The 144,179-nt window shown below is 45.9% G+C and overlaps 3 protein-coding genes across 4 annotated transcripts; 2 read left to right on the top strand and 1 right to left on the bottom strand.

The window, feature by feature from the left end:
- The first annotated feature begins 14,904 nt into the window (after positions 1–14,904).
- On the top strand, positions 14,905–26,097 carry LOC134586376 (cytochrome c oxidase copper chaperone). Its single transcript, XM_063441858.1, has 3 exons — positions 14,905–14,994; positions 22,722–22,868; positions 25,990–26,097. The coding sequence occupies exons 2-3, from the start codon at positions 22,750–22,752 to the stop codon at positions 26,072–26,074; spliced, it is 204 nt and encodes a 67-aa protein (XP_063297928.1). The 5' UTR covers positions 14,905–14,994; positions 22,722–22,749; the 3' UTR covers positions 26,075–26,097.
- A 26,268-nt stretch (positions 26,098–52,365) lies between these two features.
- Positions 52,366–107,443, top strand: POPDC2 (popeye domain containing 2). 2 transcript variants are annotated; one of them, XM_063446104.1, is made up of 5 exons: positions 52,366–53,964; positions 62,082–62,600; positions 64,733–64,841; positions 79,567–80,061; positions 106,870–106,960. In XM_063446104.1, exons 2-4 carry the CDS (start codon positions 62,110–62,112, stop codon positions 80,026–80,028), a joined length of 1,062 nt encoding a protein of 353 aa, XP_063302174.1. In that variant the 5' UTR covers positions 52,366–53,964; positions 62,082–62,109; the 3' UTR covers positions 80,029–80,061; positions 106,870–106,960. The 2 variants fall into 2 exon arrangements, with proteins under 2 accessions (XP_063302174.1, XP_063302178.1); XM_063446108.1 differs by having other exon boundaries at positions 52,373–53,964; positions 79,567–79,936; positions 106,870–107,443.
- An 816-nt stretch (positions 107,444–108,259) lies between these two features.
- PLA1A (phospholipase A1 member A) lies at positions 108,260–143,089 on the bottom strand. The gene is made up of 11 exons (XM_063441849.1): positions 142,975–143,089; positions 136,505–136,718; positions 132,785–132,962; positions 131,102–131,210; positions 130,005–130,106; positions 129,661–129,747; positions 116,858–117,025; positions 115,521–115,604; positions 112,428–112,536; positions 111,418–111,579; positions 108,260–108,651 (listed from the first exon to the last, which is right to left on the bottom strand). The coding sequence occupies exons 1-11, from the start codon at positions 143,039–143,041 to the stop codon at positions 108,552–108,554; spliced, it is 1,380 nt and encodes a 459-aa protein (XP_063297919.1). The 5' UTR covers positions 143,042–143,089; the 3' UTR covers positions 108,260–108,551.
- Positions 143,090–144,179: the final 1,090 nt, after the last annotated feature.

The raw sequence follows: 144,179 nt of genomic DNA, 5'->3' as shown, positions 1-144,179 counted from the left end.
CGTGTTCGTATGCCGAATGGCGGCCACCTAGTAGCAGTTAAGTTGTGGTTTTCTCTGTTCTAATGTTGATTGCTACCCAGGGTGTGTGGTCTCTGTTCGGTAAACAAATATATTTCTTTTATACATTTTAAACCGAACAGATACAGGTAGTTAAACAGCAGGGAGAGGGTTTAACTGAGGGCCCACAGGCAAGTGCATGGAAAATCCTTCACATAGCCGAACAGGAAAAACCATACGAAAGGTTTACACTCCTGGCAGTCAGCATGCAATCCAATTCCCCCAATAACGAAACGACACTTAGTTTTGAGAGTCAAGCAGAATCTGACTGTATTGGCACATACAGTCTCTTTTATTCCCAATCCACAAACATAGTACAGCCCACAGGGTTTTACAGAACAACCAATCAATCCGTACAATACACATAGACACTCCCACACAAAATCCTCCCCTCTACCTGTGATATGATTACTGAATACAATGGGTAATATCATTATCACAGGCAAAGGAATACAGTTTTTACACAATATTTATAACTTCTAAAATATACATGCCATAAACATAAAACATTTTCATAATCAGCATGCGGGAAATAAACACATACTCAAAAATCAGGGCAATCGGTTCAGGGGTTAAAAGTTAGATGGAATTCCTTTAGGACCGACCGCAAGCACATTTTCATGCCCAAAACAGTTCCATAGCTTTGGGCTGTGCGGTCGGCAGGGCCGGACTGGGAAAAGAATTCGGCCCGGGCATTTTTTTATTACAGTGGCCCACTAAGAAGGGGGCGGGGCAGAGAGGGTGTAATTTGTCATCATTAATGACAAACACGCCCCCTCTCAAAGTGAAGAGTATACTGGTGCCCCTAAAGGAACCAGTGGGTGTGTGTAGGGAACACAACAGGGGGTAACCCCCACAAATGTGTGATAAACTATAGAGCGAATGATCCATGGAGGGAAAGAACAACCGCCAGGGGTCACGGAAAAGGTCCCTATGGGATCTGTGTTATAATTTACAATTCTGTAGTGTGATTAAAAATTAACTTTTATAAAAATTTCGATCCTAAAAACTTATAAGGAGACAATAACGTGTCATCTATTGTGTGTGATAGAAACAATGACATCTAGCAATTGTTAGTAGATGAACTAAAGCTACAAATGGATAGGTGCCTAAGTCAAACGCTGTGGGCATTTAGATTGTGAAAAAATAAAATAGGGGCTAACCTATCCAAATCAACCGTGGCTTCTTCTAGGGAAACCTGGGTAACCAATTGCTCATTCACTGACCGCAATTATATTAAAGGGAATGCTCAAAATCTGTGCAATAGGAATGGGCTATTGAATATGTACACTATATACAGCAAAAGTGGGCTCAGAGGTAGCTATGATAACCTGATCCGGGGACCATAAAAAGTGTACCCTGTAGTCGGATTGTGTGTGAGGGTGCTGTGTGTGAGGGTGCTGTGTGTGAGGGTGCTGTGTGTGAGGGTGCTGTGTGTGCTGTGTGTAAGGGTGCTGTGTGTGATGGGTGTGAGGGTGCTGTATGAGAGCGCTGTGTGTGAGGGTGCTGTGTGTGAGGGTGCTGTGTGTGATGGTGTTGTGTGTGTGTGATGGTGTTGTGTTGTGTGAGAGTGCTGTGTGTATGGTTGCTGTGTGTATGGTTGCTGTGTGTGAGGGTGCTGGGTGTGAGGGTGCTGGGTGTGAGGGTGCTGGGTGTGAGGGTGCTATGTGTGAGGGTGCTATGTGTGATGGGTGTGAGAGTGCTGTGTGTGAATGTTAGAATGGATTGTGTGTTGGGGGGTATAAATAAACAAATAAAAACACTAAGTAGTGATAATACCCCTCTTCCCCCCTCCCTTCTTACCTTAAACCTGGGAGGGGGGGACCGGCACGGTGGTGAGTGGGAAGGGGGGTTCAGTCACTCGCACAGCATCCCTGGTGGTCATGGCAACACGCCGGATCTCGCGAGAGGAACCCGGCGGAGCTGCAAGATAGAGCTCCGCCGGGTCCTCTCCCTCCCTCCCCAGCCGCAGGTCTATTTAAATGGGCCGGTGAGGGAGAGCTTTGATCTCCTCACCGGCCCTCCATGGCACGCAGCGGGCCGGCGCTCGGATAGTGCCGGCCCTGCATAGACCGGCAGGGGAGATCCTGGGACCTTCCCCTGCCGGCCTCGGCCCCTGGCCACCGCGGCCCACCGGGCATTTGCCCGGTGTGCCCGATGGCCAGTCCGGGCCTGGCGGTCGGTCTATTTCAGGCTGAAAAAATGACTAAGTCCCATTCGAATCTTCAAACGGGACTTAGTCTCTGCGGCTGCAAAATCATTGTGGGAGAAGGTAAGGCTCAACGGTGTTCGCTGTCAGGATATTTATATTGGCAGACATTTTGTGCTAAAATAGAAATTAAAAGTGTAGATTGCCTGAGTCATTCAGAACAGAGCGGACTCCATTTTGGATTTCAGGCTAACAAAGACACATAATTGCCTTCTGTAACAGCCTGAGCTAAGGAATGCATTATATAAACAAGCCAAGTGATAAGCAATGAAGCAGGGGGATGGAATGCTCTGTCTAAATGTTAATGGAATAGAAATAATTCTAAACACAGACATTGGTGACAGAGAAGACAAGTAATTAATGTTACTTTCTAAATCTTACAAGGTCCCATTGTAATTAAGGGGTGAAATTTAGTTTACAACTGTCAATTTTAGAAATTACAACAGGAATTGTCGACGCACTGTCTGGAGAAAATCCAAAGAAACGCTTTGAACTGACAGCAAAATTTAAGTTATGGTGGTGTTTTAGATAAGCCGAATTACGTCAAAATCGTCATCAGGAAAAGTTAACTGAGGCGAGACTGCCCTCTATGGACCAAATACCTACATTGTGGTCTGGAGGTTGACCACACCTTCAGTTTCCTATTGGCCTTATCAACTAATGACATACAGAGAGTCTGGTCCTTTAAAAGTTAGGACAAAGGGGAGATAGAGTTAAAGTTGGAGTTTGGGCTTTCAGATTCGGACAGAGAGAGAGGCAGAGAGATTCATGACAGATATTCACTCTAAGACCCAACTCAAGAAACACTCCTGGACACTTAGAATTTTACTCTTAATTTCTAAGCAACACTTACTTTTACTATTACTTACACACCCCCATACAACCAATCATACACGCATTTAAGTTCCTGGGACTACCTAACAGTATCTGATGAGAGCATCTACTTAACTGGTAATTATGCTGGTTTTATTTAATTAATCTAAATTAATTAAAAATCTAATAGCATGATATATGACTGGATAAATCACGGTCAGATTTCAATATTTAGAAATCTTAGTTAACTAAAGAATATATAGTTATAAACATTCCATTCTGCATGTAGAATTAAGAATAAATATATATTAATGTGATATTATCACGTGTTAGCATACCGATGTTTATATCCAGGTGTATTGATTTGCTCTAAATAAGATAAGATATCTTTTCAAGCAAATTAAGATTCTGCTTATAGAATCTTGTAGATTATTCTTATTGGATGGTTCCAGGAAATGATTAATGAGCTGGTTTGAATGTTATTTTACTTGAAAATTACATAAGAATAGGATATTATATGCCTAGGAGGATCTAACCAGCGTTGAAAGGGTTATTCAGTTGAACTGTTAGCCAAGGCTTTTATGGCTTTTCCCTGTGTGAAGTTTAGCTTTTTCTGTCTGTGAAGCACCCTCATAAATCTAAAGTCTTGACAGTTGATGTGTTAGCCATTGGAACATGTATTAACATTGCCATTGTATTGCATACTGATGTTATACTAAATATTCACTGATTATTATCATGCATGCTGCCTAATATTATTATTTTATTTGTCACAATAAATGATATCTATTTTTATAACAAATTGTGATTTTATTTGTATGGAATACATTTCACTTACATGATAACGATCTCTAAGATCTAAGAGAATTGAAATGGTGGGCAATTCTCGACTGTTTAATATTATCATCCCATAAATATCCCCACATCGCGGAACTGTGTAGCCGATTTCAGTTCCATGAATTTGGCTACACATACCGCTGACCGCATGGAATGAACCAAGATGGCCACCGCCACGTGTTCTGTGACAAACTGCCATTTGCCACAGGGCATTGGAGAGGACTTATTGCTAGTCTCCTGCCCTGCGACTATGGCCCTGGAAGGTATTGCCCTTTGAGACTTGCATTTGGGCCTAATGGATCTTGGTATACGGTTTCTGGCCCTTTAACTGTGTTGTACAAAGAAAGGGTTTGTACTTTTAAACTGGCACTTCGAATGCAGTCGAAGTCGTCGAAGTGGCCGCCATTATACAGTCGAACACGTGGCGGCGGCCATTTTAATCCAGTCGAACGCGGTGACCTGTATCTTCCCCTACCCTTCGACACTGCGGCTGGAGGCTAAGGCCCGTTCAAAGATTCGAACACCCGTTCGAACGGGACTTTGTCATTTGTGTAAGATAGACCTCCATTATACTATTGAACACGGCTGGAACGCAACCCCAGTTCCACTTCGACACTTCGACAAAAAGGGTGGACGGAAGACGGCGCGGCTCCAGTTAAGCTACGGCGGTTGTGGAGTTGCGGTGGTTGTGGTGTCCAGTGCAGTGCTTGTGGTCCTCGGCGCAAGCTAGGAAGCGTCCGTCAACGGAAGGTGATCCGTTACATGTTCGTTTTTCGAATGGCGGCCACTTCGACTACTTTGGCACTTCGACGGCATTCGAAGTACCAATTTAAAGGTACAAATCCTTTCTCTGGGGTTAAAGGGCCAGCAACAGCACAACAAAAATCCATTATGCCCAAATCTTGTAATTAAAGGGCCACATCTTCCCGGGCCATAGTCAGAAGGCAAGAGGCGGGCAAGCAGCCCTCTCCAAGGACACGTGGCGAGGTCGGTTTCGCCACATACCATATTTCTCATAATAAATATACTATTGGCATTTAAGTTGAGCAAGGTATTGGAAAACACAAACTGTTCCATCATGGCCTGAGATTAAAACTCAAATTAAGTTCCAGGCAGCCACAGAGAAACATTTCTATAATATAGATGTATCGACTAAAGCATTATACGACAAGATCTGGTCAAAATGGTCTGTAATATAAACCAAACTTGGAATTTCCTTCCCTGCGAGAATTATACGCAGTAAAACTCTTATGTTAAGAATGCTGGTATGTCAGATACCCGTTCGCTTCCGCTTTCTCCCGAACTGCTAAAGGCTGAGTGATTATAGCTCGCAGTTCGGGTGTTGACTCGGACGTATTTCAGAAGGCAATGCAGCATTCAGTAATTTCTCCCAGTAAGCAGACACATGCCTAAACTAGATGAAGGGTACAACAGGAATGATTTTATTCAGGCCAACTGGCCTTATACGCAGGTCCACATGCAAGGGGCACTCCCTCCTGGACCTGAAAGTAGAGTACAGTAAAGACATACACACGATTACATTGGCTGTCAGGTCCAGGACACTCCCATACAAAATAGGTAAATGCCTCCTGAGTCAGCATAGTTTTAAACTCAATTAACTCCATTATCTCCAGGCACAAAAAACATATTTTTACAAAACCCCAAAAATACATTTAAACACACAAAACCTACATCCCCTGATAGCCCCGATCTGGGTGACCAACATATCCAAAAATCACTTTGTGACCAACATATCCAAAAAAGTAAATAAAGAGAAATATATATATTTTTTTAAAAAAGACACACTGTAGCGGAGAGGTAGTATAATCCACAGTATCTCCACTGGTAAACCGGAACAGCATATAATAATCCAAGTAGACCGGTACAATATCCAATAATCCCGGTAGCGTTATAAGAATCCTTCCCTCCCAAGAACTAGACGACACATAGGCTGGGAGTCAACTGAGGTTTTATTCACAGGTCACCGTATTTATGTGGTTCCCCATGCAAGGGGTTTCCCTACTGACATTACAGGGGTTATACAGTAGGGGACTACATGGGGAACTGAACATACAGGACCAGTTTCCCACCATGCACTGCTGTACGAGAGGGATACTCCCATAAGAATATCCTGTTAAGTGGATTAGCCCTCTGTACAGCAGAACCGTTTTTTTTACTTAAATTATAACTTGCACGTTATTCGTGCTATTTAACCGAATGACATCTATATAGATAGCTGGGATCTGAGCGCATACTTCGGGAAACTACCGCTCAGATCCCAGCACAATTAGCCGAATGCCACACAAAACATAATTTAATAAGAACTCATAAGAAAACACACGAATGAATAGTTTGAATGAAAGTACCGAAAGACCGGTGGTCCTGAACGGTCTGGAAGTCCAGCAGTGTTCGTGCCGTCGAGTAGCCGATTTTAGTTCCAGGCACACAACGACAAAACACCCTGGGCTAAAAGAAGATCCAGGATGGTCGCCGCCGCGTGGTCAGTATCCGAACGGCGACCACCAAATCAATTAACCAAGGATAGATACATTGTTGCAATCTGTTAATGGGAGCCACACAACCTCCTGTGTGTGGTCTCCCATTCGGTACTTTGTTCGTTTCACGAACCGTGTTGAAAGTCTCTGTTCGTGAACTACCATAGGAATGCTAGCGGCTTTCGCGCCATTAGCATACGAATGCCCTCTAGCACCTCTGACAGACATACACAGCACCACACACACAGCACCTGTCACAAACTGCACCTGTCACACACAGCACTCTTCACACACGGCACCCCTACACACACACACAACCACACAACACCCCTACACATAACACATACACTGAACCTATCTTTGCAGTCTGTGTGTATTCAGCCCTCCCCGGACCTGAGAGTAAACCACAGCAGAAACAAATACATGATTACATTGGCTCTCAGATCCAGGACACTCCCACACATAACTAGGTCAATCCCTCCTCTGTACCTGGGAGATCATTGAGTCAAGTACTGTTGTAACAGACCGTTTCGCTCACGAGAGGATAAAAACCGTTTAGGCGATAATCCCCTTCCAGATAGACAAGCAGCTACTGCAATCACCAACCTCCCGAACTACAAACCACACAAATTCACCAACTCCCGACCAAGAGACACATGAACACTGGAAGCAGCCGAACAGGAAAAGCCATACGAACAGCTTACACTCCTGGCAATCGGCATACAATCAATTCCGCCCCAAGAATGAGACGGCACTTCACTTTGAGGGTTAAGCAGGAACTCACATTTATTAACACATCTTGCTTATAAAGAATTCTACCATGCAAGGGAGAGATTTACAGTCATTACCCGATGCACCAATCACACATGAATTACCTCCCACACATCTCCTCCCCTCAGCATGATACAAAATCCCCTTAATCATGTACATTACTTCCCCACTTTCTGGATGTACCCCAAATACCTAGAGTACACTCCTAAATAGGGGATCCCCTGATAGCCGTGATCTGGGTGAGCAACATACTCAAAAATCACCCAGATCAGACTAGGGGTTTGGGAGTTATGGAGGTTTAAAGTTTTGACCGACCGCACAGGCAAAGTGACCGAAAAAAGTTCCATGAGGTTTGGCCTTGTGGTCGGTCTCTGTTAACGTATTAAAAAGTCCTGAACGGCTTGCCATCCATGGGTTTCCTTGTGTTCGTTGGACTCCCCATGTGAACATTAGTCTTTCTACCGAATGGCGGCTCGTTCGGTAGTTGCGGCACGAATCCACGGAAGTCTGGAGGTCTCAGCGGTGTTTGCCTAGTCGAGTATCCGATTTTAGTTCCAGACACTCGACGGCAAAACACCGCAAGGGCCACCCAGCGTTCGTCAATTAAGCTGTGATTAACCGCAGCTGCTGGGTGGTCAATTGATGGCACACTCCAGTTCCCAGGTGGTCCTTAGATCGGTACTTTGTTCGGTAGATTGAATCTACCGAACACCCCGGCAGAAAGGCATGAATAAGCCTTTCTGCAGGGAAAATAAAGGTTTGAACTGCAAGGCCATAGTCTAAAGGGAGCAGGCGAGCAACCAGGCTTCTCCAGTGTACAGCGGCGAGGTTGGTTTTGCCACAACTGAATGAACTCAATTATCTCCAAACACAAAAAACAAATTTTATAAAAAAAAATACCTTTAAAACTTACAAAAGTTATATCCCCTGATAGCCCTGATCTGGGTGACCAACTGTTACGACACTCACCGCCAGATAGATGAAGCCGCCGTTTAATGAATAATCCCCTTCTCCAGGAACGCAGGTTCTGTACAGCCGACCGTCAAACTCCCAAACGGAGGATACGTGAACGCGGAACTCCCGACCATAAAAATCAGCCGAACTCCTTTCACAGCTAGAAATAACGAAAAGCGCTTTCCCAGTAATAATTCCCCCCACAAACGAGACCAAGCTCCGTCTTGAGGGTCAAACAGGAATCTGCTTTAATGGGGGCTACCTGCCCGGTATTTATGCAGGTCTCCCACAAGGTGGACACTCCCCTAGGGGACCTTGTGGAAGACAGTAACACATATAGGAAAGTAGCCAATCGCAGTGGCTTAAGTGTAAGCCCTCCCCATTTTACCCATAAATCCTTCCTCTCTATCCTGGAGATAATTGGGAAGAAACCTAATTACCTCCAAGGATAGAGGCAAATCGCCATTTTAAATACAATATGAAAAATACATTAAAATACATAAATGAGGAAATACCGAATAAATATGGTTCGTGTAAGGTATCCCCAGATAGCCTGGATCTGAGTGCATATTTCTACCGAATAGCGCTCAGATCCGATGTACATAGTTCAATCGCCATGGAGTCAAAGTCTCTCACAAGTCTTTCGGTATACGATTGACTCCATGGGACGGCTATCTGGGTGAAGTCCATACGTACGTTACAAAACTCCCGAACGGACCGGTGTTCGTATGCCTCAACGAAATAGAATGTGGGCGGCAGCTTCCAGCGGTGTTCGGTAGATAAAGTGTCCGCTTTCAGTTCCATAGAATCGATACCGAACACCGCTGATCTTCCTCGTGTCCCAAAATGGCCGCCGCCTCATGGTCAGCATACGAACGACGACCACCCATACGGATGGAATGGAGAGGTGTCTGCGGTTAAACACAACATTCTAATTGGGGCCAAGAGGTTACCCAGCAACACACTCCTCTCCTGGGTGGTCGTCCATTCGGTAGTTTCAATCGGTATTCCGGAACCACACGAACAGGTGCATATGGACAGGAAATCCAACGAAATAAAGGCAAACAGACGAACCAGCAATACTAGTCTGTACAGATGGATCTGTCACACCAACATATCCCGATAGCCCCGATCTGGGTGACCAACATATCCAAGAATCACCCAGATCAGTTCAAGGGTTCAGGAATTTCCTGGAAGTCTTATTTTTTACTGACCGCACGCATGGTCCCATGCCCAAAACAGTTCCAGAGAATCAGGGCTTGCGGTCTGTCTAGTTTGGTACACAGTACACTGAATACACACAAACAGACACAGAGACTGCTGAATGCGCACACACAGAATGCTGAATACATACACAGACTGATGAATGCACACAGGCTGCTGAATACACACACATACAGACTGCTGAATACACGTGACAGATTCCGTGTCTCTGGATTAAAAAGCTTTCTGTTCCATTCGCCTGTCTGTTCGGTAGATTGCATTGCCCTCATATTCTAACATTGTCCCATTCGACTACCGAACAACTACACGAACCAGGGACCACCCAGGAGCTTGGTAAAACCTATTAACACTTTGGAACAGTTCTCACTACAGTGTTCTAATTGTTCGTCCGGGTGGCCGCAATTACTATGGACAACCACGTGGTGGCAGACCTCTTGTTCGCATGAACGCAGGCAGCGGTGTTTGGGCATGAATCTCATGGAACTAAAATCGGACACAGAAACTCCCGAACACCGCTGGACTTCCATCATCGCCTGCGTTCGGTTCTATACAAGTTAGAAGGGCACTGTTCTGTGAAATCGTTCATCTGGATGAGGGGAACAAGCTCCAGGGTAAGAACATTGACTATGTTCCGTAGTTTATTTGTTTTTAAACTACTGAACTAGACCGCAAGCCCTGATTCCCTGGAACTATTTTGGGCATGGGACCATGCGTGCGGTCGGTCAAATAAATGACTTCCAGAAAATTCCTGAACCCATGAACTGATCTGGGTAATTTTTTTATATGTTGGTCACCCAGATCAGGGCAATCAGGGCATGTAACATTTGTGGGGTTTGTATGTTTTTTTAAAGGTGTGTATAGGTTTCAGCGCTTAGTGAATAATCCCCTTAAAATTAAAAAAGGTGCATTTATATGCCAAAATAGAAAAATCATATAACAAAGTATCCAAAAAATATAAAAAAAGTAATGTGTATACAGTTCTGTAACAAAGTCCTGAGAAAAAGGAAGTCCAGATAACGTAGTGATATGTAGGAGCTCAGAGAAATGTAGAAATCCCTTAAAAAAGAAACAAAGAGAGATACATAGCGTAATTCTGTATCACAATTTATTATCCAAGAGACAGGAACAAGGAAAGTCCCCCCCCCCCCCCAAACTTGAAACTCTTACACTGTATAAAATCTTGTACTCATCGTATACAACGGTGCAGGACAGAGTCTATAGCACACACAACACTCTCTGCCAATGCCACCTGCTCATGCGCTGGGCTCTGACCATTTTCAGGTCATTTTAAAAGAATAAGCGCTGCTCCTGCTACCGCTAGTAATATCACAATACATATCATCTAATGGCTGGGAAAGTACAGTCATCTGCATATGCCATATATATCCCTCAATCTAAGAGGGAATTGAGACATGCATTTAAGTATTGTTTATTTAATGTCAACACGTATTCAACATTACACTGTTACACTGTTTGCCCTCTTTTACAGGTCTACCTGTACGTCGGTTCTGGCACACCACAACCGTTACTATAACTCTGTGTGACGAAGTGCCCTTCGCCACTTGGTCCTGGAGAGGCCTGCTTGCCAGCTTCTTGCCCTGTGATTATGGCCCTGGGGTGTATGGCCCTTTAAAAACAGTCTGTGGGCATATTGAGACTTTTTGGGACAATGCCCCTTTAAGACTGTGTCCCCAGTGTCCCCAGACTGGTTTGGGACAATGCCCCTTTAACCCCTTAAGGACCAAACTTCTGGAATAAAAGGGAATCATGACATGTCACACATGTCATGTGTCCTTAAGGGGTTAAGACAGTGTCCCCAGACTGTTAAAATCCTGTGTGCATGGCTTTTTCCCCACTTGGTTCAGTAAATGGAGCTTACTGAACCAAGTTTTGCATAGGCGGACCACCCAGAAATGGAAGTGTGCAGCTAACTTACCTCCCAGGCTGGGAGGTTGCTGTAGGTAAATTGCCAACCTCTGGGTAGCCGCCGTTCGTACAAATGAACACGTGGCGGCGGCCATCTTTATTCATTCGAACGCGGTCAGCGGTGTGTGCAGCCAAATCTATGGAACTGTTTTCGGCTACCCAATTGCACGAACACGACTGGCCCGTACCATCTCCTCCACTTCGACACTGCGGCTGGAGACTAAGTCCCGTTCGGCGATTTGAACGCATGTTCGAATGGGATTTTTCAGTGTGAAAAGTCACAAAGGACTTCCAGCTAACTTTTTAACCCCTGGAAGGAATGACCTGAATTTTGGATATGTTTATATTTAAAGTGTACTGATTAATAATATATGACTTTTGTGGATATTGAATGAATGTATAGTTTTAAAGTTACAGTACATGTATAAAAAGTATATTTTTCCTGCCTGTGATAATTACTTTAACCTATTGTGTACAGTAATTATATCACAGGCAGAGGGGAGGATTTTGTGGGAATGAATGGGAGTGTTTTACTGTATATTAAGTGTTTGGATGTTCCACAAAGCTCTGTGGGTGGGACTATGTGAGTAAAACTTGTTTATAAGGCCAATAAAACCACAGCTCTGTCTGTTCTTGCTTGACCCTCTATACAGAGCCTCGTCTCGTACGGCGGTGTGAGGGGGGGGATTTATTTGTATGCTTATCCTGTTCGGCTGTTTGGAGTGTAAATCTTTCGTATGGTTTTTCCAGTTCAGCGGATTGGTGGATTCGGTAACTGCCTTCATATTTGGAAAGGGAACATCTTCTAAACGGCTTTAACCCCTTTTATACCTGGGGTGCCTTACACTCGGCTTATTGTATACGACCACAATTGGGAAGTTGTGGGAGGAGTTATCTGGGATATAAATACATAGACCTCCCCTTTCTCTGGGCTGAAAATGCCTTGTTCAGCCCACCCACCTCTCCCCTTATTAAGCCTTATTATCTTGGCGGGCCCTCTTTTACAGGCCTACCCGAACGACGGTTCCGGCACACCACAACCAACTTACACCACCATTACTATAACTCTGCTTATTGTATACGACCACAAATATATTTTAGGTTTTTTTCATAACTGGATTGATTCATTATTATTATTTTTGTTATATTTCTTCTTTTTTCTTTAACAGGTCTTATTTATTATTATTATTATTATTATTATTATTGCCATTTATATAGCGCCAATGGATTCCGTAGTGCTTTACAATATTATGAGAGGGCGGGTTTAACTATATATAAATAGGACAATTACAAGAAAACTTACAGGAACGATAGGATGAAGACGACCCTGCTCAAACTAGCTTACAGTCTGTCGGAGGTGGGGTATAAGACACATTAGGACTGATCTTATAGATTACTGTTTTTACTGTTTGTACATGGGTTAACCATTGCTAGTTATCCTGACTATTTTTTTTTCCTTTTTTCAAACAGAATTTTTATTTTTTAATTCATATTTATATTAATTTTTATTTTTTAATTTCCCTATTTGTTATTTATTTTTATATATAATTTTTCTTACCCGCCCCTCCCCCACCTCCCTTCATATTTTCATTTTTTTTTTTTGTATAATCATTTTTTCTCACTATTATTAAGATCATTTTCCATTTAATTATCGGCAGATTTTTGGTTTTACTATGCATAGCTTTTGCCCTTATGAAGCCTCATGAGACACATGTGCAAGATCATGGAAGATGGACTCAGACGGAACGTTACGTCGGAGTGACATCACGATACAGGAAGTAGGAAGTGCGTTGCATGGTGGAAGGCATTCGGCTGCCAGCTGATTCCCATCATGGAATTAAGAGCCCTTTATAAACCGGACAATGCAGCAATGTCCCAGATCCCTGAGGAGGTCTGTCCCTGGACGAAACGCGTTGGATTTATGATTTTATTCCGGGACTTTTTTTATTGTGCTCATTGTTATTTTCTTTCTGATTTTATTTATTGTTCTAGTGATTCTATTTCCTGCATTCGCCACTGAAATTGTGGTCCCACGGTGGAGATATGCTTGGATTCACTGCCTTCTTGTAAGTGCATTTTATTAATTAATGAGTGTTCACGCTATTGGCTTCCTATTTCATTGTCCACATTGACAGATTGAAGATCTACTAATATAGAATTTACCCCTTTGGGGAGACTAGCCTGCGTACTTCTACCTGTTGTGAGTGCTCTCACTTCCCCCTCCCCCTTCCTTACAGCCTTAAAGGGACACTGTAGGCGCCCAAACCACCTCTGCTCATTGAAGTGGTCTGGGTGCAGTAGCCCATGTTCCTTAAGCCTACAGTGGTAATGATTGCAGTTTCTGAGGGATAACTCCTCCTCTAGTGGCGGTCTACCAGGCAGCCACTAGAGGGAGTTCCTGAATTAAAAGCAGACTTTTATCTGACGTTGGGGGAGGAGCGTGGGCGGAGACTGACCCAGCACTGAGGGACATCGGCGCTCGATTTAGGTGAGTGACTGAAGGCGCCGCGGGAGGGGGGGCGCTGTAGGATTCCTGGCACTATAGAATCACTTTGACTTTATTACACCATATGCAGTTCTTGTTTTGATTTATATTTTATCCTACAGATCAGGTGGTATTTACTACTTCCCTTCTAGTAATAGCTGGGTTTTTGTTTTAGGGTATTTTTTATATACTTTATGTATATGTTATTTTTGTTATATTTTTTTGGGTGGAGTTAGAATGTCTGACTCTTATGTCAGAATGGAAAATGGCTGCCATGACGTGAAGAAACCAGCTGTGCTGTCACTGTCTGCATCGTAAAACTACAAATCCCGGCATCCTCTGTGTTATACCAACTACAAATCCCGGCATGCTCTCTGTTATACCAACTACAAATCCCGGCATCCTCTGTGTTATACCAACTACAAATCCCGGCATCCTCTCTGTTATACCAACTACAAATCCCAGCATCCTCTCTGTTATACCAACTACAAATCCCGGCATCCTCTCTGTTATACCAACTACAAATCCCGGCATCCTCTCTGTTATACCAACTACAAATCCCAGCATCCTCTCTGTTATACCAACTACAAATCCCGGCACCCTCTCTGTTATACCAACTACAAATCCCGGCATCCTCTCTGTTATACCAACTACAAATCCCGGCATGCTCTCTGTTATACCAACTACAAATCCCGGCATCCTCTGTGTTATACCAACTACAAATCCCGGCATCCTCTCTGTTATACCAACTACAAATCCCAGCATCCTCTCTGTTATACCAACTACAAATCCCGGCATGCTCTCTGTTATACCAACTACAAATCCCGGCATGCTCTCTCTTATACCAACTACAAATCCCGGCATCCTCTCTGTTATACCAACTACAAATCCCGGCATGCTCTCTGTTATACCAACTACAAATCCCGGCATGCTCTCTGTTATACCAACTACAAATCCCGGCATCCTCTCTGTTATACCCACTACAAATCCCGGCATGCTCTCTGTTATACTAACTCCCAATCGGTATATTATTGTGAGCTAAAAGTCCCGGTTTGTTTTGCCTCTCATTCTCTCTCACTAACGCCACAGCCCTGAATTGTTTTTGTCATAAACAACGTGTTCCGCATTCTTTTCTCTGGACTACAAGTCCCGGCATGCCTCGCGGTGTGCGCATGCGTGGTGTTCCAGGGTTATTGCGTGAGAGCACGAGTGAGACTGTGCAGGTAATGGGCTCTGTGTGTCGGGGCAGCTAGAGGGCAACTACCCCCAGATACCCCATACACAGGGGCAGCTAGAGGGCAACTACCCCCAGATACCCCATACACAGGGGCAGCTAGAGGGCAACTACCCCCAGATACCCCATACACAGGGGCAGCTAGAGGGCAACTACCCCCAGATACCCCATACACAGGGGCAGCTAGAGGGCAACTACCCCCAGATACCCCATACACAGGGGTAGCTAGAGGGTAACTACCCCAGATAACCCATGCACAGGGGCAGCCAGAGGGTAACTACCCCAGATACCCCATGCACAGGGGCAGCTAGAGGGTAACTACCCCAGATACCCCATACACAGGGGCAGCTAGAGGGTAACTACCCCAGATACCCCATACACAGGGGCAGCTAGAGGGTAACTACCCCAGATAACCCATGCACAGGGGCAGCCAGAGGGTAACTACCCCAGATACCCCATGCACAGGGGCAGCTAGAGGGTAACTACCCCAGATACCCCATACCCAGGGGCAGCTAGAGGGCAACTACCCCAGATAACCCATACACAGGGGCAGCTAGAGGGCAACTACCCCAGATAACCCATACACAGGGGCAGCTAGAGGGTAACTACCCCAGATACCCCATACACAGGGGCAGCTAGAGGGCAACTACCCCAGATACCCCATACCCAGGGGCAGCTAGAGGGCAACTACCCCAGATACCCCATACCCATGGGCAGCTAGAGGGCAACTACCCCAGATAACCCATACACAGGGGCAGCTAGAGGGCAACTACCCCAGATACCCCATACACAGGGGCAGCTAGAGGGTAACTACCCCAGATAACCCATACACAGGGGCAGCTAGAGGGCAACTACCCCAGATACCCCATACACAGGGGCAGCTAGAGGGCAACTACCCCAGATACCCCATACACAGGGGCAGCTAGAGGGCAACTACCCCAGATACCCCATACACAGGGGCAGCTAGAGGGCAACTACCCCAGATACCCCATACACAGGGGCAGCTAGAGGGTAACTACCCCAGATACCCCATACACAGGGGCAGCTAGAGGGTAACTACCCCAGATACCCCATACACAGGGGCAGCTAGAGGGCAACTACCCCAGATACCCCATACACAGGGGCAGCTAGAGGGCAGATACCCCATACACAGGGGCAGCTAGAGGGCAGATACCCCATACACAGGGGCAGCTAGAGGGCAGATACCCCATACACAGGGGCAGCTAGAGGGCAACTACCCCCAGATACCCCATACACAGGGGCAGCTAGAGGGCAACTACCCCCAGATACCCCATACACAGGGGCAGCTAGAGGGCAACTACCCCCAGATACCCCATACACAGGGGCAGCTAGAGGGCAACTACCCCCAGATACCCCATACACAGGGGCAGCTAGAGGGCAACTACCCCCAGATACCCCATACACAGGGGCAGCTAGAGGGCAACTACCCCCAGATACCCCATACACAGGGGCAGCTAGAGGGCAACTACCCCCAGATACCCCATACACAGGGGCAGCTAGAGGGCAACTACCCCCAGATACCCCATACACAGGGGGCAGCTAGAGGGCAACTACCCCCAGATACCCCATACACAGGGGCAGCTAGAGGGCAACTACCCCCAGATACCCCATACACAGGGGCAGCTAGAGGGCAACTACCCCCAGATACCCCATACACAGGGGCAGCTAGAGGGCAACTACCCCCAGATACCCCATACACAGGGGCAGCTAGAGGGCAACTACCCCCAGATACCCCATACACAGGGGCAGCTAGAGGGCAACTACCCCCAGATACCCCATACACAGGGGCAGCTAGAGGGCAACTACCCCCAGATACCCCATACACAGGGGCAGCTAGAGGGCAACTACCCCCAGATACCCCATACACAGGGGCAGCTAGAGGGCAACTACCCCCAGATACCCCATACACAGGGGCAGCTAGAGGGCAACTACCCCCAGATACCCCATACACAGGGGCAGCTAGAGGGCAACTACCCCCAGATACCCCATACACAGGGGCAGCTAGAGGGCAACTACCCCCAGATACCCCATACACAGGGGCAGCTAGAGGGCAACTACCCCATACACAGGGGCAGCTAGAGGGCAGATACCCCATACACAGGGGCAGCTAGAGGGCAGATACCCCATACACAGGGGCAGCTAGAGGGCAGATACCCCATACACAGGGGCAGCTAGAGGGCAGATACCCCATACACAGGGGCAGCTAGAGGGCAGATACCCCATACACAGGGGCAGCTAGAGGGCAGATACCCCATACACAGGGGCAGCTAGAGGGCAGATACCCCATACACAGGGGCAGCTAGAGGGCAGATACCCCATACACAGGGGCAGCTAGAGGGCAACAACCCCAGATACCCCATACACAGGGGCAGCTAGTGGGCAACTACCCCAGATACCCCATACACAGGGGCAGCTAGTGGGCAACTACCCCAGATACCCCATACACAGGGGCAGCTAGAGGGCAACTACCCCAGATATCCCATACACAGGGGCAGCTAGAGGGCAACTACCCCAGATACCCCATACACAGGGGCAGCTAGAGGGCAACTACCCCAGATACCCCATACACAGGGGCAGCTAGAGGGCAACTACCCCAGATACCCCATACACAGGGGCAGCTAGAGAGCAACTACCCCAGATACCCCATACACAGGGGCAGCTAGAGGGCAACTACCCCAGATACCCCATACACAGGGGCAGCTAGAGGGCAACTACCCCAGATACCCCATACACAGGGGCAGCTAGAGGGCAACTACCCCAGATACCCCATACACAGGGGCAGCTAGAGGGCAACTACCCCAGATACCCCATACACAGGGGCAGCTAGAGGGCAACTACCCCAGATAACCCATACACAGGGGCAGCTAGAGGGCAACTACCCCAGATAACCCATACACAGGGGCAGCTAGAGGGCAACTACCCCAGATAACCCATACACAGGGGCAGCTAGAGGGCAACTACCCCATACACAGGGGCAGCTAGAGGGCAACTACCCCAGATACCCCATACACAGGGGCAGCTAGAGGGCAACTACCCCAGATACCCCATACACAGGGGCAGCTAGAGGGCAACTACCCCAGATACCCCATACACAGGGGCAGCTAGAGGGCAACTACCCCAGATACCCCATACACAGGGGCAGATAGAGGGCAACTACCCCAGATACCCCATACACAGGGGCAGATAGAGGGCAACTACCCCAGATACCCCATACACAGGGGCAGATAGAGGGCAACTACCCCAGATACCCCATACACAGGGGCAGCTAGAGGGCAACTACCCCAGATAACCCATACACAGGGGCAGCTAGAGGGCAACTACCCCAGATAACCCATACACAGGGGCAGCTAGAGGGCAACTACCCCAGATAACCCATACACAGGGGCAGCTAGAGGGCAACTACCCCAGATAACCCATACACAGGGGCAGTTAGAGGGTAACTACCCCAGATAACCCATACACAGGGGCAGCTAGAGGGTAACTACCCCAGATAACCCATACCCAGGGGCAGCTAGAGGGCAACTACCCCAGATACCCCATACACCCCATACACCCCATACACAGGGGCAGCTAGAGGGTAACTACCCCAGATACCCCATACACAGGGGCAGCTAGAGGGCAACTACCCCAGATACCCCATACACAGGGGCAGCTAGAGGGCAACTACCCCAGATACCCCATACACAGGGGCAGCTAGAGGGCAGATACCCCATACACAGGGGCAGCTAGAGGGCAGATACCCCATACACAGGGGCAGCTAGAGGGCAGATACCCCATACACAGGGGCAGCTAGAGGGCAGATACCCCATACACAGGGGCAGCTAGAGGGCAGATACCCCATACACAGGGGCAGCTAGAGGGCAACTACCCCAGATAACCCATACACAGGGGCAGCTAGAGGGCAACTACCCCAGATAACCCATACACAGGGGCAGCTAGAGGGCAACTACCCCAGATAACCCATACACAGGGGCAGCTAGAGGGTAACTACCCCAGATAACCCATACACAGGGGCAGCTAGAGGGCAACTACCCCAGATAACCCATACCCAGGGGCAGCTAGAGGGCAACTACCCCAGATACCCCATACACCCCATACACAGGGGCAGCTAGAGGGTAACTACCCCAGATACCCCATACACAGGGGCAGCTAGAGGGTAACTACCCCAGATACCCCATACACAGGGGCAGCTAGAGGGCAACTACCCCAGATACCCCATACACAGGGGCAGCTAGAGGGCAACTACCCCAGATACCCCATACACAGGGGCAGCTAGAGGGCAGATACCCCATACACAGGTGCAGCTAGAGGACAACTACCCCAGATACCCCATACACAGAGGCAGCTAGAGGGCAACTACCCCAGATACCCCATACACAGGGGCAGCTAGAGGGCAACTACCCCAGATATCCCATACACAGGGGCAGCTAGAGGGCAACTACCCCAGACACCCCATACACAGGGGCAGCTAGTGGGCAACTACCCCCAGACACCCCATACACAGGGGCAGCTAGTGGGCAACTACCCCCAGATACCCCATACACAGGGGCAGCTAGTGGGCAACTACCCCAGATACCCCATACCCAGGGGCAGCTAGTGGGCAACTACCCCAGATACCCCATACCCAGGGGCAGCTAGTGGACAACTACCCCCAAATACCCCATACGCAGGGGCAGCTAGAGGGCAACTACCCCCCATACCCAGGGGCAGCTAGAGGGCAACTACCCCCCATACCCAGGGGCAGCTAGAGGGCAACTACCCCCATACCCAGGGGCAGCTAGAGGGCAACTACCCCCCCATACCCAGGGGCAGCTAGAGGGCAACTACCCCCCCATACCCAGGGGCAGCTAGAGGGCAACTACCCCCCCATACCCAGGGGCAGCTAGAGGGCAACTACCCCCCCATACCCAGGGGCAGCTAGAGGGCAACTACCCCCCCATACCCAGGGGCAGCTAGAGAACAACTACCCCAGATACCCCGTATACAGGGGCAGCTAGAGGGTAACTACCCCCCTCCCCCATACACTGGGGCTGCTATAGGGCAACTACCCCCCCATACCCAGGGGCAGCTAGAGGGCAACTACCCCCAGATACCTCCCCATACTCAGGGGCAACTACCCCCAGATACCCCTCCATACCCGGGGGCAGCTACACTCGGATACCCAGGGGCAAGTAGAGGGTAACTTCACCCAGATACAAACTATGGCCAGGGGAAAATACACCCAGATAGCAGCGTGCAAGTACTGGCCCAGGCGTATCTGTGACTATATCCACTGGGTGGCTAACTATCTGTGACTACAACTCTGTGTAGGCTTCTGTGACTACAACCACTGTGTGGGGCCCTGTAACCATTGACCATAACCATTGACTGAGTATCTATCTGTGACTATAACCACTGTGTGTAACTATAACCAATATGTAGGTATCTATCTGTGACTACAACCACTGTGTGTGTAACTATAACCACTGTGTGGGGTTATATATGAGTACTCTAACCAGGGGTTGCCGTTGTGGGGTTGTATGTGAATATAATCAGTTGGTGCCAGTGTGGGTTTCTATGTGAATAAAGTCAGGGGAGCCGGTGTTGGGTTTTATATGAATATAACCAGGGGGAGCCGGTGTGGGGCTATCTGTGAATATAACCAGGTAGTGCCGGTGTGGGGCTATCTGTGAATATAACCAGGTAGTGGCGGTGTGGGGCTATCTGTTAGTATAACCAGGGGGAGCCGGTGTGGGGCTATCTGTTAGTATAACCAGGGGGAGCCGGTGTGGGGCTATCTGTTAGTATAACCAGGGGGAGCCGGTGTGGGGCTATCTGTGAATGTAACCAGGGGGAGCCGTTGTGGGGCTATCTGTTAGTATAACCAGGGGGAGCCGGTGTGGGGCTATCTGTTAGTATAACCAGGGGGAGCCGGTGTGGGGCTATCTGTGAATGTAACCAGGTAGTGCCGGTGTGGGGCTATCTGTGAATGTAACCAGGGGGAGCCGTTGTGGGGCTATCTGTTAGTATAACCAGGGGGAGCCGGTGTGGGGCTATCTGTTAGTATAACCTGGGGGAGCCGGTGTGGGGCTATCTGTTAGTATAACCTGGGGGAGCCAGTGTGGGGCTATCTGTTAGTATAACCTGGGGGAGCCGGTGTGGGGCTATCTGTTAGTATTACCTGGGGGAGCCGGTGTGGGGCTATCTGTTAGTATAACCTGGGGGAGCCGGTGTGGGGCTATCTGTTAGTATAACCAGGGCAGGATATCTGTTGCCATTTTCTAGATTAGCACACAATAAAATGGGCAGTGGGTGCTGTGCTACCTCCAACAGGAAGGCTTGCAGCAATATATTAGGTGGGGAGGTCCCTGCTACATTCGGTAGTGGGCTTGCTACAATACGTTGGGTAGGAGGATTCTAAGTTTAATAGAGGAATGTGCTGCGATACTGTAGATGGGGGGGCTACACGGTATTCTTGGACCAGTTATACAGTCCGTACGGTGTCGGGGATTGTTATGCGATTATAGCTGCTGGGGAGGCCCTGGTGACTCACAGTTTGTGACATTGTGGGAAGGACAGGAGGAGCTGGTATCTTCCTGGCAGTCTCTCTCATGTTACTATTAACATATGGCCGGGACTGCTTGCTCGTATATCCAGCTGTCACAGATCCAAATATAGCTCTATAACTGAATCCCTGCAGGGTCTGCAAGGCTGACGTGTGGGCCTGTATCCAGGGTAATAACGCCCAGGCCAGCATACCTGCCACTGCGATCCTGGCACAGTGCCAACGTGGGGCTGGAAGCAGAGAGTAGTGTGCGATAAGACACTGTGTGTTTAAAGAAAAAGCTACCACGCAGGGCGCTTGCCATTTCCTTGAATATGGGTGTTGTGTAACAGGCATTTGAGCACAGACGTTCCTAAAAACTGAGCTCTTCATCTTCCTAATTCAAGAGAGACTCCATTTTTTTAAAAAAAATTTTATTACATTTCCTGGTTCCTCAGACAAAACAAAGTGCCCTCATTGGTAAAATATAGGAACTTGTAAAGCCATTTGCTGTACGGTGCTGTAAAATCTGGGTGAAAAAGAAACCATTTTTTCATGGAAGTTGTGCGAGTCTCCGCCTAAACGAGAATTTAGAAGAGACACTGCAAGCAGGATCTGTACACCAAAACCCTACCAGTCCAGGATTTAGGGATTACCCAGTTGTGTCTAACGTGTTTTTAGAAGAAAAAAAACAACAAAATATACTTGACACAACCGGGTAATCCCTAAATCCTGGACTGGTTGAGGGTATTCGAGGACTGTGTTGGGAACCCCTGGCTTAGAATGTTCTGCTTGGTTACTTTAACTATAATCACATACAGGAGGCCGCTGCAGGCTCTTGCAGGATAGAAGACATTCTAAATTCAACCCATTACTCAACAAGGCAAGCTAAAATCTTTGGACTCTTGTTCAGAAGGTGTACAGGAAGGCTAAGTCAGGGGAGGTGTGGCTAAGACTGCATAAACTTGTCTTGTGCTTAGTGTCCCTTTAAGGATGCACCTGTCAGTAGTACTTTCAGGCCATATCCATTTCTCACATTACTGCTACCTATCCTCTCCCCATTGGAATGTACTAAAACGTGTAATCTATAATGAAAAGGGGGTTTTATTCTGCCTTTATTTGGCTCACAAAGTTATGTTTTTGGTTAATGTGTGGCTCCCTTATTGCTGCAGATAGAGCAGGTGAACCAAACATCTCAAGATGTCCAGTTTGGCGGCTGCCAGTTGTGAGTCAGATGCCCCGAACTTGGGATCCCAGGAAAAGAAGCCCTTGAAACCATGCTGTGCGTGTCCTGAGACAAAGAAAGCTCGTGATGCCTGGTGAGTATTACTGCATGCGCCAGGAAATAAATGTTCGTATTAGGAGACCTTTAATACCGCCAATCCTTCGAGATCCCCCTAATCCTGCAAACAGTCATACAGTGACCTTGTACACTGTACAAACAAACTGCACCAAGGTACAGAGCGCTGGGTGAGGGTATGAAGGTACAGAGCGCTGGGTGAGGGTATGAAGGTACAGAGCGCTGGGTGAGTGTATGAAGGTACAGAGCGCTGGGTGAGTGTATGAAGGTACAGAGCGCTGGGTGAGGGTATGAAGGTACAGAGGTCTGGGTGAGGGTATGAAGGTACAGAGGTCTGGGTGAGGGTATGAAGGTACAGAGGTCTGGGTGAGGGTATGAAGGTACAGAGGTCTGGGTGAGGGTATGAAGGTACAGAGGTCTGGGTGAGGGTATGAAGGTACAGAGGTCTGGGTGAGGGTATGAAGGTACAGAGGTCTGGGTGAGGGTATGAAGGTACAGAGGTCTGGGTGAGGGTATGAAGGTACAGAGGTCTGGGTGAGGGTATGAAGGTACAGAGGTCTGGGTGAGGGTATGAAGGTACAGAGGTCTGGGTGAGGGTATGAAGGTACAGAGGTCTGGGTGAGGGTATGAAGGTACAGAGGTCTGGGTGAGGGTATGAAGGTACAGAGGTCTGGGTGAGGGTATGAAGGTACAGAGGTCTGGGTGAGGGTATGAAGGTACAGAGGTCTGGGTGAGGGTATGAAGGTACAGAGGTCTGGGTGAGGGTATGAAGGTACAGAGGTCTGGGTGAGGGTATGAAGGTACAGAGGTCTGGGTGAGGGTATGAAGGTACAGAGGTCTGGGTGAGGGTATGAAGGTACAGAGGTCTGGGTGAGGGTATGAAGGTACAGAGGTCTGGGTGAGGGTATGAAGGTACAGAGGTCTGGGTGAGGGTATGAAGGTACAGAGGTCTGGGTGAGGGTATGAAGGTACAGAGGTCTGGGTGAGGGTATGAAGGTACAGAGGTCTGGGTGAGGGTATGAAGGTACAGAGGTCTGGGTGAGGGTATGAAGGTACAGAGGTCTGGGTGAGGGTATGAAGGTACAGAGGTCTGGGTGAGGGTATGAAGGTACAGAGGTCTGGGTGAGGGTATGAAGGTACAGAGGTCTGGGTGAGGGTATGAAGGTACAGAGGTCTGGGTGAGGGTATGAAGGTACAGAGGTCTGGGTGAGGGTATGAAGGTACAGAGGTCTGGGTGAGGGTATGAAGGTACAGAGGTCTGGGTGAGGGTATGAAGGTACAGAGGTCTGGGTGAGGGTATGAAGGTACAGAGCGCTGGGTGAGGGTATGAAGGTACAGAGGTCTGGGTGAGGGTATGAAGGTACAGAGGTCTGGGTGAGGGTATGAAGGTACAGAGGTCTGGGTGAGGGTATGAAGGTACAGAGGTCTGGGTGAGGGTATGAAGGTACAGAGGTCTGGGTGAGGGTATGAAGGTACAGAGGTCTGGGTGAGGGTATGAAGGTACAGAGGTCTGGGTGAGGGTATGAAGGTACAGAGGTCTGGGTGAGGGTATGAAGGTACAGAGGTCTGGGTGAGGGTATGAAGGTACAGAGGTCTGGGTGAGGGTATGAAGGTACAGAGGTCTGGGTGAGGGTATGAAGGTACAGAGGTCTGGGTGAGGGTATGAAGGTACAGAGGTCTGGGTGAGGGTATGAAGGTACAGAGGTCTGGGTGAGGGTATGAAGGTACAGAGGTCTGGGTGAGGGTATGAAGGTACAGAGGTCTGGGTGAGGGTATGAAGGTACAGAGGTCTGGGTGAGGGTATGAAGGTACAGAGGTCTGGGTGAGGGTACAGAGGTCTGGGTGAGGGTATGAAGGTACAGAGGTCTGGGTGAGGGTATGAAGGTACAGAGGTCTGGGTGAGGGTATGAAGGTACAGAGGTCTGGGTGAGGGTATGAAGGTACAGAGGTCTGGGTGAGGGTATGAAGGTACAGAGGTCTGGGTGAGGGTATGAAGGTACAGAGGTCTGGGTGAGGGTATGAAGGTACAGAGGTCTGGGTGAGGGTATGAAGGTACAGAGGTCTGGGTGAGGGTATGAAGGTACATAGGTCTGGGTGAGGGTATGAAGGTACATAGGTCTGGGTGAGGGTATAAAGGTACATAGGTCTGGGTGAGGGTATAAAGGTACAGAGGTCTGGGTGAGGGTATAAAGGTACAGAGGTCTGGGTGAGGGTATGAAGGTACAGAGGTCTGGGTGAGGGTATGAAGGTACAGAGGTCTGGGTGAGGGTATGAAGGTACAGAGGTCTGGGTGAGGGTATGAAGGTACAGAGGTCTGGGTGAGGGTATGAAGGTACAGAGGTCTGGGTGAGGGTATGAAGGTACAGAGGTCTGGGTGAGGGTATGAAGGTACAGAGGTCTGGGTGAGGGTATGAAGGTACAGAGGTCTGGGTGAGGGTATGAAGGTACAGAGGTCTGGGTGAGGGTATGAAGGTACAGAGGTCTGGGTGAGGGTATGAAGGTACAGAGGTCTGGGTGAGGGTATGAAGGTACAGAGGTCTGGGTGAGGGTATGAAGGTACAGAGGTCTGGGTGAGGGTATGAAGGTACAGAGGTCTGGGTGAGGGTATGAAGGTACAGAGGTCTGGGTGAGGGTATGAAGGTACAGAGGTCTGGGTGAGGGTATGAAGGTACAGAGGTCTGGGTGAGGGTATGAAGGTACAGAGGTCTGGGTGAGGGTATGAAGGTACAGAGGTCTGGGTGAGGGTATGAAGGTACAGAGGTCTGGGTGAGGGTATGAAGGTACAGAGGTCTGGGTGAGGGTATTGACGGTACAGAGGTCTGGGTGAGGGTATTGACGGTACAGGGCTGTGGGTGAGGGTATGGAGGTACAGAGCTCTGGGTGGGGGTATGGAGGTACAGAGCTCTGGGTGGGGGTATGGAGGTACAGAGCTCTGGGTGGGGGTATGGAGGTACAGAGCGCTGCCTGAGGGTATGGAGGAGATGGAGACTGCATGCCTCAGTGAGCATAATCCTCTGCTATGAGATAACTGGCATTGGACCCGTAATAATGTAATATATAGACTGGCTTGTTATAAATACCACTCGCAGCTGATGTAAGTAATATACACACACCATGCTATAATCACTGTCTGTCTGCAGCATCATCGAGAAGGGGGAGGAGCATTGCCAGGAGCTGATCGAGGCTCACAAGGAGTGCATGAGGTCACTCGGGTTCAAAGTGTGAGAGCAGGACAGACAGCGTGTGTGTATGGTAAGTGTCTCGTTGTTACTGTTACATGTATTTAAATGCAAACACTTGGCACATCAGATCTGTGAAACAGCCTGCCCACAGCACTTGCAGCAAATGCTTTATGGCTACGGTATATTTACAGTAATTTCTGGTTAGGGGACACTATAGCGTTGGCCATACAAATGTATATTCCTAACACTATAGTGTCCCCACACGTGAAAAGATCTTTACTAACCTTTTCCCCCACAACTTGCAGCTCTCTCCGTGACTAGCCCCGACTCCTTAGCTGAGATCATCCGTCTTGACTATCTCAGGAATTCCAATGCTTTTCCATAGGAGAGCATTGGGAGACTAGTGTGCACATGCGGCAAATCGGACAGTGTCTGTCCATCTGAATGAAAAAGCCGGGTTCCCGGGAATGTAGTCCTTGCCGGTCCTCCAGGGTTAAAATCAGGGGGACAGTGAGATGTTGAAGTGGTCTGGGCGACTGCCTATAGAGTCCCTGTATAGTTACATAGCTGAAAAGAGACTTGTGTCCTTCAAGTTCATCCTTTCTCACATACGTTTTTGCTGTTGATCCAAAAGAAGGCAAAAAACCCAGTCTGAAGCGCTTCCAATTTTGCCACAAACTAGGAAAAAATTCCTTCTTGACCCCAGAATAGCAGTCAGATGTCTCCTTGGATCAAGCAGCTATTACCCCACTAATTAGAAATGATATCCCTGTATGTTATGTTTTTATCCAATTGCAATTTAAACATCTGGTCTTCACCATATGACAATATACAGAGATTGTGTATGATGGAGCAAATAATACTCACTCTGTACTCACATAGGGCAGGAGAATAGAAAGAATATGGAGTGTCCCAGGTAGGTGAGGAAGAATGAATCCACGAGGATTTAGTTCAGATTCAGGCCCCGTACCCAACACCACAACTACTGAAAGAGATGAGATTGTTCTCTCACAGTGATGGGAGCTGGTCGTATTAGCTGGTGTTGGGGAGAGAGTGCAGGAATGGAAACTTTCTCCAAACCCATTCTAGTTGCAGCTCAATTATTGTTTTCAGTTCACGGTTTCCCTAATTGCACCTATCTGTTTCCTAGGAAAACGCTTTCTAAATATTGTAATCTCTTTGTTATTATTGTATATTATTGTAGTCTTAATGCTGCAGAATTCAAATTAATTGCTTTCTTTTTCTTCTCAATAGGTTCCCTGTGTGCTACTTCTGGAATTGTAACTTATTTCTTTGGAGAACAAATATTTCTAAATGCTGGTCTTGCTGGGGTTTTTACAGGTGGAGTGAAAGAGATATCCGGTAATATTTCCTTCTGGGATTTAAACGGAGTGCATTTCTCCCTGTCTGCTGAGGGATTCAATGTATAAATTCTATTTTTGAATTAAATTAAACACGCAGAATGAGTGTCTGTTTTTTGCTGAGTACCCTGCCTGACTCCTGTTTCTGGGATATCTGGATTCATTCTGTTGTCTGATCACTGTTATTGAAGTGATGCCTGACCTGTGTAGACAAATCATCCAGTGTGACACCGTGGCTATTAGAGCTATTCCACTGCTAGACCCTTCAGGTCTTCGTGTTTAAGGTTTGTCTTAAAATCTCTTGTTGCAGGATTCTGGTACTCTCTTACAAATCTCTGCATAATGCGGCTCTGTCCTACTTATCCTCATTAATTCACAGTATGTCCCGTCTAGGCCCCTACGCTCTGCCGGAGACCTACGTCCAACCTCTGTTCGCACTCCCACCTCTGATGCTTGCCTTCAAGACTTCTCTAGGGCTACACCGTTCCTATGGAATGCTCTCCCCCTCTCTGTTAGACTTTCACCCAGTCTCCACTCCTTCAAAAAAGACTCACTTCTTTTGGAAACCAAATCCGTTAAACTGTGAACAGCTTTCCCTCCCCGCACCCCGATTCCTCTCCTGGAACTCATCAAAACAAAACACCAAGCTCTTAATGAACACTAGCCTAGCAACCTACTCTTCTACCCTACTCTTACCTTTTGTGTCACTATACCCCACTCCCTCTAGCATGTAAACTCATTGAGCAGGACCCTTAGTCCCTCTGTTACTGTGTGTCCAACTCGTCTGGTTACAAATGCATGTCTGTTAGTCCACCCATTGTACAGCGCTACAGAATTTGTTGGCATTTTATAATTAATAATAATTTCTTGTTTCTTCATATACTCGGCTCTGTACCCGCTGTGTGCAATACTTTTCACTTTTTGTAGGCTCTGACAGGCCTGGGGGGGGGGGGGGGGTAGTAAAGTTAAAACCTATGTACAATGTATGTGACAATTATCCAGATAACAATGCAAACACTGCTGACTATAGTGTGCCTCCATTTCTCTGTCCATGTCCTATACCAAGTGCCCACACTGCACCAGTTCACTCTGTCCTTCCATCAAGTGCTTCTTCTCTTACCTTCTGCTTTTCATGTCCCTACACAGTGTCCATACTGCACCAGCGTCCACCACAGTGCCTCCACTCCTTACCTACCACTATCCATTCACCCGGCACAGTGCCTCCACCCCTTACCTACCACTGTCCATTTACACGGAACAGTGCCTCCACTCCTTACCTACCACTGTCCATTCACCCGGCACAGTGCCTCCACCCCTTACCTACCACTGTCCATTCACACAGAACAGTGCCTCCACTCCTTACCTACCACTATCCATTCACCCGGCACAGTGCCTCCACCCCTTACCTACCACTGTCCATTCACACAGAACAGTGCCTCCACTCCTTACCTACCACTGTCCATTCACACGGCACCGTGCCTCCACTCCTTACCTACCACTGTCCATTTACACAGCACAGTGCCATCACTGCTTACCTACCACTATCCATTCACACGGCACAGTGCGTCCACCCCTTACCTACCACTGTCCATTCACCCGGCACAGTGCCTCCACCCCTTACCTACCACTGTCCATTCACACAGAACAGTGCCTCCACTCCTTACCTACCACTATCCATTCACCCGGCACAGTGCCTCCACCCCTTACCTACCACTGTCCATTCACACAGAACAGTGCCTCCACTCCTTACCTACCACTGTCCATTCACACGGCACCGTGCCTCCACTCCTTACCTACCACTGTCCATTTACACAGCACAGTGCCATCACTGCTTACCTACCACTATCCATTCACACGGCACAGTGCGTCCACCCCTTACCTACCACTATCCATTCACATGGCACAGTGCCTCCACCCCTTACCTACCACTGTCCATTCACACAGCACAGTGCCTCCACTCCTTACCTACCACTGTCCATTCACCAGGCACAGTGCCATCACCCCTTACCTACCACTATCCATTCACATGGCACAGTGCCTCCACCCCTTACCTACCACTGTCCATTCACACAGCACAGTGCCTCCACTCCTTACCTACCACTGTCCATTCACCAGGCACAGTGCCATCACCCCTTACCTACCACTATCCATTCACACGGAACAGTGCGTCCACCCCTTACCTACCACTGTCCATTCACACGGCACAGTGCCTCCATCCCTTACCTACCACTGTCCATTCACACGGCACAGTGCATCCACCCCTTACCTACCACTGTCCATTCACACGGCACAGTGCGTCCACCCCTTACCTACCACTGTCCATTCACACGGCACAGTGCCTCCACCCCTTACCTACCACTGTCCATTCACACGGCACAGTGCGTCCACCCCTTACCTACCACTATCCATTCACACGGCACAGTGCCTCCACCCCTTACCTACCACTGTCCATTCACACAGCACAGTGCCTCCACTCCTTACCTACCACTGTCCATTCACCAGGCACAGTGCCATCACCCCTTACCTACCACTATCCATTCACACGGAACAGTGCGTCCACCCCTTACCTACCACTGTCCATTCACACGGCACAGTGCCTCCATCCCTTACCTACCACTGTCCATTCACACGGCACAGTGCCTCCACCCCTTACCTACCACTGTCCATTCACACGGCACAGTGCGTCCACCCCTTACCTACCACTATCCATTCACACGGCACAGTGCCTCCACCCCTTACCTACCACTGTCCATTCACACAGCACAGTGCCTCCACTCCTTACCTACCACTGTCCATTCACCAGGCACAGTGCCATCACCCCTTACCTACCACTATCCATTCACACGGAACAGTGCGTCCACCCCTTACCTACCACTGTCCATTCACACGGCACAGTGCATCCACCCCTTACCTACCACTGTCCATTCACACGGCACAGTGCGTCCACCCCTTACCTACCACTGTCCATTCACACGGCACAGTGCCTCCACCCCTTACCTACCACTGTCCATTCACCAGGCACAGTGCCATCACCCCTTACCTACCACTATCCATTCACACGGAACAGTGCGTCCACCCCTTACCTACCACTGTCCATTCACACGGCACAGTGCCTCCACCCCTTACCTACCACTGTCCATTCACACGGCACAGTGCCTCCACCCCTTACCTACCACTGTCCATTCACACGGCACAGTGCGTCCACCCCTTACCTACCACTATCCATTCACACGGCACAGTGCGTCCACCCCTTACCTACCACTGTCCATTCACACGGCACAGTGCCTCCACCCCTTACCTACCACTGTCCATTCACCAGGCACAGTGCCATCACCCCTTACCTACCACTATCCATTCACACGGAACAGTGCGTCCACCCCTTACCTACCACTGTCCATTCACACGGCACAGTGCCTCCACCCCTTACCTACCACTGTCCATTCACACGGCACAGTGCCTCCACCCCTTACCTACCACTGTCCATTCACACGGCACAGTGCGTCCACCCCTTACCTACCACTATCCATTCACACGGAACAGTGCGTCCACCCCTTACCTACCACTGTCCATTCACACGGCACAGTGCCTCCACCCCTTACCTACCACTGTCCATTCACACGGCACAGTGCCTCCACCCCTTACCTACCACTGTCCATTCACTGGGCACAGTGCCATCACTGCTTACCTACCGCACAGTGCCTCCACCCCTTACCTACCACTGTTCATTCACTGGGCACGGTGCCATCACCTCTTACCTACTGCACAGTGCCTCCACCTATTACATACCATTCCATTCACCCGGCACAGGGTATCCACTATGGCTGCCTGTCTCACAAAGTTTCCGTTGCACAAGCCTGCCCCCTTTACCTTCACTCTCATTACTCCCGTCATAGTGCACCAGTCCCCACTGTCTACGTTCCCTGCACTCATCACAGTGCCTTCACTCCACACTTTCCGCTCTCCCTGCTCCTACAATAAAACATTTCCATGTTTGCCTGTTGCCATCCCACAGATGTTGATGCTCTCACACCTGAGCCTCTGGCTGCATTTCCTATATACCTGGCGCCGCCTCTCCCTTCTAACAGCGCAGCTTGCAGCCCGTGTCTCTGAGGACCCAGTGAATAATTTATTTATCTGGCAGTGTAAATAAACCCTAGCCTGACTCAGAGGCTTTATTACACTCCGACACGCTGCAAACATGACTGACACGGGCCAATATCAGGCATTAGATAAACACAGAACCTGCCAGCGTCCCTAGCTCTCCCTGCCCTGTCCACTGGCCGGTAAGCTCAAATCCTTTATTTACTAAGCTGTGAGTCGAACAGGGATAAAATGTACTAGACCGCACAGTGTGCTACTCACCTTGGGTCGCTGTTTCGTGAGTCTGCTGGGAATTTGGTCCGTTATCAATAGTGTGGTAAAGCGGGGCTATTTGCAGAATATCGCGTCTGCTGCAGATCATTGATGTTAATAGTAAATATCGATTAGTACTCTGTGATGGTCTAGGTTTAATGATTTTTATTAATTCTGGAAGCGTTCGGCATGGGGTAGCGGCTGTCAAATCACTATGAGAATAGGAACACGGTTTATTCTAATGAATGCAATGTAGCCCGCACTATAACTCCCACCAAAAGCTGGCTGAAAGTGATGAGAGGGGTGTTACAACAGCAGTGAATTGTCATAAATATGTGTATTAAATGAGCGCATATTCAGACATAGTCTGCAAAGGTCGCTATTCTCCCTTCAATGGGGCTTGTTCACTTAACTGGATTATATTGTCAAACAAATTGCAGAATGTCTTCCTGAATAGCTGGGCTCTCCGAATATTTTATCCTGAATTTTGCCATTCAGTTATTCCACTTGGCCTATGCTGCCTTGGTGCGGGTAATCGGAGCGAGTTTTATTCACGGTTCTTTTGTGAAAGACCAGATCCCTGCGCTCTGGGAGTGATGAGATTGGCACATTGCGTTGCTGACAGGTGGCTATACGATGCCTTGCAGGAAGTGTGCGGTTTTGAAGACAGATCAAGCTGCTAATCCACCAGCTTTAATGGGTTAATGCATCAACTTTAACCTTCCAACCTCTGACTCCCTCTGTTTGTTCCTCTTACTTCTTATCATGGATGGTGTGGCCAGGACATTATTTATGGTTTATCCTCTGCAATATCGATTGATTACAGTTTAAAAGCAAATATCTTTCTCTAACACTCTCCTCATTCACCGCATTCATTTACAACTTCACAATCTGGTGCTGTGTGAGAAATACCATTTAACCCTTGCATGAGTTAAAGTGCCAGGCTGTTACAGTGTAGGACAGAGGTTTCCAAATCCGTCCCCATGGCGCACCAGGGGTCCAGGATTGTTGTATTCCCCTGTTTTATTCCAATGGAGATACTGACCTGGACTGTTGGTGTCTCTGGAGGACTGATTTAGGAAACACTGTTGTAGGATTTGTGTGAAACCTTTTCCTTTTTTTTTTTTAAATTCTTTATTTTTGTAGTGCGTATAGTAGTCACAGGCATACTTATGGTACCCCAACGGCATTCCATATGCAGGTTTCAAGACATTAGTTACAGTAGGGGGTAAATAGACAATGCACTTTTTTGATATTTGTAATATGCATGAATATCAGGTGTATAAAACAGGCTTAAACGACAGGCATATAAATCGAGCTGAAAAAACAGGCTTGTAAATCAGGCATAGAAAACAGGTTGTTAAATCAAGCTTTTAAATCAGGTTATTAAGTCAGGTGGTTATTAAACAGTAGAGTTAGTTATAAAACACGCTTATGGTTAGCTACTAGCCATAGTTAGGTAGTTTGACACGGTTATGTTGTCTGAGTAAGAGTAGAGGAGCCGAGGATATAATCCCTGTGAGTGAGCAACCAGAAGGGCTTAACCAAGCTAATTTAGCCACCTCAAAACAGTGAACCCTTTGTATTAGGCTACACATCGATTATGTGAGGAATCAATATTGTTTAAACAGTGCACCGGATAGTATAAATTTGAACATATCACATTATAAAGGTGCTGCGCAAAGTCACGTTAGGAGTGCGTTTTAGGCAACTAGATCAACGATATCTGCATGAGAGAGTCTCGGTGCGAGTGTGTAGGGCTTGTGTACCCATCTCCCGACCTGCCTGCGTCTCGATGGTGTGTCCAGCATGGCGATGATCTGCCAGTCCATGGCTCTCCCGTTTGGTGAGTGGGTGCCTAGGCCCAGTCTGCAGGGGGGGAGGTCATGGGGTGGCTCCATGGGCTTCTCCTGTGGGCTGTGGGCCGACGGTAGTGCGCTGGTGTGTGTTACCTCCCTGTTGCTGTGGATAGAGCATCCACCGTCAGCTTGTTTTCTCTGCCGGCAGCTTTGTTTCCGCCGCTTTCTCCTCTGCATCACCGTCAGGTTAGTGTAGGGTATTCTGAGCAGTAGTGTCCAAAAGCCGTCAAGCCGGGTCCCCAGTGCAGCGGTTGTAGGGCCTGCTGGGGCAGTGTGCGATAAAGATAGGCCTCGTGTCGCTGAGTCTGGTGCGGTCGCCATCTTGTGAGGCACCATTCCTGCGCTTGTGTGGCTCAGCTTAGTTTTGCGCGGCTGCACGGTTTGGAGCTGGGTTCGCCGTCTCTCCGTGTAGCACGGCCGGGATGTTGGAGCCTCCCTGTTTGTTGTGAACGGGAGATGGGAGCTGATCTTCCCTTTGCCGTCGGTACACATGGCGTCCGCCATTTTAAGTGTGGCGGGCTGGCTCCCTGGCCTCAGTTGCCGCATCGCGGTCAGTGCCACAGGGTGAGGACCGGGATCACCCCCCCGGTCCAGAGGGGGGGGAAACGGGGCCGGACCCGCTTCGATCCGCACCTGTGGCTGGATTCCGTGGCGCAGGATAGTGGGGCAGCGGCCGTCTGTCCCACTCACCGCAGGAGAAGGCCCTGGTCGGGGCAACATGCTTTTCTCCCCCCGGGGGACTGAAGCACGGTAAGCCAGCCTCTCCCCGGGTCCAGCAGTCTCTCAGCTCCGGGTAGCTGCTCTGGCGGTCTGATTTTTAGGCGGTTATACTTGGATTTATAGGGTATATATCGTAGGTTTGCAGGAGCTGCTCGGGCATGCGACCGTCCGGCCCCGCCCCCCGAAACCTTTTCCTTTTAAAGAGTTAACGTACACAGTCCCATTGTGTTAGAGATTGCATTGTATTATCCCACAGGTCCCAGCGCCCCACGCTCCCAGGAGCTTCTCATTTAATCTCAGGCAGGTTAAAGGGCCACTCTGCACACCATAACCACTACAGTTTACTGCATTGTTATAGATTATTTACATTAAATCTTTCTGTATAGTTAACAGAAGAATATGCAGAAATTGACATAAACCCTTTTTCCCCCCCAAATGCATTTTAATCGAGCGTCACGTCTATGTACGTAGAAGATGAAGTCTTGAGTCAATAAAGTGATGACGTAGTTTACGTTGCTGACATCAGATTAGCAGTGTGATGGCATAAATAATTACACTACTGGTATAACGGTATGGATGTGTAGGACCAATCACTGAGATGTCCTCACAGAGCAGAGAACCATTCACGGGAATTCACTGTATTTCTGTTATTCGCCTGTAAATTTCTGTATAGCAATAGTTTGACATAAGTAGTTTATCCCTCAGTAATTTGACAGCGGCCATATTGTTATTCACACCGTCCGGTACGCAGCTTGCGTTCACGGAGGGGCGAGGAAACCGGTGTCCGTCCTGAAATAACTATAAATCTGATTCCTCCTTTGCCATCACTGGCCCTGGGGACAGACTTGTATCTGCAGAGATATTTACAATGATGCAAGTTGTTATGGTGCTAACAGTGACGTTAGAGCTTAGTGTGAGGTTTATGCTAAATAAATGCCATGGGTGTTATCTCACTAGTTTTGTGTGACCGTTTCAAATGGTTTGGGGGAAAAAAAAAAATAACTTCCCTGGCACTCAAAGCCCGCTGGTTCTGGTAGGAAAGTCATCATTGGTTGGTTTAATTTTCTGGGTAAAATATGGCTCTGGGGCCCCGGGGTATTGGATTTGGCTGCACCGGATCTTTGCTTCCTTTCTCGAGAGATTGTATTGGCAGAGAGGAGGGTGTACAGTACTGTAAGGGTTAACAAACAATGGACAGATACTGGGGAAGTGAAATGTCCCAAGCAGAGGGAGTGGGCATTGAGGAATCCTTTAGTTATTGTCAAAACACTCCAAAAAATAATGGTTTGGCAAAAGCTGGTGGGTCCACCAGAACCTCTTCAATAAGCTGTACACGTAGTGGTTATGGTTCCTGGAGTGCCATACATTACAGTGGCACGCACGAGGATGTGTACCTGCGTGATGTAACAATGTTTCATTATTCAGTAACTGAGCAATGTCCACTAATTTAATCATTGTCTGGATGGAAAGCGTCAAAATACCAACGGATTAGAGTTAAAGAAGATAGGATGCTTCCCCAATCCCAGCAACAAATCCCAAGGGACCGACTTGAATCCAGTGATGGCAGAGACAGCCCAGATCCTGGTCCCTTCCTCACTGCTGGCCACATGTCACAGAGACAGCCCAGCCAGATCCTGGTCCCTTCCTCACTGCTGGCCACATGTGACAGAGAATTCCCAGCCAGATCCTGGTCCTTCCTCATTGCTGGCCACATGTGACAGAGACTGCCCAGCCAGATCCTGGTCCTTCCTCATTGCTGGCCACATGTGACAGAGACTGCCCAGCCAGATCCTGGTCCTTCCTCATTGCTGGCCACATGTGACAGAGACTGTCCAGCCAGATCCTGGTCCCTTCCTCATTGCTGGCCACATGGGACAGAGACAGCCCAGCCAGATCCTGGTCCCTTCCTCACTGCTGGCCACATCCTGGTCCTTCCTCATTGCTGGCCACATGGGACAGACAGCCCAGCCAGATCCTGGTCCCTTCCTCAGTGCTGGCCACATGGGACAGAGACAGCCCAGCCAGATCCTGGTCCCTTCCTCACTGCTGGCCACATGTGACAGAGACTGCCCAGACAGATCCTGGTCCCTTCCTCACTGCTGGCCACATGTGACAGAGACTGCCCAGCCAAATCCTGGTCCCTTCCTCACTGCTGGCCACATGTGACAGAGAATTCCCAGCCAGATCCTGGTCCTTCCTTATTGCTGGCCACATGTGACAGAAACTGCCCAGCCAGGTCCTGGTCCCTTCCTCACTGCTGGCCACATGTGACAGAGACTGCCCAGCCAGATCCTGGTCCTTCCTCATTGCTGGCCACATGGGACAGAGACAGCCCAGCCAGATCCTGGTCCCTTCCTCACTGCTGGCCACATGTGACAGAGACAGCCCAGCCAGATCCTGGTCCCTTCCTCACTGCTGGCCACATGTGACAGAGACTTCCCAGCCAGATCCTGGTCCCTTCCTCATTGCTGGCTGCATGTGACAGAGACAGCCCAGCCAGATCCTGGTCCCTTCCTCACTGCTGGCCACATGTGACAGAGACTGCCCAGCCAGATCCTGGTCCTTCCTCACTGCTGGCCACATGTGACAGAGACAGCCCAGCCAGATCCTGGTCCCTTCTTCATTGCTGGCTACATGTGACAGAGACTACCCAGCCAGATCCTGGTCCCTTCCTCAGTGCTGGCCACATGGGACAGAGACAGCCCAGCCAGATCCTGGTCCTTTCTTCATTGCTGGCTACATGTGACAGAGACAGCCCAGCCAGATCCTGGTCCTTTCTTCATTGCTGGCTACATGTGACAGAGACTGCCCAGCCAGATCCTGGTCCTTTCTTCATTGCTGGCCACATGTGACAGAGACTTCTCAGTCCCATGCGTTCCTATAGTGGGTACACTGCCCCTATGGGGCATGGCTCCAAACATTTCAAATTACCAGCGGGATTTCAGCACTGTGCTCGCAGTGGGAGGGTCAGTGAGCATACTGTGTGCTTATGGTCTCTGACTAGATAAGTGATATCACAAGGGCAGGCAGGGGCTGGTACCCTGAACATGATAGTGCAGGGAAGTACGTGTGCCTTTTATTGACCTCTAAACCCATCTGTAACATTTACTGAGGGACAAGGGGGGGGTGAGTAACATTCCTCTTTAATACTGTCCATGCTACATGCGCGAGGGTGGCATAGAAAGTGTTAATCCAGATGGTTGTGGCTGGGAAATCACTGTGTTAACGCCATGGTAACACACTGCGTATTTTCACTCTGTTTCGATTTGCTGCTCATTAGGATTGCATCCAGCACAGGAGTAGTTAATAGTGCATTAGCAGGACGGGCATGGTGCCCAGCGAGTGGCATCTAATGAGGGAATTAGCGCACAGAATGAGATGTGAGAAGATGCCGCCGGTCCCTGGGTAGCTCACTAACTTCATCAGCTATGCCAAACACCATTATGCGGGCACTCTGCGGAGATAAAGCCATGCTGGCATCTTTAGGGGTAATTTGTATTGGCGCTCTGTTTACCCGATTGTGGGAATCGCCCATCAGTGAATCCGTGTATTAAGATTAAATAAATCAGATACAGGTTTGTGTAGCCTCTGCTCTCAGCATTCACACAAAACCTGAAATAACATTTCACTCAACCTTTTATACCCGTTCTCGTGTCAGTACCTGTACCCACCCCCAGGCCATCCATGATAGGTTGTACAGACGTTTTGTAATCCGTGACACATATCACAATAGATTTGGAAATAAAAGTCAGCTTTCTATTCCCTAGCCCTCTGCCACGGAGATATGTAAACACCTCCATCCTAAACCATTACTCTCCAACCTGTGTATAATGGAGTCATTACCCCCTCCCACCCCCATCCTAAAACATTACTCTCCAACCTTTGTATAATGGAGTCATTACCCCCTCCCCCCCATCCTAAACCATTACTCTCCGACCTGTGTATAATGGAGTCATTACCCCCTCCCACCCCCATCCTAAAACATTACTCTCCAACCTGTGTATAATGGAGTCATTACCCCCTCCCCCCCATCCTAAAACATTACTCTCCAACCTGTGTATAATGGAGTCATTACCCCCTCCCACCCCCCATCCTAAACCATTACTCTCCGACCTGTGTATAATGGAGTCATTACCCCCTCCCACCCCCCATCCTAAACCATTACTCTCCGACCTGTGTATAATGGAGTCATTACCCCCTCCCACCCCCCATCCTAAACCATTACTCTCCGACCTGTGTATGATGGAGTCATTACCCCCTCCCACCCCCCATCCTAAACCATTACTCTCCGACCTGTGTATAATGGAGTCATTACCCCCTCCCACCCCCCATCCTAAAACATTACTCTCCGACCTGTGTATAATGGAGTCATTACCCCCTCCCACCCCCCATCCTAAACCATTACTCTCCGACCTGTGTATAATGGAGTCATTACCCCCTCCCACCCCCCATCCTAAACCATTACTCTCCGACCTGTGCATAATGGAGTCATTACCCCCCCCCCACCCTAAACCATTACTCTCCGACCTGTGCATAATGGAGTCATTACCCCCTCCCCCCTATCCTAAACCATTACTCTCCGACCTGTGTATAATGGAGTCATTACCCCCTCCCACCCCCCATCCTAAACCATTACTCTCCGACCTGTGTATAATGGAGTCATTACCCCCTCCCACCCCCCATCCTAAAACATTACTCTCCAACCTGTGTATAATGGAGTTATTACCCCCTCCCACCCCCCATCCTAAAACATTACTCTCCGACCTGTGTATAATGGAGTCATTACCCCCTCCCCCCCCATCCTAAAACATTACTCTCCAACCTGTGTATAATGGAGTTATTACCCCCTCCCCCCCATCCTAAAACATTACTCTCCGACCTGTGTATAATGGAGTCATTACCCCCTCCCCCCCCATCCTAAACCATTACTCTCCGACCTGTGTATAATGGAGTCATTACCCCCTCCCCCCCCATCCTAAAACATTACTCTCCGACCTGTGTATAATGGACCTATTACCCCTCCCCCCCATCCTAAAACATTACTCTCCGACCTGTGTATAATGGAGTCATTACCCCCTCCCACCCCCATCCTAAACCATTACTCTCCGACCTGTGTATAATGGAGTCATTGCCCCCTCCCCCCCATCCTAAAACATTACTCTCCGACCTGTGTATAATGGAGTCATTACCCCCTCCCACCCCCCATCCTAAAACATTACTCTCCGACCTGTGTATAATGGAGTCATTACCCCCTCCCCCCCCATCCTAAACCATTACTCTCCGACCTGTGTATAATGGAGTCATTGCCCCCTCCCCCCCTTCCTAAAACATTACTCTCCGACCTGTGTATAATGGAGTCATTGCCCCCTCCCCCCCATCCTAAAACATTACTCTCCAACCTGTGTATAATGGAGTCATTACCCCCTCCCCCCATCCTAAACCATTACTCTGCAACCTCTCCTAAGACCCCTTCATTTCTTGCTGAAGATGGTGCAGCGACCCCCCCATTCCTCATTACGGCAGGTGTTGGCATGTAATCTGGCTGCTATTTACAATATAAGATTTCACAAGACGCCACGTGGCTCTTGCACAAGTCAGCTTTAAATCTTAAGGAATCACAACTCATACATGCCAAGCATTGGTCTGAGATGGGAATATTGAAATTTACCAACCTGGGAAACATGGGAGGGTGAAATCTACAGCTTTGTTCTGTACAGTGTAATTTACAGCTGAGGAGGTGGATTAACAATGGGAAAGGGGGCTATAGATTACCCCAAGGAGGTAGATTACCACTAGGAGAGGAGGCTAATGATTACCCATAGGAGAGGAGACTATAGATTACCCTCTAGGAGAGGAGGCTATAGATTACCCCTAGGAGAGGAGACTATAGATTACCCTCTAGGAGAGGAGGCTATAGATTACCCCTAGGAGAGGAGACTATAGATTACCCTCTAGGAGAGGAGGATATAGATTACCCCCTAGGAGATGAGGCTAATGATTACCCTCTAGGAGAGGAAGCTATAGATTACCCTTTAGAAGAGGAGGCTAATGATTACCCTCTAGGAAAGGAGGCTATAGATTACCCTCTAGGAGAGGAGGCCATAGATTACCCTCTAGGAGAGGAGGCCATAGATTACCCTCTAGGAGAGGAGGCCATAGATTACCCTCTAGGAGAGGAGGCTATAGATTACCCCTAGGAGAGGAGGCTATAGATTACCCCCTAGGAGAGGAGGCTATAGATTACCCTCTAGGAGAGGAGGCTATAGATTACCCCCTAGGAGAGGAGGCTATAGATTACCCCCTAGGAGAGGAGACTATAGATTACCCTCTAGGAGAGGAGACCATAGATTACCCTCTAGGAGAGGAGACTATAGATTACCCTCTAGGAGAGGAGGCTATAGATTACCCTCTAGGAGAGGAGGCTATAGATTACCCTCTAGGAGAGGAGGCTATAGATTACCCCTAGGAGAGGAGGCTATAGATTACCCCCTAGGAGAGGAGGCTATAGATTACCCTCTAGGAGAGGAGGCTATAGATTACCCCCTAGGAGAGGAGGCTATAGATTACCCCCTAGGAGAGGAGACTATAGATTACCCTCTAGGAGAGGAGACCATAGATTACCCTCTAGGAGAGGAGACCATATATTACCCTCTAGGAGAGGAGACCATAGATTACCCTCTAGGAGAGGAGACTATAGATTACCCTCTAGGAGAGGAGGCTATAGATTACCCTCTAGGAGAGGAGGCTATAGATTACCCTCTAGGAGAGGAGGCTATAGATTACCCTCTAGGAGAGGAGGCTATAGATTACCCTCTAGGAGAGGAGGCTATAGATTACCCCTAGGAGAGGAGGCTATAGATTACCCCTAGGAGAGGAGGCTATAGATTACCCTTTAGAAGAGGAAGCTATATATTACCCCCTAGGAGAGGAGGCTATAGATTACCCTCTAGGAGAGGAGGCTATAGATTACCCTCTAGGAGAGGAGGCTATAGATTACCCTCTAGGAGAGGAGGCTATAGATTACCCCTAGGAGAGGAGGATATAGATTACCCTCTAGGAGAGGAGGCTAATGATTACCCTCTAGGAGAGGAGGCTATAGATTACCCTCTAGGAGAGGAGACTATAGATTACCCTCTAGGAGAGGAGACTATAGATTACCCTCTAGGAGAGGAGACTATAGATTACCCTCTAGGAGAGGAGGCTATAGATTACCCTCTAGGAGAGGAGGCTATAGATTACCCTCTAGGAGAGGAGGCTATAGATTACTCTCTAGGAGAGGAGGCTATAGATTACCCTCTAGGAGAGGAGGCTATAGATTACCCCCTAGGAGAGGAGGCTATAGATTACCCTCTAGGAGAGGAGGCTAATGATTACCCTCTAGGAGAGGAGGCTAATGATTACCCTCTAGGAGAGGAGGCTAATGATTACCCCCTGGGAGAGGAGGCCATAGATTACCCTCTAGGAGAGGAGGCTACAGATTACCCTCTAGGAGAGGAGACTATAGATTACCCTCTAGGAGAGGAGGCTATAGATTACCCTTTAGAAGAGGAGGCTATAGATTACCCCCTAGGAGAGGAGGCTATAGATTACCCTTTAGAAGAGGATGCTATAGATTACCCCCTAGGAGAGGAGGCTATAGATTACCCTCTAGGAGAGGAGGCTAATGATTACCCTCTAGGAGAGGAGGCTAATGATTACCCTCTAGGAGAGGAGGCTAATGATTACCCCCTAGGAGAGGAGGCTATAGATTACCCCCTAGGAGAGGAGGCTATAGATTACCCTTTAGAAGAGGAGGCTATAGATTACCCTCCAGGAGAGGAGGCTATAGATTACCCTCTAGGAGAGGAGACTATAGATTACCCTCTAGGAGAGGAGGCTATAGATTACCCTCTAGGAGAGGAGGCTATAAATTATCCCTAGGAGAGGAGGATATAGATTACCCCCTAGGAGAGGAGGCTAATGATTACCCCCTAGGAGAGGAGGCTATAGACTACCCCCTAGGAGAGGAGGCTATAGATTACCCTTTAGAAGAGGAGGCTATAGATTACCCCCTAGGAGAGGAGGCTATAGATTACCCTCTAGGAGAGGAGGCTATAGATTACCCCCTAGGAGAGGAGGCTATAGATTACCCCCTAGGAGAGGAGGCTATAGATTACCCCCTTGGAGAGGAGGCTATAGATTACCCTTTAGAAGAGGAGGCTATAGATTACCCCCTTGGAGAGGAGGCTATAGATTACCCTTTAGAAGAGGAGGCTATAGATTACCCTCTAGGAGAGGAGGCTATAGATTACCCTCTAGGAGAGGAGGCTAATGATTACCCCCTGGGAGAGGAGGCTATAGATTACCCTCTAGGAGAGGAGGCTACAGATTACCCTCTAGGAGAGGAGACTATAGATTACCCTCTAGGAGAGGAGGCTATAGATTACCCTTTAGAAGAGGAGGCTATAGATTACCCCCTAGGAGAGGAGGCTATAGATTACCCTTTAGAAGAGGAGGCTATAGATTACCCCCTAGGAGAGGAGGCTATAGATTACCCCCTAGGAGAGGAGGCTATAGATTACCCTTTAGAAGAGGAGGCTATAGATTACCCCCTAGGAGAGGAGGCTATAGATTACCCTCTAGGAGAGGAGGCTATAGATTACCTCCTAGGAGAGGAGGCTATAGATTACCCCCTTGGAGAGGAGGCTATAGATTACCCTTTAGAAGAGGAGGCTATAGATTACCCCCTTGGAGAGGAGGCTATAGATTACCCTTTAGAAGAGGAGGCTATAGATTACCCTCTAGGAGAGGAGGCTATAGATTACCCTCTAGGAGAGGAGGCTATAGATTACCCTCTAGGAGAGGAGGCTATAGATTACCCCCTAGGAGAGGAGGCTATAGATTACCTTTTAGAAGAGGAGGCTATAGATTACCCCCTTTGAGAGGAGGCTAATGATTACCCCCTGGGAGAGGAGGCTATAGATTACCCTCTAGGAGAGGAGGCTAATGATTACCCCCTGGGAGAGGAGGCTATAGATTACCCTCCAGGAGAGGAGGCTATAGATTACCCTCTAGGAGAGGAGGCTATAGATTACCCTCTAGGAGAGGAGACTATAGATTACCCTCTAGGAGAGGAGGCTATAGATTACCCTCTAGGAGAGGAGGCTATAAATTATCCCTAGGAGAGGAGGATATAGATTACCCCCTAGGAGAGGAGGCTAATGATTACCCCCTAGGAGAGGAGGCTATAGACTACCCCCTAGGAGAGGAGGCTATAGATTACCCTTTAGAAGAGGAGGCTATAGATTACCCCCTAGGAGAGGAGGCTATAGATTACCCTTTAGAAGAGGAGGCTATAGATTACCCCCTAGGAGAGGAGGCTATAGATTACCCTCTAGGAGAGGAGGCTATAGATTACCCCCTAGGAGAGGAGGCTATAGATTACCCCCTAGGAGAGGAGGCTATAGATTACCCCCTTGGAGAGGAGGCTATAGATTACCCTTTAGAAGAGGAGGCTATAGATTACCCCCTTGGAGAGGAGGCTATAGATTACCCTTTAGAAGAGGAGGCTATAGATTACCCTCTAGGAGAGGAGGCTATAGATTACCCTCTAGGAGAGGAGGCTAATGATTACCCCCTGGGAGAGGAGGCTATAGATTACCCTCTAGGAGAGGAGGCTACAGATTACCCTCTAGGAGAGGAGACTATAGATTACCCTCTAGGAGAGGAGGCTATAGATTACCCTTTAGAAGAGGAGGCTATAGATTACCCCCTAGGAGAGGAGGCTATAGATTACCCTTTAGAAGAGGAGGCTATAGATTACCCCCTAGGAGAGGAGGCTATAGATTACCCCCTAGGAGAGGAGGCTATAGATTACCCTTTAGAAGAGGAGGCTATAGATTACCCCCTAGGAGAGGAGGCTATAGATTACCCTCTAGGAGAGGAGGCTATAGATTACCTCCTAGGAGAGGAGGCTATAGATTACCCCCTTGGAGAGGAGGCTATAGATTACCCTTTAGAAGAGGAGGCTATAGATTACCCCCTTGGAGAGGAGGCTATAGATTACCCTTTAGAAGAGGAGGCTATAGATTACCCTCTAGGAGAGGAGGCTATAGATTACCCTCTAGGAGAGGAGGCTATAGATTACCCTCTAGGAGAGGAGGCTATAGATTACCCCCTAGGAGAGGAGGCTATAGATTACCTTTTAGAAGAGGAGGCTATAGATTACCCCCTTTGAGAGGAGGCTAATGATTACCCCCTGGGAGAGGAGGCTATAGATTACCCTCTAGGAGAGGAGGCTAATGATTACCCCCTGGGAGAGGAGGCTATAGATTACCCTCCAGGAGAGGAGGCTATAGATTACCCTCTAGGAGAGGAGGCTATAGATTACCCTCTAGGAGAGGAGACTATAGATTACCCTCTAGGAGAGGAGGCTATAGATTACCCTCTAGGAGAGGAGGCTATAAATTATCCCTAGGAGAGGAGGATATAGATTACCCCCTAGGAGAGGAGGCTAATGATTACCCCCTAGGAGAGGAGGCTATAGACTACCCCCTAGGAGAGGAGGCTATAGATTACCCTTTAGAAGAGGAGGCTATAGATTACCCCCTAGGAGAGGAGGCTATAGATTACCCTCTAGGAGAGGAGGCTATAGATTACCTCCTAGGAGAGGAGGCTATAGATTACCCCCTTGGAGAGGAGGCTATAGATTACCCTTTAGAAGAGGAGGCTATAGATTACCCCCTTGGAGAGGAGGCTATAGATTACCCTTTAGAAGAGGAGGCTATAGATTACCCTCTAGGAGAGGAGGCTATAGATTACCCTCTAGGAGAGGAGGCTATAGATTACCCTCTAGGAGAGGAGGCTAATGATTACCCCCTGGGAGAGGAGGCTATAGATTACCCTCCAGGAGAGGAGGCTATAGATTACCCTCTAGGAGAGGAGGTTATAGATTACCCTCTAGGAGAGGAGACTATAGATTACCCTCTAGGAGAGGAGGCTATAGATTACCCTCTAGGAGAGGAGGCTATAAATTATCCCTAGGAGAGGAGGATATAGATTACCCTCTAGGAGAGGAGGCTAATGATTACCCCCTAGGAGAGGAGGCTATAGACTACCCCCTAGGAGAGGAGGCTATAGATTACCCTTTAGAAGAGGAGGCTATAGATTACCCCCTAGGAGAGGAGGCTATAGATTACCCTCTAGGAGAGGAGGCTATAGATTACCCCCTAGGAGAGGAGGCTATAGATTACCCCCTTGGAGAGGAGGCTATAGATTACCCTTTAGAAGAGGAGGCTATAGATTACCCCCTTGGAGAGGAGGCTATAGATTACCCTCTAGGAGAGGAGGCTAATGATTACCCCCTGGGAGAGGAGGCTATAGATTACCCTCTAGGAGAGGAGGCTACAGATTACCCTCTAGGAGAGGAGACTATAGATTACCCTCTAGGAGAGGAGGCTACAGATTACCCTCTAGGAGAGGAGACTATAGATTACCCTCTAGGAGAGGAGGCTATAGATTACCCCCTAGGAGAGGAGGCTAATGATTACTGTTACGACACTCACCGCCAGGTAGATGAAGCTGCCGTTTAGTAAATAATCCCCTTCTGCAGAAATGCAGATTTAATCCAGCCGATCGTCAAACTCCCGAATGGAGCATACGAACGCGGCAACTCCCGATCAGCAAACCAGTCGAACTCCTTCCACAGCTAGAAATAACGAAAGCGCTGTCCCAATAATAATTCCCCCACAAACGAGACCAAGCTCCGTCTTGAGGGTCAAACAGGAATGTGTTTAATGGGGGCTACCTGCCCGGTATTTATGCAGGTCTCCACAAGGTGGAGACTCCCCTAGGGGACCTTGTGGAAGACTGTAAAACATATTGGACAGTAGCCAATCGCAGTGACTTCAACATAAGCCCTTCCCATCTTACCCATAAATCCTTCTTCTCTATCCCGGAGATAATTGGGAAGAAACCTAATTATCTCCCAGGATAGAGACAATCACCATTTTAAAATACACTAAGAAAAATACAGTAAAATACATAAATGCAGAAATACCGAATAAATATGGTTTGTGTAACGTATCCCCAGATAGCCTGGATCTAAGTGCATATTTCTACCGAATAGCGCTCAGATCCGATGTACATAGTTCAATCGCCATGGAGTCAAAGTCTTTCACAAGTCCTTCGGTATACGAATGACTCTATGGGACGGCTGTCTGGGTAAAGTCCATACGGATGTTAGAAACTCCCGAACTGACCGGTGTTCGTACGCCTCGACGAAATAGAAGGCGGGTGGCAACTTCCAGCGGTGTTCGGTAGATAAAGTGTCCGTTTTTAGTTCCATAGGATTTGCACCGAACACCGCTGATCTTCCTCGTGTCCCAAAATGGTCGCCGCCTCGTGGTCGGCATACGAACGACGACCACCCGTACGAATGGAATGGAGAGGTGTCTGCGGTTAACCACAACGTTCTAATTAGGGTTAAAAGGTTAACCAGCAGCACACTCCTCTCCTGAGTTGCCGACTGTTCGGTAGTTTCAATCGGTATTCTAGAATCACACGAACAGGGCATACGGACAGGAAATCCAGCTAAAATAAAGGCAAACAGATGAACCAGCAATACTAGTCTATACAGATGGATCTGTCACAATTACCCTCTAGGAGAGGAGACTATAGATTACCCCCTAGGAGAGGAGACTATAGATTACCCCCTAGGAGAGGAGGCTATAGATTACCCTCTAGGAGAGGAGGCTATACATTGCCCCCTAGGAGAGGAGGCTATAGATTACCCCTAGGAGATGAGACTATAGATTACCCTCTAGGAGAGGAGGCTATAGATTACCCCCTAGGAGAGGAGGCTATAGATTACCCCTAGGAGAGGAGACTATAGATTACCCTCTAGGAGAGGAGGCTATAGATTACCCTCTAGGAGAGGAGGCTATAGATTACCCCTAGGAGAGGAGGATATAGATTACCCTCTAGGAGAGGAGGCTAATGATTACCCTCTAGGAGAGGAGACTATAGATTACCCTCTAGGCGAGGAGGCTATAGATTACCCCCTAGGAGAGGAGGCTATAGATTACCCCTAGGAGAGGAGGCTATAGATTACCCTCTAGGAGAGGAGGCTATAGATTACCCCCTAGGAGAGGAGGCTATAGATTACCCCCTAGGAGAGGAGACTATAGATTACCCTCTAGGAGAGGAGGCTATAGATTACCCTCTAGGAGAGGAGACTATATATTACCCCCTTGGAGAGGAGGCTATAGATTACCCTCTAGGAGAGGAGGCTATAGATTACCCTCTAGGAGAGGAGGCTATAGATTACCCCTAGGAGATGAGACTATAGATTACCCTCTAGGAGAGGAGGCTATAGATTACCCTCTAGGAGAGGAGGCTATAGATTACCCTCTAGGAGAGGAGGCTATAGATTACCCTCTAGGAGAGGAGGCTATAGATTACCCCCTAGGAGAGGAGGCTATAGATTACCCTCTAGGAGAGGAGGCTATAGATTACCCTCTAGGAGAGGAGGCTATAGATTACCCTCTAGGAGAGGAGGCTATAGATTACCCTCTAGGAGAGGAGGCTATAGATTACCCTCTAGGAGAGGAGGCTATAGATTACCCCCTAGGAGAGGAGGCTATAGATTACTCCTGTTTACTATAGGGTACCCAATATTTTTGGAGATTTTTTTATGGATAGTTTAGAATAATGTTTGCATTTCCCTGTCAGCTCTTTACAATTCACAGTTTGGTGGATAAACCCTACATTTTGTGGTTGGTCTCTCCCCTCTGAAGTATATCTGGGTCCCTGGTGGTCATGGAAGAGAAGTTTAAGAAAACAATATCTAATTTCTCCAGTTAATGATGTACTCCATACTGATCCAGCTAGCCGGCATGCTATAGATAAATAAATATACAGGAGCTGAACCTCGGAAGACATCACTCAGTAAACGGCAGCTGAGACGATGGACAGCAATGTCTGAGCTCGCTAACGGAGCCGCAGAACTCGCCATTCTTATCACCTCCACTTATTGCTAAATGTTATTTTTTTTACATTTTCCTTTATTCACTCACAATACTGCAGAATCCACTCATTATTACAGGAAAACAGGATTTATGTGAAATGTAAACATATGAATAGAGGTGTTTGCATTTTTCCTCATTGTTTTATTATTTTGTTTGTCATGGCCTGGGGTAATATATCTTGTAAAGGTTCAGCTTATTACTCATGGTGCAAATAAATGTCTATCGAGCTCTCTATACTGCTCATTTACCACTATACATCGTATAATATATAAAATATAATAGAAGTAGTATAATATATATATATATTGTAACGGATCAAGCTGAGTACATCCAAGTATAGCAGAAGGTGTAGTGATTCCCAATCCCCCAAACATGAGCCAAGACTTCATGAATATATAGACTGTGAGCTTGTTTGAGCAGGGTCCTCTCCAACCTATTATTCCTGTAAGTTTATTTGTAATTGTCCTATTTATAGTTAAATCCCCTCTCAAAATATTGTAAAGCGCTACGGAATCTGTTGGCGCTATATAAATGGCAATAATAATAATAATGAAGGGGTAAAACGATCTGGTTTCCTGGCACTGGAGGGTCCCTCTCCCTCCCACCCCCCAATCCCCGGTTACTGAAGGGGTGAAAACCCCTTCAGTCACTTACCTGAGGCAGCGATGATGTCCCTCGTCGCTGTCTCCTCCTCCGCGCCGCTCCTCCTACTGGCTCCGTCGGCCGGTGGGCGAGACTGATCCCACCCACCGGCCGAGGAGACCTAATGCGCATGCGCGGCAATGCCGCGCATGCGCATTAGCGCTCCCCAGAGGAAAGCATTGAAAAAGATATTCAATGCTTTCCTATGAGGAAATGAGCGACGCTGGATAATCTGTGCTATGAAGGAGTAAGTGACCTCTAGTGGCTGTCTAGTAGACAGCCACTAGAGGTGGAGTTAACCCTGCAAGGTAATTATTGCAGTTTATAAAAAACTGCAATAATTACACTTGTAGGGTTAAGAGTAGTGGGAGTTGGCACCCAGACCACTCCAATGAGCAGAAGTGGTCTGGGTGCCTGGAGTGTCCCTTTAATGGAGGCCACAGTCGACCTTGTATGCAGGTCCTCCAGCAAGGGATACTCCCACATGGACCTTGTGGAGGACTGGAATACAATTTACAGTAACCAATCATCATACAGTACAATGTGAAACACTCCCACAGAAACAGTAAAATCCCTCCTCTATCCTGGAGACAATTGGGTTAAGTGGACGAAGTAAGCTTAATTATCTCCAGTACAACAAATATTTCCAGTTTATCACTGAACCCCCACATTCGACATATCCCCAGATAGCTTGGATCTGAGCGCTCAATATATATGAACAGCGCTCAGATCCCATGAACACAGTCGAATCACCATGGAGTTTTCACCAACCGTTCGGCAGAAATCTGTACAACATTAGTTCCATGACTTTTAGCTATCGGGGTTGGTCTAGTTCGTGGGTTATGAGACCGAACGACGTGGCGTTCTTATAAACTGAAACGAACCGCTGGGCGTTCGACAGTTTAAGATGTCCGCCTCCACGTGTTTGTTCATACGAGTGGCGACCACCCAGCCGTTCGACAATTAGTTGCGGTTAACCACAGCTTCTGGGAGGTTAACAGGCTGCACACTCCCACACTCACATTTATATATATAATATAAGTAGAATAATATATACTGTACATGTGGACCAGTACTGGATCCATTCGGTGGCTGGTGCAGTATTTGTTACCAATTTGGTATTTCATTGGTTACCATTATTGGTACTCGATCAGTTGCCCAGGATTGGTTACTATTTCATATTGGATCGGTTACTAGTTCGATATTGGATCAGTTACCTGATTGGTACTGGATCGGTTACACTGTGCAGAACTGTCATTCAGTGTCTCCTCCCTCTCTTTCCTCTCCTCCAGCATGGGGTCCCTATTCAAAACCAAATTACCCCGCCCTGGTTCCTCTGTGTCTGGGAGATAATTGAGTTGGCTCACGCTAAACTAATTATCTCCCGGATACAGAGGGCACAACAAAAAAATACCCCAAAAGCATATGAAGATCAACAGGAACACCAACACATCATATGTCCCTGGATACCTCTGATCTGAACGCCAAAGTTGGCAAAATAGCACTCGGATCCATGAAGAATAGACATCTCTACCGGGGTAAACATTTGACCGGCCGAAAATGATTCCTTGACAAATGTCTCTTTGGCCGGTCAAACATCGGGAGCTCCTGTGAACTGAAAAGCGATTGTTCCTCTCAGTCTATTGTACCTACTCTTCAATTAGCGCTCTCCTGGCTGGTTGGGACAATGGAGGTGGAAGTTGGCCAGGGAATGCAATTAGGTGCGGCCGAATCAGGGTTCCATAGAATTGTGACCAAGTCCCGCTAGAGTCTCGAGGCTCTCTGGACTCATTGGCCGGCCCTTGGGAGAGGCGCTCTCGGATGGTTAGCAAGGAGGGGTAGGTGATGAGAGTCAGGTGTAGTGATCAAGTCTTTTGGTGAAAAGATAAGCAATAAAACAGAGGATAAACGTGATTCACTCTATACCCTTTTGGGGGTTAAGTACGGGGCTGCTCCCTGTATGAACACAAGTGTTCCATCACACAGCTCATTGTATTATTTATCATTCAATGCATTATTACAGCTTATTGTATTATTACAGCTCATCGTATTATTTATCATTCAATGCATTATTACAGCTTATTGTATTATTACAGCTCATCGTATTATTTATCATTCAATGCATTATTACAGCTTATTGTGTTATTACAGCTCATCGTATTATTTGTCATGCAATGGATTATTACAGCTTATTGTATTATTACAGCTCATTGTATCATTTATCATTCAATGCATTATTACAGCTTATTGTATTATTACAGCGCATTGAAAGGTTTAGGGTAGACCCATTTGGCAGTGAAAGGGTTAGCGTAGACCCATTTGGCAGTGAAAGAGTTAGTGCAGACCCCATTTGGCAGTAAAAGGGTTAGTGCAGACCCTTTTGGCAGTGAAAGGGTTAGGGCAGACGCGTTTGGCAGTGAACAGGTTAGTGTAGACCCATTTGGCAGTGAAAGAGTTAGTGCAGACCCCTTTGGCAGTGAAAGAGTTAGTGCAGACCCCATTTTGCAGTAAAAGGGTTAGTGTAGACTCATTTGGCAGTGAAAGAGTCAATGTAGACCCCTTTGGCAGTGAAAGGTTTAGTGCAGACCCATTTGGCAGTGAAAGGGTTAGTGTAGCCCCATTTGACAGTGAAAGGCTTAGTGCAGACCCCTTTGGCAGTGAAAGGGTTAGTGTAGACCCATTTGGCAGTGAAAGAGTTAGTGCAGACCCATTTGGCAGGGAAAGGGTTAGTGCAGAACCATTTGGCAGTGAAAGGGTTAGTGCAGCCCCCTTTGGCAGTGAAAGGGTTAGTGCAGCCCCCTTTGGCAGTGAAAGGGTTAGTGTAGACTCATTTGGCAGTGAACAAGTTAATGTAGACCCCTTTGGCAGTTAAAGGGTTAGTGCAGACCCTTTTGGCAGTGAAAGGGTTAGTGTAGACTCATTTGGCAGTGAACAGGTTAGTGTAGACCCATTTGGCAGTGAAAGAGTTAGTTTAGACCCCTTTGGCAGTGAAAGAGTTAGTGCAGACCCCATTTGGCAGTAAAAGGGTTAGTGTAGACTCATTTGGCAGTGAAAGAGTTAATGTAGACCCCTTTGGCAGTGAAAGGGTTAGTGCAGTCCCCACTTGGCAGTGAAAGGGTTAGTGTAGCCCCATTTGGCAGTGAAAGGGTTAGTGTAGCCCCATTTGGCAGTGTAGTAGTTGCTGTAGGCTGTTATGGCAGGGAGGTGGTTAATGCAGGTCAGCTTGGCACGGAATGGATCGCTGGGGGTCTGTGAGCCCCCTCCCTGCTTTAAAATGCAGCTATCTGGCAGTCTGTTCTGTAATCTCAAGTGTTGCGCTCTCTCTGTCAAACTCTCCTTGGGTTTCGCTCCAAACAAGGATATCCAGCTGTAGTCTCACTTCAAACTGTCGCCGGACGCATTCCGCTCACTGACTGTTGGGGCCTGCATGCAGCCAGGCACTTGTCACAGGAGTGAGAGCTAAGACAGGGTTAGGAGGGGAAGGGGGGCCAGATCACTATTTGCAGGTAGAGATATTTAAATACTTTCAGAGAGAGGGCTAGTGGGGAAGAGGAAAAATGAGACGGCAAAGGACGCATAACACATAGTCATTGTAATATCCTTACACAAGACACCAAAAGGTTTATAAGTCAAGTAAGGATCACTGCTGGCTGTGAGTGAAGGGTCATAGTAACTTACTCTAACTGAATGGCACGAGATTAACAAGAGTGATTGAGACGTGGGAACCAGGGAGCGTTGGGCTGGAAGGATTGTTCCTGAATCACCAGACTGGACAGACTGTTCCTGAATCACCAGACTGGACAGACTGTTCCTGAATCAACGGGCTGGACATACCGTTCCTGAATCACCGGGCTGGACATACCGTTCCTGAATCACCGGGCTGGACAGACTGTTCCTGAATCACCAGACTGGACAGACTGTTCCTGAATCACCAGACTGGACAGACTGTTCCTGAATCACCGGGCTGGATAGACCGTTCCTGAATCACCGGACTGGATAGACCGTTCCTGAATCACCGGGCTGGACATACCGTTCCTGAATCACCGGGCTGGACAGACCGTTCCTGAATCACCGGGCTGGACATACCGTTCCTGAATCACCGGGCTGGACATACCGTTCCTGAATCACCGGGCTGGATAGACCATTCCTGAATCACCGGGCTGGATAGACCGTTCCTGAATCACCGGGCTGGATAGACCGTTCCTGAATCACCGGGCTGGACAGACCGTTCCTGAATCACCGGGCTGGATAGACCGTTCCTGAATCACCGGGCTGGATAGACCGTTCCTGAAACACTGGACTGGACAGACCGTTCCTGAATCACCGGGCTGGATAGACCGTTCCTGAATCACCGGGCTGGATAGACCGTTCCTGAATCACCGGGCTGGACAGACCGTTCCTGAATCACCGGGCTGGATAGACCGTTCCTGAAACACTGGACTGGACAGACTATCCCTGAATCACCGGGCTGGACAGACCATTGCTGAATAGTCAGCTTGTATGGGCTGTTTCTGGATCACTGGTGTGTATAAACTGGTTCTGAATCCTTAGTCTCTACAGACTGTTCTGAATTGTTGGCTTTTATGGACTGTTTCTGAATCGCTTGTCTATAAAGACATTCCTGAATCGTTGGCCTGCATTGACTGTTCCTGAATCGTTGGCCTGCATTGACTGTTTCTGAATCATTGGATTTGACAAACCTTTTCTAAAACTTAAGAGTTGGACGGACCTTTCCTAAACTACTGGGCTGGATGAGTCATTTTACGGTTGTTTTGCGGTTATTCTTCTCCCTCTAAGTGTTCACCGAAGCCAATCCAAACCTGCTGGGCTCTCAGTGGCATTTGGTGGCCCCCATAGAGTAACCCCGGGTAGTGGCTCCTGTTGCTCCTCGGACTGACTGTTGACCAGTAGCCTTCAGGACGTGTTATCCTGCACTTTCGAATTAAGAATTGGGTGCTTGTTATACCCATCATCCCAGCTTGTACACCCGAGGTAAGACCTAATATTCACTCTTAATAGTCAGCAAGAAATTAGCCCCTAACATGCCACAGAGTTACACAATGAAAGGAGTAAAGATATCTGCACCAATGACTCTGTACAAGTTGCAATATAATGCACACAAAAAAAATTAAATATTACTTTTATCGCATTTAGCACCTTAACCCCTTAAGGACACACGACATGTGTGACATGTCATGATTCCCTTTTATTCCAGAAGTTTGGTCCTTAAGGGGTTAAGGAAGTCTCGTGAAGAGAGTAGGACCTAAGCAGTCATTTATTATTTATAAACTGTTTTACCAGGAGATATCAATCATAAAGCCGGCTCTTAGTAACGGTCACACAGAATAGGAGTATGTTGGAGTCATGACTCGTCTCACTAGGAATGCAAGTAATCTTTAACAAACTGCTTCATACCAACAGTCTCCTCCATCAATATTCATGGGAGCACAATTCACTATAATGTTTTCAAATAAAACCAGCTGGGCCTTTGTTGATCAGATTTTAATTTGTGGCTGTTTAGGGAACTCTCTGGCTGTCGTTAAACTAGTGTAAGGAATCACTTTGTGGCTGTTTAGGGAACTCTCTGTCTGTCGTTAAACTAGTGTAAGGAATCACTTTGTGGCTGTTTAGGGAACTCTCTGGCTGTCGTTAAACTAGTGTAAGGAATCACTTTGTGGCTGTTTAGGGAACTCTCTGGCTGTCGTTAAACTAGTGTAAGGAATCACTTTGTGGCTGTTTAGGGAGCTCTCTGGCTGTCGTTAAACTAGTGTAAGGAATCACTTTGTGGCTGTTTAGGGAACTCTCTGTCTGTCGTTAAACTAGTGTAAGGAATCACTTTGTGGCTGTTTAGGGAACTCTCTGGCTGTCGTTAAACTAGTGTAAGGAATCACTTTGTGTCTGTTTAGGGAACTCTCTGGCTGTCGTTAAACTAGTGTAAGGAATCACTTTGTGGCTGTTTAGGGAGCTCTCTGGCTGTCGTTAAACTAGTGTAAGGAATCACTTTGTGGCTGTTTAGGGAACTCTCTGGCTGTCATTAAACTAGTGTAAGGAATCACTTTGTGGCTGTTTAGGGAACTCTCTGGCTGTCGTTAAACTAGTGTAAGGAATCACTTTGTGGCTGTTTAGGGATCTCTCTGGCTGTCGTTAAACTAGTGTAAGGAATCACTTTGTGGCTGTTTAGGGAACTCTCTGGCTGTCGTTAAACTAGTGTAAGGAATCACTTTGTGTCTGTTTAGGGAACTCTCTGGCTGTCGTTAAACTAGTGTAAGGAATCACTTTGTGTCTGTTTAGGGAACTCTCTGGCTGTCGTTAAACTAGTGTAAGGAATCACTTTGTGGCTGTTTAGGGAACTCTCTGGCTGTCGTTAAACTAGTGTAAGGAATCACTTTGTGGCTGTTTAGGGAACTCTCTGTCTGTCGTTAAACTAGTGTAAGGAATCACTTTGTGGCTGTTTAGGGAGCTCTCTGTCTGTCGTTAAACTAGTGTACGGAATCACTTTGTGGCTGTTTAGGGAACTCTCTGGCTGTCGTTAAACTAGTGTAAGGAATCACTTTGTGGCTGTTTAGGGAACTCTCTGGCTGTCGCTAAACTAGTGTAAGGAATCACTTTGTGGCTGTTTAGGGAACTCTCTGGCTGTCGTTAAACTAGTGTAAGGAATCACTTTGTGGCTGTTTAGGGAGCTCTCTGTCTGTCGTTAAACTAGTGTACGGAATCACTTTGTGGCTGTTTAGGGATCTCTCTGGCTGTCGTTAAACTAGTGTAAGGAATCACTTTGTGGCTGTTTAGGGAACTCTCTGGCTGTTGTTAAACTAGTGTAAGGAATCACTTTGTGGCTGTTTAGGGAACTCTCTGGCTGTCGTTAAACTAGTGTAAGGAATCACTTTGTGGCTGTTTAGGGAACGCTCTGTCTGTCGTTAAACTAGTGTAAGGAATCACTTTGTGGCTGTTTAGGGATCTCTCTGGCTGTCGTTAAACTAGTGTAAGGAATCACTTTGTGTCTGTTTAGGGAACTCTCTGGCTGTCGTTAAACTAGTGTAAGGAATCACTTTGTGTCTGTTTAGGGAACTCTCTGGCTGTCGTTAAACTAGTGTAAGGAATCACTTTGTGGCTGTTTAGGGAGCTCTCTGGCTGTCGTTAAACTAGTGTAAGGAATCACTTTGTGGCTGTTTAGGGAGCTCTCTGGCTGTCGTTAAACTAGTGTAAGGAATCACTTTGTGGCTGTTTAGGGAACTCTCTGTCTGTCGTTAAACTAGTGTAAGGAATCACTTTGTGGCTGTTTAGGGATCTCTCTGGCTGTCGTTAAACTAGTGTAAGGAATCACTTTGTGTCTGTTTAGGGAACTCTCTGGCTGTCGTTAAACTAGTGTAAGGAATCACTTTGTGTCTGTTTAGGGATCTCTCTGTCTGTCGTTAAACTAGTGTAAGGAATCACTTTGTGGCTGTTTAGGGAGCTCTCTGGCTGTCGTTAAACTAGTGTAAGGAATCACTTTGTGTCTGTTTAGGGAACTCTCTGGCTGTCGTTAAACTAGTGTAAGGAATCACTTTGTGGCTGTTTAGGGAACTCTCTGTCTGTCGTTAAACTAGTGTAAGGAATCACTTTGTGGCTGTTTAGGGAGCTCTCTGGCTGTCGTTAAACTAGTGTAAGGAATCACTTTGTGGCTGTTTAGGTAACTCTCTGGCTGTCGTTAAACTAGTGTAAGGAATCACTTTGTGGCTGTTTAGGGAACTCTCTGTCTGTCGTTAAACTAGTGTAAGGAATCACTTTGTGGCTGTTTAGGGAGCTCTCTGGCTGTCGTTAAACTAGTGTAAGGAATCACTTTGTGGCTGTTTAGGGAACTCTCTGGCTGTCGTTAAACTAGTGTAAGGAATCACTTTGTGGCTGTTTAGGGAACTCTCTGTCGTTAAACTAGTGTAAGGAATCACTTTGTGGCTGTTTAGGTAACTCTCTGGCTGTCGTTAAACTAGTGTAAGGAATCACTTTGTGGCTGTTTAGGGAACTCTCTGGCTGTCGTTAAACTAGTGTAAGGAATCACTTTGTGGCTGTTTAGGGAACTCTCTGGCTGTCGTTAAACTAGTGTAAGGAATCACTTTGTGGCTGTTTAGGGAGCTCTCTGGCTGTCGTTAAACTAGTGTAAGGAATCACTTTGTGGCTGTTTAGGGATCTCTCTGGCTGTCGTTAAACTAGTGTAAGGAATCACTTTGTGGCTGTTTAGGGAGCTCTCTGGCTGTCGTTAAACTAGTGTAAGGAATCACTTAGTAGCTTTGTAGTTCTCTCCGTGTGACCTGTTCTGTATTCCCGTTGGTGATGTTTATTTTACTGAATGCTGTGATCTTTGATGGTTGGATGTGGATACAATAAATGGAGTCCGTCTGAGTTGCCAAGAAGTATCTGGTGTTGTCTCTTCCTTGAGGTCTCACAAGATATGGCTATTGATTGTCCTCTATAGAGTAATTACTAATAAAGGTATTGGCAGAAGGCTGGATGGATAGAATATCATATTGTAACCAGATATCAGCTCAGTATATCCTGCGTACGCTACCAGAGAGGAGTCCTAGCATTTAGTGGAGCTGTTAGTGCTGGAAACTCACAGACGATACAAGTTCGGATCGTCACAGTGTCCGTTTTGGTTAATTTAAAATACTGGGAGTTTTACAATCCTCAGAAAACATCTAGTTTGTCCGACACAGAGGCACTCCATAAACGTATTATCTTGTGGTGACTTGGAATAATTAGTTGAGATAGTATTTAACTTGTATCATATGGTTTGTTGGACTGGGTAGATTGTGCAGTGCATTGTGGGAAATGACCTACAGTCCTAGATCTTTAACAGCTGTGAGGTCAGTATGTGGCCGGCCTGGTTTAGAAGCTAATGATAGATCGTAACGTATTGCTAGAGCTGGGAGGGTTTATTCAATGAACTCAGAAATGTAAAATTCAGCCAGAACAGCCGAGCTATGTCTATCGCTACCGTACCGCGCCCTGGATTTTCCTCTCAGATTTTAATTTGGTAAAACCGTACCGCGCCCTGGATTTTCCTCTCAGATTTTAATTGGGTAAAACTGTACCGCACCCTGTATTTTCCTCTCAGATTTTAATTTGGTAAAACCGTACCGCGCCCTGGATTTTCCTCTCAGATTTTAATTTGGTAAAACCGTACCGCGCCCTAGATTTTCCTCTCTGATTTTAATTTGGTAAAACCGTACCGCGCCCTGGATTTTCCTCTCAGATTTTAATTTGGTAAATTTAGAATTCAGACAATAAACCACCCCTTAATGAATTCAGAACTAATGAAAAAATTTAGGAAAAAATGGAAATATTTTGCAACATTTCTAGTTTGGCTAATTATTTTTTTGGCTAAAATGTCTAATTCACGTAGAATTCCGCACAATTTGCTGTGAAGGAATATTTGCATCTTATTTGCATTCTTCTAGCAAGTTAATTTATAGTTTCTGTCATAATTTCCAAATACGAAAAATACCCAGCTTGGTGTGCGGCGACCAGGGGTAACGCCGGGGGGAGATTTATTTATCTGACGCTTTCCTTTGTGGGAGCCTCCATTTTCTTTCTTTCTAACTGCACTCTCTCGCTGTACTCTCTCACATTGCACTCTCGCTGTACTCTCTCTCACAGCACTTTTGCTGCACTCTCTCGCTGTACTCTCTTACTGTACTCTCTCACATTGCACTGCACTCTCTCGCTGTACTCTCTCACACTGCACTCTCGCTGTACTCTCTCTCACAGCACTTTTGCTGCACTCTCTCATGCTGTTTTCTCGCTATACTTTCTCACATTGCACTCTCGCTGTACTCTCTCATGCTGCACTCTCTCACGCTGCACTCTCGCTGTACTCTCTCATGCTGCACTCTCTCACGCTGCACTCTCGCTGTACTCTCTGACACTGCACTCTCGCTGTACTCTCTCACACTGCACTCTCGCTGCACTCTCTCACACAGCACTCTCGCTGCACTCTCTCACACAGCACTCTCGCTGCACTCTCTCACACAGCACTCTCGCTGCACTCTCTCACACAACACTCTTGCTGCACTCTCTCACACAGCACTCTCGCTGCACTCTCTCACACAGCACTCTCGCTGCACTCTCTCACACAGCACTCTCGCTGTACTCTCTCACACAGCACTCTTGCTGCACTCTCTCACACTGCACTCTTGCTGCACTCTCTCACACTGCACTCTCACTGTACTCTCTCACAATGCACTCTCTCACACATGCTGTATTCTGGCTCATGAGAGGTCTTGTGGGACATGTCAAGTGCCATATTGTTATGTTTATCACGTGATGTGAGATATTCCTCCCATACATTACCAATCAGTATAGCAAAGGGAAACAAGGAATAATCCCAATGGGGTAGAAGGTTGGGGTGTGTGCTATTTCAGACTTGCAGCCGGCAGAGGATCCTGGGTATCATAGTCAATATTGTATAAAATATACGTGTTTTAAAATTTGGGCATGGGATATAGATAGCTTGCAATCACAGTCTCTAAAATGCAAATAAATACAATGTCTCACTATTTCTACTCTTTTAAGGACACTCTATTTAAACATAAACATAAAGAAAACGTGTGTATTTTATGACTGCGTGTTTTGTTTAGGGTGACTGTCAGTGTCTGAGTGACTGTTAGTGTCTGAGTGACTGTCAGTGTCTGAATGACTGTCAGTGACTGTTAGTGTCTGAGTGACTGTCAGTGTCTGAATGTTAGTGTCTGAGTGACTGTCAGTGTCTGAATGTTAGTGTCTGAGTGACTGTCAGTGTCTGATTCTTAGTGTCTGAGTGACTGTCAGTGTCTGATTCTCAGTGTCTGAATGTTAGTGTCTGAGTGACTATTAGTGTCTGAATGTTAGTGTCTGAGTGACTGTCAGTGTCTGAGTAACTGTTAGTGTCTGAATGTTAGTGTCTGAGTGACTGTCAGTGTCTGATTCCTAGTGTCTGAGTGACTGTTAGTGTTTGATTCTTAGTGTCGGAGTGCTTGTTGGTGTCTGAGTGACTGTTAGTGTCTGAATCTTAGTGTCTGAGTGACTGTCAGTGTCTGAATCTTAGTGTCTGAGTGACTGTCAGTGTCTGATTCCTAGTGTCTGAGTGACTGTTAGTGTCTGATTCTTTGTGTCTGAGTGACTGTTAGTGTCTGATTCTTAGTGTCTGAGTGACTGTTAGTGTCTGATTCTTAGTGTCTGAGTGACTGTTAGTGTCTGATTCTTAGTGTCTGAGTGACTGTTAGTGTCTGAATGTTAGTGTCTGAGTGACTGTGAGTGTCTGATTCTTAGTGTCTGAGTGACTGTGAGTGTCTGATTCTTAGTGTCTGAGTGACTGTTAGTGTCTGAGTGACTGTCAGTGTCTGAGTGATTGTCAGTGTCTGATTCTTAGTGTCTGTGTGACTGTTAGTGTCTGAATCTTAGTTTCTGAGTGACTGTCAGTGTCTGATTCTTAGTGTCTGTGTGACTGTTAGTGTCTGAATCTTAGTGTCTGAGTGACTGTCAGTGTCTGATTCTTAGTGTCTGAGTGACTGTTAGTGTCTGAGTGACTGTTAGTGTCTGATTCTTTGTGTCTGAGTGACTGTCAGTGTCTGATTCTTAGTGTCTGAGTGACTGTCAGTGTCTGATTCTTAGTGTCTGAGTGACTGTCAGTGTCTGATTCTTAGTGTCTGAGTGACTGTCAGTGTCTGATTCTTAGTGTCTGAGTGACTGTCAGTGTCTGATTCTTAGTGTCTGAGTGACTGTCAGTGTCTGATTCTTAGTGTCTGAGTGACTGTCAGTGTCTGATTCCTAGTGTCTGAGTGACTGTCAGTGTCTGAGTGACTGTTAGTGTCTGAGTGACTGTCAGTGTCTGATTCTTAGTGTCTGTGTGACTGTCAGTGTCTGATTCTTAGTGTCTGAGTGACTGTCAGTGTCTGATTCTTAGTGTCTGAGTGACTGTCAGTGTCTGAATGACTGTCAGTGTCTGATTCTTAGTGTCTGAGGGACTGTTAGTGTCTGAGTGACTGTTAGTGTCTGATTCTTAGTGTCTGAGTGACTGTTAGTGTCTGATTCTTTGTGTCTGAGTGACTGTCAGTGTCTGATTCTTAGTGTCTGAGTGACTGTTCGTGTCTGATTCTTAGTGTCTGAGTGACTGTTAGTGTCTGAATGTTAGTGTCTGAGTGACTGTTAGTGTCTGATTCTTTGTGTCTGAGTGACTGTCAGTGTCTGATTCTTAGTGTCTGAGTGACTGTCAGTGTCTGATTCCTAGTGTCTGAGTGACTGTTAGTGTCTGATTCTTAGTGTCTGAGTGACTGTTAGTGTCTGATTCTTTGTGTCTGAGTGACTGTCAGTGTCTGATTCCTAGTGTCTGAGTGACTGTTAGTGTCTGATTCTTAGTGTCTGAGTGACTGTTAGTGTCTGATTCTTAGTGTCTGAGTGACTGTTAGTGTCTGATTCTTAGTGTCTGAGTGACTGTTAGTGTCTGATTCTTTGTGTCTGAGTGACTGTCAGTGTCTGATTCTTAGTGTCTGAGTGACTGTCAGTGTCTGATTCCTAGTGTCTGAGTGACTGTTAGTGTCTGAATGTTAGTGTCTGAGTGACTGTGAGTGTCTGATTCTTAATGTCTGAGTGACTGTTAGTGTCTGAGTGACTGTTAGTGTCTGATTCTTTGTGTCTGAGTGACTGTCAGTGTCTGATTCTTAGTGTCTGAGTGACTGTCAGTGTCTGATTCTTAGTGTCTGAGTGACTGTTAGTGTCTGAATGTTAGTGTCTGAGTGACTGTGAGTGTCTGATTCTTAATGTCTGAGTGACTGTTAGTGTCTGAGTGACTGTCAGTGTCTGATTCTTAGTGTCTGAGTGACTGTTAGTGTCTGATTCTTTGTGTCTGAGTGACTGTCAGTGTCTGATTCTTAATGTCTGAGTGACTGTTAGTGTCTGAGTGACTGTCAGTGTCTGATTCTTAGTGTCTGAGTGACTGTTAGTGTCTGAATCTTAGTTTCTGAGTGAGAGTATTAATATTTTAAATTGTCAAAAAAAATGTTCGACCCCAGACACATAAAGTGCATTCAGTTAACCCATTATATAACAAAAAGATGCATTCTTACAGATTCTACATAATAACGTAATATTATATTTATCAGGCACCACATATCGGGGAGCCTGGGAGGAATGGCGGGTAACACTACGGTTCTCGAACAGATATTCCTCACCTCGCCCAGCTGCGATGCCTGGAACCTCATCATGGAGAGGGCCCTATACCACCTGGCATGTTTCATCTTTCTGCTGGCGTACATGGGAGGAAGCGGCATCTTCGGTTGCATCTTCATCTTCCTACTGATGGCTCTGGGCTGTTTGTGTACAACAATGTGGGGCTGGCTGCTGGCCTGTGGCCTAGATATATTTGTATGGAACCTTCTGCTGACGTTTGCCTGCATTGTTCAGGTCTCCCACCTCCTATACAGGTTACGTAAGGAATCCTATGGGGAGGACTACGACTGCTTGTACCAGACCTTGTATCATCCCCTGCAAGTTCCCATTGATGTCTTCAAAGAGATCGCACAATGCAGCGGCATGCAAATCCAGACACTAAGCACTGACCAGAGTTACGCTCTAGAGGGGAAGACACCTATTGACCGCCTGTCTCTTCTCATCTCCGGCAGGTGAGTTCCATAACTGCTGTAATTTTATAACCGCTATTCAAAAGAAAACAAGAGAGTTCTTACTTTATCCTTCCTGGTAAAACACTTCAATTATTCTCATTTAAAGCTTCACAGCTCATGTGGTAAAGCAGAGGGAGTGACTGTAGCGGACACTGGGTAACCTGACCGTTACCTCTGCTAATTCCCTTCCTTCAGCCGGCCAGGAACCACGTAAAATACAAGACCCATTCGCCCTCCCCCCCATTAATTACTTCCCTTGCGGTTTCACACCTATATTGCGAGTGGGAGCAGTCTGATTAATTGGTGTGAACGTTCTAATAGGGCACCGATGAGGTCCCAAATGAGGCGGGAAACATTCCGCGAATGCTCCCCCTGGCGGCGTTCACCTGTACGAACGGCGGCCACCCAGGGAAGCACTCATTAATTGCTTCCCTTGCAGTTTGCAGTTTTCACACTTGTGAGTTGTGAACATTCTAACCTAACATTCTAATCGTGGTAGTGGGGGTTGTCCCCGTTCAGGAGGTGAATGAATTCCCTTCATGGCAACAGGGAGCAGGGTACCGTACAGATACTACAGGAAAACACACGAACAGAGGTTCTGCCACAGTGACCAATCAGAATGTTTGCCATTTTAGAAGACATCTCAATAGAACAAATACCTACTTTATTGATGACTCTAGTGACAGGGTATTTAAATACTTGAGACAAGGATTGCAGAAATAGCAAATTTAAAGATGAGCTTCAAAAATTAATATGTGTCCGTACATACAATGTAAGGTTTCAATATTGTGCATTTCTACCTTGGTTAGACTCGGGATAGAGGTGACACACGGACATGCATTAGGAAATTAAATAAAACTGGCGAATGAAGCATTTGGATAACATATGGACATGATTTGAGGTCAGAAGATGATAAACCGAAGGGTAATATGAGAATATAATTTTTTTAGGTTTCACGTGCAGCTCATTGAAAGAATAATGGTGGAAACTCATGTCATAGAAAGCCTTCTAGAGTCATGGGTGCTGGAATACCATCCAGTCTTGATAGGGGTCTGAAGGATCCAAGGACTTCTCTGAGATGTGAATTGTTGGGGATTCAAAATGAATTTCAATGTTTAGGCCCTAATAAAACATGGAGGACTGTGAAACTATTCTGAGAATTTTATGGCGACCAAATGACTTGTTGTGTAGTTGTGGGAGTTGTTTAATGCTTTAAAAGGCACTCTCAACCGCAAACAATGACAAGACCCTTCCACGTACACATGTCCCCTTGAATGGTGATTCTGGGCAAGGTTAGCAATAAAGGAGATTTTATTGCCCCAACCTCTCCGTTCTCACTGTCTCCATGACCTTCTTCATCTGTCTATTCATCATCTGGCACCTTCATCTACCCTTGCGCATGTGCTAAACTATAAAACAGGGGTCTATAGAAGATCCCATGAGACCTAAGGATCCATCATAGATTTACTTGTGCATGGGAACCCCGACTGACTGGTCACAGGAAGTGTCAGGATATTTCACAGAGAGTGACACCCATTGTTAAATTTCACTGACTTTTAGTCCATAGTTCTAACACAGTCTATGTGAGTTTTTTATAACTATTCTATGTTTATTAAACAATGTGTGGAGGCCAGAGAAATGCATGTCCTCTATGTTCTTTTATGAGAAGCAGCTAATTAAATAGATATTAAAAATATATATATATATATATTAGGACAGCAATATTAAGGCCTGCCCACCTCTCCGATGCCCCATTATATATTTCTATTATATATGTAATAGAGGTATACATTCTAACACAATCCTTTCCATTTTCCTAGTTGTTTGAGTAGTGAGGTTATTAAAGAATCTCATTACTACCATATAGAGTATTGAAATGTTGGTGGGTCCATCCATCGTGACTCGGATCAATAAAATAGATCACTGAACCCTGAGTCTGAGTAACTTTATTTTATGCTGGGTTTCGGGGCAATAGCCCAACCTTCAGCACCAGAACAATCAATGAGTTCCTTTTTGTCACAATACTTACCTGTTCAATGGAGACAAAGCGATCCCGTCCTCAGGTCACGCAGCCGTGTGGCTAGAAATATTCAAAGGCTAATGACATGTAACTGTGTTTGTGTTTTACCCAGGGTGAAGGTGAGTCTGGATGGGCAGTTCCTGCATTATATTTTCCCATACCAGTTCCTGGACTCTCCGGAATGGGAATCTCTGCGCCCCTCTGAAGAAGGGACATTCCAGGTAATATCACACAATATATAAAAAGAAGAATGAGACAGCGCTAAATAACTATTAGGCAGCAACCTTAAAAAAGGGAATCCCTCAAACCCTTTAGATTAAGACAAATAAAAACAATAAAAAAGGCTGCGCACACAAAATAAAGTCCAATTAAAAGGAAAGGAAAGAGTCCAACTGTTTTATCCTTACAAGTGTCCTTGGTTGATGAGGTCTTCTACTATTGTAGTGGTTCCACTTATTATGAAAGATACAAAGAGAAAGAAGGACAACCAATGGTGTAGTATGTAAAATTCAAATGTAGACGTAAAAAGTAATAGTATAAAACTCACATTTGTCAGAGCTTTGGCGCCAAAATTCAATTAATTATGTTCTTATATAACATCTATGTGCCAGGTATTACATGTTACTCCATTTGAAAAAGTCCTTTTGTGACGAAACGCGTTATGGAAATCTAAATATTGTTTTTATATATATTAAAGCATTTTTGGTCATTTGTTTGTGCCAATTATCTTTTTTATAGACACATAACCTTTATTTTTTACCCTGGCCTTTTATTGTTATTTTATTGGTTTTATAAGAAACCTTGAAAGTTCCTGGAAGTTTCCTGCACTTAAAGAAATCCGTAGGTGGGGATCAATCCACCCAAGCTGTCATCATAGAGCAGTGGGTCTTCTCTTACTTTGTAAGTACATTATTTTATTATTTTATCAATATTGCCATACAGTGAGCACTATTGGCTGTTTCTTTTATCCCGAGAATTGGATACCATTCACGGAGAGGAACCTGCTTTAAATCCCATAAGCGGGGATTAAACCGTTGTATGCACTTCACTCCAGAGCTGGACATTAGCTCTGACAAATGTGAGTTTTATACTATTACTTTTTACGTCTACATTTGAATTTTACATACTGCACCATTGGTCGTCCTTCTTTCTCTTTTTATCTTTCATAATAAGTGGAACCACTACAATAGTAGAAGACCTCATCAACCAAGGACACTTGTAAGGATAAAACAGTTGGACTCTTTCCTTTCCTTTTAATTGGACTTTATTTTGTGTGCCCAGCCTTTTTTATTGTTTTTAAATATCACACAATATGCCTGCTGAAATACAGTCTACAATCACTAGACCCCAGTCTGAGAGAGGGAGAGAGAGAAAGGGAGAGTGAGAGAGGGGGAGAGAGATCAACCAAAATGGGCCAGTGATAAGGGGGAGATGACAAGAGGTGGACCTGCCCATAAAGTGAGTGGACACCCGAAAACCAGGCGTGTCAGCCTCCTGTGCTTCTACTCCCATCACACACTGCATCCGCAGACTCCACTCCCATTACACACTGCATCCGCAGATTCCACTCCCATCAAACACTGCATCCGCAGATTCCACTCCCATCACACACTGCATCCACGGATTCCACTCCCATCACACACTGCATGCGCAGATTCCACTCCCATCACACACTGCATCCGCAGATTCCACTCCCATCACACACTGCATCCGCAGATTCCACTCCCATTACACACTGCATCCGCAGATTCCACTCCCATCACACACTGCATCCGCAGATTCCACTCCCGTCACACACTGCATCCGCAGATTCCACTCCCGTCACACACTGCATCCGCAGATTCCACTCCCGTCACACACTGCATCCGCAGATTCCACTCCCGTCACACACTGCATCCACGGATTCCACTCCCATCACACACTGCATGCGCAGATTCCACTCCCATCACACACTGCATGCGCAGATTCCACTCCCATCACACACTGCATGCGCAGATTCCACTCCCATCACACACTGCATCCGCAGATTCCACTCCCATCACACACTGCATCCGCAGATTCCACTCCCATCACACACTGCATCCGCAGATTCCACTCCCGTCACACACTGCATCCGCAGATTCCACTCCCGTCACACACTGCATCCGCAGATTCCACTCCCGTCACACACTGCATCCACGGATTCCACTCCCATCACACACTGCATCCGCAGATTCCACTCCCATCACACACTGCATCCGCAGATTCTATTCCCATCACACACTGCATCCGCAGATTCTACTCCCATCACACACTGCATCCGCAGATTCCACTCCCATCACACACTGCATCCGCAGATTCCACTCCCATCACACACTGCATCCGCATATTCCACTCCCATCACACACTGCATCCTGCAGATTCTATTCCCATCACACACTGCATCCGCAGATTCCACTCCCATCACACACTGCATCCGCAGATTCCACTCCCATCACACAGTGCATCCGCAGATTCCACTCCCATCACACAGTGCATCCGCAGATTCCACTCCCATCACACAGTGCATCCGCAGATTCCACTCCCATCACACACTGCATCCGCAGATTCTGTCCCCTTTCCTTCCCAGTTTTAGTCTCCAGTAAATTCATTCGGTTTTATGAAACTTTCCTCCTTCCAGCCATTATCTTACCCTTCCCATGACCTACACTCTAATTCCATTCTGTTTCCCATCTCCCGACACTACGCTCACTGACTGACGGCTGATTATGTGGCTAATGATAGCTATGTGGCATTTCCTTTTTCCTTCACCTTGCGGCTCTTGCTTAGTTTAGTTATGGGAATAATTCCAGATCTGCATTGCTGATCTCTGCTGTCTGTACTACAAGTTATTTTCATTACTGTGTCCGTCCCCAGCCCTTGCTCTCTCTCTTAACGTGACATTACAATGAGATTAACAGAGTTACAGAGTAATACAGCTGACACAAGACTCCGCTCCGTCACGCTCAGCCTCTTAAATAGCTCAGATTTCTCCTCCAGAAAATCCAAACAGCTGGAAAGTCTGATAAAACAACCTCTATAGGCAGAGAATTTCCATCTTCACTGTCCTTGCTGTAAAACACCATAAATGGCTGACCTTTTACCCTGTGACCAGAGAGCTATTTATAATGAGACTATATGTATATATTAATCACTTTCAATTCTTGCTTTATAACTAAAATCTTCCATTCCCCTTATTATTATTGTAGTCTGCCTCTGTGCTTTTTGTACTTTCATATTATACTTCTTTAAAGCTGGTGTATAAAATGTCACTGCATGTGGAAGGTGGGGATTTATCATGGGTTTATAAAGGGGCAAAATTATATTTTCATTACGTCAATACAATATATTACTGGCCTTTATAACTGCTGACTGACATTGCACAGTGTTGCCTAGTCTATCATTTTGACAAAAACCTTCTCATTTACTGTCACGCCTAACTCAGTACCCCTTACAGTCAGGGCTGTATTTACCACAAGGCAAACAAGCCATTTGCCTAGGGCAGCACTTTCAGGGGGGCGCCCAAAAAATGCCAAATCCCTTGTTTTACTCGTGTCCTGGGGCTGTACCACCCCCTCCCCCCGAGGTGTTAAACTAATAATATTCTAGCCGGGCGGCAAGGAAGCGCTGTCCCATTGGCGGATCCGAGCGGGGGGGGGGGGGGGGGGTAACGGGGCAATTGCCCCCCCCCCCCCCCCGAGATTCCCCCTGGCATTGTCCAAGTGCGAGCCCTGCAATGTGCCTGCGGACCGGGGAAGGAGATCAGGGTTCAGAGATTAGTGATCTCCCTCCCCGGTCCTTAGGCACTATGCTGGCAGCCGGCAGGGGAGCGAGAGAGGACCCGGGAGCTCAGCCTGCAGCTCCTCCGGGTCCTCCTCTCGCAAGCATTGAGCGTTGCCGCGGTTATCACAGCAACGCTCCAAATCTCGTGAGAATGAACTCTAGCCCTGGACCACCAGGGATTACCACTGGGACCACCAGGGACGGAAATAAATATATATATATTTTATGAAATACATTTTTTTTATTTTATTAAAAAGCCTCCCTACCCTCCTTCCCCCCATATACATACACTGCCCCCCATATACATACACTGCCCCCCATACACACACTGCCCCCCATACACACACTGCCCCCCATACACACACTGCCCCCCATACACACTTACTGCCCCCATACACACATACACTGCCCCCATACACACACACACACTGCCCCCCATACACACACACACTGCCCCCATACACACACACACTGTCCCCCATACACACACACACTGTCCCCCATACACACACACACACTGTCCCCCATACACACACACACTGCCCCCCATACACACATACACTGCCCCCCATACACACATACACTGCCCCCCATACACACATACACTGCCCCCCATACACACATACACTGCCCCCCATACACACATACACTGCCCCCCATACACACATACACTGCCCCCCATACACACACTGCCCCCCATACACACACTGCCCCCATACACACATACACTGCCCCCCATACACACATACACTGCCCCCCATACACACATACACTGCCCCCCATACACACACTGCCCCCCATACACACACTGCCCCCCATACACACACTGCCCCCATACACACACTGCCCCCATACACACATACACTGCCCCCATACACTGTCCCCATACACACACTGCCCCACAAACACTGTCCCCATACACACACTGCCCCACATACACACACTGCCCCCATACACACACACTGCCTCCCATACACACACTGTCCCCCTACACACACTGCCCCCATACACACACTGCCACCCTCACATACACACACTGCCCCCATACACACACTGCCCCCATACACACACTGCCCCCATACACACACTGCCCCCATACACACACTGCCCCACATACACACACTGCCCCACAAACACTGCCCCCATACACACACTGCCCCACAAACACTGCCCCCATACACACACACTGCCCCCCATACACACACTGCCCCACACATACACTGCCCCCTAACATACACTGCCGCCCTTACACACACACACTGCACCTTTCACACACACCCCTAACACAGACCTATGCCCTATATCCTAGGCCCTATATCCCAGCAGACCCCAGGTAAGTTGTCAAACTGTTCTTAAACGGTATGACTACTTACTCTGGGGTGGGATCCTGGCACTACTGGCACCATAACTACTACACTGAGCTGTAGTGGTTATTGTGCCAGGATTATTTATTTAAATAATCTACAAGTGCCCCTCCCAAGATCAGGCTCTGGATCCGCCACTGCGCTGTCCTACGTTCTTCTCGCTCTCTCACGCTCTGTGAGTCTGTGAGTGAGTGTAGCGGTCAGTGTGTGTAGCTGTCAGTGAGGATAGGTATGTCTGTGAGTGAGTGAAAGTGTGTGTCTGTTATTTTATGTGTATCTGGGAGCGTGTGTCTGTCAGTGAGTGGGTGTGTCAGTATGTGTCTGTCAATGAAAGTGTGTGTTGGTTAAACAGTGTGTGTGCCAATGATGGTGTATCTGTCATTGAGTGTATGTCAGTCATGTATCAATGAGGGCTTATGTCTGTCAGTCCAAAAACTGGCCTTGACACGAATTGGGGGGTGCCCGAATTTACTTGTGCACCACTGCTTATAGTACGTGCTGATTGTGCTTTCCTGACCCCAAAATGCATAACGTTACATTAATCTACATTAAATCTCTTCTGCCACTTGCCTGCACAGTCCCCTCCTTAATTGCAATCCCTCTGCAGCCAATATCCTGCTCACACATAGTTTTGTGTTATCTGCAAACACCACACATGGCTTTCAATGCCAATTGCACGATCATTAATTAATTCATTGAAGAAATATTAACCCAGAACAAACCCTCAGGGACTGGATATACCATCCAATAGGAACTTGTATTAACAACACTCTGCATTCAGTCTTTAAAGGCACTTTCTAGTCTAGTGTTATTATTTATAACTCTGGAGTCTTGAATTATTGCTGTAGATTTCGGGGTCCCCCGAAATAGAAGTTCTATTCCCCCAATCCAGAGGTGTGAGGGTGAAAACTGCACCTCTCCTCCTCTCCGTCCCGGGGAGATCTTCACAAGCAAGGATCTCTCGGCCAATCCATTGGTTCCTATTGGGAGAACTGGGGTTCTATGGTACCTGCTCAGCACAATAGAATGATTCTCACAGAGCAGCTTTGACTCATTGCATCTGTATGAGATGCCCCCACAGCCGCACTTTCCCGGCTGTCAATCAAGGGAATTCCTAGGAGCTCTAGAAATGTGCCAGGGGCAGCAGGTTGGAGTATTCCCTGAAACCAATGTGAACCAACAACATACATTTCCATCTAAACCAATTGCTTCTAATTTCTACAGTAATTATTTGTGAGGAATCGTAACGAGATCACATCCTCTGCTCTGCAATGCCCTGTCCTCTGCTCTGCAACGCCCTGTCCTCTGCTCTGCAACGCCCTGTCCTCTGCTCTGCAACGCCCTGTCCACTGCTCTGCAACACCCTGTCCTCTGCTCTGCATCGCCCTGTCCTCTGCTCTGCAACGCCCTGTCCTCTGCTCTGCAGCTCCCTGTCCTCTGCTCTGCAACGCCCTGTCCTCTGCTCTGCAGCACCCTGTCTTCTGCTCTGCAGCACCCTGTCCTCTGCTCTGCAACGCCCTGTCCTCTGCTCTGCAACGCCCTGTCCTCTGCTCTGCAGCTCCCTGTCCTCTGCTCTGCAGCTCCCTGTCCTCTGCTCTGCAGCTCCCTGTCCTTTGCTCTGCAACGCCCTGTCCACTGCTCTGCAACACCCTGTCCTCTGCTCTGCATCGCCCTGTCCTTTGCGCTGCTGCTCCCTGTCCTCTGCTCTGCAGCTCCCTGTCCTTTGCTCTGCTGCTCCCTGTCATCTGCTCTGCAGCTCCCTGTCCTCTGCTCTGCAACGCCCTGTCTTCTGCTCTGCAGCACCCTGTCCTCTGCTCTGCAACGCCCTGTCCTCTGCTCTGCAACGCCCTGTCCTCTGCTCTGCAGCTCCCTGTCCTCTGCTCTGCAACGCCCTGTCCTCTGCTCTGCAACGCCCTGTCCTCTGCTCTGCAGCTCCCTGTCCTCTGCTCTGCAGCTCCCAGTCCTCTGCTCTGCAGCTCCCTGTCTTCTGCTCTGCAGCACCCTGTCCTCTGCTCTGCAACGCCCTGTCCTCTGCTCTGCAACGCCCTGTCCTCTGCTCTGCAGCTCCCTGTCCTCTGCTCTGCAGCTCCCAGTCCTCTGCTCTGCAGCTCCCAGTCCACTGCTCTGCAGCTCCCTGTCCTCTGCTCTGCAACGCCCTGTCTTCTGCTCTGCAGCACCCTGTCCTCTGCTCTGCAACGCCCTGTCCTCTGCTCTGCAACGCCCTGTCCTCTGCTCTGCAACGCCCTGTCCTCTGCTCTGCAGCTCCCAGTCCTCTGCTCTGCAGCTCCCAGTCCACTGCTCTGCAGCTCCCTGTCCTCTGCTCTGCAACGCCCTGTCTTCTGCTCTGCAGCTCCCTGTCCTCTGCTCTGCAGCACCGTGTCCTCTGCTCTGCAACACCCTGTCCTCTGCTCTGCAACGCCCTGTCCTCTGCTCTGCAACGCCCTGTCCTTTGCTCTGCAACGCCCTGTCCTTTGCACTGCAACGCCCTGTTCTTTGCTCCGCAACACCCTGTCCTCTGCTCTGCAGCTCCCTGTCCTCTGCTCTGCAGCTCCCTGTCCTCTGCTCTGCAGCTCCCTGTCCTCTGCTCTGCAACGCCCTGTCCTCTGCTCTGCAACGCCCTGTCCTCTGCTCTGCAACGCCCTGTCCTTTGCACTGCAACGCCCTGTCCTTTGCACTGCAACGCCCTGTTCTTTGCTCTGCAACACCCTCTCCTCTGCTCTGCAACGCCCTGTCCTCTGCTCTGCATCACCCTGTCCTCTGCTCTGCAACGCCCTGTCCTCTGCTCTGCAACGCCCTGTCCTCTGCTCTGCAACGCCCTGTCCTCTGCTCTGCAGCACCCTGTCCTCTGCTCTGCAACGCCCTGTCCTCTGCTCTGCAACGCCCTGTCCTCTGCTCTGCAACGCCCTGTCCTCTGCTCTGCAGCACCCTGTCCTCTGCTCTGCAACGCCCTGTCCTCTGCTCTGCAACACCCTGTCCTCTGCTTCTGCAACACCTTGTCCTCTGCTCTGCAACGCCCTGTCCTTTGCTCTGCAACGCCCTGTCCTTTGCTCTGCAGCTCCCTGTCCTCTGCTCTGCAGCTCCCTGTCCTCTGCTCTGCAACACCCTGTCCTCTGCTCTGCAGCTCCCTGTCCTCTGCTCTGCAACGCCCTGTCGTTTGCTCTGCAGCACCCTGTCCTCTGCTCTGCAACGCCCTGTCCTCTGCTCTGCAGCGCCCTGTCCTTTGCTCTGCAACGCCCTGTCCTTTGCTCTGCAACGCCCTGTCCTCTGTTCTGCAGCTCCCTGTCCTCTGCTCTGCAGCACCCTGTCCTCTGCTCTGCAGCACCCTGTCCTCTGCTCTGCAGCTCCCTGTCCTCTGCTCTGCAGCACCCTGTCCTCTGCTCTGCAGCTCCCTGTCCTCTGCTCTGCAATGCCCTGTCCTCTGCTCTGCAGCACCCTGTCCTTTGCTCTGCAACGCCCTGTCCTCTGCTCTGCAACGCCCTGTCCTCTGCTCTGCAACGCCCTGTCCTCTGCTCTGCAACGCCCTGTCCTCTGCTCTGCAGCGCCCTGTCCTCTGCTCTGCAGCGCCCTGTCCTCTGCTCTGCAGCGCCCTGTCCTCTGCTCTGCAGCGCCCTGTCCTCTGCTCTGCAGCTCCCTGTCCTCTGCTCTGCAACGCCCTGTCCTCTGCTCTGCAACGCCCTGTCCTCTGCTCTGCAGCACCCTGTCCTTTGCTCTGCAATGCCCTGTCCTTTGCACTGCAACGCCCTGTCCTATCCTCTGAAACACCCTGTCCTCTGCTCTGCAACGCCATGTCCTCTGCTCTGCAGCGCCATGTCCTTTGCTCTGCAACGCCCTGTCCTTTGCTCTGCAACGCCCTGTCCTTTGCTCTGCAACGCCCTGTCCTTTGCTCTGCAACGCCCTGTCCTTTGCTCTGCAACGCCCTGTTCTTTGCTCTGCAACACCCTGATTTGTTCTGTACAAACTGCTTCATAAAACACAATTAAGTTAAGCTGTCCTGATCTGTCTCTTATAAATCCACGTTGATTCCTGCTAATGATATTGTTCACAATAAATTCCTGAATGTGATTTTTTGGTTCCTATGTTGGACGGACTGACAGTGGCCTGGACCCCCCGGGCAAAATGAGCACAAAATGCTCTGCAACGCCCTGTCCTCTGCTCTGCAGCGCCCTGTCCTCTGCTCTGCAGCACCCTGTCCTCTGCTCTGCAACGCCCTGTCCTCTGCTCTGCAGCTCCCTGTCCTCTGCTCTGCAACGCCCTGTCCTCTGCTCTGCAACGCCCTGTCCTCTGCTCTGCAACGCCCTGTCCTCTGCTCTGCAACGCCATGTCCTCTGCTCTGCAGCGCCCTGTCCTCTGCTCTGCAACGCCCTGTCCTCTGCTCTGCAACGCCCTGTCCTCTGCTCTGCAACGCCCTGTCCTCTGCTCTGCAGCGCCCTGTCCTCTGCTCTGCAGCGCCCTGTCCTCTGCTCTGCAACGCCCTGTCCTCTGCTCTGCAACGCCCTGTCCTCTGCTCTGCAGCACCCTGTCCTCTGCTCTGCAACGCCCTGTCCTCTGCTCTGCAACGCCCTGTCCTCTGCTCTGCAACGCCCTGTCCTCTGCTCTGCAGCGCCCTGTCCTCTGCTCTGCAGCGCCCTGTCCTCTGCTCTGCAACGCCCTGTCCTCTGCTCTGCAACGCCCTGTCCTCTGCTCTGCAGCACCCTGTCCTCTGCTCTGCAACGCCCTGTCCTCTGCTCTGCAACGCCCTGTTCTTTGCTCTGCAACGCCCTGTCCTTTGCTCTGCAACGCCCTGTCCTTTGCACTGCAACACCCTGATTTGTTCTGTACAAACTGCTTCATAAAACACAATTAAGTTAAGCTGTCCTGATCTGTCTCTTATAAATCCACGTTGATTCCTGCTAATGATATTGTTCACAATAAATTCCTGAATGTGATTTTTTGGTTCCTATGTTGGACGGACTGACAGTGGCCTGGGCCCCCCGGGCAAAATGAGCACCTGTGCCTCCAGCAGACGGATATATATGCTGATGTAGGTGTACCGTGTATTTAATTGTGTGTACCTGTAAAGTGAATGTGTGTATATATGTTTCTGTGTGTAGTGTCAGGATATGTGGATTCAGAGTATATTTGAATACATGTTTCTGTTTTTGTAAATAGGGTAGTAATTTTTTTTAGTGTGTGTTTGTGTAGCATGGCAGTATGTATAAGGGGGTATTTGTGTTTGTATGAGGTATGCAGGCCTGCAAATTGTTTGTCATAAATTACAAACCAAGTGTTAAATGTTATGAGCCACCTTAAAGCAACACTATAGTGTCAGGAATATAAACGTGTATATCTGACACTGTAGGTTTATAGGCCCCCTCCGTGCCCCCCCCCCCCCCCTCTCGCTTACTCTGCGCGGGCCGGGGCAGCAACACATTACGGCGGGCACCTGGTCGCAGGGGTTGCAGGGCTGCGACCGCGGTATGTACGCCAGTGCATGCAGATGCACACACACTTAAAGGACCACTACAGACACCCAGAACACATCAGCTCAATGAAGTGGTCTGGGTGTCAGGTCCCTCTAGTTTTAACCCTGCAGCTGAAAGCATAGCAGTTTCAGAGAAACTGTTATGTTTCACTGAGGGTTAATCCAGCGCACTGACAGCCGCTAGAGGCGCTTCCGCCATTTTAAGACACTGAATGTCCATAGGAAAGCATTGAGTAATGCTTTCCTATGGGCGGTTTGAATGCGTGCGCGGCTCTTGCCGTGCATGCGCATTCGGAGCTGAGAGGCGGAGGGATCCCCAGCGCCATGGGAGTCCGGCGCTGGAGAAAGGTAAGTGCTGAAGACACACACACACACACTCTCACGAACAAATGCATACACACTAGCTAACAGACACACACATTTACTGACAGAGACACACTCAGCGGCAGACATACATACACACTCACTTACAAAACATACACTCTCACTGACAAACACACACTCACTAACAGACATCAAACAGACTCATTAACACACACACAAACAAACTCAGTAACAGACACACACAGTAACACACTCACTGACACTCACTAGCAGACACACACACTCTAACACAAACACCAACACTCACACTAACACACACACACACACTAACACACACACACTAACACACACACACACACACACACACACACTAACACTCACACACACTAACACTCACACACACTAACACATGTTTTTTTTTTTTTTTTTTAATCCCCCCAGTCTCCCTACCTTTTGGAGTGCTGAGGGGATTCCCTGGGGTCCAATGGTGCTGCTGGGCTCCTAGGCGGCCGGTCAGGCTGGTGCGCGAGGGAGCACTCTCCCCTGAGTGCTTCCTCTTCAGCTCCCTCGCACGCCGCGTAGGGATGCCGGCGCCGGAAGATGACATCGTCTTCCGGCTCCGGTATCAGTGCGGTGCGCGAGGGAGCTGAAGAGGAAGCACTCAGGGGGAGAGTGCTCCCTCACGCACCGGCCAGCCTGACTGCCCGCCGGGTGTAAGCAGGGCCAGCCTCGGGGGGCCCTGAGGTGGCCGTCTCCTGGGGCCCCCAGGAGAAGAGGCTGGCCCAGTGGGTACATACAGGGTCGCAGGGGCGGCCGGGCCCCTTGGTGGGCCGGGCCCGGTCGCAGCCTCGACCCCTGCGACCCCGGTATGTACGCCACTGATCTCAGCCAATCCAATGCTTTACCATAGGAAAGCATTATAAGGCTATTGTGCATGCGCGGCAAAACGCTACTCTGTGCCAATCACCATATCTTCATGCATTCAATCAGTGCTTCTCTATGAAAAGTGCTCAGCGTCTCCATGCAGAGCGTGGAGATGTTGAATGTCAGTGCTGCACATTTTGCAACACTGACACAGGAAGCACCTAGTGCATTTGTGCGTGCAAAGGGGTGGGGACTGTAGAGGGTGCCGGGAGGAAGGGGCTGCAGGGGGTGCCGGGAGGAAGGGACTGCATAGGGTGCCGGGATGAAGGGGCTGCAGAAGGTGCCGGGAGGAAGGGGCTGCAGAGGGTGCCGGGAGGAAGGGGCTGTAGTAGGTGCAGGGGGGAAGGAGCTGTAGAAGGTGCAGGGAGGAAGGGGCTGCAGAGGGGGGCCAGGGGGAATCGGCTGTAGAGGGTGCAGGGAGGAATGGGCTGTAGACGGTGCAGGGAGGAACGGGCTGTAGAGGGTGCCGGGGGGAATGGGCTGTAGAGGGTGCAGGGAGGAAGGGGCTGGAAAGGGTGCCTTGGGATGATAGAAGTTGTAGTTAGTATAAAGGTACGGTGGTTTGGGAGTATTAGGGCTGTGATGGGGCAGTAGTGGGGGAGATTATATAATTAAAATATTTTTAATTTAAAAAAAAAAATGATTAGAAAAAAATAAAGCCCCCGCCCCCCTCCCAAGTCTTACCTCCCTGGTGGTCCAAACATCCTCTTCTAATGGTCCCTCACCGCCCCAGGGCACACGATGTGACATGCTGCCTGTAACTCTGATTAGGCAGCTCCGCACAGCTCACTCTGCACTGTGACTGATGATGTCACTTCCTGCAGAACCAGCCGCACGGAGCTGCCCTGAGCAGCGTTACAGGCAGCTCAGTGCGTGATGATGTCACTTCCTGCAGAACCAGCTGCACGGAGCTGCCCTGAGCAGCGTTACAGGCAGCTCAGTGCGTGATGTCACTTCCTGCAGAACCAGCCGCACGGAGATGCCCTGAGCAGCGTTACAGGCAGAGCCTCTGGCCCTCGGTCCATGACCGATTTGCCCGAGTGCTCAGTCTGCCCCTGGTTCCTGTATTCAAAAATACTTCAAAATTTCTGCCTGGAAATTATAGACCTGTGAGCTTAAAGGGACACTACAGTCACCAGAACAACTACAGCTTATTGAATTTGTTCTGGTGAGTAGAATCATTACTGTAACAAACCGATTTGCTCACCAGAGGTTAAAAACCGTTTAGGCGATATCCCCCTTTCCAGATGCACCGACAGCTACTGTAAGCACCAATCTCCCGAACTGGAAACACACAAACCCGGGAAACAGACGAACAGGAAAACCATGTGAAAGGGTTACACTCCTGGCAGTCAGTATACAGTCCAATTCCCCCCAAGAACGAGACGACACTTCGTTTTGAGGGTTAAGCAGAATCTGGCTGTACTGGCACATACAACCTCTTTTATTCCCAATCCACAAACACAGTACAGCCCACAGGGTTTTACAGAACAACCAAATAATCCGTACAATACACAGACACTCCCACACAAAATCCTCCCCTCTGCCTGTGATAAGATTACTGAACACAATGGATAATCTCATTATCACAGGCAGAGGAATACAGTTTTTACACAATATTTATAACTTCTAAAATATACATGCCACAAACCTAAAACATTACTTTCATAATCAGCATGCGGGAAATAAACACATACTCAAAAATCAGGGCAATCGGTTCAGGGGTTAAAAAGTTAGATGGAAGTCCTTTATGACCGACCGCAAGCACATTTTCCTGCCCAAAACAGTTCCATAGCTTTGGGCTGTGCGGTCGGTCTATTTCAGGCTGAAAAAATGACTAAGTCCCATTCGAACGTGCGTTCGAATATTCGAACGCGACTTAGTCTCTGCGGCTGCAAAATCATTGTGGGAGAAGTTAATGGTCAGCGGCGTTCACGGAACTGTGTAGCCAATTTCAGTTCCATGAATTTGGCTACACATACCGCTGACCGCATGGAATGAACCAAGATGGCCGCCGCCACGTGTTCGTTTTTCGAATGGCGGCCACTTCGATTACTTCGGCACTTCGACAGCATTCGAGGTGCCAATTTAAAAGTACAAATCCTCTCTCTGGGAGTTAAAGGGCCAGCAGCAGCACAACAAAAATCCGTTATGCCCAAATCTTGTAATTAAAGGGCCACATCTTCCCGGGCCATAGTCAGAAGGCAAGAGGCGGGCAAGCAGCCCTCTCCAAGGACACGTGGCGAGGTTGGTTTTGCCACAATTACCTTCAGGCTTTTTGCTGTAAACACTGTCTTTTCAGAGAAAATGCAGTGTTTACATTACAGCCTAGTGATAACTTCACTGGCCATTCCTCAGATGGCTGTTAGAGATCCTTCCTGGGTCATGGCTGCCTAAAATGCATCCAAACATTCAGTGTCTCCTCCCTCTGCATGCAGACACTGAACTTTCCTCATAGAGATTCATTGATTCAATTCATCTCTATGAGGAGATGCTGATTGGCCAGGGCTGTGTTTGAATCATGCTGGCTCTGCCCCTGATCTGCCTCTTTGTCAGTCTTAGCCAATCCTATGGGGAAGCACTGTGATTGGATCAGGCCACCACTTCTGATGATGTCAGCAAACTGCTTGTTATTTTTTAGGCAAACAGCATGCAGAGTTGCAGCTTCAGGCTTGAATACATTAAGATTTTGCTATATTTATGAAGGCATGAGGGGCCCAGGGGGGGCTAGATGGTGGTTTTAACCCTATAGGGTCAGGAATACATGTTTGTGTTCCTGACCCTATAGTGATCCTTTAAGGTAATGCTGCATTTAAAGATCTGTCACTCATTTCCAATATTATGTTCACTTATCTCTATATTTAACAATTGGCGTATTTGTGAGTTGTGAAAAATTTAATTAAATGTAGAGATCTACCTTTGGTCTGTGTTGACCCCAGGAGAGTCGTTTTGAGAACCTGCTTGTTGATCGTGGAGTTTGCTGAGAACTCTCCCCAGACTGGTCCAGAGACAGCCCCGATGTCCTTGGATTTTACTGGTCCCTTTATAACATGAGGTTATTTGTGTCCCCAGGTAACACTTACCGCAGAGACAGACTGTAGCTACATCAGCTGGCCTAGAAAGAAGCTCTACCTTCTGTTGGCCAAGGAGAAGTACATTGCCCGTCTGTTCGCAGTACTTCTTGGCTTTGACATCTCCCAGAAACTCTACGCGCTGAACGACAAGCTTTTTGCCAAGTTTGGACTGCGCTTTGACATCCGCCTACCCAGCCTCTATCGTGTCCTGGGACCATACTCAGAGTCAGCAGCAGCGATAGGGCCAGCGGTGGAACCCTTGGCATCCCTTCTTCCGCAAGACCCATTGCACGTCCACAAGGCGCCACCTGTCATGTCTCACCAGCCTGGAGGAAACAGGGCTCCACGACCTGAGAGTGGCATTATGGGTGAGGACTCCACAAGCTTAATCCTGGAGGATTTTGCTGAACTCCCCGGGTCGTTTATGGATTATGTGAGCGAGGGGGAGTATATGAAGTAAGATGGGGAGTGACAGCTGGTGAGGGATCTCCCTGTAAGTACTTAGCTGGCCTACCTGCCTGTCTGTGTGCTGTACCAGCCTGCCCGTTTGTGTGATGTACCAGCCTGCATGTCTGTGTGCTGTACCAGCCTGCCCGCTCGTGTGATGTAACAGCCTGCATGTCTGTATGATGTAGCCTGTACCCGCCTGCCTGTCTGTATGATGTACCTGCCTGCCCATGTGATGTACCAGCCTGCCTGTCTGTGTGCTGTACCAGCCTGCCTGTCTGTATGATGTACCAGCCTGCCTGCCCATGTGATGTACCAGCCTGCCTGCCCATGTGATGTACCAGCCTGCCTGTCTGTGTGCTGTACCAGCCTGCCTGTCTGTATGATGTACCAGCCTGCCTGCCCATGTGATGTACCAGCCTGCCTGTCTGTGTGCTGTACCAGCCTGCCTGTCTGTATGATGTACCAGCCTGCCTGCCCGTGTGATGTACCAGCCTGCCGTGTGATGTACCAGCCTGTCTGCCCATGTGATGTACCAGTCTGCATGTCTGTATGATGTACCAGCCTGCCTGTCTGATGTACCAGCCTGCCTGCCCGTGTGAATTAACCGCCTGCATGTCTGTGTGATGTACCAGCTTGCCTGTGTGTGTGATGTACCAGCCTGCCTGCCCATGTGATGTACCAGCCTGCCTGCCCGTGAGATGTACCAGCCTGCATGTCTGTGTGATGCAACAGCCTGCCTGCCATGTGCTGTACCAGCCTGCCTGCCATGTGATGTACCAGCCTGCCTGTCTGTGTGTTGTTCTAACCTGAACCCACCTGCCCATCTGATTGATGTACCATAGAAACATAGAAACATAGAAACATAGAATGTGACGGCAGATAAGAACCATTCGGCCCATCTAGTCTGCCCAGTTTTCTAAATACTTTCATTAGTCCCTGGCCTTATCTTATAGTTAGGATAGCCTTATGCCTATCCCACGCATGCTTAAACTCCTTTACTGTGTTAACCTCTACCACTTCAGCTGGAAGGCTATTCCATGCATCCACTACCCTCTCAGTAAAGTAATACTTCCTGGTATTATTTTTAAACCTTTGTCCCTCTAATTTAAGACTATGTCCTCTTGTTGTGGTAGTTTTTCTTCTTTTAAATATAGTCTCCTCCTTTACTGTGTTGATTCCCTTTATGTATTTAAATCTTTCTATCATATCCCCCCTGTCTCGTCTTTCCTCCAAGCTATACATGTTAAGATCCTTCAACCTTTCCTGGTAAGTTTTATCCTGCAATCCATGAACCAGTTTAGTAGCCCTTCTTTGAACTCTCTCTAAGGTATCAATATCCTTCTGAAGATAGGGTCTCCAGTACTGTGTACAGTACTCCAAGTGAGGTCTCACCAGTGTTCTGTACAATGGCATGAGCACTTCCCTCTTTCTACTGCTAATACCTCTCCCTATACAACCAAGCATTCTGCTAGCATTTCCTGCTGCTCTATTACATTGTCTGCCTACCTTTAAGTCATCAGAAATAATCACCCCTAAATCCCTTTCCTCAGATGTTGAGGTTAGGACTCTATCAAATATTTTGTACTCTACCCTTGGGTTTTTACGTCCAAGATGCATTATCTTGCACTTATCCACATTAAATGTCAGTTGCCACAACTCTGACCATTTTTCTAGTTTACCTAAATCATTTTCCATTTGGCTTATCCCTCCTGGAACATCAACCCTGTTACATATCTTAGTATCATCTGCAAAAAGACACACCTTACCATCAAGACCTTCTGCAATATCACTAATAAAAATATTAAAGAGAATGGGTCCAAGTACAGATCCCTGAGGTACCCCACTGGTGACAAGCCCAAGCTTCGAATATACTCCATTGACTACAACCCTCTGTTGCCTGTCACTCAGCCACTGCCTTACCCATTCAACAATATTCGAATCCAAACTCAAAGATTGTAGTTTATTGATAAGCCTTCTATGTGCAACAGTGTCAAAAGCCTTACTGAAATCTAGGTAAGCAATGTCTACTGCACCACCCTGATCTATAATTTTAGTTACCCAATCAAAAAAATCAATAAGATTAGTTTGGCATGATCTCCCTGAAGTAAACCCATGTTGTCTCTGGTCTTGAAATCCATGTGTTTTTAGATGTTCAACAATCCTATCCTTTAACATGGTTTCCATCACTTTCCCCACTACTGAAGTAAGGCTTACTGGCCTATAGTTGCCCGACTCCTCCCTATTACCTTTCTTGTGAATGGGAACAACATTCGCTAACTTCCAATCTTCTGGGACTACTCCTGTTATCAATGATTGGTTAAATAAATCTGTTAATGGTTTTGCTAGTACACCACTAAGCTCTTTTAATAGCTTTGGGTGTATTCCATCAGGTCCCATTGACTTATTTGTCTTTACTTTTGACAGTTGAAATAGAACCTCTTCCTCTGTAAACTCACGTGTAATAAATGACTCATTTATCCTTTTTGTTAACAGAGGACCCTTTCCTTCATTTTCATCTGTAAATACTGAACAAAAATATTCATTGAGGCAGTCAGCTAGACCTTTATCCTCATCTACATACCTTCCTTCTTTTGTTTTTAATCTAACTAATCCTTGTTTTACTTTTCTTTTCTCATTTATGTATCTAAAAAAAGTTTTGTCCCCCTTTTTTACTGACTGTGCTATTTTCTCTTCTGTGTGGGATTTGGAAGCTCTTATAACTTGCTTAGCCTCTTTCTGCCTAATCTTATAGGTCATTCTGTCTTCCTCACTCTGGTTTTTTTTATAATTACTAAATGCTAACTTTTTGTTTTTTACTATTTTGGCCACATCTGCGGAGTACCACAGTGGTTTCTTGAATTTTTTGCTTTTACTGACAAGCCTAATGCAATTTTCTGTTGCCTTCAGTAGTGCAACTTTTAAATAATCCCATTTATTTTGGACTCCATATAAATTGCTCCAGTCTGATAATGACTCCTTTACACATATTCTAATTTTAGAAAAGTCTGTTTTTCTAAAGTCTAAAACTTTTGTTTTTGTGTGGTGTGACTCAGTCACTGTTCTTATATTAAATCACACTGACTGATGATCACTGGATCCTAAACTTTCACCTACAGTAATATCTGATACCAAATCTCCATTTGTTAACACTAAATCTAGTATGGCCTCTTTACGAGTTGGCTCCTCAACGACTTGTTTTAGAGACAATCCCAGTAGGGAGTTTAGAATATGTGTGCTCCTGGCACAAGTAGCTATTTTTGTTTTCCAATTCACATCAGGAAGATTAAAGTCACCCATGATGATAACTTCCCCCTTCATTGTCATTTTAGCTATTTCTTCAACTAGTAAATTATCTAACTCTTCAATTTGTCCTGGGGGCCTATAAATCACACCTACACGAGTTACTGTGTGATTACCAAATTCTAACGTAACCCAAACGGACTCTATGTTCGCCTCACTAACCTTTATTAGGCTAGATTTTATGCTATCCTTTACATACAGGGCCACCCCTCCCCCTTTCTTGCCTTCCCTGTCTTTTCTATATAAAGAGTACCCTGGTATTGCTATGTCCCAGTCATTTTTCTCATTATACCATGTCTCGGTAACAGCGACTAAATCTACACTATCAGTTGCCATTATTGCCACAAGTTCATGGATCTTATTCCCTAAACTGCGAGCATTTGTAGACATGACTCTAAGCTTATCATTTTTTAACACACTTGCTACAGGCACCTTCTGTCCTTGTTTTGGGGGACAATTGGATTGATGTTTTATCACCCTTTTGCCCCCCCCTCCTAGTTTAAAAACATCCTAGCAAAACCTCTGAACTGCTCACTGAGAACATTTGTTCCCTTTTGAGAAAGATGCAAACCATCTTTTTTGTACAGTTTATTTCCATTCCAAACAGAGCTACCATGAGCAATAAAGCCAAATCCTTGCTCCCGACACCATTCACCAAGCCACAAGTTAAAGTCCCTAATACGCATCCGCCTGTCGTTCTGAGTGTTATGCACAGGCAGAACTTCAGAGAATGACAGTGTGGAAGCAACCTGCCGTATATCATTGGCAAAAACACTAAAAACTTCCTTAACCTCTGAAACCTCATTGCAAGCCAAGTCATTTGTCCCTAAATGGACAAGTACATCCAATTCCCCTTCCTGCTTTGCTTGCTTAACAATATTACAGATACGTCTCCTGTCTCTGTGAGCAGTAGCTCCGGGAAGACACCTCACAAGACCACCATTGTCCATCTCCACACCTCTTATGATGGAATCCCCCAACAACAACTGCTTTCTATTAGGCCTCACCATAGTCTTCAAGCCTCTCTGCACAACACCACTAGCCTCAGTGCCTCTCTGCACAACACCACTAGCCTCAGTGCCTCTCTGCACAACACCACTAGCCTCAGTGCCTCTCTGCACAACACCACTAGCCTCAGTGCCTCTCTGCACAACACCACTAGCCTCAGTGCCTCTCTGCACAACACCACTAGCCTCAGTGCCTCTCTGCACAACACCACTAGCCTCAGTGCCTCTCTGCACAACACCACTAGCCTCAGTGCCTCTCTGCACAACACCACTAGCCTCAGTGCCTCTCTGCACAACACCACTAGCCTCAGTGCCTCTCTGCACAACACCACTAGCCTCAGTGCCTCTCTGCACAACACCACTAGCCTCAGTGCCTCTCTGCACAACACCACTAGCCTCAGTGCCTCTCTGCACAACACCACTAGCCTCAGTGTCTCTCTGCACAACACCACTAGCCTCAGTGTCTCTCTGCACAACACCACTAGCCTCAGTGCCTCTCTGCATAACACCACTAGCCTCAGTGCCTCTCTGCACAACACCACTACACTCTGAAAGTGCAGAAAATGAATTATGTAGAACAACAGACTGTGCAATATGCCTTTTATCCACAACTCCAAGTCTACCAGATCCTACAGTAATCCATCTGCCATTCCTAGTATGTCTCTGCGGCAATGGCTTTGCAGCAGTTCCAGCCTGAATTTGTTTACCAGATAATTTACAAATCTCAGACTTCAAAAATACAATCTCCTGCCGCAAGATAGAGAACTGTCTACAGATTAGACAACAACCAAACCTCCAAAAAGTGGAACGTGAAACAAATGCATAGCAACTATTACACTGAACTAAGTCTGCCATTCCAATGAGGCGAATAATTTAAATCAAACAAATTTTACCTTTTTTTTTTTATTTATCCTCCTGGATACCTCAGATTACCTCCAGCTTATCTCCAGAATATCTCCAACCACACACACACTTAGAAGCAACACTCTCCAGAATATCTCCAACCACACACACACTTAGAAGCAACACTCTCCAGAATATCTCCAACCACACACACACTTAGAAGCAACACTTAGATGAAGCAACCAAGCTCTATTAGCCAAGCTAATGACAACTACCCTTATATACTCCTAAAATCACCTCCCACTAGGAATGTTTAACACCTGGGTAGGCCTCTGCTTATTAGCAAACAATAGCTAATTTAAATAGCAATCAATAGCAAGTAGCTACCTAATCCAATCAAATGCCTTATAATTACCAACAGGAAATCAAACCTTGTGCAGTCAGTAACCTTTTCCTACAGATGAATCTTACCTGTAACAGTAAAAAAGAACTCTTAGCACAGCTCTTAGACAGTTGAAGCTTCTGTAAAACTCTCCAGAATATCTCCAACCACACACACACTTAGAAGCAACACTTAGATGAAGCAACCAAGCTCTATTAGCCAAGCTAATGACAACTACCCTTATATACTCCTAAAATCACCTCCCACTAGGAATGTTTAACACCTGGGTGTTAAACCAGCTTGTATCCGACTGTCTGCTTATGTGATTTACCAGCCTGCCTGCCAGTGTGTTATACCAGCTTGTACCCGGTTGTCTGTCAGTGTGATGTACAGCCTGTCTGTCAGTGTGATGTACAGTCTGTGTGTCTGTGTGATGTACAGTCTGTGTGTCTGTGTGATGTACAGTCTGTCTGTCAGTGTGATGTACAGTCTGTGTGTCTGTGTGATGTACAGTCTGTCTGTCAGTGTGATGTACAGTCTGTCTGTCTGTGTGATGTACAGTCTGTCTGTCTGTGTGATGTACAGTCTGTGTGTCTGTGTGATGTACAGTCTGTCTGTCAGTGTGATGTACAGTCTGTCTGTCAGTGTGATGTACAGTCTGTCTGTCTGTGTGATGTACAGTCTGTCTGTCAGTGTGATGTACAGTCTGTGTGTCTGTGTGATGTACAGTCTGTCTGTCAGTGTGATGTACAGTCCCAGCTGGTATCGCCCTGCATAGCCATGCTGCAGTTATTTTTCTCAGACATAAAGCAGGAGACAGTTGGGTGAGCAGGCTTGGCATGATAGTCCGTGTGTACATTGTGTGTACATTGTGTGTGCAGTCTGTTATATGCTTTGCTGCTATGCATTTAGAGTTGGCTGGATTTAAACAGAAAGATGTAAAAGTAGAAAATCGCAAATATTTCATAGCGGTACAAACGTAGCCCTTTATGTGTCAGAGTGGGGTAACTTTGACCTATCAGGAGTCAGGACTTCCGGGGACGTGCAATATGTGTCACTGTAGGCTGGTACCCAGATGGGAGCGGAGATCTCTGTCACACACTGTCATTGTATGGTGCAGGACCTATAAATAATAATTAGACAGTAATGAGATCCAGCCTCTGTTCCCGCAAAGCATTAAAGGAACACTCCACACACCTCAAAAACTTTAGCTTTGTCAGTTTACAAAAAGTGCAGATTTCAATAGAACCTGCCCTGTTACTTCCTGGTTTGGTTAGCTCTGTGGAGATAAACTCAAGAGGCAGCAATTGCCCAGAGCACCTGCCTTGTAAAGACTCATTGAGCTGCATTGGGAAGTCTCTGATTGGACAGTCACACAAAGTCTGGGTGGGGTTAGAAGGGGAGGGCTTGCAACGGCTGCAGAGAAGAGATCAGCAGGTTTTAGATCCACTCCAATATTAAAAGCATAATTAAACACATCCATGTTTTCATTGGGGATTTATTTACTAAACATTGATTCTTAATTCTAAGTTTGTTTTTGTGCAGTGGATTGTTGCTTTAAGGTTTATCCTCCACGGAGAATGCAACTCCCCTCCTTCCCACAGGCTTCAATTCCCAAGAAATATCCCCTTCCAAAGAAAACTCCACCTCTCTATCAAATGCACCTCATCCAAAAGCTTCAGCTCCCTCAGCAGCGTCCCCCTCCCTCACAAGGCTTTACCTCCTCCAAGAAAGGCACAGCTCACTCAGAAAATGCCTTTCACCCACAAAGCTCCACCTCCTCAAGAAAGTCCTCCCTCTCCCACAAAGCTCCTCATAGAAAACTTCCCCATCCCTCCAGGAAGATCTGCCGTTGTTTAGGGCTCTGATTTTAACAGGAGTCATTTTGATTTATCTTCGCATGGCCTATGATTAGGGTCTACACTGGCAGTCACACCATTGGTATGTTAGCATGGCCTATGATTAGGGTCTACACTGGCAGTCACACCATTGGTATGTTAGCATGGCCTATGATTAGGGTCCACGCTGGCAGTCACACTATTGGTATGTTAGCATGGCCTATGATTAGGGTCTACACTGGCAGTCACACTATTGGTATGTTAGCATGGCCTATGATTAGGGTCTACACTGGCAGTCACACCATTGGTATGTTAGCATGGCCTATGATTAGGGTCTACACTGGCAGTCACACCATTGGTATGTTAGCATGGCCTATGATTAGGGTCTACACTGGCAGTCACACTATTGGTATCTTAGTATGGCCTATGATTAGGGTCTACACTGGCAGTCACACTATTGGTATGTTAGCATGGCCTATGATTAGGGTCTACACTGGCAGTCACACTATTGGTATCTTAGTATGGCCTATGATTAGGGTCTACACTGGCAGTCACACTATTGGTATGTTAGCATGGCCTATGATTAGGGTCTACACTGGCAGTCACACTATTGGTATCTTAGCATGGCCTATGATTAGGGTCCACGCTGGCAGTCACACTATTGGTATGTTAGCATGGCCTATGATTAGGGTCTACACTGGCAGTCACACTTTTGCTATCTTAACATGGCCTATGATTAGGGTCTACACTGGCAGTCACACTATTGGTATCTTAGTATGGCCTATGATTAGGGTCCACGCTGGCAGTCACACTATTGGTATCTTAGTATGGCCTATGATTAGGGTCCACGCTGGCAGTCACACTATTGGTATCTTAGCATGGCCTATGATTAGGGTCCACACTGGCAGTCACACTATTGGTATCTTAGTATGGCCTATGATTAGGGTGCACACTGGCAGTCACACTATTGCTATCTTAACATGGCCTATGATTAGGGTCCACGCTGGCAGTCACACTATTGGTATCTTAGCATGGCCTATGATTAGGGTCTACACTGGCAGTCACACTATAGGTATCTTAACATGACCTATGATTAGGGTCTACACTGGCAGTCACACTATTGGTATCTTAGTATGGCCTATGATTAGGGTCCACGCTGGCAGTCACACTATTGCTATCTTAACATGGCCTATGATTAGGGTCCACGCTGGCAGTCACACTATAGGTATCTTAACATGACCTATGATTAGGGTCTACAATGGCAGTCACACTATTGGCATCTTAGTATGGCCTATGATTAGGGTCCACGCTGGCAGTCACACTATTGGTATCTTAGCATGGCCTATGATTAGGGTCCACGCTGGCAGTCACACTATTGCTATCTTAACATGGTCTATGATTAGGGTATACACTGGCAGTCGCACTATAGGTATCTTAACATGACCTATGATTAGGGTCTACACTGGCAGTCACACTATTGGTATCTTAGTATGGCCTATGATTAGGGTCCACGCTGGCAGTCACACTATTGCTATCTTAACATGGTCTATGATTAGGGTCTACACTGGCAGTCGCACTATAGGTATCTTAACATGACCTATGATTAGGGTCTACACTGGCAGTCACACTATTGGTATCTTAGTATGGCCTATGATTAGGGTCCACGGTGGCAGTCACACTATTGGTATCTTAGCATGGCCAATGATTAGGGCCCACACTGGCAGTCACACTATTGGTATCTTAGCATGTCCTATGATTAGGGTCCACACTGGCAGTCACACTATAGGTATCTTAGCATGGCCAATGATTAGGGTCCACGCTGGTAGTCACACTATTGCTATCTTAACATGGCCTATGATTAGGGTCTACACTGGCAGTCACACTATTGCTATCTTAACATGGCCTATGATTAGGGTCTACACTGGCAGTCACACTATAGGTATCTTAACATGACCTATAATTAGGGTCTACACTGGCAGTCACACTATTGCTATCTTAGTATGGCCTATGATTAGGGTCCACGCTGGCAGTCACACTATTGGTATCTTAGCATGGCCTATGATTAGGGTCCACACTGGCAGTCACACTATAGGTATCTTAGCATGGCCAATGATTAGGGTCCACGCTGGCAGTCACACTATTGGTATCTTAGCATGGCCAATGATTAGGGCCCACACTGGCAGTCACACTATTGGTATCTTAGCATGGCCTATGATTAGGGTCCACACTGGCAGTCACACTATAGGTATCTTAGCATGGCCAATGATTAGGGTGCACGCTGGCAGTCACACTATTGCTATCTTAACATGGCCTATGATTAGGGTCTACACTGGCAGTCACACTATTGCTATCTTAACATGGCCTATGATTAGGGTCTACACTGGCAGTCACACTATAGGTATCTTAACATGACCTATAATTAGGGTCTATACTGACAGTCACACTATTGCTATCTTAGTATGGCCTATGATTAGGGTCCACGCTGGCAGTCACACTATTGGTATCTTAGCATGGCCTATGATTAGGGTCCACACTGGCAGTCACACTATAGGTATCTTAGCATGGCCAATGATAAGGGTCCACACTGGCAGTCACACTATTGGTATCTTAGCATGGCCAATGATTAGGGTCCACGCTGGCAGTCACACTATAGGTATCTTAGCATGGCCAATGATTAGGGTCCACGCTGGCAGTCACACTATTGGTATCTTAGCATGGCCTATGATTAAGAGCCACGCTGGCAGTCACACTATTGGTATCTTAGCATGGCCTATGATTAAGAGCCACGCTGGCAGTCACACTATTGGTATCTTAGCATGGCCTATGATTAAGAGCCACGCTGGCAGTCACACTATTGGTATCTTAGCATGGCCTATGATTAAGAGCCACGCTGGCAGTCACACTATTGGTATCTTAGCATGGCCTATGATTAAGAGCCACGCTGGCAGTCACACTATTGGTATCTTAGCATGGCCTATGATTAAGAGCCACGCTGGCAGTCACACTATTGGTATTTAAGCATGGCCTATAATTAAGAGCCACGCTGGCAGTCACACTATTGGTGTAACAGAACATTATCATCCCCTGAGCTCTGTGGAATAATACAGTGAATTGCATTATAAATCATCTGTTCGGTAGTTTGATTCGTTCTTTATCAGTATATTTCTACCGGACACCGGACCGCCTTGATGTGTAATTAAAGCATACTTTACCTCCCAGCTTGTTTCCAGCCGTTCGTATCGTTCAGCACGAACTCCGTGTGTAAAATATAGGTGGCCGCCATTTCGGGACTTACACGTGTTCGCGGCCATCTTGCGCACGAACAGCGGTGTTTGCCTGTGAACGCATGGAGCTAAAAACGGATACGCAAATAGGCAAGCACCGCTGAGACCTCCATACAACCGTAACTTCGTGCTGGAACTACCAAACAACCGGCCGTTCGGTAGTTATACTTAATCTTCTATGGGGATTTCAGCGAACACCGAGATAGTTGTGGATGGCAAGAATTTCGTGGAGTTTTAATAGGCGAACGGAGACCGACCGCAGGGCCAAAACTTGTGGAACTCTTTTCGGCTAGAAAATCTGTGCGGTCGGTCAAAACTTCAAAGACCCATAACTCCTGAACCCCTCAACCGAATGAGCTGAAATTTGGACATGTTGTTCCCCTAAAGGTGTACCCCCGGTTATTTTCAACCTCCCCCTGGGTGTGTCCTGTTTGTACCTTTTTGTAATAAAAAGCAGGCTGGGTATTCCAGTCCTCAGTTCTTCTTGACCCTTCAAAACGTAGCCTCGTCTCGTTCTTGGAAGGGGATTATTTGGGAATATTACTCTGCTCTTTTACAGCTGAACCTGACTCTCTCTCTGGATATCGTGGGTGGGATTATACCAGCTTTACTTCTCTACAGCAGCTTGCAGGGAAAAGGACGTCTCCAACGGCAGATACCCTCTCTCTACCTGGGTAGCCGTTACATTGGTGGCAGCGGCGGGATGGTCCTTTTATCCAAAAAGCAAGTGCTGAATGGAGTCTCAGTATGCCAAGCTGAAAAGGCCCACACTAAAGGATTTATTGGAGAGTCGTGGTAGGAGTGCCAGCAACAGACCACGGAGGGAGCTGATAGCTGACCTGCTGGAGCTAGACGAGATGGATAGGTCCATGGAAGTAACTGAGCCCATGGCACCCATCAGCAAGGACAATGTAATTACTGCGATTGTACAGCGGAGATTATCTTTGTATCCAGTCACGTCCGTGGAACTAATAAATCAACTGTTCCGGGAAGCAAGGGAAGAGATACAAACCAAGAGGGAACAAGAAACGGAACTGGTAAGAGCTAGACAGCCCATTACACATGCAGTTCCTACCCCTCCACCCAATGCTGCGGTAAAGAAAATTCCATTTACTGCTTTTAAAACCTTTGTGGAAAGTGAAGAAGAAATTGATGGATATTTGGCTGACTTTGAGCGGCAGTGCTCACTACACCAAGTACCGCCAGAGCAATGGGTCACTATCCTGGCTGGGAAACTATCCGGAAAAGCAAATGAGGCTTTTCGAGCACTTACTACAGAAGAGATCTCGCAGTATCAAAAAGTAAAAGAGGCACTGCTCACCAGGTACGCTGTAACCCCAGAAGCATACCGTCGCCGCTTCCGGGAGTCCAAAAAGAAAGCTGTGGACTCCCACATGGAATGGGCCAACCGGTTACAAAGGGTGGCATCACATTGGGTCCAAGGGTGCATGGTCAACACCGGGGAGGAAGTATTGCAGTTGTTCCTAATGGAACATTTCTTCCAAGATTTGGCTGCGGACATACAAGACTGGGTACGAGACCGTCGCCCCGCTAACCTAAACGAGGCGGCTCGGCTAGCCGATGAGTATGCCGAGACAAGGAAAGTAAGCCAGGGTACCACACGACAGGCTCATAAGGCAGAGCCGCGCACCCCAGCCGTCGTCTCACGCCCAGAGTTTCGGGCCCCAGTCCCACCAGGACCACCACGTCCTCAGGGACCTACCAACTACCCCTGAGATTTGTCTAGGGTGACGTGCCATCACTGCAGCAACACAGGACATATTGCCCGATATTGTCCCCTGAGATCTACCAATAACAACTGGAGACGCACAACACCCAACACAGAGGCCACTGCATCACGTCCCTCTGCGGCTCACTGCCTAGAAACCGAGGTGGGCCCTGAGGAATGTCTGGGGATTTTGTCTGAAGTAGACCCAATACAAGCTGCTTCTCCAGATAACCGGCAACATCACCGTCAGGAGGTTCGGGTGAATGGACAAGTAGCACAAGGCCTAAGAGATACCGGGGCTACTATCACTTTGATCCATAAACATCTAGTAAAGCCGGAGAATGTGTCTACTCGCACCGTTGCTGTTCGGGTCGCAGGGGGCGCTGTATTTCGCTTGCCCACCGCCCAAGTACACTTAGACTGCGGAGTCGGGTCGTGAAAGACCACAGTTGGCATTATGGACAACCTGCCTGCCGAGGTTGTGTTGGGCAACGACATTAGCCCTCTGACTTCAGCTTATTTGCCTACACCTGCTGCCGCTTGTCCCGTAACCACCCGCTCACAGACCCGTGTCACGGATGATCCTAACACAGGCCAGGAGACCCAGGTAAGCCAAGCACCCACATGTAACCCCACTACGATAGGAAGACCCATAGCTTGGGACACCCCAGAGGAGTTTGGGAGGGAAACTAGAGAGGACCCCACCCTCCAAAGGTATTGGGAATTAGCTGACAGTGGAGGGGACGAGCGGGAACGTTTTATATGGGATGGGGACAGATTGTACAGACCTGACTGAAGGCAGAAAGAGAGGCTGTGTCCCTTCGCAAAAGCGCCAACTAGTGGTACCCAGAAAGTACCGGTTGGAACTTCTTCGAATTGGCCACGACATTCCGTTGGCAGGGCATCTAGGGGGTAACCGCACCACCTACAGGATCACCCAGACCTTCTTTTGGCCGGGGGTCTCGAAGGATGTGCGACGTTACTGCAGTACTTGTGACGTATGCCAACGGGTAGGGAAGAGAGGGGATCACCCTAAAGCTCGACTGTCACCTATGCCTGTGATCGAGGAACCGTTTAGCAGGGTGGCAGTCGACCTAGTGGGACCCCTACCTAACCCCAGTCCCTCTGGTAAGAAATATATTCTTACCGTAGTGGACTACGCTACTCGCTACCCGGAAGCCGTCGCGCTGACTAATATCCAGGCGGACACTGTTGCCAGTGCTCTTGTGGGGATATTCACCAGAGTAGGATTTCCCCAGGAAATCTTATCCGACAGAGGCACCCAGTTTACCGCAGACCTAACCCAACAGTTATGGAAGGTCTGTGGTATTAAGCCCCTGCTTAGTTCACCGTACCACCCTCAGACTAACGGTCTCTGTGAGCGCTTTAATGGTACCCTAAAGCAATTGCTGCGGACCTTTACGGCGGAATACAGAGACTGGGAGCGATTCTTGCCGCACCTCCTGTTTGCTTATCGGGAGGTACCGCAGGAATCCACAGGGTTCTCTCCATTTGAGCTGCTCTATGGACGGAGAGTGCGAGGCCCTCTCGACCTCATCCGAGAGCACTGGGAGGGAGAGACAGAACATGAAGGTGTTCCCATCGTACCATATGTGCTGGAAATGCGGGACCGTATGGAACAGTTAGCCCGGATGGCACGGGACCATCTCCATGCGGCCCAGGGTCGTCAGAAACATTGGTACGATCAGGGCGCCCGTCAGAGAACGTTCCAAGTAGGCCAGAGGGTGCTGGTGCTTAGACCTGTCAAAGGGAATAAGCTCCAGACTTCCTGGCAGGGCCCTTACAAAGTAGTAGCACAAGTCTGCGATACTACTTATGTAATTGCCAGCAGCAAAGATGAAAGGATACAGAAATCCTTTCATGTAAACTTGTTAAAAGAGTACCAGGAAAGACCAGAGGATATAGCAGCCATATGTATCCCAGCCACTGAAGACCCTGACAGCTTACCCATCCCCGACCTATTAGCCGACTCAGAACCTAAATCCCTGCTCAATACCATACAGCTAGGGGAGCGGTTAACTCCAGCAGAAAAGGGGCAGATCCAACAGTTACTAACTGAGAAAGGGTTGACGTTTTCCCAGGAGCCAGGGTACACCCCCTTAGCAACTCACTATGTAGAAACCCCAGGACAAACCCCTCTCAGACAAACTCCCTACAGGATCCCTGAGGCAGTAAAAGAGGAGATGAGGAAGGAAATCCAAGAGATGTTAAGACTGGGGGTGATAGAGCCATCTGACAGTCCCTGGGCCTCACCCGTGGTCCTAGTTCCCAAAAAGGACGGAACAACCCGGTTCTGTGTCGATTACCGACGTCTCAATGACAGAACCGTGACAGATGCATATCCCATGCCCCGAGTAGACGAGCTATTAGATCGTATTGCCAGGGGACGTTATCTGACCACCATCGATTTGTGCAAAGGGTATTTGCAGATTCCCCTGGCCAAGGAGGCTATCCCTAAGTTGGCCTTTGTCACCCCATTTGGCTTATACCAGTTCAGGGTCATGCCATTTGGGATGAAAAACGCCCCAGCTACATTTCAGCGCTTAGTGGATCGCCTCCTTGATGGCTTCCAGGATTTCGCTTGCGCGTACCTGGACGACATTGCGATCTATAGCGAAACTTGGGGGGAACACTTGAGGCATGTAGAGGCTGTACTGGATCAGATTCGGGCCGCAGGCCTGACTCTGAAACCAGAAAAGTGTAACTTCGGCATGGCCGAAGTCCAGTACCTGGGACACCGGGTGGGGTGTGGGAAGCAGCGCCCAGAACCCGCTAAGGTTGAGGCTGTAGCCAACTGGCCCACACCCCACACCAAGACTCAGGTATTAGCATTTTTAGGGACGGCAGGATATTATAGGAAGTTTGTCCCTGACTATAGCGCCATCCCCAAACCCCTGACGGACTTAACCAAAAAGAACCTGCCTAGGATAGTCCTGTGGTCTCCCGCCTGTGAAACCGCCTTTCAAGCCTTGAAAAAGGCTCTGATTCACGCACCTGTTTTGTCTGCCCCCGTCCCTAACAAAAGATTTGTCGTTCATACAGATGCATCCATGTATGGACTGGGGGCAGTTCTAAGCCAGGTCGGAGAAGATGGGGGCGAACACCCTGTCGCGTATCTCAGCAGAAAACTGTTACCTAGAGAAGTGAGTTACGCGGCAGTGGAAAAGGAATGCTTGGCCCTGGTCTGGGCACTAAAGAAACTTACCCCATATTTGTATGGACAAAAATTTACCTTAATCACCGACCATAATCCCCTGGTATGGCTGAACAGAGTAGCTGGAGATAATGGACGCTTATTGAGATGGAGTCTAGCACTGCAGCCATATAATTTCTCCATTCAATACCGCCCTGGCAAGTTTAATGGGAATGCCGATGGACTGTCCAGGTGTTATGGTACTTTTTAGCAGTAAACCAAAATGTTTAAATGTCTATCTGTTCCTGTCCAAATCAATAAAATTGAATTGCGTATATACGCTGAAGTAATTAAGTCTGACACACAAGGTTCAGGTTAAAGTAACTTCGAGAAAATTTATTGGCAAGTGCTTAAAAAGCGGACGCGCAGGCCCTTTTAAGAGACATTTTACGTCATCATTGATTATTAGAATATCAGCAAATAAACATCATTAATTGGATTAATTGTTAAGTGTCGGGATTAGTGTCCACCTATCAATATTATTAATTGGCTCAAAAACTAAGTGGTTAGTCCCGTGTCCACCCACCAAGAGGTGGGATTGTTCTGGACACGGGTGGGGGACAAGGGGGTCTTGAGCGTCATTTTACACGGTCGGTGATCTCAGGCCTCGTGGCCAGGTGCAAGGTCTCTTATGAATAGAACATTTCATTACTACTGTGTTCTCATGGCCTTCAAATTATACTATGTTGCAAATCTAAGGAAAAGTCAGCAATTCCTGTGTTAATCATGTCTTTATAGAAAATACAGTCTTTGTCTATTGTATTAGATGTGTTGGGAAATTCTGTCATGTAAGGTAGTTTTAAAATGAACAAGTTAGGTTATGAGGACAAAATGGAGGATTGAAGAAGTCAGGTTAGGAGGACAAAATGGAGGATTGTCACAGTATAAAGTTAAAATGGAGTTAGTGCAATAATTCAATACAAGTACAATAAGGATTTTTTTAATAATCCCACATCACAGGCAAACGGAACTTTTGCCATAACAATTGATCGGACAGCCCCAAGTTGACCCGAAAAGGATCAATCCGGGTCTGCCGGAGTGTTCCACAAAAGGGGAGCAGTGTAACAGAACATTATCATCCCCTGAGCTCTGTGGAATAATACAGTGAATTGCATTATAAATCATCTGTTCGGTAGTTTGATTCGTTCTTTATCAGTATATTTCTACCGGACACCGGACCGCCTTGATGTGTAATTAAAGCATACTTTACCTCCCAGCTTGTTTCCAGCCGTTCGTATCGTTCAGCACGAACTCCGTGTGTAAAATATAGGTGGCCGCCATTTCGGGACTTACACGTGTTCGCGGCCATCTTGCGCACGAACAGCGGTGTTTGCCTGTGAACGCATGGAACTAAAAACGGATACTCAAATAGGCAAGCACCGCTGAGACCTCCATACAACCGTAACTTCGTGCTGGAACTACCGAACAACCGACCGTTCGGTAGTTATACTTAATCTTCTATGGGGATTTCAGCGAACACCGAGATAGTTGTGGATGGCAAGAATTTCGTGGAGTTTTAATAGGCGAACGGAGACCGACCGCAGGGCCAAAACTTGTGGAACTCTTTTCGGCTAGAAAATCTGTGCGGTCGGTCAAAACTTCAAAGACCCATAACTCCCGAACCCCTCAACCGAATGAGCTGAAATTTGGACATGTTGTTCCCCTAAACTTAAGGGTGTACCCCCTGTTTTTGGGGTACATCCAGAACTTGTGTAAAATACTGTATGCTATAATTATTGTAACGGAGCTCCGTGTACTCCGACCGAGTACACTCCGTTGATGGATGCTCCTAGCGCTCTCAGAGGACTCCAAGCACTGCAGACGACACCACAACCACCGCACGCTCCACAACCGCCGTAGCTTAACTGGAGCCGCGCCGTCTTCCTTCCACCCTGGAATGAACCTCCAGCATTCAGGACCGTGTGGGGAAGACCTCTCCTCCAGGAGAGCGTATCCGGAACAAGCTCTTAAAAGAGCTAAGTGATTAAGCTCAGGGGAATATGCAGAGCATAGCAATCCCCAGTGTGATACAGCAATTCCCTCCAATAACGAGACAAGGCTACGTTTTGAAGGGTCAAGAAGAACTGAGGACTGGGACACCCAGCCTGCTTTTTATTACAAAAAGGTACATACAGGACACTCCCAGGGGGAGGTTGAAATTAACCAATCACATACATGGTACCACCCCCACGTCTCCTCCCCTCAGATAAACATATAACATAATTATAGCATACAGTAAAAATACAGTTTTCACACATACACTGTAACTTTAAAACTATACATTCAATCTCCATAAAAATTACATATTTGAACTAAGCACACTTCAAACATAAACACTTCCAAAAATCAGCCAAATCCCTCCAGCGGATCAAAAGTTAGCTGGAGGTCCCTAGATTTGCGCTGTGCGGTCGGTCAATTTCATGCCGAAAAACGACTAAGTCCCATTTCGAACGGGACTTAGTCTCTGGAGCTGAAAAACAAAGTGTAGGAGAAGGTAAGGGTCAGCGGTGTTCGCCAAAATGTGTAGCCGATTTCAGTTCCACAGAATCTTTAGCATACACCGCTGACCGCATTCGAATGAACAAAGATGGCCATGGCCGTCGCCACGTGCAATGAACCTGCAGTAACCTCACAGCCTGGGAGGTAAATTGCCTGCACACTTTAACTTCTGGGTGGTCCGCCTGTGTGGTACTTGGTTCAGTAAGCCCTATTTACTGAACCAAGTGGGGGAAAGCCAGGGGCAAGTTATTTTACAGGTCTGGGGACATAGTCTTAATATGTCACAATATGTCCCCAGACGGTTCTTAAAGGGCCATACACACCCAATAAAAGTTAATAAGTTTTCAGGGGCACAATCTTCCAGGGGCCATAGTCATGAGGAAGGAGGCTGGCAAATAGGCTTCTCCACAATCCAGGGAAGCAGGGCAATTTTCCATTTAAAGGGCCAGTTACAAATAGCGATTTGTAACAATTATGTTATATGTTTATCTGAGGGGAGGAGATGTGGGGGTGGTACCATGTATATGATTGGTTATTTTCAACCTCCCCCTGGGTGTGTCCTGTTTTACCTTTTTGTAATAAAAAGCAGGCTGGGTGTTCCAGTCCTCAGTTCTTCTTGACCCTTCAAAACGTAGCCTCGTCTCGTTCTTGGAAGGGGATTATTTGGGAATATTACTCTGCTCTTTTACAGCTGAACCTGACTCTCTCTCTGGATATCGTGGATGGGATTATACCAGCTTTACTTCTCTACAGCAGCTTGCAGGGAAAAGGACGTCTCCAATGGCAGATACCCTCTCTCTACCTGGGTAGCCGTTACAATTGGTATCTTAGCATGGCCTAGAATTAGGGTCCACGCTGGCAGTAGTGATGTTGCGAACACAAAATTTTCGGTTCGCGAACGGCGGACGCGAACTTCCGCAAACGTTCGCGAACCGGGCGAACCGCCATTGACTTCAATGGGCAGGCGAATTTTAAAACCCACAGGGACTCTTTCTGGCCACAAAAGTGATGGAAAAGTTGTTACAAGGGGACTAACACCTGGACTGTGGCATGCCGGAGGGGGATCCATGGCAAAACTCCCATGGAAAATTACACAGTTGATGCAGAGTCTGGTTTTAATCCATAAAGGGCATAAATCACCTAACATTCCTAAATCACAATGGATATGGATTGACACCTTGACATATGGATTCACACCTGTCCTCAGAGACCCTGATACACACTGACACAGAGCAGAATAGGGACTGTTCCCCCTACATAGGGTCACTTGGCAGATTGGATTGACACCTATCCTAAGGATCCCTGATACATACTGACACAGAGCAGAATAGGGACTGTTCCCCCTACATAGGGTCACTTGGCAGATATGGATTGACACCTGTCCTCAGAGACCATGATACACAATGACACAGAGCAGAATAGAGACTGTTCCTCCTACATAGGGTCACTTGGCAGATATGGATTGACACCTGTCCTCAGAGACCATGATACACACAGACACAGAGCAGAATAGCGACTGTTCCCCCTACATAGGGTCACTTGGCAGATATGGATTGACACCTGTCCTCAGAGACCATGATACACACTAACACAGAGAAGAATAGAGACTTTTCCCCCTACATAGGGTCACTTGGCAGATATGGATTGACACCTGTCCTCAGAGACCATGATACACACTGACACAGAGCAGAATAGAGACTGTTCCCCCTACATAGGGTCACTTGGCAGATATGGATTGACACCTGTCCTCAGAGCCCCTGATACACACTGACACAGAGCAGAATAGGGACTGTTCCCCCTACATAGGGTCACTTGGTAGATATGGATTGACACCTGTCCTCAGAGATCATGATAAACACTGACACAGAGCAGAATAGAGACTGTTCCCCCTACAAAGGGTCACTTGGCAGATATGGATTGACACCTGTCCTCAGAGCCCCTGATACACACTGACACAGAGCAGAATAGGGACTGTTCCCCCTACATAGGGTCACTTGGCAGGTATGAATTGACACCTATCCTAAGGATCCCTGATACACACTGACACAGAGCAGAACAGGGACTGTTCCCCCTACATAGTCACTTGGCAGATATGGATTGACACCTGTCCTCAGAGACCTAATTGTGTAATAATGTTAATACTATTACCTATTATATAATATTGGCAGGGGCAAGGAAATTCCCTCTAAATAGATGGGTATAGGCAGAGAGTATGGAGACCGGAGTGATGCTGTCATAAAAAGTGTCAATAAGGTGATATAAAGTTAAATGTATCACAGACTCACAGCCACCCTTTCTCTTAGCTAGTTTCCAGAAATGCTGGATAGGTAGAAGGGCTATAAAGACTCAGAGAGGTCTAAGAAGAATCCTCTAAACTAGCCCTAATCTCCTTAACCCCTTAAGGACACATGACATGTGTGACTTGTCATGATTCCCTTTTATTCCAAAAGTTTGGTCCTTAAGGGGTTAAACACCTTCAAGGGTGTTCTAAGCTAAAGCTCAATCTAAACGTTTAGATGACTGCCTGATTTCCCATCACAGATGCTGGCTAGGAATAACAGTGTGCAAGACAAAGAGTGGGTCGAAGTGCCCATAGTGCAGTAAAGTGTCCCTAGTGAAGTGAAAAAGAGAATAACGAGCTGGCGCCCAAGAGAATAACGAGCTGGCGCCCTATCAGGGGATGTGTATATGGCATCGATTTTAGGAAGCGGGAGATGGAAAAAGATGCTTGGTCGGTCCTCCTACTTCAAATTTGGGGCACTGCGCGTGCAGTCTAATGTGCCACCAGATAGGAGTGGTGTGTTAAGTAGTACTATTCCTATCAGTTTAATCCCTGTTATGTGCCTTTTTTCTTGTTTGGTTTTTGAAGCCACAGTGCAGCACAGTGCAGGGCCGAAAAATTAGGCATGTACACATGTGAAGTTCTATCGCAAATTGGGATAGCTCAGGCCACAGGTCAAGCCTGCACACCCAGTAGTGAAGGGGTTCATCGCTCCTCAGAGTGTCGATATCTGCAGTTAAGGCGAGGTAGTCTGCTACCTGTTGGTCGAGTCGTTCTCTGAGGGTGGACCCCGAAGGGCTGTGGCGATGCGTAGGACTTAAAAAGCTCTGCATGTCCTCCATCAACAACACCTCTTTAAAGCGTCCTGTCCTTGCCGGCGTGGTCGTGGGAGGAGGAGGATGACTTTCACCTCTCCCCCTGTTAGATTCCCGTTGTGCTGTGACATCACCCTTATACGCTGTGTAAAGCATACTTTTTAATTTATTTTGCAAATGCTGCATCCTTTCCGACTTGTTGTAATTTGGTAACATTTCCACCACTTTCTACTTATACCGGGGGTCTAGTAGCGTGGACACCCAGTACAGGTCGTTCTCCTTCAGCCTATTTATACGAGGGTCCCTTAACAGGCACGACAGCATGAAAGACCCCATTTGCACAAGGTTGGATGCCGAGCTACTCATTTCCCTTTCCTCCTCCTCAGTGATCTCAATGAAGGTATGTTCTTCCCCCCAGCCACGTACAACACCACGGGTACCAGATAGGTGACAACGAGCACCCTGGGATGCCTGTTGTGGTTGGTCTTCCTCCTCCTCCTCAAAGCCACACACCTTCCTGGCCTGCTTCAGGACGTCCTGTAAGCCTGTGTACTTATGCACAAAGCGTTGTACGATCAGATTACACACATATGCCATGCACGGCACATGTGTCAACTTGCCCAACTTCAATGCCGCCAACAAATTTGTTCCGTTGTCACAAACCACTTTGCCGATCTCCAGTTGCTGCGGAGTCAGCCACTTTTCCACCTGTGCGTTCAGGGCGGACAGGAGTGTTTGTCCGGTGTGACTCTCTGCTTTCAAGCAAGTCAAACCCAAGACGGCGTGACACTGCCGTATCCGGGATGTGGAATAGTACCTGGGGAGCTGGGGGGGTGCCGTTGATGTGGAGCAAGACGCTGCAGCAGAAGAGGACTCAGCCGAGGAGGTTATGAAAGAGGATGGAGTAGGAGGAGTAGAGGAGGTGGCAGCAGGCCTGCCTGCAAGTCGTGGCGGTGTCACCAACTCCTCTGCAGAGCCACGCATTCCATGCTTGGCAGCCGTCAGCAGGTTTACCCAATGCGCAGTGTAGGTGATATACCTGCCCTGACCAGGTATCAGTGATCAGATGGACCCTTGCCCCAACACTGTGTGCCAGACATGCCATTACTTCCTTTTGCACAATCGAGTACAGGTTTGGGATTGCCTTTTGTGAAAAGAAATTTCGTCCGGGTACCTTCCACTGCGGTGTCCCAATAGCTAAAAAAATTTTGAACGCCTCAGACTCCACCAGCTTGTATGGTAAAAGCTGGCGGGCTAATAGTTCAGACAAGCCAGCTGTCAGACGCTGGGCAAGGGGGTGACTTTCTGACATTGGCTTCTTACGCTCAAACATGTCCTTGACAGACACCTGACTGTGGGCAGATGAGCGGGAACTGCTCAAGGCGAGAGACAGAGTGGCGGATGGTTGAGAGGGGGCAAGGAGGACAGCAGTGGTTGACGTGGCTGAAGATGCTGGACCAGGAGGAGGATGGCGGCTTCGAGTTTGTGTGCTGCTTGTACTCATGTGTTGATCCCATAGGCGTTTGTGATGTGCCTACGCAAAGCAGTTGTACCTAGGTGGGTGTTGGACTTCCCACGACTCAGTTTCTTTTGGGACAGGTTGCAAATGGCATCGCTGTTGTCAGAGGCAGACACACAAAAAAAATGCCACACTGCTGAGCTCTGCAATGACGGCATTCTGGTGGTGGACACAGCATGCGTTGATTGGCATGCTGTCGGGCTGACCCCGGGTGCCTATGCATGCTGTCTGACTGTGCCACTAGCTCCTTGCGACGACCTCCCCCTGCTTCCAACTCGTCTCCTCCTCCTCCTCTCTGTCTCCCCATCTGAACTTTCGCCCTGTTCTTCTTGCCGAGCGGGCACCCACGTGACATCCATGGACGCATCGTCATCATCAACCGCTTCACTTGTATCTGACAACTCAGCAAAGGAAGCAGCAGCGGGTACAACATCATCATCATCACACCGTACGTCCATGTGTGTAATGCTACCTGCCTGAGATATATCCCTGTTATCTACATCCTCTGGCAATAATGGTTGCGCATCACTCATTTCTTCAAACGGATGTGTAAATAACTCCTCTGACACACCAAGTGAAGCGGCTGTGGTGCTAGTGTTGGTGGTGGTGGCAGGCGGGTGAGTGAGTGGTATCTTGAGAGGTGCCCGAAGCTAAGCTGGAGGAGGATGGTGCGTCAAGGTTAAGCTGTAGAAGATTGGGTGTCCTGTGTTAGCCAGTCAACTATGTCCTCAGAACTTTTCAAGTTCAGGGTACCTGGCCTCTGAAAACTGGGCATTATTCTAGGGCAAAAGGGAATCACAGCACCACGACCACGATGGCCCCTGCGGGGTGGCCTGCCTCTGCCTGTCATTTTTTTTTGGATTAGTGGTACTATGCGTGCAAGCTACTGTGCGACCAGATATGAGTGGCACTGTGCAGTGGCAGAGGTTGGCAGAGTACACGCTGTAGGCCTGACACACCCGCTTGAAAACAACTAACTGCTATTCAATCTATAACAGTGAAAAAAAATTTTTTTTTAAATCAACGCTATTGTGACACCAGATATGAGTGGCAATGTGCACTTGCAGAGGTTGGCAGAGTACATGCTGAAGGCCTGACACCCGCTTTAAGGACACTGACTGCTATTAGCTTACAGTGAAAAACATTTTTTCTTTTTAAAGGCACGCTATAGAGACACCAGATATGAGTGGCAAAGTACACTGGCAGAGGTTGGCAGAGTACACGCTGAAGGCCTGACACCCAGACGCTTGCAGACAACTAACTGCTATTAGCTTACAGTGAAAAACTTTTTTTCTTTTTAAAGGCACGCTATTGTGACACCAGATATGAGTGGCAAAGTACACTGGCAGAGGTTGGCAGAGTACACGCTGAAGGCCTGACACCCAGACGCTTGCAGACAACTAACTGCTATTAGCTTACAGTGAAAAACTTTTTTTCTTTTTAAAGGCACGCTATTGTGACACCAGATATGAGTGGCAAAGTACACTGGCAGAGGTTGGCAGAGTACACGCTGAAGGCCTGACACCCAGACGCTTGCAGACAACTAACTGCTATTAGCTTACAGTGAAAAACTATTTTTCTTTTTAAAGGCACGCTATTGTGACACCAGATATGAGTGGCAAAGTGCATTTGCAGAGGTTGGCAGAGTACACGCTGAAGGCCTGACACCCGCTTTAAGGACACTGACTGCTATTAGCTTACAGTGAAAAACGTTTTTTCTTTGTAAAGGCACGCTATAGAGATACCAGATATGAGTGGCAAAGTACATTGGCAGAGGTTGGCAGAGTACACGCTGAAGGCCTGACACCCAGACGCTTGCAGATAACTAACTGCTATTCAATCTATTGCAGTGAAAAAAAATGTTTTGTTTTTTAAATGCAAGCTTAAAGGGACACTCCAGGCACCCAGACCACTTCTGCTCATTGGAGTGGTCTGGGTGCCAACTCCCACTACTCTTAACCCTGCAAGTGTAATTATTGCAGTTTTTCATAAACTGCAATAATTACCTTGCAGGGTTAACTCCACCTCTAGTGGCTGTCTACTAGACAGCCACTAGAGGTCACTTCCTGGTCCATAGCACAGGAAACCTGTGCTAGAGCGTCGCTGGACGTCCTCACGCTGTGTAAAGGGACCTCCAGCGTCGCTCAAAACCCCATAGGAAAGCATTGAAATGATTTTTCAATGCTTTCCTATGGGGAGACGTAATGCGCATGCGCGGCATTGCCGCGCATGCGCATTAGGTCTCCTCGGCCGGTGGGCGGGATCAGTCTCGCCCACCGGCCGACGCAATGGACAGGAGGAGCGTCGCGGAGGAGGAGACAGCGGCGAGGGACATCGCCGCTGCCTCAGGTAAGTGACTGAAGGGGGTTTTCACCCCTTCAGTAACTGGGGATTGGGGGGTGGGAGGGAGAGGGACCCTCCAGTGCCAGGAAAACGGATCGTTTTCCTGCCACTTGAGTTTCACTTTAAGCTATTGTGACACCAGATATGAGTGGAGGCACTGGGCAAGTGGGCACAGTATCCACTGTGAGCCTGACACAGAAGCTGTCAGGCAGGCAACTGCAATTACATTACACAGAAAAAAAAAAAGCAGACTGATGTTCTAGCCCTAAAAAGGGCTTTTTGGGGTGCTGTCCTTACAGCAGAAATCAGATGAGTCCTTCAGGACTGTAGTGGACACTGAATACCCTAGCCTAGCTATCAATTTCCCTATCTAATGAGCAGCAGCTACACTTTCCCTCCTCTATCTAAGAATGCAGCTTCAGAATGAATCTAAAATGGATGCTGTACAGGAGGTGGGAGGGTCTGGAAGGGAGGGTCTGCTGCTAATTTGCTGGAATGTGCCTGCTGACCGTGAGGCACAGGGTCAAAGTTTACTCAATGATGATGAATAGGGGGCGGATCGAACTGCGCATGTGGTCGCCCGCCGTGGCGAACGCGAACACGCTATGTTCGCCAGGAACTATTCGCCAGCGAACAGTTCGATACATCACTAGCTGGCAGTCACATTATTGGTATCTTAGCATGGCCTATGATTAAGAGCTGGCAGTCACACTATTGGTAGCTGCGTGTAAGGCTTTGCTGTCCCACTGTGATCATGCCCTTTGTATCCTATATCTATCTATAGTTTCTATAGGTGTTCACTGACCGGCTAACACACACTCAGGGATATTTACTAAGGTGAGAATTCAAAGTGCATCTCACGTTTAATGCCAGAGCAGCCGAACTGAAAGCGTAGACTTAGACATATTCTCCTCTTTGACTATTTCAGCTTTAGAATTGAAATTCACCCTAAATTCTCACTTTAGTAAATAACTTGTGTGTTAGAATGTTTAAAAAGAGAATGAAACCGACTTGTGCCGTATTGTTGTTCATGGAGTGTGTAGTCATTAAACTGTTGTATGTTTACTTGCTCCCCCTAGTGGCCATGTGTTTAATGACACCCGCACATTTTGAAGAACGTTTGGATACTCTGCCCTGGGGGTTGGAATTGATATACCATAGGTTAATGGGTCACTAAAGTGGAAGTACTTATCACATTGAGGCCAGAAGAGCCAAACTGGAGGTAAATCGATCTTGGAGAATGTTTCCAGTTTGGCTAATTTGACCTTAAAGGGGCCAATACAACTTTAAGTTAATGAAGCAGTTTTAGTGTCCCTGATCTCTGGCATTTAGGAGTTAAATCAATTTGTTTATGTATCCCTAGTCACACCTCCCTGTATGACGATATAGATTATATTAACAATGTATGTTCTTATTTGATAATCTGTGCTCACTGATGATAAAACAGAATAGAACGTTTATTAGGGTCAAGCTTGGATTATGCATTGATCTGACACTCGATGACTTTTAACTCCGTTGTAGGATCTCGAAAATTATCAGTAAAACCCTCCATCAGGAATTCTGTAAGGGCGTAGATCGTGGTGACCCATTATAAATAAACAGGCCTTGCAGCTCATCCCATCCAGACTTGTTCTGGTCATTCGTACTGTGGGCTTTGCTTCACACAGAATTCTAGGACTATAGGGTGTGGGACATCCTGGGACACCGAAAATGTACATTCCCACTTAATCACTTCTAATAATGAACGTGCTATTTTCTAGGTTCTTGAAGTAACACGTCCCCATCTTTGTGTTTCAGCTTCAAGTGTCCTGCAGAGAGGTCACCCTCGGCTCCTGTCTCACACGAGAGCCCCTCTCGCCCCAACTCAGACTCCAGAACTTTAGGGAACAAGAAGGTATCCAGTCAACTCTGCTGTGAGCACAATTCACTAGTGTGTAAACTTGCACCTTTCTATACATGGCTTCCACTAAGTACATGGAACAATAACTGCTGATACAATGTGGCTGCACTCTCTCTGAGTCCAGAAGGATGGATACAAAGGAGAGAGGGCCAGATGTCTAAATGCTGGAATCACAATGCATTCTCACTGCCAATATGTCCTCCCCAATGAACCAGTAAGATGTGATGGACTCCAGGACCATGTGATAAGATGTTACAATGAAATGTGTGGATTGCCTGTTACTTACATGAGTGCTTCACAGTTGTCTACACGTCTTCCTTCACTTAGGCTGATGGTACCGGTGTTATGGCCTCCAAGTGACCACTTGGGTATTTAGCAGAATGGCCATGGGTGGGCGAGGATATATTTTATTACAATGTTTGATGTTGTTTGTATACACCATGAATACAAGACAATTAATTGAACAAGGAACACTGAAACCACTGAGTGTTTGTCTCATTCTTTATAAGGAAAATAGGAAAATACAGCAACTACTTTTGGATAAAGTTAATATAGAGCATGTTCTATGTATGAGAAAGGTATGCCCTATGTATAAATTCCCATCTCCTTTAAAAGGAGAAAGAGTCCCAGGTAGTCACAAAGATGGGTCTGAGATGCATGCAACCGCGATAATGGGTCAAAGCCTTGAGCATGGTTGGATGCCTAGGTAGCCTGGACAATACATCTCATGCCTAGGTAGTCAGGTTGATAGGTCCCAGGTAGCCCTAATCGGTCTGAGGGTAGATGTCTATTTAGCCTGGATGGTATATCTAATGTCCAGGATGATCGGTCCCATAGCAAGGTAGCCCAGATGAGGAGTCCAAGTCCGGATGCTGGTTAGATGCTTAGCTGGCCAGGATGATGGACACTCACATAATGATCTTATGTCAGCTAGTCCTAAATGCTTTCTATTCCCTCCTGATGTATGTGTTTTAATGTCGTGATCACCGTCAGATATTGATACAGGCTAACCACTGTCCTGAATCAGTTTTTTATTCTGACATATTATAGCAGCTGTATTCATTTTACAGCCACTCCTGGTTACACAAACAAAACATGGCTTAACATGGGACTACAAATTGTAAGAACATGGGTGCAGCTGGCTAGGGCACAAACTGCATCTAACCATGCCCACATAAACCCAGGAACCAAGGTGGACAGCGAACTAAGGAGAGCATTCTGGAAACCACAGCCATGTCATGACCGGAGAAACAATTTTTATAAAAAACGCTTACCAGTAAAATAATTACTTGGTAAAATATGTTTATTTCTATGGTTAATTTCTATTAAAAAAAAATATATATATATATTTTTTAAAAACTACTGCATAGTCTTAGAGTAACAAAGATCAATGAGGGGCCCATTCACTAAACCATACAGCTGTGTTACATCTTGCATCCATCCAGGACATCCTGTGACTGCGGATACAATAATTTCATACATTTATATAATGACATCGGGGCTTCCTTGCACCCTCGGGCTGCGGTGGTTGTAGTGCCAGTAGGCCTCAGATTCTCTGGATAATACATTGCCAGTTCAGCTAATTATTCGGACAGGTATTATTTCTGTGAATACTAAAGTCATAATATTGCCGAGCGTTTCCTATAAGTTTCACAGTTTCGGGCAGACAGATCTCATTCCTGCAAAAGACAAAGAAAGTCCAGGTAAACCAAAAAAGACAATGAATCATGCTCACGATAAGGAGGGAGCCCCGTTATGTCTTATATATGGATAGGTTACAGTACCCATAATGCACCTGCCCAAAGTATTAGTATACGGGTTCAGACAAACTCAAGGTGTTTTATATTAAAATGTAAAGTTTGCCGTCCAGTATTATAATCCAAGGCACGGTCTCTAAACAGATATTCGCCAATGCCATCATGGAACATATAGTCCCCGGCTGGGTTTGTATGTGATGTCAGTCCGTTAAAAGTTTTGTTCGTGTTGCAGAGTGAATATTATGGATTTTACCCAGCTGTACTGGACCCGAGCCCAGCAGGATTATCACCGCAACTCTCAGCAATAATACTCCCAGTAATGTGTCTGAGTGTATAACAGAGCTCCACAGCAATAATACTCCCAGCAATGTGTCTGAGTGTATAACAGAGCTCCACAGCAATAATACTCCCAGTAATGTGTCTGAGTGTATAACAGAGCCCCACAGTAATAATACTCCCAGTAATGTGTCTGAGTGTATAACAGAGCTCCACAGCAATAATACTCCCAGCAATGTTTCTGAGTGTATAACAGAGCCCCACAGTAATAATGATACTACCAGTAATGTGTCTGAGTGTATAACAGAGCTCCACAGCAATAATACTCCAGTCCCAGTAATGTGTATTTCATGCAATGGGAAATTAGATTACTAGAATAGTTTGCAATGAAGGCTTGGTTTATTAGATGATATAGTTGCAGGAGAGAATGGGGGTTAGGGAGATGTGGGATTTAATTTATATGCCTTTTTGTATTTTTTCAGTATTTCTTTGAAGGAAGAAGACTGGGTGAGAGTTTAATGGAGCAGGGAGGGAGGTCCATAGGAACTGTAGGTGGAGCCCTAGAGAAATGTGGAAGTCAGAGGTGGGAATACGGACAGAGGACAAACTTGGGTCTTCAGCAGAGCGTAAGGGCCTGAACGGAACATACTTGTGTATTAGGGAGGATAGATAGGTGGGAGCAGCATTATGTAAAGACTTGTAAGCGAGTACCAGAATTTTATATTGAGTCCTATATCTTACAGGAAGCCAATGTAGGGATTGACAGAGGGGGAAGAGTGGGAGGTGCGGGTGGACAGGAACATGAGCCTCGCCGCCGCATTCATTATAGACTATAAAAGCCACTGAGAAGCGGATTGCAGTAGTCAAGGCGAGCAGCATGGACCTGCACCTTAGCTCTCATCTGCCCCTACCCAACACTGGATGTGACGGTCTTTGAGATGGAAGTAACAGGGTTTGGAGATTCACTTGATGTGAGGGTTGTAGTGTTTGAATGAGTAAAGACAAAAGTTCTGTTTTGGACAGGTTAAAGGAAGTGAGCTGCCATCCAATTAGAAATCACAGAGAGACAGACAGTTAGAGACATAAATCGAGAGATCAAGAGAAGACAGATAGATTTGCGTGTCATCCGCAAAGAAATTATATTGGAAGCCAAAAGATCTGAGTTTACTAAGGGAGGCAGTGGGACAGCAGCAGAGGAGAGTAAGAGCCAGAATAGGAAACAGAGCACTAGGAGAGGAGAAGAGTCTCATAGACCAAGGTTGTGAAGGATGAGAACCTGAGATGAAGAAATTAATCAACAGTGTCAAAAGTAGAAGAGGAGAGACGGAGAATTAGGAGACAGTAGTGACCATTTTTTTGATACTTTGGTCTAGACTGTTTCAACGACTGTGACGAGTGTGATTTCCAGACTGATGTGGGTCAAGCAGAGATTAAGAGTCAAGGACGTCGGTCAATCTTATGTACACAACTCTCTTAAGGATCTTGGAGGCAAACACTAGTGATGCGATGTGGTGGTAGTTGGATGGGGAGTTTGGGTTAAGGTTGGGCTTTTGTAAATTTCGTGTTGTGGTTGCAAGCTTGAAGGGTGCAGGAAATAAGCCAGAGGAGAAGGAGAGAGGAGTATGCTAGTGAGGGTCAGAACAAGTGAAGAATACAGAGGCCAAATAAGATGTGAAGGAATAAGATCTAGGGAACAGGTGGTGGGTCGGGAGGACCACAGCAGAGCAGAAACCATAATCCTTCATCACCAAACAATACTAATTTCCCCCTTATCTCATGTTGCATTATATCTCACTGCAGAACTACACCAGGGTACACTTTGTCTCTCACTGTGAGGGTTCTCTGACCGTTTGGAGACACCAAAACAATAAGGAGGTGATTTCTACCACAAATTAACAACTCTGTTTTCAATAAAGAGCTACTACAGGCTCCATAACTACTATATCAACTACTGTTGGTTAGCATGTGTGGAGTCCTCTGGCGGTGCCCTTCCATTCAAAGCCCGGCCCCCCAATGGATAAATTACTAATGCAGAGATTACATACTTCCTTCAAGCTGTATCAAATCATACCTGCAATGGGCTTTGTGACACTCTCAGCCAATCACAGCTGCCCATTGCTGCTCGCCAATACTTCCTCATTACCCAAAACATTCTTGATTAACATTAAACCATAAAAAAACGGTTTAACGCTGAATGGAAGGACAGTGTCAAGGGACTCCAGACACTATAACCACTTCAATAAGATGGAGCAGTGCCAGCACTAGTCCTGTGACACTTTCTGACTGGAGGGGCCCAGAGGAATCACATCAGAGTTAACGCACAATGCCATCTACTCACATCTGATTTGAATATTAAGTAGATACAATGCTGGTGCATTCGGAGAGTGATAACAAGTTAAGATGTCAGATTACCTGTAACTCGGCAGCTCCGAAATACACAACGTTCCACTGACATCCAACGCTCTCCTCCAGAGACTGGACAATGATTTAGTAATCCGCAAAACTAGTGTATGAATCAGGCAGAGCCGGTCTTGGTGGGCGATCACACTTCTCCCTTGCACTGTGTTTTTAGATCTTGGGAGTTAGAGCACAAAGAACAAGTTAAAGGCAGGGAGGAGGATTTACCAAAAAAAATAAAAATAAATTAAAAGAACAAACAACAAAAAGTAGAAAGCAACTAGACCAAGGATAGGTAACCTTCTGCACTCCAGATGTTGTGGACTACATCCCCCATAATGCTCTTATCTTCATAATGCTGGCAAAGCATCATGGGAGGTGTAGTCCAAAACATGTGGAGTGCCAAAGTTTGCCTATGCCTAAACTAGACAAACAGAAGGTGTGAAGGAAGTGTGTGATGTTCAGTCTCAGAGCGGTTCGGGCTATTGATGAAGAAACTCATAGTAAACATGTTTGTTAAGCAGGTTATTGGGAAGTCTGTCCATATGCCATTTGGACTTCAAGCCATAGGGTGAACTACTAGGATGAAGTAGAGTGTGATCAAGTGAGTAGACATGGCCTGGGAGCCATGAAGATACTTAGTCAAACCTGACCCCATTCAACATCTTATACAAAGAGTAAACAGGTTCAAACTTGAACTTATATTGGGCCCTGTGGGATCTTCATCCTTCTCTGCCAGTTGTGGAACCTGATGCCAGTCTACCTACCGGAACAGCTAAATTTCACATAGGGTGCCAAGAAGAGAGATTAGGTTTCAGGGAAGTAACATGTTAGACCTTCAATGCCAGAGGGGAAGGGAAGGGGATGTGTGTGTCTGCCAGGCTTTCTGATGGTGCCTTTGGTGCCTAAACATCTCAACAAATGAGGCCCATAAAAGCAACCTAGAGGTAGGTACTCTGTATTATCCTATCTGTACAAGACGGAGTTAGGAGCAGGGTTAAACTAGAAGATATAGTGAGACTCACATGGACATTCTGGTGGTGCTCGTGCTACGATTACTGATCAGTTGGATCTCTATGGTAAAATCACGATATTCTGTTTCCTCCAATGTAAACTCCAGCAAAATGTGGTGAGCTGCGGTGTTAAGGAGACAACTGTAAATAATCTGTCCAGCATCTGATTCTTACAAGCTGCCATAGGGGCCACTCCAGACTGGGTCATTCAATGCAATCAAACAATATGCTCCATACATTCTACTGTGAATATTGCTTTTCTGTAGAAAGCAGGAAGGAACTGAATTTTGCTTCAGCCAATCCTCACCATTTTCATGCGCATTAGACTTGTGCGTGTGGCTAAAAGTTTAGCTTGTCAAAACAGACTAGTCAAAAATAAATAAAATATTCGGGTGAATCAGGTTCCGTCCTGTCGTTGTGACAAACTCCCCTTCCCACGTGAGTTTACCACGAGCTCCTGGAGGTGCTGCTTGCCAGCCTCCGACCCACAGACTATGGGCCCTGTAAAAGTCTTTGTTCGAGTATTTTGACTATATGGTTCAGGAACCGAACAGCCGAACGAACCGGAGACCACCCAGGAGCTTGTTAAGCCTAATTGCTACTTTGTAGCAATTTCCACCGCAGTGTTCTAAGTGTTCCTCTGGGTGGCCACATTTCCTATGCATGGCCACGAGGTAGCGGCCATCTTGTTCGCACAAACGCATGCACAGGTGTTTGTTCGTCGAGTTCATTGAACTGAAAATGGACACAAACTCCCGAACACCGCTGGACATCCAGCATCACCTGTGTTCGGTTCTACAACACTTAGGAGGACACTGTTCAGTGGAAACATTCCCACGAACAAGGGGAACAAGCTCCCGTGTAAGAATATTGACTATGTTCGGTAGTTTGTTCGGTTTTAAACTACTGAACTAGACCGACCGCTAGCCCTGATCTTATGGAACTGTTTTGAACAGGAGCCTCGTGTGCGGTTTGTCAAATTAGGACTTCCAGGAAATTCCCAAACCGATCTGGGTGATTTTTGGACATGTTGGTCACCCAGATCAGGGGATGTAACTTTTTTTGTGTGTGTTTTAAAGGTGTTTTTGGGATGTCTGAACCGTGAATTTTGTGTGTCTGCAGATAATTGAGTTAGTTCAGTTCCTGACTCAATTATCTCCCAGGCACATGGGAGGAGTTTGGGACTGGTAACTAGTCCCCTCTCAGGTCCAGAAGAGGGATTATCTTGTTTGTGTGGGAGTGTCAGGGGCGTGCTAAAAGCAGGCCATCTGGACATTTTAAAATCATTCCAGCTTGTACTCCCAGAACTATGTGTCGTCTGGTTACTGGGAGGGGAAAGGGCTATTCACTGTTCCAGTGTGGAGGATTCAACAGGGAAAGTCCTTGTAAGGACTAGAGCTCCCAGGACTGAGTGTTGTCCAGTGCCTGGAGGTGGATAAAGCGAGTTCCCCATTCGGCTCCAGGGGAGCGGTTCCAGGACCCCAGTCAAGCCGCGTCGACTGTGGGCAGAAGTGCTGAGGTTTGTCCCCTGTTCCAGCTAGGGAGCAGTCCTTGGCAGAGGTACCCAGTCAGGGGTACAGGGAGCTCCGTTACGTTGGTGGCAAGCTGTGGGATGGTGCTTCCCAGCCAAACAGAACCAGCATTTGTTAATGGAACCGGCATGCCGCCCAGCTACAGTAAGGCAGAGTTTGACAATCTGCTGAAGAGGCTGCTGGCTTTCTATGGACCCAACCCCGCTGAAGAATATGTACAGGACACAAGGAATATTGTGGTCAGGTACCTGCAGCGCAGAGCAGCAGTGGGAGTTATTGGGAGTGAAGATAACTGGTCTCGCTCCCGAGTGGCAGAGTGCAGTACAGGGAGAGAAGCGTTCCATCCTTCCCCCCCAGCGGCAGTGTGAGGTACAGGGAGAAGAGACAGTCGATCTCGCTCCCTAGCGGCAGAGTGCAGAACAGGGAGAGAAGCGTTCCGTCCTTCCTCCCCAGCGGCAGTGTGAGGTACAGGGAGAGAAGCGTTCCGTCCTTAATCTCCAGAGGGAGTGTGTCATGCAGGGAGAGGAGACAAACTGTCTCTCCCCAGCAGCAGCTGGAGACACCTTGGGAGGGGACAGTTACTCCCCCTGCCCAACCACAGGGAAAGATACAGGGAGTGGAGACGGTCGGTCCCACTACCCAGCAGCTGGGGTCGTCGTCCGGAGACAAGCCCCCTGGCGTGGATGGTGCAGATGGGACCGAGGTCTCTGCACCAGCCCTACCAGCCCTCTTCCGCAGTTGTGCCCAGATCCACAACTGCGGAATCCCGGCCAAGATGAGGATGCCAGCAGCAGTCATCCCCAAGAGCAGAGTGAGAGCCTGGGAGAAGAGGGTGTCGTCCCTCCCCAGCCACAGCGGGAATGCCAGGGAGTTGATTCCTCTCCCAAGCGACCAATTCCCAACCACGTCCTTAGTGCAGTAGATGGAACTACGGCATCCACTGGCCGCATTGAAGGGTCCCATCTGTTGGCCCATGCTGTTAGGGCCACCTGGTGGCAAGGAATTTCCAGGGGGACAGGTTTAACAGCGCAACCGGGCCTCCTTTGATGATGTCAGAGCTGTGAGGAAGTGACTGCCCTGGTCACTTCCTCCCAGCCAATATAGAGAGCCACGCGGGAGAAGGAAGGAGAGGAGGGAGTCAGAGTTCCATTTTGCATGGGAGTGTGTCTGTATGTGTGTCTGTATGTTTGTATGTCAGTGTGTGTTTTTGTCTGTTTATCTGCATAACTGTCACCCCAACACACACACTGTCACCTCCTTCACCCTGCCACACTCACAATAACTCCCCCAATCCTGTCACTCACCAATGCCATACTCACCTCCCATCACAATCACCTTCTCTAGCACTGTCACAATCATTCTCCATCACTGTCACACTCACCCCCTTTCATACGAACCCCTCCAATTCTGTCATACTCATCCCCCCCCCCAACCATGTGAGGCGTGAATGAAACACAGAGGGGCTGGGGGGAGAAGTATGGGCAGGGGGCCCAGAGCATTTCTAGTTACGCTTCTGAATATTACCATGAATTTACATACATCATTGATGGACCTCCCATCTCCCATCACTCACCGCAGTATGGCTCGTTGCTTGTGGTCATCATGAAAGCCATTGGTACCATCGTAGTGTTCTGCCTTATTACTGGCCCCCGTCCGGCTGACAAATGAGACCGGATAAAAAAAAATAAAAAAAATTATAGAATTAGCAATCACAGCAATAGAATACAGTGACACAAAAGTTACCAAATCCGTATGTACATTTAAATAACAGAGGTTTATTTTTTAGCACTGCTGCCGTTACAAGGGTAAGCTCCCTTGACAACATAATTCTAAGAAAAGGTCACTGAACTAGTCTCTCTATTTGGCTCCTTGATAAAGGGAGGGCAAAGTGGCAGTCTACCATTGTATAATTGTACAGTTAATGCAGCAAAGGGATAGTGGCCATTGTTTGCTCTGTATAAACCTATAGCAGCTGCTGTATATAAACAGGTAGTGGCTGCGGTATGGCTGTATAATAAAACGCGCAGTGGTTGCGGTATGGCGGTATATAAACATGCAGTGGTTGTGGTATGGCGGTATATAAACGCGAAGTGGTTGTAGTATGGCGGTATATAAACATGCAGTGGTTGTGGTATGGCGGTATATAAACGCGAAGTGGTTGTGGTATGGCGGTATATAAACATGCAGTGGTTGTGGTATGGCGGTATATAAACATGCAGTGGTTGTAGTATGGCGGTATATAAACACGCAGTGGTTGTAGTATGGCGGTATATAAACACGCAGTGGTTGTAGTATGGCGGTATATAAACATGCAGTGGTTGTGGTATGGCGGTATATAAACACTAAGTGGTTGTGGTATGGCGGTATATAAACACTAAGTGGTTGTGGTATGGCGGTATATAAACACGCAGTGGTTGTAGTATGGCGGTATATAAACATGCAGTGGTTGTGGTATGGCGGTATATAAACACTAAGTGGTTGTGGTATGGCGGTATATAAACACGCAGTGGTTGTAGTGTGGCGGTATATAAACAGGCAGTGGTTGTAGTATGGTGGTATATAAACATGCAGTGGTTGTGGTATGGCGGTATATAAACACTAAGTGGTTGTAGTATGGTGGTATATAAACATGCAGTGGTTGTGGTATGGCTGTATAAAAAACGCTCAGTGGTTGTGGTATGGATGTATATAAACGCACAGTGGAAGGACTGGTTGATGTCTGCGAGTAGTTTTTGATGGCGCAATATTACCAGCGTGGCCACTTTAATTAGAAAGTCCCAAAAATATTTCTGGTCCCTTTATTAGAAAAAAATATTAAACATTTCCTTACACTTTTTCAATTTGCTAAATAATAATAATAATTATAATAACGTTTACTTTGAATAATGGTGCATGATTTAAACGTTGTACCTATTTGTGGGCAGGAGGGCAGAGTGGGGTCCAGACAATGAACGCACTTCCCATCACGGAAATCCTGGTAACTAGCGCAGTGAAATCCAGCGTAGGAACAGATCCCGAATAGAGCGTTAGTGTAAATACTGACCGAGCGCATGTGGTCACAGATCATGTATTTATACACTGCAAGAGAGAGAAAGCCCAGTGTCACACCCGCCACAGACTGGAGGACCGGCTTCATCACCAATGAAGACATTGTATCAATTAATTACCAATGAAGACAATATATCAATACATCTATCAATCACCAATGAAGACAATATATCAATGTATCTATTAATCACCAGTAAAGACAATGTATCTATTAATCACCAATGAAGACGATGTATCTATCAATCACCAATGAAGACAATATATCAATGTATCTATCAATCACCAATGAAGACAATATATCAATGTATCTATCAATCACCAATGAAGACAATATATCAATGTATCTATCAATCACCAATGAAGACTTTGTATCAATGTATCTATCAATCACCAATGAAGACAATATATCAATGTATCTATCAATCACCAATGAAGACAATATATCAATGTATCTATTAATCACCAATGAAGACAATATATCAATGTATATATCAATCACCAATGAAGACATTGTATCAATGTATCTATCAATCACCAATGAAGACATTGTATCAATGTATCTATCAATCACCAATGAAGACAATGTATCAATGTATCTATTAATCACCAATGGAGACAATGTATCAATGTATCAATTAATTACCAATGAAGACAATATATCAATGTATCTATTAATTACCAATGAAGACAATGTATCTATTAATTACCAATGAAGACAATATATCAATGTATCTATTAATTACCAATGAAGACAATGTATAAATTAATTACCAATGAAGACAATGTATCAATGTATCTATCAATCACCAATGAAGACAATGTATCAATGTATCTATTAATCACCAATGAAGCCAATATATCAATGTACCTATCAATCACCAATGAACACAATATCAATGTATCTATTAATCACCAATGAAGACATTGTATCAATGTATCTATTAATCACCAATGAAGACATTGTATCAATGTATCTATTAATCACAAAGACAATGTATCTATTAATTACCAATGGAGACAATGTATCAATTCATTACCAATGAAGAAAATGTATCAATGTATCTATTAATCACCAATGAACACAATGTATCAATGTATCTATTAATTACCAATGAAGACAATATATCAATGTATTAATTACCAATGAAGACAATGTATCAATGTATCTATTAATTACCAATGAAGACAATATATCAATGTATCTATTAATTACCAATGAAGACAATGTATCAATGTATCTATTAATTACCAAGACAATGTATCTATTAATTACCAATGGAGACAATGTATCTATTAATCACCAATGAAGACAATATATCAATGTATCTATTAATCACCTATGAAGACAATGTATCAATGTATCTATCAATCACCAATGGAGACAATGTATCAATGTATCTATCAATCAACAATGGAGACAATGTATCAATGTATCTATCAATCACCAATGGAGACAATGTATCAATGTATCTATTAATCACCAATGAAGACAATATATCAATGTATCTATTAATTACCAATGAAGAGAATGTATAAATGTATCTATCAATCACCAATGGAGGCAATATATCAATGTGTCTATTAATCACCAATGGAGACAATGTATCAATGTATCTATTAATCACCAATGAAGACATTGTATCTATAAATCATCAATGAAGACAATATATCAATGTACCTATCAATCACCAATGAAGACATTGTATCAATGTATCTATCAATAACCAATGAAGACAATGTATCAATGTATCTATTAATTACCAATGAACACAATGTATCAATGTATCTATTAATCACCAATGGAGACAATGTATCAATGTATCTATTAATCACCAATGGAGACAATGTATCAATGTATCTTTTAATTACCAATGAAGACAATGTATCAATGTATCTATTAATTACCAATGAAGACAATGTATCAATTAATTACCAATGAAGACAATGTATCAATTAATTACCAATGAAGACAATGTATCAATGTATCTATTAATCACCAATGAAGACAATATATCAATGTATCTATCAATCACCAATGGAGACAATGTATCAATGTATCTATTAATCACCAATGAAGACATTGTATCAATGTATCTATTAATTACCAATGAAGACAATGTATCAATGTATCTATTAATTACCAATGAAGACAATATATCAATGTATCTATTAATTACCAATGAAGACAATGTATCAATGTATCTATTAATTACCAAGACAATGTATCTATTAATCACCAATGGAGACAATGTATCTATTAATTACCAATGAAGACACTATATCAATGTATCTATTAATCACCAATGAAGACATTGTATCAATGTATCTATTAATTACCAATGGAGACAATGTATCAATGTATCTATCAATCAACAATGGAGACAATGTATCAATGTATCTATCAATCACCAATGGAGACAATGTATCAATGTATCTATTAATTACCAATGAAGACAATATATCAATGTATCTATTAATTACCAATGAAGAGAATGTATCAATGTATCTATCAATCACCAATGGAAGCAATATATCAATGTGTCTATTAATCACCAATGGAGACAATGTATCAATGTATCTATTAATCACCAATGAAGACATTGTATCTATCAATCATCAATGAAGACAATATATCAATGTATCTATCAATCACCAATGAAGACATTGTATCAATGTATCTATCAATCACCAATGAAGACAATATATCAATGTACCTATCAATCACCAATGAAGACATTGTATCAATGTATCTATCAATAACCAATGAAGACAATGTATCAATGTATCTATTAATTACCAATGAACACAATGTATCTATTAATCACCAATGGAGACAATGTATCAATGTATCTATTAATCACCAATGGAGACAATGTATCAATGTATCTTTTAATTACCAATGAAGACAATGTATCAATGTATCTATTAATTACCAATGGAGACAATGTATCAATGTATCTATTAATTACCAATGAAGACAATGTATCAATTAATTACCAATGAAGACAATGTATCAATTAATTACCAATGAAGACAATGTATCAATGTATCTATTAATCACCAATGAAGACAATATATCAATGTATCTATCAATCACCAATGGAGACAATGTATCAATGTATCAATTAATTACCAATGAAGACAATGTATCAATGTATCTATTAATCACCAATGAAGACAATATATCAATGTATCTATCAATCACCAATGGAGACAATGTATCAATGTATCTATTAATTACCAATGAAGACAATGTATCAATGTATCTATTAATCACCAATGGAGACAATGTATCAATGTATCTATTAATTACCAATGAAGACAATGTATCAATGTATCTATTAATTACCAAGACAATGTATCTATTAATTACCAATGGAGACAATGTATCTATTAATTACCAATGAAGACAATGTATCAATTAATTACCAATTAAGACAATGTATCAATGTATCTATTAATCACCAATGGAGACAATGTATCAATGTATCTATTAATTACCAATGAAGACAATGTATCAATGTATCTATTAATTACCAAGACAATGTATCTATTAATTACCAATGGAGACAATGTATCTATTAATTACCAATGAAGACAATGTATCAATTAATTACCAATTAAGACAATGTATCAATGTATCTATTAATCACCAATGAAGACAATATATCAAAGTATCAATCAATCACCAATGAAGACATTGTATCAATGTATCTATTAATTACCAATGAAGACAATGTATCAATGTATATATTAATTACCACTGAAGAGAATGTATCAATGTATCTATCAATCACCAATGGAGGCAATATATCAATGTGTCTATTAATCACCAATGGAGACAATGTATCAATGTATCTATTAATTACCAATGAACACAATGTATCAATGTATCTATTAATCACCAATGGAGACAATGTATCAATGTATCTATTAATCACCAGTAAAGACAATGTATCTATTAATCACCTATGAAGACAATGTATCAATGTATCTATTAATCACCAATGGAGACAATGTATCAATGTATCTATTAATTACCAATGGAGACAATGTATCAATGTATCTATTAATTACCAAGACAATGTATCTATTAATTACCAATGGAGACAATGTATCAATGTATCTATTAATTACCAATGGAGACAATGTATCAATGTATCTATTAATCACCAATGAAGACAATGTATCAATGTATCTATTAATTACCAATGAAGGCAATGTATCAATGTATCTATTAATTACCAATGAAGACAATGTATCAATTAATTACCAATGAAGACAATGTATCAATGTATCTATTAATTACCAATGAAGAGAATGTATCAATGTATCTATCAATCACCAATGGAGACAATATATCAATGTATCTATCAATCACCAATGAAGACATTGTATCAATGTATCTATCAATCACCAATGAAGACATTGTATCAATGTATCTATCAATAACCAATGAAGACAATGTATCAATGTATCTATTAATCACCAATGGAGACAATGTATCAATGTATCTATTAATTACCAATGGAGACAATGTATCAATGTATCTTTTAATTACCAATGGAGACAATGTATCAATGTATCTATTAATTACCAATGAAGACATTGTATCAATGTATCTTTTAATTACCAATGAAGACAATGTATCAATGTATCTATTAATTACCAATGGAGACAATGTATCAATGTATCTATTAATTACCAATGGAGACAATGTATCAATGTATCTAATAATTACCAAGACAATGTATCTATTAATTACCAATGGAGACAATGTATCAATTAATTACCAATGAAGACAATGTATCAATGTATCTATTAATCACCAATGAAGACAATATATCAATGTATCTATCAATCACCAATGGAGACAATGTATCAATGTATCTATTAATTACCAATGAAGACAATGTATCAATGTATCTATTAATTAACAAGACAATGTATCTATTAATTACCAATGGAGACAATGTATCTATTAATTACCAATGAAGACAATATATCAATTAATTACCAATTAAGACAATGTATCAATGTATCTATTAATCACCAATGAAGACAATATATCAATGTATCTATTAATCACCAATGAAGACAATATATCAATGTATCTATTAATTACCAATGAAGACAATGTATCAATGTATATATTAATTACCAATGAAGAGAATGTATCAATGTATCTATCAATCACCAATGGAGGCAATATATCAATGTGTCTATTAATCACCAATGGAGACAATGTATCAATGTATCTATTAATTACCAATGAACACAATGTGTCAATGTATCTATTAATCACCAATGGAGACAATGTATCAATGTATCTATTAATCACCAGTAAAGACAATGTATCTATTAATTACCAATGGAGACAATGTATCAATGTATCTATTAATTACCAATGGAGACAATGTATCAATTAATCACCAATGAAGACAATGTATCAATGCATCTATTAATTACCAATGGAGACAATGTATCTATTAATTACCAATGAAGACAATGTATCAATTAATTACCAATTAAGACAATGTATCTATTAATCACCAATGAAGACAATGTATCAATGTATCTATTAATCACAAAGACAATGTATCTATTAATTACCAATGAAGACAATGTATCAATTAATTACCAATTAAGACAATGTATCTATTAATCACCAATGAAGACAATATATCAATGTATCTATCAATGAAGACAATATATCAATGTATCTATTAATTACCAATGAAGACAATGTATCAATGTATCTATTAATTACCAATGAACACAATGTATCGATGTATCTATTAATTACCACTGAAGACAATGTATCAATGTATCTATTAATTACCAATGAGGAGAATGTATCAATGTATCTATCAATCACCAATGGAGGCAATATATCAATGTGTCTATTAATCACCAATGGAGACAATGTATCAATGTATCTATTAATCACCAATGGAGACAATGTATCAATGTATCTATTAATTACCAATGGAGACAATGTATCAATGTATCAATGTATCTATTAATCACCAATGGAGACAATGTATCAATGTATCTATTAATTACCAATGAAGACAATGTATCAATGTATCTATTAATTACCAATGAAGACAATGTATCAATGTATCTATTAATCACCAATGGAGACAATGTATCAATGTATCTATTAATTACCAAGACAATGTATCTATTAATTACCAATGGAGACAATGTATCTATTAATTACCAATGAAGACAATGTATCAATTAATTACCAATGAAGACAATGTATCAATGTATCTATTAATCACCAATGAAGACAATATATCAATGTATCTATTAATCACCAATGAAGACAATATATCAATGTATCTATCAATCACCAATGAAGACATTGTATCAATGAATCTATCAATAACCAATGAAGACAATATATCAATGTATCTATTAATTACCAATGGAGACAATGTATCAATGTATCTATTAATTACCAATGAAGACAATGTATCAATGTATCTATTAATTACCAATGAAGACAATGTATCAATGTATCTATTAATTACCAATGAAGACAATGTATCAATGTATCTATTAATCACCAATGGAGACAATGTATCAATGTATCTATTAATTACCAATGGAGACAATGTATCAATGTATCTATTAATTACCAATGAAGAAAATGTATCAATGTATCTATCAATCACCAATATATCAATGTGTCTATTAATCACCAATGGAGACAATGTATCAATGTATCTAATAATTACCAATGAACACAATGTATCAATGTATCTATTAATCACCAATGAAGACAATGTATCAATGTATCTATTAATTACCAATGAACACAATGTATCAATGTATCTATTAATCACCAGTAAAGACAATGTATCTATTAATCACCAGTAAAGACGATGTATCTATTAATTACCAATGAAGACAATATATCAATGTATCTATTAATCACCAATGGAGACAATATATCAATGTATCTATTAATCACCAATGGAGACAATGTATCAATGTATCTATTAATTACCAATGAAGACAATGTATCAATGTATCTATTAATTACCAATGAAGACAATATATCAATGTATCTATTAATTACCAATGAAGACAATGTATCAATGTATCTATTAATTACCAATGGAGACAATGTATCAATGTATCTATTAATCACCAGTAAAGACATTGTATCAATGTATCTATTAATTACTAATGAACACAAGATCAATGTATCTATTAATCACCAGTAAAGACAATGTATCTATTAATTACCAATGGAGACAATATCAATGTATCTATTAATTACGAATGGAGACAATATATCAATGTATCTATCAATCACCAATGAAGACATTGTATCAATGTATCTATCAATCACCAGTAAGACAATGTATCAATGTATCTATTAATTACCAATGGAGACAATGTATCAATTTATCTTTTAATTACCAATGGAGACAATGTATCAATGTATCTATTAATCACCAGTAAAGACATTGTATCAATGTATCTATTAATTACCAATGAACACAATATCAATGTATCTATTAATCACCAGTAAAGACAATGTATCTATTAATTACCAATGGAGACAATGTATCAATGTATCTATTAATTACGAATGGAGACAATATATCAATGTATCTATCAATCACCAATGAAGGCATTGTATCAGTGTATCTATCAATCACCAGTAAAGACAATGTATCAATGTATCTTTTAATTACCAATGAAGACAATGTATCAATGTATATATTAATTACCAATGAACACAATATCAATGTATCTATTAATCACCAGTAAAGACAATGTATCTATTAATTACCAATGAAGACAATGTATCAATGTATCTATTAATTACCAATGGAGACAATGTATCAATTTATCTTTTAATTACCAATGGAGACAATGTATCAATGTATCTATTAATCACCAGTAAAGACATTGTATCAATGTATCTATTTTTTACTAATGAACACAATATCAATGTATCTATTAATCACCAGTAAAGACAATGTATCTATTAATTACCAATGGAGACAATATCAATGTATCTATTATTTACGAATGGAGACAATATATCAATGTATCTATCAATCACCAATGAAGACATTGTATCAATGTATCTATCAATCACCAGTAAAGACAATGTATCAATGTATCTATTAATTACCAATGGAGACAATGTATCAATGTATCTATTAATCACCAGTAAAGACAATGTATCTATTAATTACCAATGGAGACAATGTATCAATGTATCAATCAATCACCAGTAAAGACAATGTATCAATGTATCTATTAATCACCAATGAAGACAATGTATCAATGTATCTATTAATTACCAATGGAGACAATGTATCAATGTATCTATTAATTACCAATGAAGACAATATATCAATGTATCTATTAATTACCAATGGAGACAATGTATCAATGTATCTATCAATCACCAATGAAGACATTGTATCAATGTATCTATCAATCACCAGTAAAGACAATGTATCAATGTATCTATTAATTACCAATGGAGACAATGTATCAATTTATCTTTTAATTACCAATGGAGACAACGTATCAATGTATCTATTAATCACCAGTAAAGACATTGTATCAATGTATCTATTAATTACCAATGAACACAATATCAATGTATCTATTAATCACCAGTAAAGACAATGTATCTATTAATTACCAATGGAGACAATGTATCAATGTATCTATTAATTACGAATGGAGACAATATATCAATGTATCTATCAATCACCAATGAAGGCATTGTATCAGTGTATCTATCAATCACCAGTAAAGACAATGTATCAATGTATCTTTTAATTACCAATGAAGACAATGTATCAATGTATATATTAATTACCAATGAACACAATATCAATGTATCTATTAATCACCAGTAAAGACAATGTATCTATTAATTACCAATGAAGACAATGTATCAATGTATCTATTAATTACCAATGGAGACAATGTATCAATTTATCTTTTAATTACCAATGGAGACAATGTATCAATGTATCTATTAATCACCAGTAAAGACATTGTATCAATGTATCTATTTTTTACTAATGAACACAATATCAATGTATCTATTAATCACCAGTAAAGACAATGTATCTATTAATTACCAATGGAGACAATATCAATGTATCTATTATTTACGAATGGAGACAATATATCAATGTATCTATCAATCACCAATGAAGACATTGTATCAATGTATCTATCAATCACCAGTAAAGACAATGTATCAATGTATCTATTAATTACCAATGGAGACAATGTATCAATGTATCTATTAATCACCAGTAAAGACAATGTATCTATTAATTACCAATGGAGACAATGTATCAATGTATCTATCAATCACCAGTAAAGACAATGTATCAATGTATCTATTAATCACCAATGAAGACAATGTATCAATGTATCTATTAATTACCAATGGAGACAATGTATCAATGTATCTATTAATTACCAATGAAGACAATATATCAATGTATCTATTAATTACCAATGGAGACAATGTATCAATGTATCTATTAATCACCAGTAAAGACAATGTATCAATGTATCTATTAATTACCAATGGAGACAATGTATCAATGTCTAGGGGACCTTATAAAAGGGCTGGGTGGGAATCACCCCGAAATGAAGATCAATATATCTATTGTAAAGCAGGATTTAAAGGGGCATTACAGGTACATGAGTAAAGGTTTAAACTGCTATAAAGGGGGAACGGTCTCCTCTCTGGAATTTACAGGATTAAATCATCAACTATAACTTGTGTTGTAACTTTTTCATGAGATGCTGTATTATTTTCTTTTACATTCAAAGTTAAAGATTTAGCAGATGACATCACAATCGAGTTCAGAAAAGGTACAGCCAGGGCACACATTGGAAATAAGGAAGAGTAATGGAAACATTGTTTCATGTCTCCTCCTCTCGGTAATCCCTTGCTGTGCGGACTACGAGGTGTAAAGGGCGGAGCTTATAACCATGATTGACAGGGAGCCAAGATGGAGGTGGCTCTCTCTATGCTGACTGCCAGGTGTAAAGGGCGGAGCTTATAACAATGATTAACAGGGAGCTAAGATGGAGGTGGCTCTCTCTATGCTGACTGCCAGGTGTAAAGGGCGGAGCTTATAACAATGATTGACAGGGAGCTAAGATGGAGGTTGCTCTCTCTATGCTGACTGCCAGGTGTAAAGGGCGGAGCTTATAACAATGACTGACAGGGAGCTAAGATGGAGGTGGCTCTCTCTATACTGACTGCCAGGTGTAAAGGGCGGAGCTTATAACAATGATTGACAGGGAGCTAAGATGGAGGTTGCTCTCTCTATGCTGACTGCCAGGTGTAAAGGGCGGAGCTTATAACAATGATTGACAGAGAGCTAAGATGGAGGTGGCTCTCTCTATACTGACTGCCAGATGTAAAGGGCGGAGCTTATAACAATGATTGACAGGGAGCGGAGATGGAGGTGGCTCTCTCTATACTGACTGCCAGGTGTAAAGGGCGGAGCTTATAACAATGATTGACAGAGAGCTAAGATGGAGGTGGCTCTCTCTATACTGACTGCCAGATGTAAAGGGCGGAGCTTATAACAATGATTGCCAGGGAGCTAAGATGGAGGTGGCTCTCTCTATACTGACCGCCAGGTGTAAAGGGCAGAGCTTATAACAATGATTGACAGGAAGCTAAGATGGAGACGGCTCTCTCTATACTGACTGCCAGGTGTAAAGGGCGGAGCTTATAACAATGATTGACAGGGAGCTAAGATGGAGGTGGCTCTCTCTATACTGACCGCCAGGTGTAATGGGCGGAGCTTATAACAATGACTGACAGGGAGCTAAGATGGAGGTGTCTCTCTCTATACTGACTGCCAGGTGTAAAGGGCGGAGCTTATAACAATGATTGACAGAGAGCTAAGATGGAGGTGTCTCTCTCTATACTGACTGCAAGATGTAAAGGGCGGAGCTTATAACAATGATTGACAGGGAGCTAAGATGGAGGTGTCTCTCTCTATACTGACTGCCAGGTGTAAAGGGCGGAGCTTATAACAATGATTGACAGGGAGCTAAGATGGAGGTGGCTCTCTCTATACTGACTGCCAGGTGTAAAGGGCGGAGCTTATAACAATGATTGACAGGGAGCTAAGATGGAGGTGGCTCTCTCTATACTGACTGCCAGGTGTAATGGGCGGAGCTTATAACAATGACTGACAGGGAGCTAAGATGGAGGTCGCTCTCGCTATACTGACTGCCAGGTGTAAAGGGCGGAGCTTATAACAATGATTGACAGGGAGCTAAGATGGAGGTGGCTCTCTCTATACTGACTGCCAGGTGTAAAGGGCGGAGCTTATAACAATGACTGACAGGGAGCTAAGATGGAGGTGGCTCTCTCTATACTGACTGCCAGGTGTAAAGGGCGGAGCTTATAACAATGATTGACACGGAGCTAAGATGGAGGCGGATCTCTCGATACTGACTGCCAGGTGTAAAGGGCGGAGCTTATAACAATGACTGACAGGGAGCTAAGATGGAGGTGGCTCTCTCTATACTGACTGCCAGGTGTAAAGGGCGGAGCTTATAACAATGATTGACACGGAGCTAAGATGGAGGCGGATCTCTCGATACTGACTGCCAGGTGTAAAGGGCGGAGCTTATAACAATGATTGACAGGGAGCTAAGATGGAGGTGGCTCTCTCTATACTGACCGCCAGGTGTAATGGGCGGAGCTTATAACAATGACTGACAGGGAGCTAAGATGGAGGTGGCTCTCTCTATACTGACCGCCAGGTGTAATGGGCGGAGCTTATAACAATGACTGACAGGGAGCTAAGATGGAGGTGGCTCTCTCTATACTGACTGCCAGGTGTAAAGGGCGGAGCTTATAACAATGATTGACAGGGAGCTAAGATGGAGGTGGCTCTCTCTATACTGACTGCCAGGTGTAAGGGGCGGGGCTTATAACAATGATTGACAGGGAGCTAAGATGGAGGTAGCTCTCGCTCTGTACTGACTGCCAGGTGTAAAGGGCGGAGCTTATAACAATGACTGACAGGGAGCTAAGATGGAGGTAGCTCTCTCTATACTGACTGCCAGATGTAAAGGGAGGAGCTTATAACAATGATTGACAGGGAGCTAAGATGGAGGCGGCTCTCTCTATACTGACTGCCAGGTGTAATGGGCGTAGCTTATAACAATGATTGACAGGGAGCTAAGATGGAGGCGGCTCTCTCTATACTGACTGCCAGGTGTAATGGGCGGAGCTTATAACAATGACTGACAGGGAGCTAAGATGGAGGTGGCTCTCTCTATACTGACCGCTAGGTGTAAAGGGCGGAGCTTATAACAATGATTGACAGGGAGCTAAGATGGAGGTGGCTCTCTCTATACTGACCGCCAGGTGTAAAGGGCGGAGCTTATAACAATGATTGACAGGGAGCTAAGATGGAGGCGCCCAGTTACAGGACAAAGAAATGTGGATTTCTACATTTAATGTTATTTTTCACATCTGACTATACATTTGTTATATATAGGGATAGGCAAACATTATATGTAAAAGTCACAGTTTCCATTTAAATTCCTGGTAGGAGTAGGTTTCATTTTTAGCGTCTATCTATGATGTTATTGCATTCAGGAGTGGGTGTAATTACAGTTGCGCAGAGACGGACAGCCCGGCTGGTCTCTGCCTCCATTAATAAAGAAATCCACGTGTCCTACAGGGATTCGGATCCCGAAATCTGCAAGAATTAACAAGAAACTGTTAGAATAAAGGATCGAAACAGATGTTCACCAATCCCATCGCATTATCTGAACATTGCTCTCCAGGATGGAGGATTATAGACCCAGGCAAATTTCTAATGACACCAAATATAACTATAAATGTGTTTTAAGTTCTCCATCGTTCCTACCTACGTCCCCCCGAGCTGTCTGATACATTTATCACCCATTTAAAGGGGTACATTCTATGGATTTGGGTGACACTGGCCCAACGTACTGTCTGTGTCTGTGTGAATGGCTTCTACGAATACAGCATCGCTGGGATCTAGTCTCAAATCCATCTCAACGTTTGTGAATTTAAATGCAGCCGGATCCAGCCCTGGAAGAGAATGAACCGTATAAAGTACACAATAATTACTCTAAAATTAAACTATATTATGCCATTTCGGACAACAAACACACACTTTCTCTGAAATAAAAGTCAGACATTTCAATGGTTACACTGTCAAGGTAGTACAGGGGGTCACACTGTCAGGGCAGTGCGGGGGGTCACACTGTCAGGGCAGTGCAGGGGGTCACACTGTCAGGGCAGTGCAGGGGGTCACACTGTCAGGGCAGTGCAGGGGGTCACACTGTCAGGGCAGTGCGGGGGGTCACACTGTCAGGGCAGTGCAGGGGGTCACACTGTCAGGGCAGTGCGGGGGGTCACACTGTCAGGGCAGTGCGGGGGGTCACACTGTCAGGGCAGTGCGGGGGGTCACACTGTCAGGGCAGTGCGGGGGGTCACACTGTCAGGGCAGTGCGGGGGGTCACACTGTCAGGGCAGTGCGGGGGGTCACACTGTCAGGGCAGTGCGGGGGGTCACACTGTCAGGGCAGTGCGGGGGGTCACACTGTCAGGGCAGTGCGGGGGGTCACACTGTCAGGGCAGTGCAGGGGGTCACACTGTCAGGGCAGTGCAGGGGGTCACACTGTCAGGGCAGTGCAGGGGGTCACACTGTCAGGGCAGTGCGGGGGGTCACACTGTCAGGGCAGTGCAGGGGGTCACACTGTCAGGGCAGTGCAGGGGGTCACACTGTCAGGGCAGTGCGGGGGGTCACACTGTCAGGGCAGTGCGGGGGGTCACACTGTCAGGGCAGTGCAGGGGGTCACACTGTCAGGGCAGTGCAGGGGGTCACACTGTCAGCGCATTACAGGGGGTCACACTGTCAGGGCACTACAGGGGGTCACACTGTCAGGGCAGTACACTAAGTAATAATGAAAAATTATATATTTAAAATAGTTTTAAATTTTGAAGAATAATTCTAGTTTTAATAATGCATTTTTTTCCAATTCCTGAAGCAGAGATATCCAGTTACCCCGCTATACTCCATACCTGTAATTTGCCCAAGACGACCACTAAAGACCTGCCCAACTCTCCCAGCGACATGGGCACCAAGGCTAATGCCAATCAGGTGAATAGAATCCTCCGTGGACCCCAGTAGCTGGAAATATAGGAGAGATGGAAATATCAGCCACGTATCTGGAATACCCGGGACACCAGGCTTTATATCATTCACTAATCAGTCAGAAACCAAACACGGGATATTTTACATAGATACAATACATTGATACTTGTATTATTATCCTGTAAGTTTATTTTAAAGTGGAATTATCAGCAAATATTACATTACATCAATACAGAATTAACACATTTATTTAGAATTGTGCGGGGCTCAGGGGGATCAATATGGAGGCAAACAGCAAATTTAAAGAGACACACCAGACCAGAGCCGGACTGGGAAAAAAAATTTGGTCCGGGCATTTATTTTTTAAATCACAGCAGCCCACTAAAAAAAAGGGGGCGGGGCAGATAGGGTGTGTTTTGGCACCCCCAATGACAAGCACGCCCCATCACAAAGAGAGCATGTTGGTTCAATCTTCCAGGGCAGGCCATGCGCAGAGCTCTAGCATGAGACAAAGGCCCCTTTATTTGTTCTGCTCAGTGCAAGCAAATTTAATAACATGCTTGCATTGTGTTTGCTTGAAACTTGTCTCTGGTGTCTCCCAGGGCCGGACTGGGTACACGAAGCAGCCCTGGAAAAAAATCTATGGCAGCTCCATAAGTCATAGTGATCTCCCCACCATCCCGTCATGGAACACAGCATGGACCATGGCCATCGTGGCCCTCTGGGCATTTGCTCGGTGTGCCTGATGGCCAGTCTGGGCCTGCTCCAGACCCATAAATCATTTATCTTGCTTTATGGGTCAGCTCTTTCTTTCATTTTACAAAAAGTGCAGATTTCAGTAGAAGTTGGTATTTTTTTTTACAAATTAGCCTGGTTACACCCCGCTGTCAAGCAAACCATCAGTCCTGTTACTTCCTGGTTTGGTTAGCTCAGTGGAGCTAATCTCAAGAGGCAGCAATTGCCAAGAGCACCTGACTTACAAAGACTTCTCATTGTATGGGAAGTCCGTGATTGGACAGCCGCATAAAGTCTGGGCGGGGTTAGGAGGGGAGGGCTTGCAAAAGCTGCAGGAAAGAGACTGCATGTTTTACAAGCCTTTTTAGATATATATTAAAAATGCTTAATTAAATGCATACATGTTTTCATTGAGGGTATAGCTACTAAACAGTGGTTTGTTTGTTTTTTGTATTTGGGCAGTGGGTGTCCCTTTAAGAGTTATGTGCAAGTATGACATTGCTGGTATTACAGAGTAACGGATTAGTTAATAGGTGAAATGACTAACAAACAGTCTCTCTGCATTTCAAAAACTCAAAAGATATAAAAGCGCCATCTACCAAACTAATTACCGAGATGGTTTCTGTGCAGTCTCCGCGGGTCGCAGTTGATGTATGGAGTACAGAGTATTACCCTCACTTCAGGATTTTAGCAAGCGTCTACTCTGACTGTCAACATGCATGTTTATATTTTAATAAAAACGATTCATTTTATTACACATATTTTGTTGTTTTTCTATTTGTGGCGTAATATTCTTCCTGACTCTCTATGGGAGCGTGAGATCTGGGTATCTTGGAGGAGATAGGGGAGCTTGAGATGTAGGTCTTCCTCCGTACCATCATTTCCTTAATGAGGTCCACGATTTCCTGACTCAGCTTTGGTATGTTATCTACGGCTTCGTTATACTTGGCCGTCGAACCATACACCCAATCCACCGCCACCACATTCCCGCCTGATGCTTCCAACAGTGACTTCACCAGGTCTTCAATCCATGAGGGCTTTGACCCCAAAATCCTGGAGCAAGAGATAAGAAAGCAGAATGGGCCATCACTGGCTGACACAGGGTGAGGAGTGAAATGCGTTGGGGTTTCCTAAGCCCTCCTCACGCTCCCTACATAACATACTCTGAGACATGGCAGGTTTTACATGTATGGACCCCATGCGGATACTAGCTCACCATCTATGGGTAGCCCTTGGAAATGTTATCAGTTCCTGGCAATAGTCATCAATTTTAGGGATTTACTGAAATTAATGTACATGTTAACACTATAAAACAGTGATGTCACGATCAAGTCTTCTCTAATCCGTACTCTCCGAAAGTAAAAAGTATCTGCGGACTACGTTTGAAGGGGTAAGGCTTTCCAGGAGGCACTATGGTCATATTACTAACCCTCACTAAACTAACCCATTCCAAGTCTGACTAACCCTCATCAAACTATCCCATTCCCAATCTGACTAACCCTCATCAAACTATCCCATTCGCAGTCTGACTACCCCTCATCAAACTAACCCATTCACAGTCTGACAAACCCATTCCCAGTCTGACTAACCAATTCCCATTCCCAGTCTGACTAACCCTCATCAAACTAACCCATTCCCAGTCTGACTAACCAATTCCCATTCCCAGTCTGACTAACCCTCATCAAACTAACCCATTCCCAGTCTGACAAACCCATTCCCAGTCTGACTAACCAATTCCCATTCCCAGTCTGACTAACCATCATCAAACTAACCCATTTCCAGTCTGACTAACCCTCAAACTAACCCATTCCCAGTCTGACTAACCAATTCCCAGTCTGACTAACCAATTCCCAGTCTGACTAACCCTCAGACTAACCCATTCCCATTCCCATTCCGACTAACCCTCATCAAACTAAGCCATTCCCAGTTTGACTAACCCTCAAACTAACCCATTCCCAGTCTGACTAAGCCTCAAACTAACCCATTCCCAGGCTGACTAACCCTCAAACTAACCCATTCCCAGTCTGACTAACACTCAAACTAACCCATTCCCAGTCTGACTAACCCTCATCAAACTAACCCATTCCCAGTATGACTAACCCTCATCAAACTAAGCCATTCCCAGTTTGACTAACCCTCAAACTAACCCATTCCCAGTCTGACTAAGCCTCAAACTAACCCATTCCCAGGCTGACTAACCCTCAAACTAACCCATTACCAGTCTGACTAACCCTCATCAAACTAAGCCATTCCCAGTCTGACTAACCCTCAAACTAACCCATTCCCAGTTTGACTAACTCTCAAACTAACCCATTCCCAGTCTGACTAACCCTCATCAAACTAACCCATTCCCAGTATGACTAACCCTCATCAAACTAACCCATTCCCAGTATGACTACCCCTCATCAAACTAACCCATTCCCAGTCTGACTAACCCTCAAACTAACCCATTCCCAGTCTGACTAACCCATTCCCAGTCTGACTAACCCTCATCAAACTAACCCATTCCAAGTCTGACTAACCCTTATCAGACTAACCCATTCCCAGTCTGACTAACCCATTCCCAGTCTGACTAACCCTCATCAGACTAACCCATTCCCAGTCTGACTAACCCTCATCAGACTAACCCATTCCCAGTCTGACTAACCCTCATCAGACTAACCCATTCCCAGTCTGACTAACCCTCATCAAACTAAGCCATTCCCAGTCTGACTAACCCTCATCAAACTAAGCCATTCCCAGTCTGACTAACCCTCAAACTAACCCATTCCCAGTCTGACTAAGCCTCAAACTAACCCATTCCCAGTCTGACTAACCCTCAAACTAACCCATTCCCAGTCTGACTAACCCTCAAACTAACCCATTCCCAGTCTGACTAACCCTCAAACTAACCCATTCCCAGTCTGACTAACCCTCATCAAACTAAGCCATTCCCAGTCTGACTAACCCTCAAACTAACCCATTCCCAGTCTGACTAACCCTCAAACTAACCCATTCCCAGTCTGACTAACCCTCAAACTAACCCATTCCCAGTCTGACTAACCCTCAAACTAACCCATTCCCAGTCTGACTAACCCTCAAACTAACCCATTCCCAGTCTGACTAACCCTCATCAAACTAACCCATTTCCAGTCTGACTAACCCTCATCAAACTAACCCATTCCCAGTCTGACTAACCCTCATCAAACTAACCCATTCCCAGTCTGACTAACCCTCATCAAACTAACCCATTCCCAGTATGACTAACCCTCAAACTAACCCATTCCCAGTCTGACTATCCATCAAACTAACCCATTCCCAGTCTGACTATCCATCAAACTAACCCATTCCCAGTCTGACTAACCCTCAGACTAACCCATTCCCAGTCTGACTAACCCTCAGACTAACCCATTCCCAGTATGACTAACCCTCAGACTAACCCATTCCCAGTCTGACTAACCCTCATCAAACTAACCCATTCCCAGTCTGACTAACCCTCATCAAACTAACCCATTCCCAGTCTGACTAACCCTCAGACTAACCCATTCCCAGTCTGACTAACCCTCAGACTAACCCATTCCCAGTATGACTAACCCTCAGACTAACCCATTCCCAGTCTGACTAACCCTCATCAAACTAACCCATTCCCAGTCTGACTAACCCTCAAACTAACCCATTCCCAGTCTGACTAACCCTCAGACTAACCCATTCCCAGTCTGACTAACCCATTCCCAATAAAACAGAATACCCTGCACTCAGGTCCTGCACATATGCTCCGGCCTTCCACCAAGGGGGTGCCCCGAGTGTAGGATGGACACCGCTGAATCCACCAATGTAGTATCAAAGAAGAGAAACCCAGGCAGCACTCCAGGATATAGAAGGTGAATTTATTCGTGGGTTCACCACCTCACCAATATAAGTGCGACGTTTCGGCTCCTGAGAGCCTTAACCATGCATAAGGGATACAGCATAACAGCAGTGTTTAAATAACCCCCAAACCAATCAAGTTAAATAAAGATTACAATCACATGTTAAAACATATGTATCAGTGACATTTAATAACAAGACGTGGAATCTACTCCTAGTATAGGGTCAGGATTTAAAGATGCAGTAATATATTATACAATCACATAGTAATACTCTCATCTCTACTAAATATTCCACAGCATAAAAAGGGTTAAATATCCTGTCCAGTACAGCAAGCTAAACTGCATACATACACCCATGCAATAGGTTAAATAATAATAATTAATTATAAAGTACTACATAAACAAAGTCTGTTCGACTAAACAGTCAGAGTCTTAAAGGTACAGTGACCTATTATTTAAATGCATGGTATTGCGCTCATTTATGGTAAATATTCCATAACATGAAATAAATAAATAAATAAATAAAATAGATATTAGATCTAATGCAGTAAGTTGAATAAGTATGTTTTGAATTCACATGGCAGGCAAAAAACATTTAGATATTAGATTAGAAAGTACAATACGAATGTGATACTCACACACTCACACACTCACACACTCACACACTCACACACTCACACACTCACACACTCACACACTCACACACTCACACACTGTGTATTTGGGTTTGGGGGAAACGTTTCTGACCTGAAGCCGTGAATGACGACCTTGGTTTCACGGGTGGCATTGAACGTCGAGTCTTTGAGGCTGTTCGAGCCATTGACGTGGATGACTTGGCCGCAGTCTGGGTGCTGGGGCGTAAACAGGAGAAACTTCACCTGGAGTTTATTATCCTGGAATATTCCAGAGACCTGGAAATCCGTGCATTGCTGCGGCGTGTAGTGATCTATCTGCTCGCTCCCTGGGAATAAAAATATATTATCTTGTACTGCGCTACACACTATGACGGCTCACTGCGAGAAGAAATATATTATCTTGTACTACGCTACACACTATGACGGCTCCCTGGGAATAAAAATATATTATCTTGTACTGCGCTACACACTGTGACGGCTCCCTGGGAATAAAAATATATTATCTTGTACTGCGCTACACACCGTGACGGCTCACTGCGAAAAGAAATATATTATCTTATACTGCGCTACACACTATGACGGCTCCCTGGGAATAAAAATATATTATCTTGTACTGCGCTACACACTATGACGGCTCACTGGGAGAAGAAATATATTATCTTGTACTGCGCTACACACGATGACGGCTCACTGGGAATAAAATTATATTATCTTGTACTGCGCTACACACTATGACGGCTCCCTGGGAATAAAAATATATTATCTTGTACTGCGCTACACACTATGACGGCTGACTGGGAATAAAAATATATTATCTTGTACTGCGCTAAACACTATAACGGCTCACTGGGAATAAAAATTATTATCTTGTACTGCGCTACACACTATGACGGCTCCCTGGGAATAAAAATATATTATCTTGTACTGCGCTACACACTATGACGGCTCCCTGGGAATAAAAATATATTATCTTGTACTGCGCTACACACTATGACGGCTCACTGGGAGAAGAAATATATTATCTTGTACTGCGCTACACACGATGACGGCTCCCTGGGAATAAAAATATATTATCTTGTACTGCGCTACACACTATGACGGCTCACTGGGAATAAAAATATATTATCTTGTACTGCGCTACACACTATAACGGCTCACTGGGAATAAAAATATATTATCTTGTACTGCGCTACACACTATGACGGCTCCCTGGGAATAAAAATATATTATCTTGTACTGCGCTACACACTATGACGGCTCCCGGGGAATAAAAATATATTATCTTGTACTGCGCTACACACTATGACGGCTCACTGGGAATAAAAATATATTATCTTGTACTGCGCTACACACTATGACGGCTCCCTGGGAATAAAAATATATTATCTTGTACTGCGCTACACACTATGACGGCTCCCTGGGAATAAAAAAATATATTATCTTGTACTGCGCTACACACTATGACGGCTCCCGGGGAATAAAAATATATTATCTTGTACTGCGCTACACACTGTGACGGCTCCCTGGGAATAAAAATATATTATCTTGTACTGCGCTACACACTATGACGGCTCCCTGGGAGAAGAAATATATTGCTCCAATCGACCCACCACTTGCCCACTCGATCCTGTCCCATCTCACCTTATCAGATCTCTCTCCACTTGTCTCGTGCCTTCTCTAACACACATCTTCAACTGCTCTCTCTCTTCTGGCATCGTCCCTGCTGACCTTAAACATGCCACTGTAGTACCTATACTAAAAAAAACATCCCTCGACCCGTCCACCCCCTCTAACTATCGTCCCATATCCCTGCTCCCTTTTTCCTCAAAGCTTCTGGAAAGACTTGTCTTTACCCGTGTGTCTCATTTCCTCAATTCCAACTCTCTCCTTGACCCCCTTCAATCTGGCTTCCGCCCTCTCCACTCTACAGAGACTGCGCTTATCAAAGTTACTAATGACCTAATCGCAGCTAAATCCAAAGGCCACTACTCCATACTAATTCTTCTTGACCTCTCAGCGGCCTTTGACACCGTTGATCATGCTCTCCTTCTTCAAACTCTTCAATCGCTTGGTCTCTGTGACTCTGTCTGTCAGGGCTCCGCGGGCAGCGGTGAGGGGAGGCTGCAATCCTCTCGCAGCACTCACCCTCGGTCCGTCGCCGCCCGCGGTCCCCTCTCCCCTTACCGATAAGCGAGCGGCGTCCTCTCCTCTTGACACGCCGCTCGCGTCCTCCTCTCCTCCTCCCAGCGGCAGCATGTCTAACGCTGCACGCTGGGAGCCGGCACTATTATCTAAGCGCCGGGGTCACTCACGTGACCCGGCGTTAAAGCTACAGTGCAACCAACACAGTGGGGGGTATAGATATCCCCCACATGTGTTTGTTAATACTGATTGGTGGTTAGCCAATCAGGATTCAGGCTAGGATTTAAATACTTACCTTTCCTGTCTATCTGTGCCCTGTTGTGGTCTTTGCTTTATAGTATTGATTCTGAACGTGTGCTTTCTGGTTACGTACTCTCTGGCTTGTTATACTGACTTTGTGACTTTCTCCTACCCTTTGACCTCGGCTTGTTTCTCGTTATTCTGTTTTCTGGTTCCCCTTACTCGGCTTGTCTCCTGACTATTCTGTGTGTGCTTAGCCCGGCCACTCTAAGGACCGGTACTGCACACTTTCTGTCTGTGTGTCTGTGTGTGTGTTAGCGTGTTGGGTTCCCCAGTATCGTGACACTGTCCTCTCGTGGTTTTCCTCTTATCTCTCCCAACGCTCATTCAGTGTCTCTTTTTTTAATGATACCTCGTCCTGTCTCGGTTGGAGTCCCCCAAGGCTCCGTCCTTGGTCCCCTTCTATTTTCTCTTTATACTGCCTCTCTTGGCAAACGTATTGCCTCTTTTGGATTTCACTACCACCTGTACGCTGATGACACCCAGCTATATCTCTCCTCCCCGGACCTCTCCCCTGCCGTCCTGCAACGTGTCACTGCTTGCCTTTCTTCCATCTTTGACTGGATGTCCTCCCGCTTTCTGAAACTCAATCTCTCAAAAACTGAGCTCCTTGTCTTTCCTCCTCCTAATACTGATCCTCCTCTTTCGCTCTCCCTTCAAGTTTGTGGTACCAACATCAGTCCATCCCTGCAAGCACGCTGTCTTGGCGTCATACTTGACTCTGGTCTCACCTTTGAGCCTCACATCCAGCATGTTGCCAAATCCTGTAGATTCCATCTTAAAAACATAGCCCGCATCCGCCCCTTTCTTGCACCAGATACTACCAAGGAGCTTGTCCATGCTCTAGTAATTTCCCGCATGGATTATTGTAACCCTCTCCTGATTGGTCTTCCCAAAAGCCGTACTGCACCCCTACAGTCCATAGTGAACGCTGCTGCTAGACTGATTTTCCTCTCTAGTCGTTTCTCTCACACCTCACCCCTCTGCCAGTCCTTACATTGGCTTCCTGTATGCTATAGGAGTCAATTCAAGGTACTAACTCACACCTATAAAGTACTGAACAACTCTAGCCCCTCTTATATCTCCTCACAGATCCATAGGTATGTTCCTTCTCGGTCTCTCCGCTCTGCCCGTGACCACCTCCTGTCCGTTGTCCGCACCCGTACGGCCAACTCGCGCTTGCAGGACTTCTCGCGGGCGGCTCCCTTCCTATGGAATAGCCTGCCTACCGCCATCAGACTCTCCCCTAGTCTTACATCTTTTAAGAAGTGCCTTAAAACCCATCTCTTTAGGAAAGCTTATGGCCTCCAAGACTAACCCCTACCTCACATACCTGTCTCTTGCCCTCTCCTAAAGGGCAGCCCACCTTATTTGATTACAAATTCCTGTCCGAATGTGTTTTACACCCACCTCCTATAGAATGAGCAGGGTCCTCTTCAACCTATTGTTCCTGTAAGTTTATCTGTAATTGTCCTATTTATAGTTAAATCCCCTCTCATAATATTGTAAAGCGCTACGGAATCTGTTGGCGCTATATAAATGGCAATAATAAATAAATAAATAAAATAAATGGCATTGCAAATGCAATGCATTACTTTTTGCTTAGTCTCTTATCATGCTTCCCTGACAGGTGGAACTGGCAACACAGTATCATTTTAGAAGGGAGTGGGAAAGTAAAGAAGTTACAAAAAACAGGCGGTTAACCTCGAATGGCCACGATATGTAGCCCTCAGTGACCCAATGTCATTATATTGATATGCTGGATTGGATACAATGTATCCAGGAAGGCAGTTTGAATTCCTCAGCTGCTGCAGATACATTTGTCCTGGTTGAAGGTGCTGTAGTAGCGCCGAAACGCCCGTCGTTTTACTTACAATCAGCACAGCACGTTTTGTAGCACTTAGTATGATTATGGGGTTTTAGGTAGTGTTCATAGTGGGGGAATCAGGCAGACTATGCAGATTACCTGAGCAATTTGGACGTTATGGGGGGCTGGGGGGCTGGGGGGCTGGGGGGGGGGGGGGGAGTATGCTTCATTAATGGCACTTGCAGGCTGAGCAGTGGTTCTGGTATATCGATATGTTCAAGAAAGCCAGAGCCTTTAGCTCACTTATAATATGGGGTCTCAGACCAATTAACCCATTAGTGTTCCACTACACAATACCTGGAAATGTACCTATAACGGTGGCAACCCATCTAAAGGGCTCTTTCATTACCTAAACTATAGCCACAAAGGGGTTAATCAGACTGGATGACACATTTCATTATATTGGCACCTGTTTAAAGGGCCTGTATATTGCCTCTTACTATAGCCCCTAAGAAATGAATTATATTGGATAAATCTCCTTATGCACAATACATTCTATCCACAATAGTGGCATTTGTTAGAGGGCTTTATGTATTGCCTTTGATTATAGCCACATAGAGGTACATTAGACTGGATAATAAATCTCGTTATATAATATATCTATAAAAGTGGCACTTGTTTAAAAGGATTTTCTACGTTGCCTTTAACTATAGCCACAAAGGAAATTAGAAGCAAGGGAATACACTCATATAGGGATTAACCATTTAGAGAGACTACAGTGGTAGTAAGAAAAAAGAGAGAGAGGGTGAGTGCCCCTAAATATAAAATATAGCTTTTAATAGTATAGTTAAAATGATGATATACATAGCCACAATGAGGTTAATTATACTGGATAGCATCTCTCTGTATATGTAGCAGTTTGGGATGTTAGATTTTGGCAGTGGATACGTTTCATTGAACACAATCATTTTTTACTAATTGTTAAAAATCTTGGTGTGTCTGCAGCAGCTGAGGAAGTCAAACTGCCCCCTTAGATACATTGTATCCAATCCAGCATATCAATAGAATGGCATTTGGTCACTGAGGGCTACATATCGTGGCCTTTAGAGGTTAACTGCATCTTTTTGTAACTACTTTAGGATATTGTCCTGTTTCGTCTATATAGTGTATCTGGCACAGTCCGTATATATAGTGTATCTGGCACAGTCCGTATATATAGTGTATCTGGCACAGTCCGTATATATAGTGTATCTGGCACAGTCCGTATATATATAGTGTATCTGGCACAGTCCGTCTATATAGTGTATCTGGCACAGTCCGTATATATAGTGTATCTGGCACAGTCCGTATATATAGTGTATCTGGCACAGTCCGTATATATAGTGTATCTGGCACAGTCCGTATATATAGTGTATCTGGCACAGTCCGTATATATAGTGTATCTGGCACAGTCCGTATATATAGTGTATCTGGCACAGTCCGTCTATATAGTGTATCTGGCACAGTCCGTCTATATAGTGTATCTGGCACAGTCCGTCTATATAGTGTATCTGGCACAGTCCGTATATATAGTGTATCTGGCACAGTCCGTATATATAGTGTATCTGGCACAGTCCGTATATATAGTGTATCTGGCACAGTCCGTATATATTGTACAGAACAGAATTTACCTATAGTGCCATTTATTATTTTTAAGGGTTTTTTCATTGCCTTGAACTGCAGCCACAAAGAGGGTAATTATACTGGATAATAAATACCTTTATATATATATATATATATAAACACAATCTACCTACAATAGCGGCAGTATAAAAGGGCGTCTATATTGCCTTTAACTAAAGCCACAAATGAATTGATTATATTGCATAAATCCCCCTCTATAGTTTATAAGATAATATACTCTAACTGATATATAGGATCTGTGTGGGTGCAGTTACTGTATATTTACCCCTCTTATCATTCACTAAGTAGCCCACCCTGACCATCTCTGAGTCTCTCCTTCCCCCTTGGTCTAATATAGAGCTTATATCCCTTTATAGCTCTTTTATATGGATGGATGTTACATGTTCTTTTCCCAGAGTTAATACAATTTATCTTATTGTATGTGAAATTATATTGGCTTATATTTTACAAGGAACCTTTCTTGTGCCCAGTGTGACTTTGTCCTTAGGACATATATTATCGCTTTACTACTTTAACTTAAGGTTACCCCCTGTCCAGGTTCACTTGTCCCTGTATGAATATTAAATTGAGACCTTAGTCTGCTATTCTCAGCCCTGTGTGGTCCATGGCTCCTGACCTGCAGGGACAAGGTGTGATCAGGTAAAACCTACCAGTTAGTGTGAGAAGAGTGAAGAGGAGGGTGACCAGGAGCAGGTCCAGCCTCTCGCCTCCTGCCATGGCTGCTGTATCCGTGTATTAATATCCTGGTGATTAGAGCCCCATCCAATATAGTGTTACTCACACTGACCCATGTCTGGGCCCCCACCGGTCACTCAGGCTGGTTAATGATTCACTGGATCCATTGTATTCCTGTATACTCACTCTGGATTATCTGGTCAGAATCCGCCCACTCGTTATGGAGGGGCCTTTTAAAGGAGAAATCAGCCCAGAATCTCAATCATCGGACTATGCTAGCCCAATCTGCTATTTTATTTTACCATATAATGATCCATTCTACCGGTGGTGGGCGATATACGAATAGCACTGCCCCTGTATCGTCCATATGCGGTATGAGAGGAATCAGTCAGTTTATTAAGGATTCCAAACAATCTCCCTTTACTAATTCATTGATTTCTTTCCTGCTGCACATGGACAGAGGGGCAGCCATCTTGCTTTCCTATCAGACATTTTAGGCAGAAATAAACCCCATTATTATCACCATGTTGGCATTTCATTGAGCGGTAGGGTTCATCCCTGTTTTTGTACTAACTGCGACCTCTGAGCCTCAGACTATTTATCTTTGGAAATGTCCACTGAAGCCGTGTAAAACTTCACAAACAATACTTTGATCTTTGCTGTAAATGGCACACTGTATCCTAGCAACGAGAATGGCTGCAATTTACATGAATTGTGTTCAGAATGTGAAATATGGCAACTAGTGATGTACCGAACGGTTCGCTGGCGAATAGTTCCTGGCGAACATAGCGTGTTCACGTTCGCCACGGCGGGCGAACATATGCGCGGTTCGATCCGCCCCTATTCGTCATCATTGAGCAAACTTTGACCCTGTGCCTCACAGTCAGCAGACACATTCCAGCCAATCAGCAGCAGACCCTCCCTTTCAGACCCTCCCACCTCCTGTACAGCATCCATTTTAGATTCATTCTAAAGCTGCATTCTTAGTGAGAGGAGGGAAAGTGTAGCTGCTGCTGATTTGATAGGGAAATGGAAAGCTAGGCTAGTGTATTCAGTGTCCACTACAGTCCTGAAGGACTCATCTGATCTCTGCTGTAAGGACAGCACCCCAAAAAGCACTTTTTAGTCTGCTTTTTTTTTCCTGTGTAATCTAATTGCAGTTGCCTGCCTGCCTGCCAGC

The sequence above is a fragment of the Pelobates fuscus genome, chromosome 1 (assembly GCF_036172605.1).
Source record: "Pelobates fuscus isolate aPelFus1 chromosome 1, aPelFus1.pri, whole genome shotgun sequence".
NCBI classification, from domain to species: domain Eukaryota; kingdom Metazoa; phylum Chordata; class Amphibia; order Anura; family Pelobatidae; genus Pelobates; species Pelobates fuscus.
This window is presented reverse-complemented; position numbering and strand designations above follow the sequence as displayed.

What these genes read in the sequence shown, in the direction of transcription:
- LOC134586376 (XM_063441858.1), top strand. Translation starts at nt 22,750, where the DNA reads ATGTCCAGTTTGGCGGCTGCCAGTTGTGAGTCAGATGCCCCGAACTTG. An exon ending in AAGAAAGCTCGTGATGCCTG is followed by an intron (nt 22,869 to 25,989) that starts GTGAGTATTACT and finishes GTCTGTCTGCAG; the next exon opens with CATCATCGAGAAGGGGGAGG.
- POPDC2 (XM_063446104.1), top strand. Translation starts at nt 62,110, where the DNA reads ATGGCGGGTAACACTACGGTTCTCGAACAGATATTCCTCACCTCGCCC. An exon ending in TCTCTTCTCATCTCCGGCAG is followed by an intron (nt 62,601 to 64,732) that starts GTGAGTTCCATA and finishes TGTTTTACCCAG; the next exon opens with GGTGAAGGTGAGTCTGGATG. An exon ending in CTGAAGAAGGGACATTCCAG is followed by an intron (nt 64,842 to 79,566) that starts GTAATATCACAC and finishes TTGTGTCCCCAG; the next exon opens with GTAACACTTACCGCAGAGAC.
- PLA1A (XM_063441849.1), bottom strand. Translation starts at nt 143,041, where the DNA reads ATGGCAGGAGGCGAGAGGCTGGACCTGCTCCTGGTCACCCTCCTCTTC. An exon ending in ACCTCATTAAGGAAATGATG is followed by an intron (nt 131,211 to 132,784) that starts GTACGGAGGAAG and finishes CTATATTTCCAG; the next exon opens with CTACTGGGGTCCACGGAGGA. An exon ending in AAGCAACGAGCCATACTGCG is followed by an intron (nt 112,537 to 115,520) that starts GTGAGTGATGGG and finishes TTAACACCGCAG; the next exon opens with CTCACCACATTTTGCTGGAG.